Source organism: Nelumbo lutea, chromosome 8 (assembly GCF_056320005.1).
Source record: "Nelumbo lutea isolate HS-2025 chromosome 8, American lotus-T2T, whole genome shotgun sequence".
Lineage (NCBI taxonomy): Eukaryota > Viridiplantae > Streptophyta > Magnoliopsida > Proteales > Nelumbonaceae > Nelumbo > Nelumbo lutea.
In genome coordinates, this window is record NC_142691.1 from 56,939,546 (window position 1) to 57,066,435 (window position 126,890).

At 36.5% G+C, this 126,890-nt stretch overlaps 2 protein-coding genes and 1 pseudogene across 8 annotated transcripts; all 3 read right to left on the minus strand.

Annotated features, from left to right (window-relative positions):
- Positions 1–18,818: 18,818 nt before the first annotated feature.
- On the minus strand, positions 18,819–62,254 carry LOC148844336 (beta-amyrin synthase-like). Of its 7 annotated transcripts, XM_088958381.1 has the most exons (20): positions 59,732–59,769; positions 59,380–59,535; positions 58,834–59,098; positions 58,034–58,219; positions 57,811–57,900; positions 57,493–57,690; positions 53,549–53,633; positions 52,410–52,576; positions 52,116–52,304; positions 51,867–51,980; positions 34,696–34,821; positions 34,483–34,605; positions 34,290–34,388; positions 33,543–33,599; positions 28,106–28,152; positions 27,859–28,002; positions 27,572–27,749; positions 19,714–19,794; positions 19,459–19,542; positions 18,819–19,280 (listed from the first exon to the last, which is right to left on the minus strand). In XM_088958381.1, exons 3-20 carry the CDS (start codon positions 59,029–59,031, stop codon positions 19,152–19,154), a joined length of 2,295 nt encoding a protein of 764 aa, XP_088814507.1. In that variant the 5' UTR covers positions 59,032–59,098; positions 59,380–59,535; positions 59,732–59,769; the 3' UTR covers positions 18,819–19,151. The 7 variants fall into 7 exon arrangements, with proteins under 7 accessions (XP_088814507.1, XP_088814512.1, XP_088814513.1 ...); XM_088958386.1 differs by lacking the exons at positions 59,380–59,535; positions 59,732–59,769 and adding an exon at positions 62,117–62,254; XM_088958387.1 differs by lacking the exon at positions 59,380–59,535 and having other exon boundaries at positions 59,761–60,202.
- An 85-nt stretch (positions 62,255–62,339) lies between these two features.
- On the minus strand, positions 62,340–99,879 carry LOC148844337 (uncharacterized; annotated as a pseudogene).
- A 1,063-nt stretch (positions 99,880–100,942) lies between these two features.
- Positions 100,943–101,746, minus strand: LOC148844338 (uncharacterized). The gene has a single exon (XM_088959538.1). The coding sequence runs from the start codon at positions 101,744–101,746 to the stop codon at positions 100,943–100,945; it is 804 nt and encodes a 267-aa protein (XP_088815664.1).
- Between the last annotated feature and the right edge of the window lie 25,144 nt (positions 101,747–126,890).

Consider the following 126,890-nt stretch of genomic DNA (forward strand, 5'->3'; position numbering starts at 1 on the left):
GGGTTTGAATTGATCATTCATTCCATTGAACCATTCTCCATATATTTCGTTTTTCTACTTCTTGTTTTATTTCTTTAACTAACATATTCCCCAGTCCAAGCACTCTGCCCCTTTAATTACATGATCCCACCACAAATCTCAAATCAACTAAAGTACAAAAGCATATAGACTTCACTTACTACATAACCAAATGATCAATACTTGAAGTAACGACCAAGTATAAATTGATCAGCAAGATGCATTATTTGAGAGAGAGACAAGAATAAATCTAGTTCATATCATTCTAGTCACACTATAACACCAAGTTTATTATTTTCATATTATTTGGAAACTCGACTAGAGTGGTTCTTGTACCAGACCTGAACAGGTTAAATATTGATATCTAGATTTTAAATCATGACATTAATGATTTCATACAAATCATAATCTTACTAGAAACTAGCTATAAAAAATTTAACATGGGCTATAAAAAATTTAAGCTTATGATCACAATTGATGGAATGGATGTTATGACCATCTAAATAGGCCATGATGGTCCCAGCCATCTGGGTCTTGGGAGGGGAGGACTGACTGGATATGGTCCAGTTAAGAAAATTGCAAGATCTTGTTGATCCTGAATCTCCTTCTTCTATTTCAGAAAATTCAAGTTGCTTAACAATGTCATTAGATGAGTACTTCGATTCATTGACTCTATTACAGGACATTGAGGCTAGATTTCTTTATTTCCTTTTGGACTGTATAAAGCATGTGGTAGCTGACTGCGTAAGAACAATGTTTTATAATGGCCAATTATTAGAGAATTACCAAAAAAATGTTAGACAGTTATGCCCTTAGCTCCAATCAGATTGATGTATCTTTTGACATTTATTGTAAATGAATAAAGTACATAATTGATTCATGTCATTGTGGTGTGTTTCTATGTCGTACCCTTAAACTGGAAACTTACGAGACTCGTGTTAGTTTAGAATCTTCACAGCCGTTGGATAGATCTGGGGAGATTTATCCTGCCAAGGCTGACACTGATGTGCCGCCAAATTGGTTGGGGTGGCTTGTCTCAAATGCCAGGGTGAGACCTGAGGTACATGTAGTGTGGGTTTCCTTGAAACCTTGAACTGAACCAAATTTCCAGTATTGCCTTTGACCTTGGATATAAATGGCAAAACTGGAATGTTACACTTGACCCCTACACTTGATTATGGTATTGCACAAGGTGTCAGATTGAGTTGTCTTTGATATGCCAATCAATGACATCCTTAGAGGGGGTTAAAACTTGGGTATGTTGGGACATTCTGAGAATTCACCTAAGTGGGTGATCATAGTGACAGGACCAGCCCCTTTGTCAGACAAAGTGAATGATCGGGGAATGCACTCTCTCTAATGGAAACCTAAACTGCTGGCAGTGGAATTCAAATATGTTTGAAATTTGGTTTTGCAAAATATATTTATATAAAGATAATACTTATATATTATAGTTTTAAAATGTTTGCAAAAGGTTTTAATTCTTGGGTTAATATGAGTAGAGAGTACAACACTGCACCTTGCAGCCGAGGGAGAGGTCCTCTCTTGTTGGGCAGTGTTTGATCATTATGGGCTGAGAGGTTAAGTGTAAGACCATTGAGGGTAATACCAGATAGTCTAATCTTGCATTTGCCCACAGTTCTTGGGTTTTCATAAGGTGGCTGGATGCAGGAACCATTTAGTGTAAATGTTGGGCCCATTAAGAGCCCATGGTGATGGACTCAAGGTTCAATGTCATATATAGTGAATTTGGCTAAGGTTGGGCTGAACCCATGTGGCTGATGTGTAGATCAATGTTAGGATCCTACGCCATACAAAGAGAGCTAACTGGGCAGCAGGTTAAGGAGTAATTGAGCATATAAGCTTAATGGGCCTAAGGCCCAATTCGAACTCGGCTTAAGTTAGTTAATTAAAAGAGGGCAAATTTAGTTTTAAATTGATTAGGATTAGCCGAAGGATAAGATAAGTCTTATCCATTTAAGAGTCTAGATCCAAATATAAGATTTGGATTAGGAAACTCTCTCGTAGTTAGATCAGGAGGCTGATCCAAAGAAGGCTATAAATAGGGGCAAATTCCTTAGATTTACACAACAACAAACTGCAGAATTCTTCCCCAGTTATTGCCGCCCCTACCTAGTTCGATCTCCACTTTTTGATCTGATCAAGAAGAGTTATTGATATTGATTCTTGGTATAAGAAGCAATCTGAAGTCATGCTCACCAGCCCTTGCTCGTTTTTTGCTGAAGAATTCAGGTTCTTGCTGAAGAACTATCCTACTGATCCTGCTTCACTACACATTGTGCCATCTTTAGTGGAAGCTGGTTTTGGTCTTTTCTTTGGGCGTAAACACCTGTGTTGGGAGTTACTGCTACTTTGTATTAAGTATATCCCTCACTTCCTATTGGTTTAAGATCTGTTCCGATTTTGGATTCAAGAATGAACCTTGAAAATGCGATTTTCTAAATCAGGGAATACGATTCCCGGATTGGAGAGAAAGAAATTTTTGAAATTTTGCCCAACCTTCCTATAGGGTTTGGCCATCCATATGATGGATCTCCCATCCCTTTAGTAGTGTCAGAGCCAAGTTCAAGTCTTGAACCAAATTAAATCAGATCTGGATCTACGGAAATGGGTCGAAGGCGTTTTACCCGATTTGCGCAATTAGCATTTTTTGCTGGGAAATTGGTATCCAATTTTGGGCGAATGATCTAAAAATTAAATCTTTATTAATATGATATATATTTACAATTGTTCTATTTGTATTTCTTGGATTTTGGGCTGTTCGTATGGTGTAGATCAAAATCTTTTATTGGCACAATGAACCTACACAACTGCTGTATTCTATTCACTCTTGTTCTGTAAATAATTTTCTTTTTTTATGTTTTAGACGTAATGTATAGGATTCGATTCTGATGTAAATTAATAGAAAAAATAGGCTTTTTTCTATTTTATTTTGTTGGAAGAAGAAGCTGGTTCGCGTGGAGGAGAAGAAGCTGATTTTAATTGTAATTTATCAGCCATATCTAATTTTCATATCATCTTCTTGAATTGAATCTTGAATTAAACACCAAACCCAAGACCCATTCGAACCAGATTGGACCAAAATGGTTTGACCGAATCTGTGGATCAATGGGGGATGTTCTCAGCCCTAAAATTTTCTTCATGGGCCGAGGGTTTGATGGCTAATTGCAAGATGCAATTCGGCCCACCTCTGTAAAACCCAATTTTAATTTGTGAAAACTACTTTGGCCTAATTCAGCATGAATGCTACATGGGCCGAATTGCTCTTTGCAGTTCAACCCATATACCTAGATAATATTATTTGATAATATTATGGACTTTAAATGGGATGAAAAAGTTTTAAATTTTAATTATGGGTTTTACAGTTATTAAATTGATTAGATCAATTGTGGATGCTCATGCATGTGATGTATGTGATGTGATGTGCTACGTACATGGGCCATAAGCACTTGGCCCATGTCAAATTTTATAGTGGCTCTTTCGAACACCATGGCTGAATGTATATCATTGCCATGGTGTTCTTAAAAATCATTGGATGATCTTCCTTCTTAGTGGGGCCCACTTCAGTTTCTCCCCAAGAGGAACACTCCGAAAACCTAGTTGTTTTGGGCCCACTTTGAATATGAATTTGAGAAATTCAGTGAGAAACACTTTAGTTTGACCTAAATCAGATCTAGGGGGTTATCCTTTTTGTTCCCTCCAGTAAATATAAGTGCATGTGACAGGGAATTTCATATGATGAATTCTCTAAAGGCCTTCCATCATTAGTATGAAGGTTGGCTGTATTGGTGGGTGGAGATGCACCATAAAATTGGGCCATCCATCTACTAATGCAGTTGGCTGGATTTCTTCATAAGATGATAGGAGCATAATAGACCGATGTGGGAGGGGCCTATCCTAAAATAGAAGACTCTCTCATGGTACCTTGGCGTTCACGAACATGATGGGTAAGCACTTATTGGACAAAAAAGTTTAACATAAAATGGCTATGAACCTTGTCTGATAGAGGCCAAAGGGAAAGTTCATATGATGAGTGGATGAGATCCTTCACAGAAAGTGGTAGTGTTTTGCAGTTGAAATAGTTGGCTCCATGCACCCCATGTGGTTTCCCACATTTCTAGAGACAACTATCTCCATCACTAAGATTGGAGGAAATCTCAGAGATGCCCAAAATGGAAATGGAACATAGATTAAAAGCCCTTTCTATGTGATGACATGAATTAATTAGGTTGTGGACTTATAAATCTGCTTTGTCTTTACCAAAAATGGCAAATGGAAACTTTGCCAAGTTGTTGGATTATAACAAACTCAAGGGCCCTAATTATGCTAACTAGTTCCAAAACCTTATGCTAGTTCTGACGTCCGAGAAATTGGACAAAATTGCTAAGAACCCTGCTTTGGATCGTTCGGGTGACAGGGCTTCTAAGGATAGGAGGAGAGAGTATCAAGAATGGAAAGAGAAAAATTCTCTTGCCCGATGTTATATTATAGCCTCTTTAGACAATCCAATATAGCGATAATTCGATAAGATCGAAGTCTCCAAGGATATATTGGATAGTCTGAAGACTATGTATGAAGAGCAGAATCGTTCTACTCGATAGAAGGTCTTAAAATTGTTTATGACCACACAAATGACCGAGAACCAACAGGTGTGAAGACCAGCTGAGAGAGGGGGTGTTTTTGTAAAGAACTAAGAACAGGAGGGTGCCTCCTATCTGCTAAACCCAGTTGGTTCCCATCCTATTGTATTACCATGCTTCCCTCTCCTTAGCAAGCCCTAGGGAGCCTTTTTAACATAATCCTTTCACTCTTAGCAAACCCTAACCAACCCTAGGTGTTTAATTTCCACCCTCCACCTCTTTTAATCTCAACCACTCATTTTAGGGCTTTCCTTTATAACTTTTAAACCCTAGGGCACCACCTATTCTTTTAATCTTAACCCTTCAACCCTAGATGTTCTAATCTACACCCTCCATTTCTGGGTGCCCAAATCTCAGCCCTACATAATATTGGGTGCCCTTTCCTTTTATTTTCAGCCATAAGATCACACTAAAACTATCTTAGCCATCCATTAGAAACCCTAGGGCATTCCTAACTTTGCTAAACCCCAGCTGCCGCCCTCTATCTTTCTCCCTATTTCTAGTTGTGTCCACCCTTCTCTATAAAAAGGGTCCCAAGGGCCTTGTAAAAGGGATTGGTCAATTCACCCAGGTAAGAAGGAAGGCTGATCTCGAGAAATTCAAGGGTAGAGGAAGAGGAGGATGCCCAGGCAAGAGGAGGGGTTCTTACTTGCAGTTTGCCAACACCACCATTGCCACCTCTGGATTTGAATCCCAACCATATTTTCTTCAGTTTTAGAATTACTTTCTGTTCTTTAATTTCCAATTTAATTTTTCCTTCCTGCAAATTTATTTTTATTAGATTTAATTTGTGTTTTATTTCTTTTTTGCAGATCTAAAATTCAGCCAAGTAAGACGGAAGGTATTTGTGCCCATTTGATCGAGAGTTGTTATTTCTTTTCAGATTTGTGCCCATTTGTGCCCATTTGCATCGAATAGTAGGCCCATTTGATCTGAAATAGCGAACCTTGCTACAACGCTCTTATTATCCGAAAGAGACTTAGTATTTGTGCCCATTTGCATCAGTTAGGTCATACCTTTGGTTACCATCGATGAAAAAGAAAATGAGAGCAATGCCATCTCAGTGTCTCCTAGTGAAGGTAAGGATTGGAGGCAGCCTATGATTGATTACCTACAAGATGGAAAGCTTCCTAAAAATTCAAAACTTTGAATAGAGGTACGAAGATGATCTCCTCGATTTGTCTACCTAAATGGTAAGTTGTATTGAAGATCTTTTAATGATCTACTTTTAAGATGTTTAGGCGAAGATGAGATACCGATTGCAATAGAAGCCGCCCATGTAGGAATCTGTTGAGCTCACCAATCTGGGCCAAAACTTTATGATTGGATTAATAGAATGGGATATTATTGGCCGACCATGGTAAAAGACAATAGAATATGCAAAAGATTGCCAGGCATGCCAGTTTCACAGTGACTTCATTTGACAACCATCTAAGCCTTTGCACCCCATGGTTGCTTCTTGGCCCTTTGACGCTTGGGGGTTAGACATTGTTCGTCTGTTCCCAAAGTCATCTAAGGGGCATCTTTACATTCTTGCTGGGACCCATTACTTTTCAAAATGGGCGGAAGCCATAGCACTCAAAGAAGTAAAAAAGGAAACAGTTGGGTAGTTTATTAAGAATTACATTGTCTACCGCTATGGCATTTCACGCTACATTATGACTAACAATGGGAAGCTATTTAGCAACCATTTAATGGACCACTTTTGTGAGAAATTTGGTATTAAACAGAGGTTCTCTAGTATGTACAATGCAGCTGCAAATGGCTTGGATGAGGCCTTTAATAAAACCCTATGTAAATTATTGGAGAAAGTGGTTTCTAAAAGCAAAAGAGATTGGCATGAGCATCTGGGTAAAGCACTATGGGTGTATCATACTTCTTATCGCACAACTACACAGGCAACCCCTTACTCATTAGTTTGTGGGGTCAAAGCGGTGCTCCCACTTGAGGTACAAATTCCCTCGTTATGCATAGCAATCCAAGAAGGGCTTTGTAGTAGCTGCAATAGTTGTAGAAGTCCCCATGTACCACCTCGTTGTCATTTAGCCTTCTGCTTTCCTTGAACCCCTTCAATGTGTTACATGCATAAATTGAAGCCCCAAAGTCAATAGACCAGGATGTAGAAGTGACCAACATATTGGTCTCTATGACAAGAGATTCGAAATTACCTTCTTTGTTCTTGCGGGATTCTAGACACTGAGGACAATTCCTCTTCCAATGTCTGGTCTGTTTACAAAAGTGACATTCATCCAATGACTTATCTCTCTTCTGCTTTTTTGGCTTACCCACTTTTCTTAAGGCCTCTTCTTGCCCTTCTTCTTTGTCTTTCCAGATTTACTACCGTCGACAAGCATGGCTACTGACTTGTCCTTCTTTTTCAGTTGTTCAACCCTTCGCAAGATATTGCTAAGTTTCTAAAGGCTAACCTTTAGCTTGTGTTCATGTTATAGTTCATGACAAACTAATTAAAGAACGAGGGTAAAGAGTTTAGGACAGCATAAGTTTTTTTGTCATCATTGAGCTGGGATTCAAGAGCTTCCAATTCATTTATATACCCCAACATCCACATGAAATGGTCATGAACCAGCTGGCTTTTAGTCATCCTTGTAGTCATCAACAATTTAAGGACCTTCTGTCTGGTAGACTGATTATACTCTTAATACATAGTCTTTAGACTATCTAGAATATCTTTGCAGATTTTGATCTTATCAAATTGTCTCTAGATGTTGTTGTTTAAAGATGCTATGACATAACACCGTGCAAGAGAGTTCTTCTCCTCCCATTCCTGGTACTCCCTCTTACGTGCTTTAGAAGCCCTATCACTTGGATGTTCTGATGCTACGTTATTGGAAACCTTGTCTAATTTCTCAAACGTGAGGACCAGATTAAGATTATGGTACCAATCACCATAATTAGGTCCTTTTAGTTTGTTGTCGTCCAACAATTTGGCAAATTGTCTGTGTGCCATTTCTAATAAAAAACAACAATTATTAGTCCATGACTTAAAATTGTTTCATGTTATCTAACATAGTATGGTCTTTTGTCTATGTTCTATCTTCATTTATTCATTTTTGAGATTTCCCTCCTATCTTAGTGACGAGGACACGGTGCATGTCCCTGGAAATGTGGGAAATCACATAGGTGCATGGAGCCAACTATTTCAGCTGTATAACCCCACCACTTTCAGTGAATGATCAAATATCCACCCATCTAATGAGATTTACCTTTGGCCTCCATAAGTGAAGGTTCATTGCCATTTTAGGTTAAACCTTTCTGTCTGGTAAGTTGACCCATCATATTGTGGACCCCAAGGTACCATGAAAGAGTTCTATTTTAGGATAGGTCTCTTCCACCTCAGTCTATGACTCCCCTATCATCTCATGAAGCAATCCCACTGATTGGATCAACAAAATGGATAACCTAATTTTATGGTGCATCTCCACCCATCGATTCAGCCTGCTTTCATGCTAATGACGGATGGCCATTAGAGAATTCATCATATGCCATTCCCTTACTCTTTGCATTTATATTAAACCGGAGGGAATAAGAAAAATAGTCCTTAGATTTGATTTAGGTCATACCATAGTGGCTCTCACTGGCTTTCATAAAGTCATATTTGAATGGGCCCATATTGGGCTAGAGTTCTGCGAGGTTCCTCTTGGGGAGGAAGCTGATCAAGGGCCCATCAAAAAAGGGAGATCATGCAATGATCTAAGGGCATCGTGGCAATGATGTGCATTCAGCTATGATGTTCGCAGAGAATCACATAAGTCTAAATGTGGGCCAAACACTTATGGCCCATGAACGAATCACATTCAATCAGCACATCACAAGCACACATACAAATTGATCCAAATCAATTAAAGGCTTGTAAAACCCTAATTTATTTAGGTTAACACACAATCAGCCCATTAAAGGGACAAAATTATCCAATAATTTTATCTTGGTATATGGGCTAAACTGCAAAAGGCGGTTAGACCCATATAGTAGCCCATGGTGAAATGGGCTGAATTTGCTTTAACCTAACACAAAAGGGGTTTTCAAGAGTGGGCCGAATTTGTCCATGTGATGGGCCATCAAACCCTTGGCCCAAATCTGATTTTGAGCCACCAAAAACGTGACCCATTGGGCTGTGATCAGACCCCATCGAAGCATTGGTTTGGCCCAACTAATTTGGACCAAACTAGGTAAAATTGGCATTGGGTTTGGTGTCCAAAATATGCAAAAATTCACAAGAATATGATCTGAAATTTAATAGCCAAAAATTGATAATCAATCATAGCAGAAAACAAATAAACTAGGGCTGCAAGTGTGATGGTCTGAATCTGATCTGGACGAACTGCAAACCTGCAAAAAACTGTTAATCGTAGATTGTAGTTTTTTCGCAAAAACTTTCTTCTTCTCCACGCGCTCCAGCAGATCTTCCGGTGTAAAAAAAAAAAAAAGAAAAACCCTAATATTCTATTACTTACATCAAAGAAAAAACTAATACAATTTTTCTAAAAAGAAAAAAAATTATTATGGACCAATAATCAAATAAAAATTTTCTTGGGTGCGTAGATCTTGGCGCCAATAATGAATTCGATCTCCATCATACAAACAACCCAAGAACCAAAGAAATCACAGTAGAAATATTCTAAATTATATCAGAATATAATAAAAGAATTCAGATCAATAAGCCCCAAACTGAGAACCGATTTCTTAGAACACAGCAAACTACTCAAATTCGGCTAGACTAGTTCTGTCGATTTGAGTCTTGGTTCAGATTTGATCTTTTCTGGTTCAAGATTGAACCTTTGGCTCTGATACCACCGTTGGAAGGTGAGAATCCATCATATGGATGGCCAAACCATGCAAGATGGCTGGGTGAAATTTCAAAAATTTTTCTTTAACCTTCTGGGAATTGAACTCGCAGTTTTAGAAAAACTGCATTTTTTAAGGATCATTCTTGAACCGAAACTAGATCAGATTTGAATCCAAAAGGAAGGGAGAATTATACCTGATACAAAATCCATAGCTATAGCTCCCAAGGTGGTAGTTCACGCCCAAACTGAATCCCAAAACCAGCTTCCACTGAAGATGGCACAGCTTTGAATGAAACCAGTGCCACATGACAGCTTATGCTTGATTAATCTCATTAACCATGGGCTTTAGGCCCATTAAGCAAGGGGCTCATCTCCCAAGATATATTCTAGCTCATTTAGGTTCATTTTTATGGCATGGGACCCTGACAATGACCTCACATTAGCCCACATGGGTTTGGCCCAGCCTCTGTGAAAAGGCCTAGCCAAACTCACTACCAAATGCAGTGAATCCCTGAGTCCATCAATATGGGCTTTGAATGGGCACAACATTTACAATTAAATGATCCCTGAGTCCAACCATCTTTTAAAGGCCCAAGGATAATGGACTTAAGTAATATATAGACCATTAGGTAAACAACCATTAATGTTCTCTTACACTCAACCTCTTAACCCACAATGATCAAACACTGCCCAACAAGGAAGGACCTCTCTCCTGACTGCAAGGTGCAGTGTTGTACTCTCTACTTGGATGGGTCCCGAGAATTAAAACCTTTTTGCAAACACTTTTTCTTAAAACATAATATATCAAATAAATATAATTTGCAAAACAAATCTTAAATACGGTTGAAATCGACAACTAGCAATTTTGGTTTCCATCAGAGAGAGTGCAGTCCTGATCATTCATTTTGTCTGACAAAGGGGCTGATCCTATCACTATGATCACCCACTAAAGTGTATTCTCTGACTGCCTCAAAGGATCTCACTAATTGGCACATCAAAGGTAGCCTGATCTGACACTCAATCCAGTACCATAATCAAGTGTAGGGGTTATGTGTAACATTCTAGTTTGGCCTATCAGTCTCCAAGGTCTAGGGCATGACCGAAAATTGGTTTGGGTTCAGTGCTTCAAACAAGCACACACTACACGTGCTTCGGGTCTAACCCTAGTAGACGAGACAGGATACCCCAACCTCTTTGGCAGCATATTAGTGTCAACCTTGGCAAGATAAACTACCCAAGTCTTTCCAATGGCTGAGAACATTCTAAACTAACACAAGTCTCATAAGTGTCCAGTTTAAGGGGTAATTACATAGAAATTACCCCTATGTAATTAGTTGTGTTATATTCCTTTAGATTTGATTTTGAGATGAGGTTTATTCAATATTGACTCTTGCATGGCCCATGTGTAGGCTTGTCAACTTCTACTACTCTATCAGCCCCATGCAAACTGAATGTGGAAATGTGAAGTTTGGACTAGAGAGTGGCGGACCATGGTACTGACAGTGGTTTGGTGCAGATGTCAGCCACTTGATCCCTAGTTGGGATGTACCAACTTTGAATCTTCTATCGAAGTGTTAGGTCCAGGAGGAAATGGAAATCAACCTCAACATGTATGATCTGAGCATGAAAAACTAGGTTAGCTGCTAGATGTGTGGCACCCATATTGTCAAGCCAAATTACCGAAGGTGGTGATGAGTAACCAAGATCTTTGAGTAGAGACTGGATCCATAATAGTTCAGTGATAGCATTGGCAAGGGCTCAGAATTCAGACTTAGTGCTAGGACGAGCAATAGTAGGTTGTTTCAATGGAGCTCCAAGCTATGAGATTTGAACCCAAAAAAATTGTGTATGCCCCAGTGGATCGTCTATCATCCGGACAGCTCACCCAATCAACATCAGTGTATGTTGTCAATTGAAGTGACAAAGATGAGTCAAAGTGAATCCATGAGAGATAGTAGCTTTGAGATATCTGAGAATGCGCTTAAATGCACTCCAATGCTCATCGGTGGGAGAATGTAGGAACTGGAAAACCTTATTCACAACAAATGAGATACCTGACCGAGTGATGGTGACATATTGGAGAGCACCTACTATGCTTCTATATCCTGTTGGGTTAGAGATAGGGGTGCTAGAGTCATGAGAGAGCTTGCTTGAGGTTGCCATGAGAGAGGCGACCGTTTGACTCCTAGATTTGTATGATGCAAAAGCTCAAGTATGTATCTCTATTGTGAGAGAAATAAACCCCCAGAGAATGATCTGACCTAGATTCCAAGAAAATACTGTAATGGCCCTATATCTATTAGAGGAAAGATGTTAGAGAGATTGGAGGAGTCGATCAATGACGACTGCAGAGTTCCCAATGAGGATGATATCATCAACATAGATCAGCATAAAAATAACTATACTCCCGTGATAAAAAAATAAAGAGAGATGGGTAGCAGTAGAATTGCAAAAATCCATTTTAATAAGAACTGTGCTAAGCCAAGAATACCAGGCTTTAGGAGCTTGTTTCAGACCATAAAGAGGTTTTCGAAGTTGCACACGTGGGTAGATCAATAAACCCCTTGGGTTGATGGACACAAATTCTTTCATCAAGAGTACCATGGAGAAATGCATTGTTGATATCTAATTGATGAATTGTCCAAGAGTGAGATGTGGATAGGGCAAGAACTGTATGGACAGTCACTGGTTTCACCATGGGACTGAAAGTGTCACAATAATCAAGACTGGGAACTTGATGAAAACCTTGGGCGACAAGCCGGGCCTTGTAGCAATCAAGGGATCCATTAGATTTCCTTTTGATTTTATAGATCGATTTGGTTCCAACCACATTCATCCATGTATCAAATGACACTAATTCCCATGTGCCATTTTTCTACTAATGCTTGATATTCCTTCAACATAGTCGATTGCCAATTATCAGATTTGGTAGCCTGAGCAAAAGATCTCGGTTCTCATTCTTCACTGGAGAGAAGTGATATGGAAGCCAGTGGAATGGGATACTTTGTAGCAGTGTGAGCTCGAGGTAGGGCTCCAATCATGGATCTAGTATGCATAGAGTGAGAGTGGGCTGGTGGTGGAACTGGTTCAGTGTTATCCAAAAGTTCTTGAATACTCTTGTACCTAGCCGGGGGTTCAAATGTAGGAGGTGGCGCAGAAGTGGTGATGCCACCTTTAGTAGAAGAGGTATTCTATTCACTAGGTACCAGAGATGACGGAGAGGACCTTTGTTCATGGAGTGCCGGAGGAGTGCGATCAGAATGTGGGATCGACGCTAATATATATATTCCTATTGGCAATGATGAACCAGCAATAGTGTTGGTGTTATCTAATCCTGGAAAGCTGGATTCATCAAACACCACATAGTGAGCAATGAATGTACGGCCTGTGGGTGCATGGAAACACTTATAGCCTTTATGAGAACTACTGTATCCAATAAATATCCATCAAAGAGAAGGAAACATTAACTTATTCTTGTTGTAAGGCCTTAAGAGAGGATAACATGCACACCCAAAACAACGAAGTATAGGGAGATTTGGAGCTCAATGAAACAGTGTTTCATAAGGAGTCTTACCACTCAAAACCCCGGTAGGTAACCGGTTTACCAAATAAACAGAATATTCAGCTGCTTCAGCCCAGAAGGATAGGGGGAGTTTCGGGACAAGCCAGCCGATGAGTAATGCCTTGGGAATCCAGATTGTGAGACAGAGGTCAATATTCTCCTCCCCAGTCAGACTAGAGGGATTTTATTTTTGCATGAAACAAAATTTCTACTTGCCTTTTAAATTTCAAGAAGGTATCAAACACATTTGACTTGCAAGCCATAGGGTATAGCCAAGAAAATTTTGAAAAATCATCCATAAAAATCACATAATAAGAATAACCAGTGTTTGGCTTTATTGGAGTAGGGCCCCATACATCAGAAAAAAATTAATTCTAATGGATGCATGGACTGAGAATTAGATAATTGTAATGACAACCTATGACTCTTACTCATTTGACATGACTCACAAATTGACTGACTTGTCCTAGACCCATTGAAATGAAGACTAAATTTAAAAATAATTTGTCATACTATACGTAATGCGGCATGAACCAGACGGAGATGCCATCCATGAAGAAAGTACGTTCTCCAGCAAGAGATTCTGGTGAATGAGAAATTTCTACTAATGAAGGAAAATTGTACAGGCCATCTCTACTGACTCCTCATACTAGTATTCTCCCCGAATAATCCTTCACACAACAGCAATCATGGTGGAATTCAAAAAATAAGTCATTATACTTAGTGAACTTATTGATAGATAGCAAATTCTTGCAAATAGAAGGGACATGGAAAATCTCATTCAAAGTAAAATAATGCTGATTAAATATCATAGTAGAGGAGCCAATATGTTTGATTCCCAAACCATGGCCATTCTTGACCTTCACTTGGTCGGAAATATTCAGTCCAATTCTAGAGATTTTCCAACTCTTGAGTCATATAATGTGTCACCCCTGAGTCTGGATACCAATTGGGGTCAAAGGTACTTGCATTATAGGGATTCTAGAACTGAGGAGTGCCAACTCCACCGTGAAATGGAGAAGGTTCATTGGAGCTATCATTGGAAAATCCAAAAGCATATTTCACCTTTCGATATTGAAGAGCACCATGGCTGGGTTTAGTGCAGATTTGAGAAATTATGTTACCCTTACCTCCACGTCCGCCATGAAATTCTTGATTAGAGATCATATTTTGCTGAAAATACTAATGATTAAATTGAGGAACTCCACGTCCTCGCTCGTGTCCTCAATTGTTATTATTAAATGAAGAAGCAAATTGTTGGGAGTTCTTCAGTTGAGAATTACCTTTGTTGTTAGAGCTTACTCCAACAAGATTTGCATTGTGAGAATATGATGGATGAGCTTGTTCCTCGAGCCAACTTTCATGATTAAGTAGAGAGCCCATAATGTTTGCAATTCCCAGATCGGCAACATCAAGATGGTTGGTGAGATCAATTATTTTCTTTGGCGTACTCAATTCCTTCCTATTCTATGATACCATCACCTTATGGATCTCGTCGAAAGGTAAGAAGAAGCCACCACCGGAAATCATTACTGATGCTACTGGTACAGGAACCATCATCAATCCCAAATTTGAAAGATGGTTGGAACTAGATCAACTCGTGCTGAGTTGATTAGTTTCTTCTCTCACAGAAGGCGTATTGACTCAGGTTCTGGGTCTATCGGTAGTAGCCAAAGTCTGGACTACCCTTGCTCGAAGTTACTGCACACACTCTCAGTTTCGAATCTTGCAGGTGAGACGTTAACTACAAAGTCTCAAGAAAGGATCTCTTTCAATTTCAGCCTACATCCAGCGTGCCAAATCTATTGCTGATAGTCTCTCAACTATGGCTGAACCCATTCTTAAATCTGAACTGGTATTATATATACTTGTCGGCCAAGGAAGTGAGTATGAATCCATTGTCACCGCTCTCACCAACCATACTGATGCTGCCAATTTCGGAATCACATATATTATGGGCTCCCTCCTAAATCATGAAAGTTGGCTCAAGGAACAAGCTCATCCATCAGGTTCTCACAATGCAAATCTTGCTGGAGTAAGCTCTAAGAACAAAGGTAATTCTCAATTGAAGAACTTCCAACAATTTGCTTCTTCATTTAATAAAAATAAGAGGATGAGGGCGAGGACGTGGAGGTTCTCAATTTAATCATCAGTATTTTCAGCAAAATATGATCTCTAATCAACAATTTCATGGCAGACGTGGAGGTAAGGGTAACATAATTTGTCAAATCTGTACTAAACCTGGCCATGGTGATCTTCAATGTCGAAAGGTGAAATATGTTTTTGGATTTTCCAATGATAGCACCAATGAAACTTATGTGTTTCATGGTAGATTTGGCACTACTTATTTCTAGAGTCCCTACAATGCAAGTATCTTTGACTCCAACTGGTATCTAGATTCAGAGGCAACACATCATATGACTCTAGAGTTGGAAAATCTCCAGAATTGGATTGAATATACAGGGTCCGACAAAGTGAAGGTTGGGAATGGCCAAGGTTTGAGAATCAGACATACTGGTTCCTCTACTATGATATTTAATCAACATTCTTTTACTTTGAATGAGATTTGCCATGTCCCTTCTATTTGCAAGAATCTACTATCTATTAGTAAGTTCACTAAGGATAATGACTTATTTTTTGAATTCCACAGTGATTGTTGCTTTGTGAAGGATTATTTGGGAAAATTACTAGTACGGGGAGTTAGTAGAGATGGCCTGTACAGTTTTCCTTCATTAGCGACAATTTCTCATTCACCACAAGCTCTTGTTAGAGAATGTACCTCTCTCCATGGATGTCATCTGTGTCTGGGTCATGCCGCATTATGTATAGTACGAAAAGTTATTTCTAAGTTTGGTCTTCTTTTCAATGGGTCTAGGACAAGTCAGTCAATTTGTGAGTCATGTCAAATGGGTAAAAGTCATAGGTTGTCTTTATAATTATCTAATGCTCAGTCCATGCGTCCATTAAAATTATTTATTTTCTGATGTGTAGGACCTTCTCCAATGAAGTCAAATAATGATTATTCTTATTATGTGATTTTTATGGATGATTTTTCAAAATTTTATTGGTTATACCCTATGGCATGCAAGTCAAATGTATTTGATATCTTCTTGAATTTTAAAAGGCATGTAGAAGTTTTGTTTGATGCAAAAAATAAAATCCCTCCATTCTAATTGGAGAGGAAAATATTGGCGTCTGTTCACAAGGCATTACTCATCGACTGGCTTGTCTCCACACTCATGAGCAGAACGAATTTGTTGAATGGAAACATCACCACATCATTGAATCAATGATATCTCTACTTGCTACCTCCAAACTACCCCTAAGGGGTGTATTAGGGATTATGATAGAGATAATAATGTAGATGAGATTGCAGCATTTAAGGTGGTGTGTTTGAGTCAAGTTAGGTTTGGTTATTATGCAAATGTGTAGATTCTACTTGGAATCAGATGGAACCGGCCTCAAACCATCCATGAACTGATACTACCCAATCTGTTATAGGGTAGGGTATGGTTCCAAATTCTTCGAACCAACCCTAACCCAGGCCGGTTCCAGGGTTTAGGAGTTTACCCTAACTGAACTGACCTTGCTTGGCCTAAGTGGAATTGGCCTTGTTGGAACCTGCCTTGCAACCAAGCTTTCCCTAAAATAAATTCCAAAATACTTTTGGGGATGTGAAGACAATATAAGTTTTAAACTATATATTATATTTATTAAAAATCAAGTTTTTTAAGAACTTAATTATTTTTTTGAAGGAGGGAGTAAAGAAAGAACAAGTTCTATGGCCCTGGAACCACCAATGCTAAAACTGACCCTGGAACTGACCTTCATAGGATAGGCTCCAGGTTTTTCCATGGGACCGAACTGAACTAACCCATGCTCACCCCTAGTGCAAAGGAGACATGATCAAATGGAATAGGCGAAAGCTATATTGCTTAAGGCAATTCCCATAAAAAATCACTTTTTGTGGAGGCTTCACATGGGCAAAGTTCCAATTGATGATAAGATTCAACAGATTATCCCTTCCTACTCAAAGTGCTCATGTTGTGCAAATGGCAATCTTGAATAGACGATCACCTGTTCGTTATAGGTACCTTGGCTTGTAAGTGTGGAATTATTTTGCAAACTTATTAGATGTTCCAATTTCGATTGCGCAACATGTTCTTAGCTGGTCAGATTCTATGCCTTTTGCTGCTTCCCAAATAGGCTTTGTTGGTCGGCTTGTACTATTATCCTTCATTCCCTAGCAAGTTTGGAAAGAAATATGTACTAGGCAATACAAGGGTAGGCTTTTTTTGTTTTTCAAGTGGTGATGTAGTGAGAAGAGTAACTGACCATTTGAGAGACTCTATGTACTTGGTCAAGACCCGACGACAGCCCAAACACAGTTAGGCATAAAGTGATTTTTGATTGTTTGGGCCATCAAGAAGCTCCGGTCGAGTTACAAGAAGTTAGTGAGATAGTCATTAATGATTGAAGCCTTCAATTCAAGGGTTTAAATTATAAACATTGATATGTATGGTGCATGTCATAGTGGATCAAGAGTGGATAGTGGAGGAGGTGTCATTAGAGATGCTGGTGATGTTTGGCATTGATGTTGATTTCCTAGAAATCAGCACCACATAGGATCCATATAAGTGACATTTTTAATGTTTGATTGGCTGATTATGGCGATTTCTGGGAAATCAGTCAAAATTGATTATTGAAACCAGCCCCTTTCAGGGGTCACCTTTTCTGGTGATTCCTTGATTTTTAATTGATTCCGATTTTTTGAGGATGACATGACATCCAACATGGCATTGAATTATAACTCTAGTGCAAAAATAATTGGCCCTTGAAATTCAGTATCAAACAGACTCAAAGCTAAGTTCTCAAAAATCAGCTTACAAGACATAAATGATACCAAACAACAATTTTTGATGATTTTTCAAAAAATCAATGATTATAGGGTGATTTCTAGATAATCGGCAAGGAGAAATCATCATCGATGCCAATAACTGGAGACTTATTAATGGCTTTTGCTAACTACTATGGGGAAATAACCAATAGTAAAGCAGAAGCAAAAGCTCTTAAATAGAAGGTCTAATTGGAATTTGGGTAGAATTGGGTTCAAAATTGCTTGTCAACCTGGTGAATGGTAAAGTTTTGATCCCTTGAGTACCTGCCTTCCCTTTCGGAGGAACTGGAGCATATTAGAAGATGGATGTCAATAAAAGTTTTTCATGCTAACAGAGAATGCAATAGGGATAGTAGGTACTTTGGCTAACTATACTTGTGATACAAGACAAAACTAAATGTCTTGACCTAGTGATAGTTTGCCATCATCAGTTAAGAAAAGCTTAAGGGAGGACAAAGTTGGAAATTTTTGTTTTCGTATCAAACTTATCTAATTCTTTTGTTTTATTCTTTTTATGGGATTGGGATGGAGCTTTTCAGGGAAAGCTCTTTGTTCAATGGGTTTGGAACAAGACAGGATATGTTCTCCCCTGTAATAATTGTTAATAAAATTTTGAAAAAAAAGGTATAGCTTGATCCATATGCTATGCAAATCTCGATATAGTATTAAGTAATCAAATCAATATATATGTTTTGCATTCATGCACTAAACTCTGTCGTCAATTCATGTAGTTCTTGGATTACTCAGATCCTAGTGGAACAAACATATCATCATACATTGGCTTGCTCTCAAATATAATATTTGGATCATAGAAATATTTGCATTAGCAGAAAAACAAGAATATAAAGCTCATGGATTTATTAATCAAAAGAATATGGTAATGAAGAAATAATTTATTAACTAGGTCTATACGGCAAGCATCATTAAAATCCATTAAATGTAAATCTCCCATTATAGAGTACAATAATTTGGAGAAAGACTATTAAAAGCCAAATGGAAAGATTATCATCACTTTTTTTATTTGACTATCATACCAGAAAAAACCTACAGTTAATCAACTGATTTCATAAAAGAGATGATCAATCAGGCGCTATTCATCAAAATTGATGGAGGCACTTTGATTGGTCAAAATTGTTCAAGTACCATGTCTTTTCAGTATCATATATCTTCTCCTTTATTTATATAAGGATAATTGTAGAATGAGTGACTTAATTTTGGAGGATTTTGGAAGGTTTAAAAACTCGTGTACGGTACTCCCCAAGTGCCCATAGTGGAAATATATTTCTGTATGTTGCATAGTGTATCATACAAGTCTTTATAGAGGCTCCTGTAATTTCCTGTAGTAATGATTAAAAATATTAGAGAACATGAAAAATAAAGAATTAGTAGAGACAATTATGAAAGGAAATGCAATAATAAAGGAAGATAGCTTCAATTTGTGTCATATTTTACATGATCTGCTCAGTCCTTTTTTGCTCCAAACCACATATCATATAAGAATTGGCTATATCTTACCTCTTGAGGAAAGTCCCCATTTTCCATTTGTGAATTAATTAATAGCTTTGCTGCACGATGCAATGGGGTTGTATCTCTCTCAGCCTGGTTATATTTGAAAACTAATTATTTAGTATCTGGATAAAAGAAACTCATTTTATTGAAAGAATTTGCCAACGAACTCAAACTTAATTCTAAAACTTCATTTACTCTTTTAGATTTTCCTGTATACAATCAGTATAATCCATGTATTTGACTTTATAACTTCAAACTAACCTGTCCACCATGAATGAGACCCATCAATGCCCATGCTGTTTGAACTAAATTTGTTTTACCACCTTTTAGAGGAGTGTATTCCTGTTTGACCCAACACAATTAAAGAAGCAAATAGATAAGGAAAAGCATCACGGGTTCTCTGAATAAACAACTTTTAGATCTTGAAAAGGAACTAGCAGTAGCCCTACATGAACCACCCTTGAGTGCTAATGTCTTATTGTAGCACAAACTATACTCTGACCGAGAAGAATTGTTAGATAAAGTAAAGATTTACTGGCGAAAGAAAGCATGTGTTGCTTGGAAAAAAGACAGTGACCACACCACTAAAAATTTTCATGTGATGGCTTCAAACAAAAGCAAATATCATTGGCTCATTGACTATTTTGAACAACTACTCACTATACCATTACCCAATTTGACATTTTGTGATGCTTCGACATCTTGTATTGCTAACAGTGACAATCAACTTTTATGCCAACCTCCAAATGAAGAAGAAGTGAGAAGTACTTTATTTAGTATTGAACACACTAAACTCTAGGCCTAGATGGGATCTAAGATGCAATTTATCAAAATTGTTGGAATATTGTGGGTACAAAACTAGTACAGTTATGCAATCCTGCTTTCTAACATTAGAAAAATAGTAAATATTAATTAGACTCATATTTATCTCATTCCAAAATCGGGTTTAGTATAGCAAGCAAAGGATTTCACCCTATTGGTCCTTTTTATTTTTACGTATAAGGTAATGGCCAAAATACTTTCACACTTTGAAAACAAGCTTGTGATAATATTCTATTGGCACAAAATGTTAGACAGCATATGCCCTTAACTCCAATCAAATTGATGTATACAAATATTTATAAATAATATAAGTACATTATTGTTTCATGATCACATTTGGTATGTTTATGTGAATTAATCTTTAAATTTGACACTTATGAGACTCATGTTAACTTAGAATATTCTCAGCCATTGGACAAACTTGGGGAGTTTATCCTCACAAGGTTGACATTGGTATATTATGGAATTGGTGGAGTAGCTTGTCTCAGCTACTAGGATTAGACCCTAGGCATAGACAATGGGTGTTTTGAGGAATCATTTGACACAGATCAAATTCCAATTATGCTTTGGACTTTAGAGAAAGATGGGTAGAACTAGAAAGTTACATTTAACCCCAGACTTGATTATGATATTTGACTATGTTTTGGACTATCTTTAATTTATGCCAACTAGTGAGATCTATTAGAGGTCAAACATTTGGGCATGTTGGGATAGTTTAGAAAATTACCTGAGTGGGTAATCATAGTGATAGGATTGCCCATTTTCTTAGACAAAGTGAATATTCGAGTTTACACTCTCTTTAATGGAAACCTAAAACCATCGACAATGGATTTCAACTATAATTGAAATTTGATTTGTAAAATGTATTTATATATTATATTAATATTTTATAGAAAAGGATATTAAAAAGTTTTAATCCTGGGATTCATCTAAGCAAAGAGTGTGACACTACTTTTTACAGTTAAGGAAGAGATCCTTCTCTATGAATAGTATTTTAAAGATTATGGAGTGAAATGTTAGGTGTAAGAGACCATTACAATGTTGATTATTTGATGGGCTTCATCTTACATAAGTCTATTATCCTTAGGTCTTCATAGGGTGGCTGAATCCATTGATCATTTACATGTAAATGTTAGGCCCAATTGAACCCAAGTTGAATGGGTTTGGGGTTCAATGCCCTTGAGTAGTGAATTTGGCCTATCCTTATCTAGAGGTGGGTTAGAACCCTTATAGACTTGTGTGAGACCTTTGTAGGTTCCACTCCATATAAGTTTTAGGCTATATGGCCTTATAATGCATAGGAAAGTGAGCCATTAAAGAAAATAGGCCTAAGGCCAATTACTAATATGATTAATTAAGTAAGCAGATGGCAACATTGTCATGTGACTTAGGGAAATTTTGGGTCATGGATTTTATCCATAAGGATAAACCCTAATCCAAATTTGATTTGAATTCAACTCCTACTAGGACTAGGAGAGTACTCTATATAAGGGAAGAGAGGGATGGGCAAACCATTCTTTCCTAAATTTGTCTCTCTCTCTCTCTCTCTTTCTCACCTCCCTTGCTCTAATAAAATCCTAGTTCATTCCACCCTAGTAGGGACGCTTCTTTCAGTTCCTAAATGTGTTTTTTGGAGAAACATTAGTCCTATGAAGGATCTCACTGCTGCATTAATCCCAATAAGATTGGAGGTTTAAAGTGCAGAAAATATCTTGTTGAATCAGTTTCACTTCACTATTGTGACATCTTCAGGTATGATTTGAAATTAATTTGGATTTCAAATCTGATCCAGTTAGTGCAAATTTGATTCCAAAATTTCAGGTTTTAAAATCATCAGGAAAACGGTTTCTACAATGGGTTATAAAACTTTTAAAATTCACCCAACCACTAGATCTGCTTCAGCCATGTCTAATCTGAACTCTAACCCTTCCAACACAAGAAGTTGTTCACTCCATGAATAGGCAAAAGAGACACTCATAATTCATTATATTGTCTTTAGATGTGAGCCCCATGTCACATTCTAAATGCTATTTGGGAATAAGTATTTCTATGGGATGACCTAAGTGTCAAGAGTGATGGTTTCTTTTGGAATGAATGAGAAGAAAACTGGCTATGTGGAAAGTATATCTCTTATCTCAAGTAGGCCATACAATACTCATAAAATCTACACTTGAGGCTCTACCAGTTTACCATATGTAATATCATGCATCTTGTACTTAATTTGCAATCTATGTTGAAACCAAGGGCTGAAGGTGGTCTAGACTTGTGGGTAGTAGAACATAGAAACATTGCATTTTTATCAAAAGTTTGTTGGTGCTTTTTGAAGAATAAATATTCCCTATGGGAAAAGGTACTTGATCATAAAAATAGTAATTCCAATTTTTGGTAATATTAAGCATCTTACGGTATTTCATCTATTTGGTCTGGATTGTTGCAAGCAAGAGAGGTGGTACATTAGGGTGCTCTTTAGTTGATAAGAAATAGGTGGTATATTTACTTATTACTAAGGTTTTTAAAACCATACCAGACATGGAACTATTATGGGGACTAGTTCCTAGGCTGAACGGTTTGATCGTCCGGTTCAAATGGACGAACCCTTTCTAACTTAAAAAATTAAAAAATAAAAATGGCCAAAACCGTTGTCTGAGTTGACAATTCAAAGGTGCAACTGCTCAGGTCAATGGGTCACTGACCAAATCAATGGCTTTTGGCCAAAAAAGTGGTTTTAGGGTGAAACAAAACTGGTTACCTAACCGGTTCCCAAGTTTTTTAGTCTAATTATCTTGTCTAGTCCGGTTTTGAAAACCATGCTTATTACATGACCCTTGGTGTGCTCTAAATTTTCCCCTTGCTGATATGAATGATTTTATGCAAAACTCTTTCCATTTAGCCCATCTAATCAATTCCATTGATATGACTTTGCACCTCACTCTTTTTCAATAGTTATTTTCCAAGTTTGATTCTACTCAATTATATTCTATTTCTCTGCCTCACCCAAGAAATGAATTGGAGGATTCTGTGATTTGGGTGAAGACTCCTCATGGGGAATTTACATGTTGTTTGGATTTGAAGGTAATTACTAGTACCCTTCCTACTTCAACATCACATCTGTTGCATGATGACATGTGATAACCCTGCATTTTGATGCCTTAAGGGCATCAATTCAGGGGTATTATCTGCCTTAGATTAGTCAAAGTGTATCATTTTCCCAATTAAAATCAATTATGTGACATCTGAGTGTCTCTGTGTAGTTTTTGGGAAGCTGGTGTGAAGACCAGCTGAGAGAGGGGGTGTTTTTGTACAGAACTGAGAATAGGAGGGTGCCTCCTATTTGCTAAACCCAGTTGGTGCCCATCCTATTGTATTACCATGCTCCCATCTCCTTAGCAAAACCTAGGGAACCTTTTTAACCTAATCTTTTCACTCTTAGCAAACCCTAGCCACCCCTAGGTGTTTAATCTCCACCCTCCAGCTCTTTTAATCTCAACAACTCATTTTAAGGCTCTCCTTTAAAGCTTTTAAACCCTAGGGCACCACCTATTCTGCTAATCCTCACCATTCAGCCCATCACCTCCAAATCTAAGCCACTCCCTCCATCTTATATTCCAACCATTCAATCTAGGGCACCACCTATTCTTTTAATCTTAACCCTTCAACCCTAGATGTTCTAATCTACACCCTCCATTTCTAGGTGCCCAAATCTCAGCCCTACATAATATTGGATGCCCTCTCCTTTTATTTTCAGCCATAAGATCACACCAAAACCATCTTATCCATCCATTAGAAACCCTAGGGCATCCCTAACTTTGCTAAATCCTAGCTGTCGCCCTCTATCTTTCTCCCTATTTCTAGTTGTGTCCACCATTCTTTATAAAAAGGATCCCAAGGGCCCTGTAAAAGGGGTTTGTCAATTCACCAAAGTAAGAAGGAAGGCTGATCTTAAGAAGTTCAAGGGTAGAGGAAGAGGAGGACACCCAAGCAAGAGGAGGGGTTCTTACTTGCAGTTCGCCAACACCACTATTGCCACCTCTGGATGTGAATCCCAACCATATTTTCTTCAGTTTTAGAATTACTTTTTGTTATTTAATTTCCAGTTTAATTTTTCCTTCCTACAAATTTATTTTTATTAGATTTAATTTGTGTTTTATTTCTTTTCTGCAAATCTTAAATTTGGCCAGGTAAAACGGAAGGCCTAACTCAAGAAGTTCGAGGGTGGAAGGAGAGATCTGAAAACTGCTACCTCTGATCGGATTCTCAGACATTTTTATTTTGTTTCTTTTATTTAGTTGTTTATGTTCTTTATTTAATTTTATGCACTTGTTATTCTTAGTATTGTTCGAATTTGATTTTAATGAATTCTAATTTTTCAATTAATTATTTTTTTATTTCCGCAACTCCCACTTGCGTTCTCTTCTCCCGGATCTAAGTACATGATTATTTTTCCCTCGCTTCCCTGTGGATACGACCCGTTCTCACCCATATACTATATTAGTAGTTGTTTGAGAATCGGAATAAAATTATAAATATTAAAACTGGTGTTCTGGAATGTTTAATGACGTGCTTTCGGACACACCAACATGCGATGGTCTTACCTTTAGGCAATTAAGGCTCTGTTTGGCATCACTTTGGAGAATCACTTCTGGCGATTCTCGTGTTTCTTTGGAATCGAATGGCGTTTAGGGTTGTTAGCTCTTTAGAATGGCTCCAATTCTAGATGAAAACTCTCATCTGAAAGGCTGATTTTCCAAATACCATTTTTTGTTTATAAAGATGAATGATTTTCATCTTTTCATTTCTCACTGTCTTTTATAAAGTGAACACAAGTGCCCATGTTGCACGTGCGAACATGGGAAGTTTAGTAATTTTGCAAGACAATAAATGCTCGCCAAAATCCCTAACTCTCAGTCACCTTCTTCTCCTACTTCCAATGGTTCTCCGCTCACCAATGGCTCTTTGCAACTCATAAGATCTTAGATAAAATTCTCATCCCTTCTTTTTTTCCCTTTCAATCAAATACAACCCCAAAAAACTTACCATTTTCTTCACTTTTTATTCTCTTTTTCTCTGTGTTTGTTCCCAAAATTTTTTAAGCATCTATAAAATTTATTGTTCTGGTTATTTACTCAGAACCTATCTTAAGACATCCAAGTAAAATATTGTTTTTTTTTTGTTAATATATATTGTATTGATTTGTTTTCTCCTCGTAGCAAGTTGAAAGCAAACTACACTGCTTGCTATCAAAACATTCTAGAAGACTAGCCTTTAATCTCAAAGGAAGTGTAAGATTTGAATTATGGTATAACTTTTCAAGATGCATTAGTACCTCCCTAGTGCAATTTTCAAGTAGCAATAGCTATATCAAAGGACGTAAGGTTGTCATTACTGGAGGACGAGCATGCTAAAAGTGGCCTTTGTACAGTTTAGACTCTAGAATGTGATGTACTTCTACAGATTCTATATAACATGTTGGTTGTTACTTGGACAAGTTGATTCTTAAAATGGTGGTGCTAATATCCTGACTTTCCATAATTTCTAACAAGGAACTAAGAGGGAGCTGAGAACAACTATGAAGTTGATACTTTGGTTTGCAAAATGTTTTATAAAATGGCCTAACAAAGCAAGGGACCCTAAGAGATCATATGTACAAGGGCATTACAACTTAATGGGGTGATATAAATGCAATAATAGGGCTCAACTTAGGCTAATCACCTTTATAACTTCGTAATCTACTTTTTTCTATAATAATAAAATTTTTGAATAGTTATCCAAAAAAAGAAGTATTACTTTGTTGGTAGGTTTGCTTTTTTAGTGGGAGTTCCTTCTAGTAACCTTTTCTTCAATGGTGTGTCAATCCATCCCCCACGATTCTTTCATTCATGTATTACAACAGTGCATCATGTCTGACATCCTGATTATGGCTAAATGTTGGGAGGGGTGGGGTTGGATATGGACCTAACCTTTGATGTTTTGGAATGGAGTTTATGCTATCTAACTTGGACTTGTTTTTTCACTCTTATCATCTCAAGATTTGACCATAAATTCATGACCTTATTACCAAACATGATTTTGTTTTTGAGAAACAAGAATCAGATAACTATGCCAAACACATCTAGCAATTCTCTGGATAAAAAATTCTCAGAATCCATCTGGCAATTCTCGGATAACTTGTTTCTGATCTGAAACCTATAGATAATTCGCATCTTTGTGTGTAGTAGATAAGCATCGACGACTTGGCAAAATAGGTGGGAAGCTATCCGCTAATGACTCCCATCGGTTGATTTAAAGAGTTTTAGAATCTCCTACGATAACTAGACCGAAGAAAGTTGTGTTGCAGGGTCTGGATGCCATGCAAAACTGGCGGAGCTTCCAATCTCTTTCGATGATTTTGCTTGTTTGTGGTGCTTGGAAGAAGGCCCCAGAAGCATTGAATAGTTAGAGCTAAAAAATTTAGCCTATTTTTTTCTCTCAACTGATCATGAACGTTGCAAAAATTTATAATCAGAGCGAAAATGTTTTTTTACATTCTACTTCCATGGCAACCAGTAGAGGGAGAAAAAAGGACGAAAGGAGCTAGACACAACATTGTCTTAACAATGGGGGTTGGGTATTTATTTATACACTCCTTCAGCTTCAAGTGGGTAGTAGAAATTGGAGCACTTGTAGTTGATGGAGCCAGAGATGCTCCTCCTACAGCACTTGCAAAGCCAGAGCCGCCTCCCCTGCAGTACTTGTAATTGCAGAGGTAAGAGAGAAGAGACCGGAGTTCTGAGGAGAAAGGGGTTGCTAGTCCAAGGGAGGGGTAATATTGGGTTTTAAAAGAATTTTAAACGTCACATGATCTTAAGTGTACGTAGGTTTTGACGGAATACTAACAGATGTTAACGGTAAAGGTAGAATTAGACAATTGTCAAAAAACAATGAGGATAACATTAGTCAATTTTCAAACAGTTAGGGTACACTTAGTCAATTAGCTAAACCATAAAGGTAGTTTAAGAAATTTACCCTATTTCTTAATATTAATAGTGGATTTTGTGTTCACCTTTGCTTATAATTGCAAACAATTTATCGTAAAACATTAACAATATGTTGTATGTATTTAATTTTCTTACATTATTCCTCACTATCTTGTATCATTTCTGCAAACCCATATAATTGCGCTTTCGTGCAATAGACAAGTTATATAAGTGTTTATTCTTTTTATTTCTTTGCAACTATTATCTCATCAAAAAAGAGGCAATATTGAAATGCATAATCTTAAAACAAAAATAAAAACATTAAGATAGTTTTATGAAAATACCTCATTTGGGCATGAAAGATAACTCTCTCCCCAGCCACCATTTTCTTTTTGTATTGATAATAAAAAATCAACACCTTTACGAACAGCTACACAATCATCATATCCCTTCCCTACTGCTGCTAGTCCTCTAAGAGCAAACCATGTACCATAGATAAAACAAATTCCCCAATTTCCATACCTGTTATGTATCTTATTGTTAGGTGATCAATCTAAAATAATATCTTGATCTTTTTATAATGTATCTCATTTAATCATTTCTAATAATCATAGAAAAAGAGTTGGTATACCATGAACCGTTAGGCATTTGCTTTTGTTCAATATAATGTGTTGCTTTTGAGATAAAACTTTCTATTTCTTCTTTTCTATGGTTAGGATATAACTTCATGAATAATACTATTGTTTGGACTGTTGTTGCTGTGCACTCAACATACCTAGAACAACAAATTTGTTAGTCTTAAGCATTTATATATGTATAGCTTAGAAGATAAAGGATACTAGATACGAAAGATAAAAAGATTAAGAGGAAAAACATACTCATTCTCGATGATCACATTTGAGAAAATCTCTGTAGGATTGAATAGCTGTAATGAAAAAAAAAAAAAAAACAGAATTTCAAGTAGTACATATTAAGAACAAAAATGTTCTCTATAAAGTGTATGTTAATTGTGTGTTATTTTATAAGTTTCCTCAAATGAGCAAGAAATCTCATATATAAAAGATTAATTTATAGCTAAAAAAGGTTTTTAATGATAGAATAGTCAAATATTTGACTTCAAATGATCTTATTTCTATTACTAGTTGGAATAAAAATTTTTTAGTTTGTCAAAGTTCTCAATTGGGTAAAAATTGTCGATTACCTTTTATTAACAGTAGTACTTGAACTACTAGTTTATTCCCAAAAATCCATTGTGATTTTTGGAGCCTAGACCTTGACCTATTCTCAAGGATATAAGTACATACTATGTTAGTTTTCTAGATGACTATTCTTGATTCGCATTGGTATACCCTAAGTCATAATACTTTTCTATATTCAAAATATTTATAAGATGATGATGACTTAATATAATAGTCAATAAAATATTTTTTTTCAATGTGATAGAGGAAAGGAGTTTGAACTCCTTGAAGTAAAGAATGTGTTGAATGAGAATGGTTGAAAGAATGTGTTAAAGAAAGGTGTTTGAACTCCTTAAGCAGGTGTCATGCCTTGGAACCCATGATCAAAATGATTTGGTTGAAAGAAAGCATAAAAACATTGCTGAGCTTCTCTTTTCAATGATATTCCATAATAAAGTGCCTACTAAGCTTTGTTTTAAGTTTTCTCTTTAATGGTTTTTTTAATCCACCAATTGTCATCATCTCAATTTGAAAAATCCTTATGCTCTCCTTACAAGAAAAAATTCAAATTACTCATATCTCAAAGTTTTCAGATACAAGTGTTATCCATATCTAAGAGATTATGCAAAGAGAAAATTCTTACCAAGATCATTTTGTGTGTTCATTACTTATAGCAATATTTAGAAGGGATATGATTGCATGTATCCTCCTATAAGTTGTGTCTATATCTCATGACATGTAATTAGGTCAATCATAAGTTGTATGTGTTTCATGGTGAAAATTTGACTTATACTTCTAAATAAATCCCTTTTCATTAGACTTATTGGTTGTAGCCATAAAAGTAATCAATTGTTTAGCCATAATTATTACCAATTCTAGATTATGTTTATGGTTAAGGAGAGCACAAGTTACTATCTTTGAACCTTACATCTTCAGAATTAAATGAATGAATAAGTTTGTGCTACTAGATCATGCATATAAAACCTCTCAAGCAACCCATGATGTCAATTCCATTGCTAAAAAAAGTAAAAGACTTTAAACACCCCATTTCGATCCTACTTTTGATCCTTGTAAGCATTGCCTCTTAGGGGTATTTCAATCATTTCACTATTAGAGAAAGCATTTTCATAGTTTGCATATTTTTCATGTTGTTTGCATAATTGGGACATGATTTACACATTCCTTGCATAATTTTTATGTACATTGCACATTACATGTAATTTTTATACTTGATACACAATTCACATGATTTAGCATGACTTATACATTTTACATGTAATTGACATATTCTTAAAGTATTTTCACAATTTCACATTTTTCATGTATTACACACAAAATTCTTGTATAACATATTGCATAAGTCATGCATTTGCACATAATTTGCATAATTCTTGTATATACGGTTCTTATTTGGACTTCAGACGATAAATTTTATATTGAAACCTTCAGAAACCAATCCAAGCTTGTATTCACCTAAGGTTAACCTCTAATTTGGTGTTATGGTAACAAAAAACATGCAAATTTTGGGAATAGGTGAAAAGGGCCAAAGGGACTCGAATGAGTGCTAACAATTCAAACGGCCATAATGTTTTATATGGGTGTCCTTTTTCGACATATAATATGTCAAGATGATTGGCTTAACAATTATTACTTCTAGTTTTATAGATCAATTTCACAAACCTCCCAACATCTTTGAATTTTCTTTAATTTAATGTGCCACACAATAGTTCCTCAGTGTAGTAGCTCCAACCTAAAAGTTGCATCTTAATTGATGTATGTGTAATAATTTCAACTTAATCCACCTTTATTCCTTTTCATGGAAAATTTGTTTTAAATGTTGTAGCCAACTCCCAAAATAAGAGCTATCTAAAACCTTCCAAATTGAATTAAACAAGATTTAATTTAAATCTAAAAGGATAAAACATAGAAATCTTGCTTGAGATGCCTCTTTTGTTTAAAATTCTTTATGAATATTGACCAAATCAAGTTCACATTTCTTAGGTATCTAGTGTAGAAATGGGTGAAGGCTTTTGAGGCACACAAAGTATCCTTAGAGCAATGGGATAACTACTTGTGAATTTGAGGTAGGTTGAGCAATTATTTTGAATTGGGAAGTCCAATGGAGGTGATACCACTTTCATTAATGACTTAGGAGTATGAAGAATCATCCATCCAATTTTCATACGAAAGTAGGCTACATCACCAATGTTACAATAACAAAAAATTTGAGTAACTATGTTGTAACTTCTATTTCTCCCCCATTAATGACACTTGCGGTTGATTATTGTTCCTAAATAAAGACTAGATTAGGGAGGTATGTAGAGAATATGAAATAAATAGGAAATTAGCCACTTCATCATTTTGTTAGTAGCAAAACAACTTGAGTATCCAAATTGCAAAACAAATATCTCTCTCCATGTTCATTTTGGTTGATTCTTTTTCTTACATAAATATTGGAGTATGAAGTTTGTCCTATCAAAATTTCACATCTAGAGGAGGAATATAGAGGTCATGGAATCAACTTAATATGTGCCTTCTTGCTAGTTTTGTTGCAATAGATTGTTGATGTTATCAACTTATATTTGGGTTTTCTCTCTTCAATAGACACTTTAGTTCCAACCTTGAGGTATTTATAATAACTTTTAATACAATTGCTTTGCACATTTTTGCATAATATCTCATGATTTCTCATCTTGAATAAGCCATTTTTTTGTGAAATTAATAAGCCATATCTTAGGCACTTTGTTATACTAAAATTGCATAGTTTTAGATGTGATATAATGAATGCTTTGCTAGTTACATTACTTAAATTGTCTCACATGTTCATACACCATATTATTCCTCTATTTTGATGGTTATTCTAATATGCTCAAACATTATCCATTTGTTGGAATGTTCAAGAATAAAATTGAGATTATCTTTATTGTGCCATACTTTAACTATCATGTAGACTTGCATCTGGACATTTATATAATTAGGTAAATTAGTGCATGGGAACCTATGAGAAAACCATTCTTCCCCTTAAATCCTCTTTAAAGGATGGGTTGGGATGACCAAATTTAAGAATCCCTTAATTCTATGATAAAATAGGCAAAAAGTAATGATCTTTCATACTCTAGGGAATGAAGGAATCAAGTAAAAACTAGAGTTATGATTTCATGTGAGTGTGGTGCCTAACCATTTACACACTTGTAACTAATCCATTACCTAGTTTAGTTAAAGACTAGATATGAATCAATTAATAGATGGTTTGGGGCCTAATATACTTGTTTTTAAGTAAAATCCTTTTCTAAATTATCTCTACCCTACTTTCCATATTTTCCCTAGTGATTCTCATGATCCTGCTCAGTGGATCCTAGATCCCACATGTATATATCTCCCTTTCTTCATGTGAAACTACATATTCCATTAACTTAGACAATAAGAATTTTTGGGTCTTATTGTTGATAGAATGGATGTACCTAACCTAAAATGTTTAAATCTACTTTGAAACACCTTGGATGGTTTCTAACCATGCTAGAAGAACTAGAGACATTAACAACCAACAAGGCTTGGACTCTAGTTCTAAGAACTTCTAATTGAACATTACTATTTGTAAATGGCCTTTCAAGACTAAGAACATTGACAATAGAACCCTTGAGCATCTAAAGGCCAAGATTGGTTACCAAAGGGGTTAAACAAATTCAAGGATTGAACTATGATGTAGACCTATTCATGGGCTATTCTCAAGTTTATCTTTCTCCAAAATTTGAATAGGTCCATTCTAAAGAATGAGCCCTAACTGTTATAAAATATTTATGGGCTGATCATGAACCAGGACCCATGAACATGTCTACTTTGAAGAAACCACCACTACAATGGTAAAACAATGGACTATTCAATTAATGTTGTCCAATGCCTTGATGTTTCAATGGGAAATCAAACAGTGGGATATCAAAAATTTCTTTTTGTATGGATATTTCAGAGAAGTTGTGTTCATGGGGTAGCCACTTCAATTTCATGATTCCTCCAATCCTGATTATGTTTGTAAACTACAATGGGCCTATGGTTTGAAGCATGTGTAATAGGCTTGGTTTGATTAGTATTCATGACTCACCTCTTTTTATTCTTCATCACCATAGAAGTACAATCATACTTTTACTCTAACGATGACATAATCCTTACCAACAACAAATCTACATTCTTGCATAACATCATTGACACTATAAGTGCTGAATTTGCAATGGAAGACTTGAAACCTCTTCACCACTTCCTTGGAATTGAAGTGGAAAAGTCCAACGATGGCATATCTCAAGCCAAATATGATATAAGTCTTCTTAATAGAGCTTAAATTGTTGAATGCAAAGTAATCTTTACAATGTCGGATCAATTGACTCCCTTTTTTTATCCATTGGAATTCAGCAGTGTTGTAGTTGACTTAGCCATGACACATCTTGATTTGCCTTCTTCTATTAATCTAGAATATTACAATATATGAATGATCCTACAATCCATCACTCTTAACATTGTTAGGCATATTCTAGACTATATTAAAGAAACTATAGATTTTGACCTATATGATTTATCTAATAATCATTGGATAGGTTGCCAACATATTCATAGGTCTACCATTGGTGGTTGTATATTTCATAGCTCTAATAATGTTTCATGGTAGTCACAAAGGAGCCTATAGTAGCATGCTCTAGTGTTGAGGCTGAATATAGTGAAATGGTTTTTATTAACATTGAATTGACAGGTATCCTTCTTGCTTTGTGACATGGAGTATCATTAGACAAGTTGTCTACTCCCATCTATGACAATCTCAATGCCTTATATGTGTAGGAATGACAAAGGATAGGTTCATGTAATCTTTTGGAGGAAATTCATGCATGTAACCTAACTAATTCAATTTCTAATACATTGAGGGGAAGTTAATCATGCAACATTTGATAAGGCTCAATTAGGTTTGCTACTTAGGGGAAAGGTTGATAAAACTATTGTAATTATTTATTCTATAATTTTTATTTGTATAATTATTATAATTTATAACTATCAAATAATCTATAATAATGAAAAAGAGAAATTTAGTTGTCATCTTATGGAACTATGTTCTTTCAATTATCTTGCATAACAGAAGTTAATATCCAAAAAAGCTTACCTCCCACCATTTTTTTGATTTCGCTGGTTCCCAACATGGTAAGCCACCATTCTCACTCTACAATCAAAATGTTTTTCAAAATTAGTGCTACATTCCATTCTAGCAACGAAAATATGGGAATTTACTTGTTATAATTTATTTCATTCTTAAAAATTTTAAGATATTTATTGTAAAAGAGATTACTTCAAAATAATTGTAAAATGATGTTTCATTTTGTAGCACCTACCAGTTTTTCTTTCAAAATGTATATAAGAGAAAGCATGGTGCAAATTAACTTCATCCAATGGTCTATATAGGTTAACTACTATAAATTAAAGTAGATTATGGTAACTTGGTTCTTAGGCCCCGTTCTCTTTTCGTTAAGTTACTTACCCGGGTAAATGCAATTACCTGGATAAGTTTTTCGTGGGAAACACTTTCCCAGGTAAGTGCATTTACCCGTGTTCTTTTATGTCCTGGCTAAATAAGGTAATGGCCATTTAAGCTTTAAAAATCCATTATTAAAAGGGGTATTTTTGTCCCATTCAAGTGTTATCAACTTTCCCCCTAGGTGGAAAAGTTATTTACCCACCTAGGAGAGGGGTATCACTTATCCAAGTAAGTGATAACTATGAAAATAAACTTTCCCTAGTCCCCACATAAATCTGAAAAATGAACATAGGATTTTTGGTCAATGGAAACCAAAATCCCATTAACCAACTTTCCCCCCTCTCAAAATCCAAAAAAAAAAAAAGAACACCACCTTACTTGTAGGGAAAGGAGAATATTCACAGCATCAAATATTCTCTCTTCTTCCAATTTCTCACCAACAATTTCTGGTGGCATTAGTGAAAGCATGAGGCAAGCCTATAAAACAAGAGAGGATACTTATTACAAATCTTTATAGTAGCTAAATTGTTTGTTTACATTTGGAACATAATGATGGTCTTCATCCAATTACCTTTAGGCCTTCTCCTGTGCAATCTGAGACCTGCCACCCATGATCTTGATTTGTAAACGTCCATGATCCTTTTGAGATGTGACGATACATTCTTTTAAAGTCGCCAGATGGGTTGTCTCGAACCTTAATTAAAAGTGAGATAAAAAATTTAGACTGAAGGAATGTAGAGAAATACTTGTAATTAGGAAATAAATTTAGAGAGTAGATTTAAACCTGTGAATTTTTAATGAAGTCATGTCCTTTCTTAAGACAAAGCCCAATTTCATCAAAAGAAAGATTACTTGCCATTATAGCTTGAGCCGCAAAACTAGCATCCCATGACTGACTGCCAGAACAACACTGCAATAGAATTGTCTTGGAAATAAAACTTAGTTGTTCTTCTAAGACATATTAAGTTTTGAGAATTCAGAAATTATGGCCATTCTTTGTCTACTTGTGACACTTACAAAAAACAATCGTGTTTTGCCCTAGAGAACTATTGAAACATCTCTGATACTACATTAATATATATATATATATATATATATATATATATATATATATATATAACACATTTGAAGAGATAGAGATGGATTGAACTTTCATGGCAGGAGCTAGAGCAAGGCTATACATATTATGGTTTATGTAAGTTGTAGTGAGTTTTGTTTCCTCACTGCTTCAGCAATCAGCAAATACATGCTTTGTGGTAATTTCTATTCAAAAGGATCAAAGTACCAAGAAATCAACCAGCTAAATATTTCCACTAGTTTTATGAAGGTAAATAGGTTATCAGAATAAACATAACAAGTAGAATGGCATGACTAACTCATATGGCGTCTTCTCTTCCTCAAGCAGGGAAAGTGGAAACCTTTTGCATCTGTCATTCATCTCTAAGCTCTCTCTTATCTCTACTCCACTTCTTCTCTTGATGTGCCTATCTTTCCAGCTTTGCTCCAATAGGGGGAGCCAATAATCTTTCCGAAAGATGTCCTACAGCAGTCTTGTGAAATTTTAAAGTTCTCTTCGATCAAGAACTGCATGTATGGTCATCTTTCTCTTCCAGCAATCAAATACTATGGTTAGATCATTCAACCTTAAGAATGAGATCTGGGTGGCATCATTAAATTCTAAACATGTTTGGGGATGAAGGGTATTACCTTAAAATCTAGTTGAATGAGGGTTTTAAGATTATTTTGGGTGGAAGTGCTTAAAAATAAGTGTTTATTCAAATAAACAATTATTTTGGGTCAGGATCACACCAATAAACACTTATTGGTCTTTGGGAAATAAGCTCAAAATAAGTACTTATTGAAGAACTCCAAAATTCCAATTTTTTTAAGTGCCTATACAATATGCACTTATTTAAAATTTTATTCCAAAATTATCCCCGGTTAGATTTCAAAGTGCCACTTATGCCCTTTGATTGACCAAAAACACAGGGTTTGGCTCTTCGTCACTTTCATCTCCATCATCTTCTCCAACCAACAACAGAACTGCAAGCCATCTGATTAACTAGGTAAGCTATCCTCTATTTTTTTTTTTTTTTATTCATCCTCAAATGGATCAACCTAGTAAAGTGTTTCTTGGTTTCTTTTTCATGCTTCATTTTGTTCTTTAAACCAAGATAGTTTCTTTTCCATGTCAAAACAATCAACCAGGTAAGGTACTAAGGTATGGTCTCTTTTTATTTTACTTTTTTTTTCATTTTATCATCCTCAATTGATCAACTAGGTATCATCCTCAAATAAAATTGCACTGCAACCAAACACAGCCTTAGGATTTAAGGCTGGCGAGGAATAGATTTCCTCATTTACCCCTAAGGCTGTGTTTGGTTGCAGTGCAATTTTATTTGCACTAGTACAAATGCATGGGAGTACAAATGAAAAAAATAATTCGGTTTTGGGTTTTAATTTACTTTGCATCATATCTTATTTACTTCATTTATATTGCAATCAAACAAAATAAGCTAAAATTCGAAACAAAAATAGGTCAAAATTTACAATCAAATTATTTGCACTTCCATTATTTTGCATCAATGCAAATTTATTTGCATTGCAACAAAACATAGCATAAGAGATTTTATTTATTACATTAATGTATAAAAAAATATATAATATATAATATATAAATATATAAAGTATATTTATATTAATATATATATATATGTAGGACTTGGATTTTTATCAGATCAGATATCGGATCGGGCCAGGGATTTATAGGTATCATTGACAGTTCTATACTTGAGTATGTGTTGGAATCAACCTCACCAAGTAAAATCATTCTTGACTCTAGATTGGTTTCAGCCATGGTGGTTTTTGGCAACATGTAGAACATGAACAATTGTTTGCATACTGCTCAAGGTTGGTCACCATGAATGTAATGCAAGCACAATAAAGTGAAGAGGTTAGAGTTAGGGGTGAGCATTTGGTTTATTGGGTTAAAAACCAAACCAAATAAACCGAAATTTTAAAAACTGAACTTATAAAATATAAAACCAAACTGAAACTGAATTTTTTGGTTCGATTTCCGGTTAAAACTGAATTTTATTAATATTATACTAGTACATATTATATATTATATATATTAATATATTTATGTATGTTATAATATATGCATATGTTAATGTATTTTATATATTTTAATATTATATATAACATATATTATATTATGTATATAATAAATTTTGGGTAATTCGGTTTTCTTGGTTAACCAAATTTCCAATCCTGAAAACCGAAACTAAAATCAAAATTTTTTAAAACCAAATTAACCAAACTGAAAAAACCGAAAACCAAAAAAACTGAACCAAACAAACCTAAACCGAAAATTTCGGTTCATTTTTTGGATTTAACCAAAAAATGCTCACCCCTAGTTAGAGTCAAACTTTCTTATAACCACAGACCCAATGCCAATTAGTACTTCAGTGATGGCAGTGAGGGAAGTTACTCTGGTGACCTCCAACATGCAAGTTCAAATTTGGCAACCTTTTGGTACTCATATGAGGAAGGCAAGTGCATCCTCTATTGGGAAAGGAAAGTGTCCTTTGATTGAGGAACACATAAAATCAGTAAGTACATCTACAATTGATCCAAATCTAGCTACTAACTGAGGATACACCTTTGATTGAGTCGGTTATGGAAAACACAAACTTGATAAGTGCTCTGATTTTTTAGTCAAATTTAGTTAATATAGATACTAGGATTGAATACTCTTCAATGGTTCGTGCCAAGAGGCTAGAAACATATTGATTAATTCACTGGAGGCACAACAAGTGGATGATAATAATACCACTATTACTGCAATTCAAGCTGAACTTGTTGAGGATAATGTCCTTATGCTCCAAATGATTCTAGAGAAAATGGCAACCACATTTAGCACACTGATGACAATAGTATTAATAATGATTATGGAGTGTATCAAACTAAACAGATTCAACTTAAAGGTAGGGATATTGGTGAAGAGAACAATAGTGGTGATGACAAGGTTACTCACATTGGGGGAAAGATCATGATAATTGTTTTGTGAGCATTGATGATGATGGGGTTACCAATAACTCAAACTCAAACCAATTTAGTGGGAAGGAGATATCTTAAATATTAGAAACTAATGGTGAATTAGATTATGTGAAATACAAGGTAAAAGAAAATTTGGATATTATGGAATTGAAAAAGTTCAGTGACAACAATATCTTAAACATAGGCTAGGCATTCCCTCAAATCCTCAAAGTTACAAAGTAAGAGATACTATTGTTGAAACCAGTGCTCATGTGCAAGATAAGGAAACTCATGTAGTTGACATGGATCCAAAAAGTTTTGAGGGTCCAAAAAATAGTGAAGAGAGGTGGCTCTAGTGGATCAAGGCTTTATAATGGGGAGGAGGAAAAAATGGATGCATAAATAATTCTGAACAAGAACCTATTATCAACCTTACCTAGTTCATAAGTTATCAAGGTGGAATAAAGGGTAATGGCCCTTATATTCTATTAGACAGTGTATGCCCTTAGCTCCAATCAGATTGATGTACAAATACATTTATTGTAAATGAATAAAAGTACATTATTGTTTCATGTTGATATTGGTATATTTCTGTGAAATTATCCCTTAAATTGGATACTTATGAGACTCATGTTAGTTTAGAATATTCTCAGCCGTTGGATAGACTTGGGGAGTTTATCCTACCAAGACTGACACTAATGCGCTACCAAAGAAGTTGGGGCAGCTTGTCTCATCTGCTGTGGTTAGACCCAAAGCACATGCAGTGTATGTTTAGATGAAACACTGAACTCGGACCATTTTCTAATTATGCCCTGGACCTTGAATATTGATGGGAAAAACTGGAAAGTTACACATAACCCCTACACTTGATTATGGTACTACACTATGTGTTGGATTGGACAGTCTTTGATATGCCAATCAGTGAGATCCATTTAGGGTCAAAACCTGGGTATGTTAGGGCAGTTTGATAATTTAGTTGAGTGGGTGATCATGGTGATAGGATTGGCCCTTCTGTTAGACAAAGTGAATGATAGGACTTACACTCTCTCTGATGGAAACCTAAACTACCAGCAGTGGATTTCAATAGTGTGTGAGATTTGGTTTTGCAAAATACATTTATATGATATATATTAATGTTTTATGAAAAATGTTTGCAAAAGCGTTTTAATTCCCGGGATCCATCCGAGTAGAGAGTATGACACTGTACCTTATAGCTAGGGGAGAGGTCCTACCCTATTGGGTAGTGTTTAATCATTATGGGCTGAGAGTTTAAGTGTAAGAGGCCATTAAAGGATGATTACCTGATGGGCTTTATCTTACTTAAGTCCATTATCCTTAGGTCTTCATAGGATGGCTGAATTCAATGACCATTTAAGTGTAAATGTTGGGCCCATATTGAGCACATAGTAATGTGCTCAGAGGTTCACTGCGTTTAGCAGTGAATTTTGCCAAACCTTTTCAGAGAGGCTGGGCCGAACCCATGTGAACTTATGTGAGGTCATTGTGAGGTCCCACTTCATACAAATTAGGCCTAAGTTGTCCATACAACGCCCTTGAGTCGTGAGCCTTATAGCTGATGGGCTTAAGGCTCATAATTAAAATGATTAATTTAGTTGTCACATGGTAACTTAAATTGTCATGTGACATAGGGCGAATCTAGGCTTGGATCTAGGTATGGAGAACCTAATCTTATAAGAAGATAAGGTATATCTCTAATTAGAGTCAATATGATTTATATCTATATTATCTCCTAATTAGATTAGGAGATAGCTCCATAAGAGATTATAAAAGAAGAGGGGGTGGACTAGTCCAAGACAATTTTATATTTTTGCAGTTTTTGGTTCTCTCTACATCCTTTTGTCTTCCAATTTTTTCCAGTTTGACATTAACTATTTGGGACTGATTTATATCAGTTCTTCTCTGATTATTGTAAGAAAAATTTAGGGGATATTAGGCTCATCACTCTCAATTCGATCCAAGTAGTTGGATCTCAGTTTTACAGAAAACTGTGTTGCTGAACCAACTTCTGGAATACACTGCGCCATCTTTAGTGAAGGCTGGTTTTAGGACTGATTTTTGTATGAAATCCACCTTGGGATCTGTGTTTGTGGTTTCTGTATCAGGTATACATCTCCCTCTTTGATTGGTTTCAAATATGGTTCGATTTAGTGCAAGACCGGTCTGAAAAATGCAGTTTTTCAAAACATAGGGAATTCGACTCCTAGAAGGATTAGGAAATTTTTGAAATTTCACCCATCCATGTAGCATGGTTTGGCCATCCATATGATGGATCCTAACCCTACCAACAATGGTATCAGAGAACTAGGTTCAGCCCTTAGATTGAACCAAAACTCAAATCGATAAGAACTAGTTTACCCGATTTGAGCAGTTCTCTGAGAATTCGGTTCTCAGAGTGGGCCAATGATCTGAAATTTTTATAAATATATTCTGATATATTATAGATTCTTGAAATCTTGGGCTAAAAGTGTGATGGAGATCGAACTCTTGATGGTGGCAAGATTTGTGCACACCGAATTGATTAATTTGATTATGTGGTATGTAATTAATTAATTTTCTTTTCTAGAAAGAATGTATTAAGTTTTTCAGATGTAAGCAATATAAATTAGGGATTTTCTATTTTTTTCATCAGAGAAATCATTGAAACTTGCAGAGAAGAGATAGATTGCAGATAGAGATCGATTTGCAGATTGCAGTTTCGCAGGGATGCAGTTTTTGTCCAGATTGGATTCAGACTATCACACTATCAGCCCTAGCCATTTACTTCTGATTATTTGATATTTCTTTTATGATATGATTGTGAGTCATAACTGAGAATTTCATATCATTACCTATGTGAATTGACGCATATTTTGGACACCAAACCCTAGGCCGATCTGACTTGGTTTCAGTCCAATCTTGTTGGGCCGATTGAGATTTGATCACAACCCCTTGGATCACTGTTTAAGTGACCCAAAATCAGTTTTAGGCTAGGGGTTTGATGGCTCATTGCATGGAGCAAGTCAGCCCATACTTGAAAACCCCTTTTATGTTAGATGGGTTGAATTGCTCTTTGCAATTTAGTCCATATACCAAGATAAAATTATTAGATAATTTGGTTCATTGATGGGTTATGTGTTAATCTAAATGGATCTAGGTTTTATAAGTTTTAAATTGATATGGATCAATTATGTACGTATATGTGATGTGCTGAGTGGATGTGATTCATTGATGGGCCATAAGTGCATGGCGCATGTATTGACTTATGTGGCTCTCCACGATCATCATGGTTGAATGCACTTCATTTCCATGATGCTCATTGATCATTACATGATCTCCTTTCTCTAATGCCCCCCCCAATAGCTTCCTTCCCAAGAGGAACCTCAGAGGAACCCTAGCCCATTAAGGGCCTATTTGAATTTGACTATGTGAAAGTCAGTGGGAAACACTACGGTATGACCTAAATCTGACTTAGGGACAGATATACACCCTCCCTCATAATCAATATAAGTTCAATGAGATACGGAATATCATAAGATGATTTCTCTAAAGGCCTTCCGTCATTAGCATAAAATAGGCTAAATTGGTGGGTGGAGATGCATCATAAAATCAAGCTATCCATTTTACTGAAACAGTTAGTAGGATTGCTTCATGAGATGATAGGGGCATCATAGACTAGTGGGAGGGCCTATCCTAAAATGGAAGACACTTCCGTAGTACCTTGGGGCTCCTGATATGATAGGTTTGCACTTATCGGTTAGAAAACCTAAAATGGCAATGAGCCTTGTCTGATGGAGGCCAAAGTGAAATCTCACTAGAAGGGTAGATATGTGATCCTTCACAAAAAGTGGTGGGGTTATGCAATTGAAACAACTAGCCCCATGCATCTATGTGATTTCCCACATTTCCAGGGACATGAACTGTGTCATCGTCACTAAGAAATGGGGGAAATCCAAAGATGAACTAATAGAGATGGAACATATATAAAAGTCCATTCTATAGAAGATTACATGAAACAATATCATGGTTGTGGACTAATTAATCGTTCCTTTTATTAGAAATGGTACACTGATAGTTCACTAAATTGTTAGATGACAACAAATTGAAATGACCCAACTATGCAGATTGGTTTTGTAACCTAAACATAGTGCTTACATCAGAGAAATTGGACAAGGTTGCCAAAAACCCAACACCAGAACGTCCAGGTGATAGGGCTTCTAAGGCAAGAAGGAGGGAATATCAAGAACGGGAAGAGAAAAATTCTCTGGATAATTCTATTTAGAGATAACTTGACAAAATTGATATCTACAAAGATATTCTAGATAGTCTAAAAACCATGTATGAGGAGTAGAACCATCTTGCAAGACCAAAGGTCCTCAAATTGTTGATGAATACGAGGATGGCCAAAAGTTAACCAGTTCATGACCATGTTATGTAGATGATAGGTTATATAAATGAATTGGGGGCTCTTAGCTCCCAATTTGACAATGACATCAAAATTAATGTCACTCTGAACTCTCTACTTTCATCCTTCAATTAGTTTGTCATGAACTATAATATGAATAAGCTAAAAGTTAGTTTGTAGGAGTGCGACAATATGTTGCAAAGATCTGGAAAACTGATTAAGAAAGACAAGCCAATAGCCATTCTTGTTCAAGGTGGAAAATTTGGCAAGAAGAAAACAAAGGGTAAGAAGAGGCCTCAGAAAAAGGGAGGCAAATAGAAAAAGTAGAAATGGAATGTCCTTTCTCCAAGCAGACTAAGCATTGGAAGAGGAATTGTCCTCACTTTTGCATCCTGGTGTATTGATTCTAGGACTTTCACTCATGCATGTAACACATTGCAAGGGTTCAAGGAAAGCAGAAGGATGAATGATGATGAGGTTGTATGAAATGTGGGAGCACTGAAATGACATGAGTATAATTATCATAACGACCTCTTTACTAAAATCCATTGGGTGACTCTTAAAATGGAAAATTAAAATATCCAAAAGTTTCTGCAAACTCTTCCTTGCACAATTTGTTTCATTTATGGTCTACTATAATAAGTAGAGACAAGTGAAAGATGAGTGAGCGAATTTCCATGTGTGTTCAATTAAACAAAATTTCTCACATTTCCACTAGGCCACATTAGAAGTACTTTGTAAAGAAAAGTTTAAGAGTGGGCAAGGAAAAGGTAGTAGTTATAGATGGTGGGGAACTCGTTTGCTTCTTTTATAATAAGAATGAACATGTGAAGGAGTGCTCCTAACATGCAATGTGTCTCAACAAGAATGGTAATGACTTTTCCTTTTTGATTTCTAACTCCAATCTAGTTGGTGCACCAATTGAATACATTTTGGTGGATACAGGTTGTACAACACATATTATAGTTTCTATCAAGTCGATTGGTGCATAAGGGAGAACACAACATAAAAATTGGTAACAAAATAGAAATGGATTTTGAAGTTGTAGAGACTTATCATCCCATTTTAGATTTTTGTGCTTATTGAGATTTAGTAGATAGTACTTATTTATCTACAAAGTTTGATTTCAGTTTTGAAATTTGATTTCTTTGATTTTGAATTTGAGTTTAAGAACAAAGATTTTACTCTATTCCATAATTCCATTATAGTTGGATGTGGTGTTAGGCAGTAATCATTATAAGATTAAATTGCACTCTGATTTAGCTTGTAACCTATAGAGTATGCATGAAAAATATATGATTGGGAATAAAAGGAGCTAAGTGAATAAGAACTTATCCAATTTGTAGTATAAAAGATTAGGTCACATTTCTCAAGATAAAATGGAACATTTCACTAGAGAGGGAGTTCTTGGTTCATTTTATTATTTTGACTACAGTAGGATACAAGTACTTAAAAATGATTTCTCTAGATAGAATAATGTATATTTATCTCATTTGAAAACAACGGCATTGATGGGATGTAGAGATTAGAATGGAGCTTGGTATTATAGAGGAGGGAGATGCAAAGGTTAGAATGTTGAGGGCAGGCATAAGGGAGTTCATGAAAAAGAGGTAGAATTGTGTAGCTACTTGGTTGGTGAGGTAGAAGGAGATGTTTTGAGTACTTTGGGTCTCCAAAAGTGCTTGGAGTTCTCATGTAGTGGGTAGGGGAGAAGGGAATTTAGAACCCTATTTGGTGGTAGGTTCTTGTTCATGTTGGGATCAGAGGAAGAGGCTTTAAGATTGTTAGATTTGAGCCTATTTTGGTGCAATGGGCACAAAGTTGTTTTCAAGTATTGGAGCCCTAACCTGAAAGGAGTGTGGTCTTTAACGGCTACTAGAGATAGAGGGTGTGATGCTTCGGTGTGCTCCTTTGTGCCTAGAGTTGGAAAACGATTAAGAAAATAGTCAATGCATTGGGGTTTTGTAGATGTAGATTTGGATAACCTCAAATGGAGAGCCTTAGAAGTGGTACTTTTGTATTGGTTTAGGCCCTAGCTTAGGCTGATCTACCTAACATGGTGAAGATGGAGGTAGAGGTTCTAGGGATGGTGTTTTATACTGAGAGTTGTGGTGGAAGGGCTAGAGTCTTTGGGGTAGCCAATGTTCGATCTATCAAGATGGTGGTTGTTGATTCCATGGTGGTTTTAGCAAGAGCCAATTCAAGGCCAGCTCAATATTGCTCCATAAAGCAAAAGTTCAAGGTGAGTGTTTGGTTGCTAAGGTCTAGGCGAAGACGTTGAGGATAGCAGGGCCATGGGTCCCACAGAAGCACAAATCATTTGCTACCAATCAATGGTGTTTCAAGAGGTGGAGGCAATCCTACTTTTTCTTAGGTAAGGAGAAATTCCAAGTGTAGGTGTGTACAACTCACCCAGACCCTCAAAGAGCACTCAAACACCAAGAATAACACTATAGAAACACTTACAAGCAGCCTGTAGTCAAGCCCCCATGCTCCAATGAACTTATGGTCAATCGTTACCGTCGCGATGAACCCACAACATGTTAAGCAGAACTGCGATAAACCAGCGGCCCACCAAGTCCAGTCAATGCCCAAACCTAAACAAGTCTCAAAAAGACTCGCCTAAAAGACCCAAGCACATTTGAGTGTGTGATGAAGTCACACTCGTGGTGATGTGCGGGAAACTCACCACCTACAAACCCGTTCCTAGTAGTGGGTCGGGGAGGACAATGGGCCGAGACCATGGTAAGCCCCATGCGTGCCCAAACACATGCAAACCCATTACAATGAAGCACTTTGTGAACCACCATGAGGCATTAACAAAATACCGACCTTTGGATGGTGACGTCATCGTCGCCACATAGGATTAATCATGGCATGCAAAAGGGTAGAAGCACACGTGAGTAATGAGGGATATCGAGGATAAGGAAAGCTAATCTTTGAGAATATCTTCACGAGACACGTGGCGATATCCTAGTAGCGTACCCAATAATTTCCAGCAAACAACATATTTTCTTTCTCGATATGGGGTGGAGATCCTCATCTCCTACCTTTTAGGATCTCGGGATCTTCTTCATAAATAGAGGGTCCTCCTCACGTTAGACATCATTGAATCTTGAGCATTTTTCCACTGATACTCCTGAGTTTCAACAATCGTCAACCTAGCCTTACACCTCAGTCATACAGTAGAATCTCTGGTTTCGTCTTTGATCATGAAGGATGGCCTCAAGAAGGATCAACCTCAATACCATCCCCGAGGAATAGAGCAACGTTCAAGAAAGCACCAACCTAGGAGATGAAAATCAGCCTGAGATAGAAACACCCATCCACGCTAATATTGAGATCTTGTCAAACAAGGTCTACAAGTTTAAGGCTTCCCTTCCGCTTTTTGAAGAGCATTTCAAGAAAAATAAATAGGGCATGGAGGAAACAAGGAGCGCCCTCTAGATCTTGGTTAACCATTCAGCCTAGGCTGAACAAAACCCTGCTGCCACCATCCCCAATGTCCCAAATTCCAATCCTAGCTGCCATACTTCTGGTACCATACCCACCTTCTTTGGTGTCCTAGAGCAGTATCACAAGACCAACCCGGCCCCATCTTAGGCGGGCTCTGTACCCGCCCACCAGTTTCGCACTTTCCCCAATGTCGACCTCGTATCAGAAGTTCCCTTCAGCAGAGATGAATTGAAGGAGTACGTCCAAGGGCTGATGGTTGAAAGCCACAGTCGGGCCCAGGACTCGGCAGTCTTGTAGAAGCCCTATTCTGACCATATCTTGTACAAACCTTACCCTATCGAGTATACTTCTCCCCAACAATGGCCACAGTATGATGGGCAGAGGGGTAGCCCGCAGGAACATATCAGCAAATTTGATGATTCCCTCAGTCCTTTAACTCGATGGGGACCTTAAAGTACGAGAGTTCTCAAAGTCATTGACCAGCCCAGCATACACATGGTTCGTGAGTCTCACCCCCGGGAGTATCGACTCGTGGGGTGAGTTGGCCAAGAGGTTCCTATCGAAGTGGTTCACTCTAGAAAGGAAGCTAATGATAGCCGACTTGCGGAATGTAGAACGGGGCCAGGGGAAGACCTTCTTGCTTATGTCATGAGATTCTAGAAGCTCACTCATTCCATCTTCAATGAGCATGCTACTGAAAAGAGTTTTGTTGAATAGTGCGTTCAGGGTATGCGCCTTGCGTATCGGATTGGCATCGAAAACGTCGAAGTAAAATCCTTTAGCCATCTTTTGAAATGTGCAGAGGATAGTGCGAACTATCAAGAGCACACCCCCGTACAACAGGGAAGAGGTGTATGCAATCGACAAGAGGTCGAGAAATAATGGGGGAACAAGATAAGGCCATACCAGAGTGGCAACACCCAAGGAAGAAGAGATGCACCAGTACCTCCCCCTTCCCCTGCACCAGGGATGAGGTAATTATGATTATGAACAAGTTGGTTGAAGTTAGAGTTATTAATTTGTCATCGCCACCTCCGGGAGTAGACCTAGAGAAGGACAATCGTTGCGGCAGATGGTGTAATTATCACCAGACACCACATCATGAGTTTATGGATTGCTTCATCCTTAGAAGGATATTTGCATAGAAAGTGAAGCTAGATCAATTCATGACAAAGGGACCAAATTGTGTAGAAACCGATACTGTACCAGTACACACCTGGGGAGGTAGTGTCAACGTAGTCGGGGCAAATGGACAATACCAAGTTGATGCCCTGATAGAAAGGCTGGAGCAGAGCAAAGAATTGCACCAATTTTTCACTAAATAGGGAGCCAACACAACAACACAAAAATTGGCTATCAGGAAGCTGGCAAAAGTGTTCTGATACCCCCTATAGCCATATAGTTGCGATCGTAGCAGCGTGGAGTTCACAGCAGACGATATGCTAGCTGCCGATCCCCTTCACAATGGCCCTTGAACATCATGGAAAAGATAGGAGGGTATGACATGCGTAGATAAATGGTCGACCCTAGAAGTTCCACAAACCTCATCCCAATCCACACTTTAGAGCTGATGGGTATTTGAAAAGAGGACATCAAAGGACTGTTGTTGGAAATAATGGAATTCAATGGTAGCCCATCAACATACCACCAATGCATCAAGGCCAAATACCGAGGGAGGTCAATAAGGATCCCGGCCACTAGGGCCCTGTTTGACAAATCCGAGACACCTCCAAGATGCCGTCTATTTCATGCAGTTGGCAGAGGACGACAAGATGAAGATAACTAAAGTAGAGGGGATGAAGCTGCCACATCCGCCCAGGAACGAGCTTGCAAGAACGTCAGAACGACGGAAGAAGAGTAAATGCGTATGGGTGATAGGGGACGATGGGAAAGAGTATTACACCATCATCGAGGACCACGAGAGTGACGGAACTCCCGTGACTAAAAAGGCCATCCCTGAGGTATGATCATTATAAATTGTTTAACATAACTTGATCGAAGTATGTACCTAGAATGAAATCTATTTCTCAAAAAGGTTTTTTTTTCAATTTCTATTACTTCCAAAAAAGGCATGCATATTTGTTAGAGAAATCATCACATTTTCTAACCAAAGACTCTAAGTAATGTTTCAACCAGCATTATTTCACCACATCGCAAATCGATATTGCTATGATCATGCCATCAAACGACGGATCAACCATTGAATTGGGCATAGAGATACAACATTCAGACCATATACCTACGAAAGCATAAAATATCTAAAATTTGAAACAAATGAAAATTGAACAACCTCAAGAATCGAAAGAAGGTTTACTAAAATACTGCGATGAAGTTAGGACACCCCGAAAATGCATGAAGGACACCATCGACATAGTTCAAGAACCATTGGAAGAAATCAACTTAGCAGTCGATGGATCTGACAAAAGACCGTTGTATATATCTACCAAGTTAGCAATCAAGGATAAGGAAAAATTCATCATACTTATAGAAGGTAAAGGCACACCTTATCACAAAACTCTTAAAGCCTAGAGCCAACCTAACTCGTGCTCTCCCCACAGAGTTTTAGGATGTATTCTCCTAGTCATACGACCAGATGCCAGGACTCTATCTAGAATCCGCTATTCTCTTTGTATAGATCCAAAATTTTGGCCAGTGAAGCAGCCGTAGAGGATCATCAAGCCGGAGCTAACGTTAAAGATTGAGGAGGAAGTAGAGCAACTTTTGAAAGTAGGCTTCATCAAACCCATAGCACACTCCCTTGGTTAGCCAATGTAGTTCCAGTGAAGAAGAAGAATGGATAGCTAAGGATAGTGTTTCCCACCCAACTCTTTAGCAATAACACAACACCTAGGTACTAACCTCACATTATCGCAGATGTTGCGTTAACTTTAGGGACCTGGACAAGGCTTGTACAAAGGATGAATTCCCCCTTCCTAATATGGAGGTGTTGATAGATTCGACGATGGGACATGAACTTTTCTCTTTCCCGTATGCCTACAGTGGATACAACCAAATCTTCATGGACCCCACAAATGCACCCCATACGGCCTTCAGAACGACCATAGGAAAATTTTAGTATAAAATGATGCCCTTCAGGTTGAAAAATGCGGGAGCCACATATCAGAGAGCCATGACTAGTGTTTTCCATGACATGATCCACAAAGAAATGGAGTGCTATGTAGATGACATAGTCATCAAAGCCAAGAAGAAAGAGGAGCACTCTGAAGTCTTAAGAAAGATCTTTACCCGATGCAGAAAATTCAAATTGAGGTTGAATCCACTAAAATGTGCATTTGGAGTACAATCAAGCTAATTCTTAGGCTATAGAGTAGATCAAACTGGGATTCATCCAAATGAAATCAAGGTAAGAGCCATCTTAGATCTGCCATCACCAGTAAACCAGTCCCAGTTAAAGACATTCATCGGAAAAGTTTCTTATCTGATGAGGTTTGTTCCCGGCCTTGCATGCGCAGCCTTTCCATTGATGAAATTAGTTAAGAAAACTATCGAATTCAAATGGACCTAGGAGCATCAGGACACTTTCGAGTGGCTGAAGCAAGCATTGGCTAAGGGGCGAAAGCCATAGGGTGCCTGTTGGCACAGGAAGATGAGAGTAAGATAGAAAGCCCCATTTACTACGCTAGTAGAACCCTCAAGGTGGCAGAAAAGAACTATTCTCACATGGAGCAACAATGTCTGGCCTTGTTCTTTGCTACACAGGAATTTAGATACTATATCTTGTGGTAAAAGTTGTGACTCATCGCACGAAGTGACCCAATGAAATTCTTTATGGTCAGACCTCCCATTTCTGGCAGACTCATAAAATGGATGATGCAGCTCAACGAATATGAGCTAGAGTATACACAACCAAAAGCCATCAAGTGTCAAGTGTCAAGCAGCTGCTGACCTACTGGCTACCTTTCCATCAACTTCTGACTTCCCTATATCAAAGGAAGTCCCTGGAGACATACCCATGGTTGCCTTGGTAGAAAACAGAGAATGGATCTTAACCTTCGATGGGAGCAGCACGCGCACCTTAGCCGGTGCTGGAGTAACCTTGACCTCCCCAGACGGATAGACTGCTGTGTATTCATTTAAGCTCCAGTTCCCCTGTTCCCACAACATAGCCAAGGAGGGATAAGAGGAAGAGATTGACTTATACTATCCTAGACACTTTTTTACTCTTTCTCTTCTCTTTTGCTTCACATAAACCTTAGTTCAGACCAGCCAAGGAGGGAATTGTTTCTTCACTGCTTTCCACTATGCTTTTGAAAAAAAGATATAAGAGATTAAGTGGTTCATATAGATACATGAATTTCAATCTGTTGGAGATCAAAATCAACTAAAGTATTGTTGCAGGATTGGCCTCAAGTTCCAACTATGCCATCTTCAGTTGGGAGGCCGATCTAAGTTTGAATTTTGGCTATTAACTACCACTTTGAGAGCTGTAACTTGTGGACTCTATATCAGGTATTCTCAGTTTAATTTGTATTTCAAATCTGGTCCAATTTAATTCAAGTTCAATAAAAAAAAAATCAGATTTTTAAATACTAGGAAATCGGTTCTTCAGCTTATGCTGATTTCCTTTTTTGTAATTTGGCCATCAACCCTAACAAGTTCGGTCATGAAACAACTGAGTTTCAGACTTCCAATAGTGGTATTGAAGCATTAGTTTCAGTTTTTATACTAAGCTTGAGCAGATTTGAACTATGCATCTAATCGGCCAGAACTAGTATAAGCCAATTTGACTTGGATATCATCTACATTGAGAATTCTGTTCTCAGACTAGGCCAATGATTTGAATATTTAATCTATTTTATTTTCTGACATTATTTAGAATAATTTTGTAGTAGAATCTTGAATTTTTGGGTTCGAGAGTGGTGGAGCTCAAAATCTTTATTATTTGCAAGAATTAATTACATCATGTGATTTCAAATTTTATATGCAATTTGTAATTAATTGTTTTCTTTATTCTTTGACAAATTGTCCTTGGATTTTTCTGATGTAAGAACTAGAAAATTAGGGTTTTTCTTTTGTGAATTTCCTTACATAGAGATCTGGGAATCATATTTCTCAAAGGAGTACAAGTTGGGTGCACAGTGTAGTTTGATGGCAAGTTGCAGTTTTCCAAATCGGATTCAGATCACCAAACTCCCAGCCAATTTATTTTATTTGCATATGATTGTTTGCTCTATTTCTAGTGTTTTGATTATGATTCTGAATTGTTAATTTCCAGAACACAAACTTTGAAGTCAGTACATGTTTTGGAACACCAAACCCTAGGCCGGACCAAGGTTTAGTCAAAAGTTATTAGGCCAAACCCATGGTTTTTTGGGGACTATTAACAGCCCCTAAGATCACTGATTAAACGATCGAATTTAGACTTGGATCAAGGGTATAATAGGACAACACATGAACCAGTTTGGCACATGCTTTCAAAACTCAAATTAAGTTAGATTAAAGCAAGACAAATCCATTTGGTTTAGACTAATATATGATATGGGCCAGACTCTTTTTCCTTTTTTTTTTTCAGTTGGTCCCATATATCAAGTTAAATTTTACTTAACAAATGGATTCATTAATGGAATGATAGTGTGCTGATCTAAATGGTCTTAGTTTTTACAAGATTTAAATTAGATTTATTTTATTACATATGATCTTTCGTTCTATGTGAATGAGATTTACACATGGGCCATAAGTGCTTGGCCTGTGTTGAGACTATGGTGGCTTTCTATACCCATCATGGTTGAATGCATATCATTGCCATGATGTCTTATAGATTATTGAATGATCTCCTTATCTATTGGCCCTCTACTAGCTTTCTCTCCAAAGAGGAGAACCCAATAAAAACCCTAGCCCATGGGGGCCTATACAAATCTAACAGTTGAGAAATACACTTGCAGTAATTCAAAAAATATAGGAAGAAAAGAAAGAAAGGAAAAGAAAGGAGAAGAAAGAGATTTTAGCAGTAGGTTGTGGAAGAAGAAGAGCACAAAATTACTTTTGTAAAAACAACATAATTTAAAATATTATACATAAGAAACATTTAAACTAACCTGCAACTTCATTCCATCTTCAGCAACCCACATATAATCTGGAATCCGGGCAAGATGATGTTTGTATGCATCCCCATTTGGATCTTCCACCCAACATGCAAGCATTAAAATTGACTGTGCCAATTGAAGTATGCATGACACAATATATCCATATAATGGGTAAGTAATTCCATATAAACGACTGAACAAAGTCCAGATATGTATAACATTGAGATTGCAACATTTTCTATTATTTGTTGCCTATATTACCTTCTCTACACATGCAATGGTAATGTATCGACTGTTTTGATCTTCATAGTGGATGTGCTTCATTGTTTGTTTGAGGGCCCTCTCCCTTAATTTGTTGAAGGGCCAACGCATTAGAAGAGGCTCAATAAGAATGTAGAGAGTATCCCACAGCAAATCTTGTATGAAGGGATGAGGATAGTGCAAATCTTCCTGTAATAACAATTTCTCACAATTGCTTAATTATGACGTGACTTTAATTAATCATCAATTAATTAATAAGAGAAACAACATTGATTTAAACCTAGGCACAACAACCTTTGCACACATATGCCGGGTTTTACTCCATCTTATTTTATGGTAAGGTTCACTGTGAATCTCTTCCCTCAGTTGAAGAACGAGAGGTGTGATTGGGCCAACAAACCTCTTTGCATATAAATAGGACATGGGCAAGTACACCAGCCGAGCATAGCACCACAAATTTTCTGTATTGTAAATACCAAAACAAAGAAGATAAATATTGAGGTGAGAGCTAGATATTGAATGCTCAGGACTCCTCATTCATAAACAACGAACTAAATTAAGCTTCCGCAACTCATTAAGGATGTTCGGAACACAGGAGAAGAGTCATTCATATACTTGATTAAAATTTTAGGTATAGATGGTAGGGGTATACAATCGGTCGGTTCGTTTCAGTTTGATTCAAATCGAGAACCTAACCGATTATTCGGTTTTATCATATCCTCCAACTGAACCGACCCTAACTGAATTCGGTTTGGTTTGGTTCGGTTGGACCCTGGTTCCACATAAATGACAAGCATTTAATAAGTGTTATTAATGAAAAGTTAAAATGGCTCTGAAACCCAATTGTTTTAATTAATTAATTATTAGCTATTATTAATTAAAAGTTAGAATGACCCCAAAGTCCAATGGTTTTAATTAATTGCTATTATTAATTAAAAGCTAAAATATGCCCAAAGCCATATGCCAATGGGGAATTGACGAATTGGCCATTTTCAAAAGTAATTAACGATTAATGATCAATTAATGACTAATAAGCACTAAATAGTGAGTCTAGGTTTTAATTAACTATTATGAATTGTTCATTGGAAAATATAATAACTAATTAGCATAAAGTATTAAATAAAACATTAATGTTTAATATACTTAACTAAATAACAACATTAATTCGGTTTTTGGTTCGGTTTGGTTGAAAATTTCAGTCAAATCAAATAGAAACTAAAAACCAATTTAAAAAAAATAAAAACCGAACCAAACCGATAGCCAAATTAAACAAACTGAATTAGCTTATTCGGTTGGGTCGAGTTCAGTTTTCGGTTTATCAACCCAATTTGAACACCCCTAACAAATAGAGACCTGTATACTCATGGTTATATATAAGATTATGAACTTAAATTATAATTTAGGCACTGAATGAGTGAGAAATTGATGCAAACCTGGGCTTAAAGGGAAAAATGATGGAAGAAGCCAAAATTCTGGTGCCATTGGGTTGTTGCCTTCCCATTCATATAATCCAATTACCTGCATCCAAGAAATTTAGGCTCGGTTTGGAAATAGTACAAATACAAATAGATATAAAATAAAACACAAAACAAGATTTTGTACTCTACATATTTGTATTTGTATTCCATCTAAACAGATCCTTGCACTCGTATAAACCTTAACCAACACTACCAACAAGATTTGGTTTGACTGAAATATATTTGAACCCAAATTAATGGAAAATCACATTAATTATCTATGTATGTATGTATGTATGTATGTATGTATGTATGTATGTATATATGTATATTAAAACAAAGCGGTCAAGAAATTTTCTCTTTTTATTGAATTTTTTGTTTTTTATTTCATGTCATTTTTGAAACCACCAATGAGATGAACTTTTCCAATAACCTAAATAATCTCTTCTCCTAAAATTTATCCTAAACTACCACCCACACTTTCTACATAATTATCTCTAATTCCTATTTATCTCCACAATTATCTCTAATTTAGTAGAGAGTTTCTCTCCTAAATTATCTCTAATTCCTATTTATCATCTCCCCTACTTTTTATTTATATGTATCTAAAGAAGGTTTAGATTAAAAAAAAATTAAGAATTATTTAAATATTCTAACAAAATTATATAATAACATTAAAATATTTATTAAAAAGACAAAAATAATTTTATATTTTTACAAAATATGTCACGAAATTATGTACTAACAATTTAATATATGTTTTCCGGATTATCAATTTAAATGCTTTTAAAATATTTAATAATATGTAATAGCTTTAAATAAATAAAATTAAAATAACAAAAAAAATTAATATTTTATAGATTATTTAAATATTTTAATAACTAAATATTTATCAAAACTATATTTCAAATAGTTAAAATAACGAAATTATCTAATAAGTAATTTTATATTTTTACAAAATATATCACGAAATTATGAACTAACAATTTAAATTATGTTTTTTTGGATCATCAATTTAATTGTTTTTCAAATATTTAATAATATATAAATATTAATAGCTTTAAATAAATAAAATTCAAATAACAAAAAATTTTAAATATTTTATAGATTATTTAAATATTTAAATAACTAGATTTTAAATAGTTAAAATAACAAAATTATGTAATAAATTTTAAAAATAATCTTTAAAACAAAAAAAACAAGTATAACATAATATTTAAATTAATAATAATTTAATATAATACAAAATTAATAATGAAATTATGTAATAATAGTATAAATTATGATTTTGTGGATAATTAAATTCCATAAATAACTATTATTTTAAAATTTAAATATTTTACATATTATTTTAAGTATTTAAAAAATTAGGCATTTTAAATAACAAAGTATTTAACATAACTATATTTAAAAAATTAAAATAAAGAAATTATGTAATAAATATAAAAAATTTCTGAAAATTAGAAAAATAAATATAACATAATATTGAAATTAATAATAATTTAATATTTTTACATAATATTGTGAATAACTAATTTGACATAAATCAAGTAATAATTCGAGTAAATAACTTTCAAAAATTTAATATTTATTAATAATAATTTGAAACTCTTAATCTATATTTAATATATATCTTTATTGTATTTCAGTAATTATTTATTGTTTTTGAGATAAATGTATTTTTAATGAGTATGTATAAATTTATTTTGTTTTGTTATTTAAAATAAATTTATTGTATTAATATTTTCAATGATTATGTTTTGTTATTTAATAGAAATTTATATAAATTTATTTTCAATGATTATTTATTAATATTTGTTTTATTCTTGTTATAACTTATTGATTAGTATTTATTAGAGATTAAACTATTATTTGAGATTATACTATTTATTGACTAAGTTAATATATTTTTCGTACTTATTGTATTTTTTATAATTATCATTATATTTTCAATAATTGTGTATGTTTGCTATAAATTTTCAATAATTATTGGAGATTAAACTATTGTTATTTATTAGAGATAATGCTATTAATTTAGCTGAAATTATGAGTGTTCGTGAGTTGGTTCGGTTCAGTCACAGGCTATTTGGCCAACCAAATTAACCTAGTTAGGTTGGGGAGTTGGTCAGGTGAAACTGACTTACCTTTTGTGAAAACCGACCCACTCAAGTTGTATCGATTTGGGTCGATTTTTTGGTTTAAATTAACACTTAAAAGATAGTTTGAATTCCTATTTATCCTCTCCACCAGTCAGTTTGAATTAAAAAATTAGTCGGTTCAAAAGGTTATCTCTAATTCCTATTTATCGTCTCCACCACTTTTTATCTATAACTATCTAAAGATAATTTGAATTAAAAAAAATTAAGAATTATTTAGATATCATAATAAAAATATATATTAACTTTAAATATATATTAAAAGCAAAAAAATAATTACAATAGATTTAATATTATTCATATTATTAACAAATCTATATTTTTACAAAATTCATCACAAAATTATGTACTACCAATATAAATTATAATTTTATGGATTATTCAATTTAAATATTATTCAAATAATAAAAATTTAACATTAAAAAATATTATTTAAATATTTCAATAACAAAATATCTTAAATAAAAAACATTAAAAAAAGCTAAGTAATTATACAACAAAATATTTAATATTATGTAATAAATTAAAAATAAATAAAATTCAAATAACAAAAAAATAAATATTTTAAATATTACTTATAAAATTATTATTAATTGTATATTCAGTAATTATTTATTGCATTGTTTAAATACATTTTCAATAATTACATATAAATCTATTTTTGTTTTGTTCTTTAATAGAATGTTTTCAATAATTATTGGAGATTAAACTATTATTATTTAACTTTTTAAATTTAATTTATTTTACTTATTGTATTATTTGTATTTGTGTTATAAATTTATTTTTTGTAATTATGTATTTTTTTATAATTTATTGATAAATATTTATTTGAGGTTATACTATTTGTTTATTAATTTTATATATTTTTTAGTATTTATGGTATGTTTGTAATTGTTGTACTTATTGTATTTTTATTACTTATTTATAGTATTTTCATTATAAATTTACTTTCAACAATTGTGTATTTTTACTATAAAGTTTCAATAATTGTTGGAGATTAAATTATCATTATTTATTAGAGATTAGACTATTAATTTAGCTAAAATTAGGAGTGTTCACGAGTCGGGTCAATTTGGTTATAGGATGTTTCACCAACCAAATCGACCTGGTTAGGTTAAGGAGTTAGTTGCCCAAAACCGACTGACCATTATTGAAAACTGGACAACTCGAATTGTAGAGGTTTAGGTCAATTTTCAATTTGGTGAGTTGGTTCAAAAGATTTAAACATAAAAAAAATGATATTTAAATTTAAAAATTACATTTTATATTATTAAAAATTTAAATTACGATATAAACTATTTTATATTAAGAAATATAGGAATTTTCCACTTTTTTTGTATTAAAAAATTTAAAATACAATATATATATATATGGTCGGATCGGTTTGGTTTTGGTTGGTTTACAAATGGCCAAATCATAACGGACCCAACCAGGTTGGGTTGGGAAATTGTTGAATCAAAGCTGGTTGGAAATACTAGAAAACCAACCAACTCGGGTCAAGTTGGGTTGGATTTGGTTTCATCGGTTTGATAAACAATCATAACTAAAATTAATTATTGTTATTTTTATATTATAAAAAAATTATTAAAATCTGTATATGAAATATAAATAATTATTAATTATTTAAAAAATTAAAATAAAAAACAATTATATACTCCTATATATTTCTATTGTTTAGCTTTCACTTAACAAAGCCCATACATTGCATGGATGCTCGCTAGTGTATTATATATAGAGATGGTATATATGGTCCAAGCTAGCTACCGAGAGCCAAGTCTTTCCCCAATTGGGAATTGAAGTTGCACCACCATGGTCGTGAATCCATTTCCGTGCTCTGAGAACAGCCCCGTCTCGGCCTCCTTCAGGCCCTTCTCCCAGAATCCTCATTGAAATGTAGTTCAGAACTGTAGAGAACATGATGCTCTGGCCCTCTATGTGTAGTCCCCATCCTCCATCTTCATTCTGTAATATCAGCAGGAGCCTTCAGTTATCAACTTATATATATATATATATATATATATATATATATGAAAGTCATCAAGTTTCATATATTCCAAGCTTCAATTTGCTTCATATATATACCTGATGATTGTATATATAACGAAGAATCTCTTTGCAGTGTTCCTCTGAGATGATTTTGTTAAGATCTCCGGTGATGTATAAACATATGATCTGCATACATATATTGATTATATATCATCGGTCGTTAATATATATATATATATAGTTCAAATTAAAAAACTGATCATCAATTGATCTGGTTCAGGAAGCGCAGGAGTGCCGAATGGAATATCCCCCAACTTACCAATGGAGGAACAAAGAAGTTACTCCCCGAATTTTCAGCAGGCCAATGGCCATCGCTCGCCTGGAGTGCTGCATGGAACCGGACGGCCCTCCTCAGTACAGCAGTAGCAGCTTCATAACTTACCTCCTCATCCTCTCCGATCCGAACTGGTGGTATGGTTTGAACGAAGTAATTTTCTTTCAAGAGCTGTAGAAGAAAAAGAAAATATTCATCAACTCAACCGTCATCTGGCAATGATTCTGGGTCTAGTTTTAGTGCAATCCGGAATTTTGTCAAAAACCATTCCACCCGTCTGATTGGACCATTGACCTGTTTGACTCCGTGACTGAATCACGGATTGTATATTAAACATTATGTATGCAAACTTCCAGAGGCCTTGACCTTGTGCTCCAATGTTTAATTAAGGTGATATTTTCTTTGATTTTGGGTAATTTTTCAAAATATATGCATCACAACCTTGTTATTTTCGCAATTTTAAATAATTTTTACAAAAAAAATTAACAGTTGAACTAAAAAATATAAATTAAACAAAAATAACCATATATTTCATGTAAATTATAATAATATATTATTTATTGGTAAAATATGGGTATAAGACTAAGTATATTATAGATATACTTAAATATATAAAACGCTGGTGTGAGACAGTGTGACCCGTTCCACTTGGGCAGTGGAACCGGTGACCGACGACCGGAGACAAAAACAGTTCTGACTTCCGGATTGATTTTTAAAACATTGGTTTTGGCCAAATGAAAATAGCCACCAAGAAGGCTCTTCTGGTGTGTTACTAGCTACTTCACCTGCAAGCGCAATAGAACATCACCACCGGGCTTGACTTTGAAGCGATTATTCCAGAACTCCTGGCGAGCCTGTTCAACCTGGGCAATTTCTTCTGGTGTGCCATAGTTGGGGTCGAACTCCCAAATCTGTCGTCCTATGTAATTGTTGGTGCTGTAAATGTAAGGGCCACCTCCTTGGGCAATTTTAAGCCTCCACATTCTGATGGTAGCGTAGCAACTAGTAGTATAACAAGCAGCTTACTTTCTCTCCTCGTGATGATCAGTACTACACCCATAAATGAAACAAGTTAAACAGAAGAATTAAAAAATTAAATCCACATTTTATCTAGCTATTTCAGAGCTCTGAGCTACTAATTCTTTAAATGAAATAAATTAAAGAAAACAGTGATGGAAGAGAGAGATATATATGCTAATTAATTTATCATACTATCTTGCAAGTAGAATTTGACTATCTTGCAAGTAGAATTAAAGAAAACAGGCAAGATCTAAAAGTCACCCATATAGAAAGTCGACACAAGAACCAAAAAGCACCACCCCTTAGGCTACCTTTTGTACTACTCTTCTTTCCTCTACCTCCAACACTCTTAAACCCTCTCTCACCCTTCAACATCCATTCTATGAGATGGAATATCCCTAAAAGTGATTCTTGAGGTCGAGTTATCCCCCTCCCCTGGCGCCTTGTGTAGCTCCTCTAGTTCTTAACTATAAAAAAGGAAAGAAAAAAGGACAAATTATAAGTAGCTATCCTGTAATTTGGGGATAGTGACAACAAATACCCTGAACTTTCAATTCTCCTTAAACAAATATTAATTCCCTCCCCTTTCCACTCCTTGGTAGTTGAAATGACTAAATGATAGTTGTTAAGGATATTTCTAGAATAAAAAACTCTAAATTTTACACTGTGTGTCAGCAGAAGAGTATGGATACTTAGATACAAGCGCAAGGTCCCGAAACACTTGTAAACAGATATATAGGACCCGTAATAATCATCACCGAGTACAGAAGACTACTGTCTCTGCCCTCCCACAAATCCCAAAGTATGCTGCCACAACCCCAGAATAGTATTTCTTAAGTGGCCCCAGAATTGTCTTAGAGTCACATTGGGAATAATATCTCTCTTGAATAAGGAAGGTGTTTCCAATGTGGCACTGCAATGGCCCCTTCGGACAGTGTTGCGAGCCTTCTGTTGGTATACAAAATATCTCACTGTTGAAAAATATCACCACCTAACTCATCATTTTGGTTCAGTTTTCAAGTATTTGGTAAGAGTAGGTTGTCGAAACTATGAGAAAAACTGTAGATGACAGTTTTCAAGTATTTGGTTCAGTTTTCAATGCTGGAAAGGGATAATACCAAAAGAGCTTTGATCAATCAAAACATCTCGGTGAGTTTTGATAAACAATCGGCATCTTCTACCTACAAAAATCCTACTCACATCTATCGACACATCATTACAGCTGTAATCACGAGTTTATATTTCCATGAAGTGCATATCCGGACGATTTCTTTTGTAATTATATAGCTCAAATAATATAAAGTAATTTATTTGAGAAAATAATCAATAGAAAGAAACTTATGTGGTTTTGGGAGGTGAAAACTTTGCCTATAGATGCCATCAATATTATTCACTTCTTTCGCATGATGCCTTATCATAATGTCTTTAAAACCTATTACTCATCAATATTATATATAAAAGTATTGATATAGAGTGAAAGGTTTTTTGAATTAGAATTACTCTATTTCTTTGTTTGAGAAAGGGTATAAAAATCATTTTTATTATAGTTTTAATGTCAGTTTTAGTGGCAACTAAAACGTCCATATTTGTGTATTTAACCCATATCTAATTGTAAAGTTGAAAATTTAACTTTAACTATTACTTTCCATCCCATTTAATTCCCTCTCATTAAGTCTTATACTTAAAGTATTAACTCCTATTTTCTCTTATAAAATCTTATACTTATGTTATTTTTCACTAATAAATGCTACTACTTAGATCTATGTCAATATTTTTATCAATATAAACCCATATATTTTAGAACAAACTCAAAAATAAAACCATTTTTTATTCAAGTGGTGGATAAGCAATTTAACCGTACAAATCAAATTGAACAACATATGAAGTCAAAGTCTAGTAATAAAATTTTGAAAATAGAAATAAATATAAAAATTACAAAAATATAAAATAAATTAGATAGATTCATAATATTTTTATTAATCAACTTAAAATAATATGTGTAATAAACAAGAATTATTTTTATTGATAATGAAAATGAAATACATAATTTAGAATTGACAAAAATGAAATGAAATTATTTTACTATTTGACAAAAACCAACAATTCAACTTTTGTATCAAAATGTGTTAGCCATTAATATCATGAATAAATAATAAAACTTAATAAAATATAAGAATACATAAATTTTGCAAAGAAAACATTCAGGGCACATGTATAATATTATATATTTATCATATTAAATAAAAAGTAAGTGTGACATATCAAAATTATATTTACACACAAAAATAGAAAAATTATATAAAAAAATGAATACATGTATAATTCAATATTTACACTACTATTAGAAATATGAGTAAGATTGTGGAACTTTTGAATTTAGTCCATATTTAATTGTGATGTTTAAATTGTAAATTGAACTACTATTTTTCACCTCATTTAATTTTCTCTATTTAAATCTTACATATTTTTTTGATAAATGAACAAGAAAAAATATAAACCAAAAAGATAAAACATTACAAAAATAAGAGTTTACCCAAACAGGTAGACTTATCAATGATTTTTGAAACTTCATAATTCAATTTAATTATCACATATTTGGATGAGGTGTTTATGTAATCATCTAAAATTTTCATACGCACAAGATACATTATTACTACCATTGTCATCATTTTAGCACACTTTTCATTGAATAAAGGAAGAAGAGACATCATTACAAAAGGAGGGCCCTCCATCATCATCACAATTCATGATACAACCGGTCTTCATTTATTAATATTCCTTGCATCAATTATCATTTGTTTTCATATTCAAGAAAAACTAAACATTTTCTTTTGAAAAATTTGTATATTCAAACATATTCAACCATATCTTTAAAAAGGGTAAAATGCAAAAACCTCCCCTGAAGTTTCTGACAATCATAAAAACCTCTCCTATAATTTCATTTTAGCAAAAAACTCCCTTCTATTTTTTATAAAATTAACAAATACCACCCTTCCATCAATGAACAAGACAGAAAATGTTAAAAAGATGATCATTTTTTTAAAATACCTATTTTACCCTTTCTTGAACACTATTCATCTTCTCCATTCAAACCCAAAAGTAGAGGCAACGGCAACACCAGTGACAGCGGTATGGCGGTCCAGACTAGGACATGAGAAAGAGCAATGCATTTCCAATGAAAACATAACAGATTACCAATCAGCCCAGATTATCTTGTAATGGGCAGCATTGCATTTCATTTTCTGGCAATCATGAACTTTTCGCTATCGTTAGCCGTAGAGGGCTTTGCGAAGCCTGGCCAATGACCTACCACGGGCAATTGGCTTTCCGGGCATTGAGAATAACTTCTCAGTTCCACAGTTGCACCTTTACACAGCATTACCGTGCATTTTAGTACAACCTTACTGGTTTTTGCTACTATGCACCAAACAGACTGAGAGAGACAGTCAGACAACGAGGAGAGAAAGAGAAGGAACTTATTGTAATGGTGAGGCAGCCACAAGGGACGTAATCATAGATGATGAGTTTCTCCTCGGAACCCTAGTAGAACCCTCGTATGCGCACCAAATTGGGATGGCGCAATTTAGCTATAAGCTTGACCTGATTCTCGAAATCTCTGTAACTCTCTATACCACTATCACCGATCCTTCCCACCGCCAGTGTCATCCCATCCTCCAGCACGGCCATGTATACTATGCTTGAACTAGTCGCTCCCAATATATAAGCCGATGCTTTCAGCAGAGTCTCCAGCTCCAACTTCGTTTCTCCGTCTACAATTACAAGAGACCCTCCCTTCTGTTCTTGTTGCTTTTTCTGTTGTTCATCACCCACCTTTTCGTCTTCGTCTTCGTCTTCATCACTATCAATGCTCGTCGTCTTGGACATCTCTTCACCGTCGTCATTTTTCTTTCCCAGGCACCAGCACGCCGGCCCTTTCGGTTCCGTTGATGACAAAGGCCAGATATCTTTCCCGTCCATTTCGTCTTTCTTCTCTGCGCATCCTGTACCACTAACCACCTTCTTCCTTCTCTTCCTTATTTAGTAAACATAACAGAATATCGTAGCCAGAACTCGAATACCAGCCAAATCCCCAAAGATGATGCCGGCAATTGTTCTTGGTCTGAGACCCCTCAGCCTTTGCGGTTGAGTCCCATTCATTATTCCAGATGACCCAGTTACAATTGTCGAGTCTATGGTGTTCGAAATAGCGGAGCAGAAAGAACGGAAGTCACGACACACAGGTTCTTCAGTGGCTTCCCGCATAGATCCGGGTTGCTAGCGAATGATTCCGTTTTCTGATTGAGAAAAGCTACATTTTCCAGGATTTCTCCTGTGAGATTATTGAGCAAGAGGTCAAGCGTGACATTCCCCGGGATTTGCTATCCAAATTCCGTTGGAATCCTTCCGATGAGCCTATTGTACGAGAGGTTCAAGTAACGGAGGCAGACTCCATCGAAATCTAGTGGCAACGACCTGTCAGTCAGATTGGAAGACAAATCTAAAACTTGAACGACTTCGAACACACTTGGAACACCACCAGAGAAGTAATTGTTGGTCAAGGAAATGACAGTAAGATTTCGAAGAGCAGTGAGGTTCTGAGGAATCTTTACCACCAAGGCATTAGCAGAAAGGTTAAGAAACTCAAGGTTCTTCAGCCCTCCGATTGTCTCCGGTAATGCACCTGAAATTACGTTGTTGGAAAGAACAGGGGGTATTTCCAACTGACTACAAGAAGAAGAAGAAAATGAGAGAAAGGGAGAGAGGGAGGAAGGGAGTGGCTGAGAGGGGGTGCCGCCACCGCTGTTCTGCTTCTGGGTTCAAACGGGAAAGGGGAGGAATAATGCATTTTCAATTGATTTATGTTGAGGAGGAGAGGCGTAATAGGAAAGAGAGATCGAGAGGGAGAGAATGGCGGAAAGGGAGAGGTTTTGCATGAAGCACCGCTGCTGCTGAGAGTTGCAGCGGTGGTGGTAGAAAACGGGGGTGATGGAAGGGGACAATGCCAGAAGAAGAAAAAGAAGAAGTAGAGGAAGAAGAAGAAGAAGAAGAAAAGGAGAGGAAGAAGAAGAACGGAAAAGAACAAGAAGCCGAAGAAGATGAGAGAAGAGGAAGAGATCGGATTTAGAGGGGTGTCGCCACTGCCTCTGCTTTTGGGTTCGAACCGAGAAGAAGATGAACTGTGTTCGAGAAAGGGTAACATAGGTATTTTGAAAAAAATATCATCTCTTTAACATTTTTCGTCTTGGTCATTGATGGAAGGGAGATATATGTTAATTTTATCAAAAATAGAGGGGAGGTTTTTGCTAAAATGAAACTATAGGGGAAGTTTTTATTGATTATCAGAAACTTTAGGAGAGGTTTTTGTATTTTACCCTTTTAAAAATATGAACATATAGATGTATGTGTACATATACACATATATAACGTATCAATACATATATACATATATATTAGTGAGGATCCCATGGGGCGGGGAGTGCTCTCCCCATCCCCACTAACGGTGATGAAAATTTCCCCATCCCCTTCCCTAGGCGGGGGGAAATCATTCCCATCCCCACTCCATTTGAGTTGGATCTACATAGGGATCGGGGAAATGGGGAAAGTTGTCATCCCTAAATCCACTAAGGGTCAAAATCTAGGTATATTGGGGTAGTTTGAGAATTCATCTGAGTGATTGATCATAGTGATAGGATCGACCCCTTTGTTAAACAAAGTGAATGATAGAGTTTACACTCTCTCTTGTGGAAACCTAAATTGCTGGTAGTGGATTTCAAATCTATTTAAGATTTGGTTTTGAGAAATATATTTATATGATATATATATATATATAATATATATATATATATATATATATATATATGTTTTTATGAAAAATATTTGCAAAAGGTTTTAATTATTGGGATCCATCCAAGCAGAGAATATAACAATGTACCTTATAGCTAGGGGAGAGGTCATTCCTTGTTGGGTAGTATTGTGATCATTATGGGCTGAGAGGTTAAGTGTAAGAAACCATTACAGGGCTAATTACCTGATGGGATTTATCTTACTTAAGTCTATTATCCTCAGGTCTTCATAAGATGGTTAAATTTAATGATCATCTAAGTGTAAATGTTGGGCCCATATTGAACCCATAGTGATGTGCTTAGGGGTTCATTGCGTTTAGCAATGAATTCGGCCAACACTATTATGAGCTACACCATCATCTTGTGATACGTTTTATATTAATATGGCCAAGTCAGTATTACCATAGGCACGTTGAATTAACTGTATCATGTGTTCTTTTCTTGGGGATGTGTTCTGATATAGTTTCGGTTACATTTGTTTTTAAAAAATGGTGGAGAATATACAGACTATTCTTAAGTTCTCCGTGAGTAAAGAATTTGTTATTCAATTTAATCGTAATCTTATTACTAAACAAAATAGAATAATCATCTTTACATAACTTAGAAACTGAAATCAGATTTATTCTAAGTAAAGGTACATAAAGACAATCTTTTAATGTAACAATTCATTCTCAAAAAATTAAATCTACTATTCCTATACCAATAGTTGCAACAATTGCAGTCGTCCCCAAGTAAAATACAATCTCATCATCATTCAACCTTCTACTTTCCTTAAACCCCTACAATGTATTACATGCATGAGTGAAAGCCCCATAGTCAGTACACCAAGATGCAGAAGTGATCAGCATATTGGTTTCTATGACACGAGATTCAAAATTACCTTCTGTGTTCTGGCGGTGTTCTAGATACTGAGGACAATTCCTCTTCTAGTACCCAGTCTGGTTGCAAAAGTAACATTCTTCAGATGACTTGTCTATCTTCTATTTCTTTGGTTTAGCTCCCTTTTTCTAAGGCATTTTCTTACCCTTCTTTTTCTTCATGCCAGATTTGTCGCTTTCAACAAGCATGGCTACCAGATTATCCTTCTTAATTAGTTCTTCAGCTCTTTGCAACATATTCCTGATCTCATGCAAACTAACTTTTAACCTGTCTATGTTGTAGTTCATGACAAACTGATTGAAGGATGAGGGTAGAGAGTTCAAGATGGTATCAGTTTTGGTGTCATTGTCAAGTTGGGAGCCAACAACCTCCAATTCATTTATATAACCTATCATCCGCATGACATGGTCATGAAGTGATTGGATTACGATCGTCCTCGTGGTCATCAACAGCTTAAGGACCTTTTGTCTTATAGAACAATTCTTCTCCTCGTACATGGTTTTTAGACTATCCAAGATATCTTTGCAGATATCAATTATTTCAAATTGTCTCTAGATAGAATTATCCAAGAAGGCTATGACAAAACACTGGGCAAGAGAATTTTTCTCTTCCCATTCTTGATATTCCCTCCTTTTTGCCTCAGAATTCCTATCACCTAGATGTTCCGGTGTTGGGTTTTTGGCATCGTTATCCAATTTCTCTAACGTGAGCACTAGGTTCAGGTTACAAAACCAGTCTGCATAGTTGGGTCCTTTCAATTTGTTGTCGTCTAACAATTTAGCAAACTTTCTGTGTGCCAGTTTTGATAAAAGGCATGATTAATTAGTCCATGACCTTAGTATCGTTTCATTTTATCTTTCATAGAATAGACTTTTATCTATGTTCCATTTCCATTTGTTTATCTTTGAGATTTCCCTCATGTTTTAGTGACAAAGACAAAATTCATGTCCTTGGAAATGCGAAAAATCACATAGGTGCATGGGGCTAACTATTTTATCTGCATAACTTCACCATTTTCTATGAAGGATCACATATCCCCCCATCTTTTCTAAGAAGGATCACATAACCTCACAACTTGCCATTTTAGGTTAAACCTTTCTAACTAGTAAGTGCAGACTTGTCTTATCAGGAGCCCCAAGGTACCGTGGAAGAGTCTTCTAATTTAGGATAGGCCCCTTCCACTAGTCCATGATGCCCCTATCATCTCATGAAGCAATCTCACTAGCTATCTTAGTGAAATGGATAGCCCAATTTTATGGTGCATCTCCACCTACCAATTTAGTCTGTTTTCATGTTAATGACGAAAGGCCTTTAGAGAAATCATCTAATGATAGTCTCTATCTCATTTCACTTATATTAATCATGAGGGAATGTGTATATCAGTCCCTAGATCAGATTTAAGTCATGCCATAGTGCCTCTCACTAACTATCATAAAGTCAAATTCAAATGGGCCCTTAATGGGCTAGAGTTTTCACAAGGTTCACCTTAGGGAGAAAGCTATTGAGGAGTACCATTAGAAAAGGAGATCATGTAATGATCCATGGGTACCATGGCAATGATGTGCACTCAACTACAAAAGTCCATACATGGTCCAAGTACTTATGGCCCATGAATGAATCACATCCATTCAACACATCACATACACATAAATACTTGATCCGTATTAATTTAAAACTTGTAAAATCCATATCCGTTTAGATTATCATATGATCAGCCCAACAATGGACCAAATTATCTAATAATTTTATCTTGGTATATGGGCTAAACTGCAAAAAACAATTCGGCCCATATAGTAGTCCATGCTGAAATGGGCTAGTCTTGCTATAATCTAACATAAAAGGGTATTTCAAGTATGGGCCGAATTGGTCCATGAAATGGGCCATCAAACCCCAGTCTTAAAATCAATTTTTGGTCACTTATACAATGATCCAAGGGGCTATGATCAGACCCCAAAGAACCATAGGTTCATCCTAATAAGATTGGACCAAAACTAGGTCAAATTGCCCTAAGGTTTGGTGTCCAAAATATACATCAATTCACATAGATAATGATCTGAAATTCTCAGTTATGATTCACAATCATATCAACAAATAAATAGTAGATAATCAGAAATAAATGGCTAGGGCTGATAGTGTGATGGTCCAAATCCAATCCGGACAAAAACTGCATCCCAATGAAACTACAATCTTCAAAACAATCTCCATCTACAATCTCTGTCTTCTCTACAAGTTCTTGTGATTTATCCAATGTAAAAAAGAAATAGAAAAACCCTAATTTCTATTTTTTACATAAGAAAAACCTAATACGTTTTTTCTAGAAAAGAAAAAAAATTAATTGTAGACCAAATAATCAAATTAATAAATTCGGTGTGCATAAATCTTACCACCATAAAGAATTCGATCACCATTACACTTTCAGCCCAAATCAGCTGGACTAGTTCTTGCTGATTCGAGTTTTAATTCAAATCCAATTTGGTCCAGTCCAAGGGCTGAAACTAGTGCTCCGATACCAGTTCCTTATCCTTTTGGGAATTGAATTCCCTATGTTTTGAAAAATTGCATTTTTCAGGATTGGTCTTGCATTGAATTGGACCAAATTTGAAACCAAAGAAAGAGGGAAATTTATACCTACTATGGATACCACAAACATAGATCCCATGGTGAAAATCCATGCCCAAATAACTCCTAAAACCGGTCTTTACTGAAGATGGCGCAGTGTATAGGTGAAGCTAATTCAACAACACAATTTTCAACAAAACTGCAACTGAACTGCTTGGATCAAACTAGGGAATTTGAGCCTGATATCCTTTGAATTTCTCATGCAAAAATTAAAGGAAAAACCGATCTATATTAGTCCTACATAGTTGAGGTCGAACTGGGGAAAAAGTAGGAGACGAAAGAGAGAACTAGAAACTACAAAAATATGAAGCTTTCTTGGACTGGTCTGCCCCCTCCTCTTTTATAATCTCTTATGGAGCTATCTCTTAATCTAATTAGGAGATATTCCAAATATAAATCAGATTTGGACTCTAATTAGTGATACTTTATCTTCTTATAAGATTAAGTGCTCCATACCCTGATCCAAACCCAGATTCGCCCCATGTCACATGACATGGGACCCCATCAGCTATAAGAGATAAAGTAGACACTTGAAAATATGGGGTTGTCTAACACACGTCAAAAAGACAAGTGTAGACAAATTAGAATCCAAAACTAGTTGTTGCCTATTTGTAGGTCCCAAGGAACCAACACTATTACCGAGAGATATTCATCTCCTCGACTTGATGTGCTCAGGGGCTCACTGCGTTTAGTAGTGAATTTGGCCAAGCCTTTTCATAAAGTGGGCTGAACCCATGTGGTCTTATATGAGGTCATTGTAGGGTCCCAAGTCATACAAATCAGGTCTAACTTGGCCATATAACATCCTTGGGTTGTGAGCCTTATAGTTGATGGGCCTAAGGCCCATAATTAATATGATTAATTAAGTTTTCACACGATAACTTAAGTTGTCATGTGACATGGGGTGAATCTAGGTATGGAGTACTTAATCATATAAAAAGATAAGGTATATCTCTAATTAGAGTCCAGATCTGATTTAGATTTGGATTATCTCCTAATTAGATTAGGAGATAGTTCCACAAGAGATTATAAAAGAGGAGGGGGCACAGCAATCCAAGATAGCTTCATATTTTTTATTAGAGTCCAGATCTGGTTCTCTTGGCACCCTTTTGTTTCCCAGTTTTGCCGTAGTGGAGGTATATAAGAAGATAAGGTATATCTCTAAAAGAGGAGGGGGCAGATTAGTTTTTCCTCTAATTTTTGCAAGAAAAATTCAGGGGATATCAAGCTCAACTTGCCTACTTCGATCCAAGTAATTGGGTTGCAGTTTTGCTAAAAACTGAATTACTAAATCAACTTCACCTATGCATTGCGCCATCTTTAGTGGATGATGGTTTTACAACTGGTTTGAGAGTAAACTTCTACCTTGGGACTTGTGTTTGTAGTATTCGTATCAGGTATAAATCTCCCTCTTTGTTTGGTTTCAAATCTGGTCCGGTTCAGTGCATGACCGATCTTGAAAAAATGTAGTTTTTCAAAATATAGAAAAATCGATTCTTAAAGGGATTAGGAAATTTTTGAAATTTCGTCCAGCCATCCAGCATGGTTCGGCCATATATATGATGGATCCTAACCCTTCCAACAAAGAGCACTTGAATAGTAAGTTTTTTAAATTATGTTAAAGCTATTCATCTAAAATCAATGTTTTAAAAATTGACATAGAAATTGAACTATTTTTGCCTTTGGTTTGTGGGTCATCGTTTTTGACTATTTGGGTTGAACGGCTCAAATTATGCCACATCAGCATATTTACATATTTACATACATACATACATACATATAAACATACCATACATACATACATACATATATGTGTGTAGGTATGTATAAACATGTATTTTATCAATAAAATATAATTATTTTTAAGATGAAATATATGTATATATAAATATTATTTTATTTTTAACTTATATTTTTAATTTTTTATTTATAAAAGAATACTAAAAATTTTGATTCGAGGCCCAAAAAATGGTTTTTTGGTGAAGGATAGGTCCCTTGATAAAAATGCACTTATGCCAAATGTTTCCTATAAGAACCAGTCCCTAGGAAAGTAGTGGTAGTGCACTTGGCTTAAGATTGAAAGGTGGGATGTTAGTCACCATAGAAGGGGCAAAAGGGTTATTAACAAGAGGTCCTTGTGTTATATAGTGTGTATACCCTCAACTCTAACTAATGTATTGTACACATTTTGTTATGAATAAAAGAACATTTGTTTCATGTGTCATTGGGTTGTTCTACTAAATCCCCTTTGTGAGTACTCAATTGACTCAAGGCTCACTTCATAGCTGAGTTTTAATGGAACCACCACCCATCTACTAAAAGGCAAGATGTTATGGGCCTCCCATGCTTAAAAACGCTATGAAACAAAGACTCTCATTGCCAAAAGACTTTTTTACGTATCCAATGGGAAGTAGGTGTAGAGCTATTCATGAATTGGGCCAAACCAACCAACCCAACCCAACTCGATCCAAGTTGGTTAGTTTTCTTAATTTTTGGTCAACCCCGGTTTAAAGATATAGATAAACCGATGATCAGTTTGGGTTGTAGTCTATGAATTTATTAACCTAATAAAACCAACCCAAACAACTTTGTATAATGTGATATATTATAGCCATTAAAAAAAATGAACTCTCTTTATCTCTCATATGTGAAATGTCCTACTTTCCCTTTCTGATAAACCACTTTTTACTATGTTAGGACCTACCACTTCTTTTACAAGTATTTCTGTTGCATCTACAACCTAGCCCCTACCCCTTAGGCCTACTTTTAGCCCCTACCCCTATGACCTACCATTTCACTAATTGTTATTTTAATATTTGAATAAAATATTCAAATGATAATTGCTATCAAAGCAATTGAAATGTCCTACTTTCCCTTTTCTTTAAACCACTTTTTAAAATGATATGACCTACCACTTATTTTTGTACAAGTATTTCTATTGCATCTACAACCTAGCCCCTACCCCTTAGGCCTATTTTTAGCCCCTACCTCCATGACCTACAATTTCACTAATTTTTATTTTTAATATTTAAATAAAATATTCAAATGATGATTGCTATCAAAACATTTTTAATAAAACTCTAGGATTCATAATGATTTTCTTTCTTTATTTTTTTTATATCATTTCTCACAGAATCCCAAGCTACATCTTATGAGAAAGTAAAAAAGTACAAAGAAAAAGTATCCAATGTAAGAACATATTAATGGAGATCTCAGTTTGTTTTAAACTGACCAAACCGAGAATCTGATAGAATTTTTACAAATAGGTTTATGTTTTTTTTTAGTTAACTATATAGGTGGACATGATTTTGTATTGGCTTGGCACGGCTTGGCATGACGGCACGCAGGCCATGCCAGGCACGACATGATCATGTGGACTGTGCTAGGCTGGGTGTTTGAGATCCACGGCTTGGCATGACGGCACGCAGGCCATGCCAGGCACAACTATGCCTGCCATTGTGCTCGCGGCCCATGAACAGCCCTAGGGAGGGGGAAGATGTTAGGCACCCCTTTCCCTTGATTCATGTATGATACCAATCCCTCAGTGGTAATTAAAGAAACCTGAATTCGCTCTTACAATTTTAGCGCATGTACTTGGGATTCTTCTCTTTTTGAATGGAAATCTATTGGAAATCATGCCTCCTAGTCCTTTCAAAATCCTCTAGTGGAGCAAAGTGTGATAGGATTCTCCACTCCCTCTCATTTTAATCCAAGAAAACATCTTACAAGTAGCACCCCTTTTGGAATTCCTAGAGGAAAGAAGATATCCTCTCAATCGTTTTTTATTCCATTCTAGGCTTCTTACTTATAGGTCCCTTAGAGGAGTAATTTCCAGTCATTATACTTCATTAAAGGATTCCCAACATGCAACAACTAGGATAGAATGAGCATGAAGAACCAAAAAAAACTCCCATTCACATACATAAGAGGAATTAATGGAAATAAGATATAAACATAATAATATCAAATGAAGAGATGGGTACTCTATCCCAAATTAATTTGGACATGGTGAATGCCAAGTAAAATTGAGTTCTACATATTAAGGAATTACATCCTACATCTCTGTATATAACTCAGGACAAGATAGAAAGAAAAAGTAAGAGAAGAAAGCTAATACAACTTATACACACCTAATTTCTACATGCTATCTTCATGTATTCTCAAGAAATGAGCACAATAAATGTATTAAAATGGAGAAAATACAACGTATGAGAAATTGGCTTAGACTATTTTCTACAAAAATCACGAAGAACAGTCCAAAAAAGAAAGATAAATCACTACAATTTTTATTAGAGAGGTTGTGAAACATTTCTTCAAATAGTTGGGAATGCAAGGAGAAAGGTATTGACAAATGAATCAAGGGAGGGAGTTGGGGACATTCCCCAATCAATTGACAGCAAAACCAAACTCAAGAAAACAAAGGGAAAACCATAAGAATAGTGCTTCAAGCTTGGAGCCAAAATTGACTTGTTCCTTCTCTATTTTCTCCTTCTAGCTTCTTCTTCCATTTATAATCAAACTAGGTATAGAGACACCTTTCTTTTCTTTTTTTTTTTTATTTGTTTACTAATAAAAAAATAATGAGGATTGGGAGGAGAGGATATGGGGGAATGGATTTGGTTGGAGTAGACTATGGAGTGAAAGAAAATAAGAAATTATGTTCGAGGAAGAAAAGCAGGATTCAATGAGAACCTTTTTGGGATGACATTGTGGGGAAGTTTAAGTGTTTTTCAAATGAGACAAGAGAAGAGGGAGGAGGGTTTCTAATTTAGTTCAAAATTAGTTTTTGAAGATGGAGAGTTTTGTTGGAATGCTTAGAAATCATATTAGACATGGACGAACCAAGTTTAGTGGTTGGCTAAACAAAACCAGATTTTAGGATCGATATTGGAATGAACAAGACCAGATTTGAAACCAAATTAAAACTGATTATAGAGCTGTAAATCGGGTCATGTCGCTTGCAGCCCGGTACGGTCGGACACGATTTTGTATTGGCTTGGCATGGTTTGGCACAATGGCACATGAGCCATGCCAAGCACAGTACGATCATGTGGACCACGTTGGGCTGGGTGTTTGAGATCCATAGGTTGGTACGGCACAGCACAACTATGCATGCCATTCTACCCGTAGCCCATGTGCTAGCACGACCTGTAGCACAGTAGCTATTAGGGACCCCCCCTTCAACAACTAGTTTTAGCTTTTTGGGTGGTATACCCCCCAACAGCTATAAATAAATATATAGGGGGTATTTATACATTTTGTCTTTGGGGAGAAAATGACAAAAATGCTCCTAGCAGCTATATAATAGCTAGTTTGGGGGGCATTTTGGGTAAAGTGATAAATGACTTTACAATGACCAAAATACATTTCCCAACAACTAAAAATGGCTAGTTTTTAGGGTATTTTGGTTTTTTTTTTAATTCCTATAAATAGCCCAATTCTCCACCATTTTCACCACACAAATTCAACAATTCTGCTCTCATACTCTCTTAAACTCTCATTCACTCTCTCATACTCTCAATACTCTCTCACTCTTCTCTCCAATTCTTAAGTCTCGAATTTTTTCAAGTTTCAATAAGAAGAAGGCTTGCTTAAGTATCTCAAGTTAGCAATTTGGAAGGCTTAGAGGCTTTGACCATTAAAATCAAGTTGAGATTCTAAACCGGCAATCCGGGTGAGTGCAATTAAATTAATTTTTATGTTTTTAGAATTAAAAAATGGCTAGCTCCTCCCGAAAACAATTCCCTAACATGATAACATTAGCATTGATATGGATGCTACTGACATAGCCAGAATTTCCACCCCTAGCACTACTATACTACTGGGGTAGGAAAAATAAGGGAACTAAATTGACTAACCCAGTTTGGAAATTATTTAAAATAGAGGAGGTTTAGGGGAAGGGAAAAAGGGCTGTTTGCCAAAAACATAGGAGTAACTTTAAATATTGTAGTAAGGGTGGTAATGGCCAATTGGGTAGAGATTTGCTCACCCATGAGAAACAAGAAGAAGAAGGGAAAGAAAAATCCCAAACACAAATTGGGAGGCGAGTTTTGGTACTTTTAAATATTCACCAAAAAGGAGGCAAGAATTGGAAAAAAATATTCTACATGTTGAACAACCATTTTTATTAGCTCAGGATTGTAAACTTGAAAAATTTTTACGTGATTCTACAAATCCTCAATTTAAAAAAGTTTCTAAAAATACTATTAGAGTAGATGCTTTGAAAATTTGTTCACTCATATAAACAAAATTTAATTTCTATTTTATCATATCTTAATTCTAGAGTTGCAATTACTTCTGATATTTAGACCTCTAAATTTAATATAAGCTATATTTGTGTTACCGGTCATTTTACTGATAAAAATTGTCTTTTACAAAAAAGAATTTTATGTTTACTAGGCTTGAATGGCCATATACTAGCCCAACTATTGCTGTAAACATTTTAAATACTTTACATGCTTATGGAATTGAGAATAACTTTTTTCTGTTAGTTTTGATAATGCTGGCAATAATGATTCAACAATAAATATTTTAAAATCTCAATTAAAGCCTTATTTTAATGGTAATTTTTTTTCATATTAGGTGTGCATGTCACATCTTAAATTTATGTATTCAAGATACTTTAAATATTATTTCTCATCATATTTCTAAAATTAGAAATTGTATTATATATATATTAAAAGTTATAGAGTAAGTAAACAAGAATTAGATATTTATGTCACAATTATGGTTTAAAATCTAAACATTTTATGTTAGATGTTCAACATAGATGGAATTCTACCTATTTTATGTTAGAAAGTTATATTCCCTATAAACAAGTTATTTATGATTTTTATAATTCAAAAATGCCACATGATATTATACTTGAAGATTGGGAAATGACCATTTGTATAAGAGATTTTTTTACACAATTTTAATGATGCAACTAAGGAATTTTCAGGTGCTTATTGCCCAAATAGTTGTGTTTTAGTTAGTTAATTATTCATGATTAGTAAATGTTTTGCAAATATATAGAAAGAATCCACAATTTAAATATATTGGGAGAACATTTCTCCTCTTTATTGTTTAGTTGCAAAAATAGATCCTATGGTTGGAAAATATGGTGTAGATATTTTACTTTAATCATATTGTGAAAATATGAATATTGAAATTGGAAATCAAAAAGAAAAAATAAATAGTTTATTATTTGAAATGTATAGCTTATATGAATCCAATATGGTAGGGCATAAAAGATCTACAACTTGTACAAGTGCAACTTCCACTTCTGAAACAACTAGTTCTAGTAGTGCAAAAGATACAATTTGATCTTTAATAAGTAGGAGGCAAAAATCTGCTACCACCTCATCAACAAGTTCGCTTACTGAACTTAATTTTTATTTACAAGCAATTTCGTTTTCTAGTTTAAGTGATTCCTTCAACTCATAAGGAATGAATAGTTTTGATATTTTAGCCTAGTGGAGTGGACATGAAAAATATTATCCAGTCCTTCCCACTATAGCACATGATCTACTAACCCCTCTAGTGTCTATATTTCCATTAGAGTTTTGTTTTAGTGCAAGTACTAGAGTGTTGGACGACAAGAGAAGCTGCATAAATGATGAAAGTCTAGAGATGTCCATGTACTTCAAAGATTGGCTAGATGTTGAGGATAAATTATAAGACAAAGGAGGGCATGACACTAGGTATGGCACTACACCTAATGATTCACTTAAAGCATGTGATCTAAATCAAGATGGAGATGAAGGTGGAACTTGAAGAAAAATGATGAAGGCAATATTTTTTTTTGTATACTCAATAATTTTGTAGCATTTTTTTAAAATTATTATAAATTTGTTATTCAATTTTATTTAAATTATCTGTTATTTTTTCAACAATGTAATTTTTAATTTTTAATTTGTAATTGTATTATATTTTTTATATTTTATTCCATTTTATTAAGTCTTTTTTGACTATTGTGTTATTCAAGTTTCAAATTTAAATGAAATAAAATTCATATTTTTTCTAATTTTTTGTTCATTTGACATTTTGTATTTTGTTAAGTGTTTTTTTCCATTTCTTTGTTATAATTTTTATTTTTCAATTTGTTCAATTATTCACAAAGGAAAGTTAAGTATTTTAGTTTTACTTAAAAAAATAAAAAAATCAAAATATAGAAAAAAAACCAAAAAAAATAGTTTGGCCCAATTCGGCATAGGCCTGACCAGTTGTCCAACTCGGCACAGCCCAGGCCTACAACATGGCCTGCAACTTACTCGGCCCAGGGTTATGGATCAGCACAACAGGACAAGGGCCCATATGTACTTGATCCATGGGTTTTGCCAGGCCAACCCCCCAACTTATCATAGGGGAGGGAAGCACGGCCTAGCTCGGCCCGCTCTTTATCCGGGCTGCTGGCGGGCTAAGTTGTATTGGCTCAACACATCTCAATTTACAACTCTAACTAATTCTACCTGATATGGAAACCAAAATATGCAGCTCCCAAATATAGTAGTTCACACCCAATATCAGTCCCACAATTGGCCACCAACTGAAGATGGTGTGGTGTGTACATGAGACCAATTCAGCAACACCATTTCAGAAAAACTGGTCTCCAACTTGCTTGGATCAAACTGTGTATGTGAACTTGATATTTGGCGCCAATGCTGGGGAAGCACGGAGAAAAAATTTTATTTACTTTTTTCGGATCTGTTTCATTATTTTTTCTTTTTTTGTTTTATTACTTGATTTGTTATCTCAACTTAGTTCTTGTTTCTCTTTGGTTCTGCAAGACGGAATAGTGAAAAGTCAGGTACCGGAGCGTTGCGGGACTACGGGATGGAAGAGAAGAGAAGAGAAATTGGATTGCATTTTAGGTGTCATCGTTCCATTTTTTTTTAATTTTCTTATTTTTATTTTCAAACTCTTTTTTTTATAGAATAGTTATTTTTGAATTTTTAATTAATTATTTTTCTAGGTCCAATTTTTTTAGTATTATTTTTCTTCCAATTTGTTTCTAGATCTATTCTTCTTTCTTTATTTTAATTTCTTGATTGATTTTTTCTTTATTAGGTTTGTATTTTTCTTTTATTTCAAATTTAAAATAAAACAAAAAAAATCGTTTATTTTATTTTATTTTTGGTTTAAATTTTAGATTCGTTTTTCTTTCTTTTATTTCAGATAAAAAACAAAAAAAAAACAAAAAAAAGAATTAAAAAATTTTCATTTATTTATTTTTGCAGCGTATTTTTCTTTCTTTAATTTTATTTTCGTATTAATTTTAATATTTCTGTTTTTTATTAAAAAAACGAAAAAAAATATTTCAGCATAATTTTTTTCTTTTATTTATTTTATTTTTGGTTTAATTTTTAGATTAGCAATTAGTTTGTTAGAATTTATTTTTGGTAGTTGTTAACTCTATTCAGCACAATTAATTGTTGTTTTATTTTCCATTTGCAATTATTATTTGTCGCCTTATTTATTTTCTTTCCTTTTAGTTGTTTAATTGAATAACTAATTGCTAAATTGGAAATTGTTAAAATTTTTGAATTTGAGTTTAAATTTCAAATCTGAATTTAAATTTTAATTTTAATTTGAATCTGAATTTGAATTTGAATTTCAAAATTTGAAATTTAAATCTTAAATTTTTCGAATAAAAAAATTGAAAGAAATTATAAAAAATTTAAAAATTTGAAAATTAAAATTAAAATTTCAAAATCTGAATTTGAATTTAAACTCCCAAAAATTTAAAATTTTAATTAAAAAAATATAGAGGAAAATCAAGAAAAAAATATTTTAATATTTGAATTTAAACTCCCACATCCCCACCTCTTACCTGGCTAACCAAAGGAAGTGGTGTAATTCCAAGTGAACCTAAAAGGATTCACATTGGTTGAACCACTAGTTTAGAAAACCCTAGGTCAGCCCCTAGGTCATGTGGTTGATTCGTTTGCCTTTAAAGAAAAAAAATAAAAAAAAATTAAAAAATTCAAATTTAAATTTTAGGAATTTAAATCTCAAAAATCAAATGAAAAAGTTAAAAAAATCAAATTTGAGTTTAAATTTCAGAATTTAAATTTCACAATCTATGTTTGAAATTAAAATTCAAAATTTAAATTTCAAATTTCAAAAAAAAAAAGAAGAAAAAGGGGTTAAAATAAAATGAATTCAATGACCAGATTTTGTGGAATGAGAAACTACTTCCAACCTAAACCACAAATTGATTGGAACTATGTGTCTCGACAACTAGACAAGATAAATGGTATGGCCCAAAGACTTGACGAAGTCCTTGGACGTCGTCAACAAAGTGGCCCATACCCAACCTTGTCATCCTATGCATCATGTTCCATCTATGCAAGCCTGGCCCATTATGTCAACCAAGTATATGCGACCCATAGATTTTTCCCACCCAATGCTAATCCATCCTCTAGTCCATATACCCTTGGGTGGGAAAATTAGCCCAACTTCAATTATATGGCCAAAGTCCAAGAAAACCCCCAGCCAAATATGCACTCTCAGTGGTCTGGAGCCCAAACTCATTGGGAGTACAATGATTACCATGGGACTCAACTAGCTCAATGATGTCAAACCTACACACAGTCCCAACAATATCATCATTCATCTAACTCCATGGCCCAACAATTTCAGAGGCCACAAGGGAAAAACCATTCTATAGCTTGTTGATCGGTCAGTCAACACTCCTCAAAATGTTTTTAAGGTCAGGGTAGAGGGTTGTCACTTCCCATTGGATTTTTATACTAGACATGACCCCAATCGAGGAGCTGAACCATATCCCAATAATCTTAAGATGTCTGTTCCTAACAACGACCATCAATCGGGAGAAATGAACACTTCATTAGGGGAGCAGAAAGTCCGATTAAACGTTTGTAGTGCCTCTAAGTATCCAAACCTAGGGGAAGATGAGTTCAAGGTAGATATAGTGGATAACATTTTAAATGACCTATTTACCCCTTGGTTAGCACAGTTTGAGCCCTTTCTATCGGAAGAAGAAAGTGAGTTAGAGAGTGTAGATGGACAAAGTGCTTGAATGTGTCCGGCTGAAGACGTTAAACTTAGCGCTGGTTGGGAGGCAACCCAACGTAGTTTTCAGTTAATTTTTGTCTGTTAGAATTGTTGTTTATTTTCTTGATTCAAGACCAGGTGGCATACCTTGAACCCCTCAAGAAAACCCTATTCATTGTTCCTTTTGGTCCAAATCCTCTTTGCATCAGTGTAGTCATGCCATTGGGGACAATGGCATTTAAGTTGGGGGGGGTGAGGAAAGAGAGAGAAAATTTGAAAAATTTGTGAAGCTAAGCCTATAAATATGTTGAATTAAAATTTTCCATTAAAAGAGATTTCCAAACAAAAAAAGTTAAGAAAACTGAGTGGTTGATATTAAAATAAAAAGATGGCTAAGATGACTTCTAATGGATGGCTAAGATAGTTTTGGGGTGATCCTATGAATGAAAATAAAAGGAGAGGGCGTCCAATATTATGTAGGGCTGAGATTTGGGTGCCCAGAAATGGAGGGGGTAGATTAGAACATCTAGGGTTGAAGGGTTAGGATTAAAAGAATAGGTGGCGCCCTACATTGAATGGTTGGGATATAAGATGGAGGGAGTGGCTGAGATTTAACGGTAGGGGATTGAATAGTGAGGATTAGCAGAATAGGTGGTGCCCTAAGGTTTAAAAGCTATAAAGGAGAGCCCTAAAATGAGTGGTTGAGATTAAAAGAGGTGGAGGGTGGAGATTAAACACCCAGGGGCGGCTAGGGTTTGCTAAGAGTAAAAAGATTAGGTTAAAAAGGCTCCCTAGGGTTTGCTAAGGAGAGGGGAGCATGGTAATACAATAGGATGGGCGCCAAATGGGTTTAGCAGATAGGAGGCACCCTCCAATCCTCAGTTCTTTACAAAAACACCCCTTCTCTCAGCTAGTCTTCACACCAGATTCTCAAAAACTACACTTCAGCTTAGAAAACTTCCCAGTTTTCTACATAATTTGCACAAAGACCCTCAAAGGTCACATATTTGATTTTAACTTGGAAAATGGTACACTTCGACTATTATAAGGCCAAAAATACCCATGAATTGATGCCCTTAAGGCATCAAAATGCAGGGTTATCAATATCCTCTTATGTTTTTCTTGTAAAAGTATAGTAGCGGATTGATGAAAATTAGCCCTTATCGCTGTTTGGTCAAATTAGGGTTTCTGTGAAAGCAAGAGAGTGGAGAGAATTGGTGAATTCACCCCTCTCGTCTTGGTTTGCTATATAGAGCACTCTCCTAACCTAATTAGGAGTTGATCCAAATCAAATTTGGATTATGACTATATCTTTAATTGATAAGAACTCTTTTCTTAAGATAATGAGTGCTCCATACTCAGATCCATGCCCATTTTCAATCCAAATGAAATTGTCACGTGATCTCTTAATGAATCATATTAGTAATGAACCTTAGTCTGATTTTCTCAAATAGTTCATGTCCCAAGGTGTTGCATGACCACTTTGGACCTAAATATTGTATGGCATGGGATCCACAAAGATTTCACACAAGTCCATAAGGGTTTGCCCTATATTTGGTAGAGGTTAGGCTGAATTCACTACTTAGGGGTAGTAAATCCTTGACCCAAGCAGCTTGGGCTTAGTTTGGACCCAATATTTACACATAAATGATCATTTGATTCATCCACCTTACGAAGACCCAAGGATAATTGAATTATGTAAGACAAAGCCCATCAGGTAATTATCCCTCGAATAATCTCTTACACCTTACCTCTCAGCCCATAATCATAAAAACATTGCCCACAAGGAATGACCTCTTCCCTGACTACAAAATGTAGTGCCACACTCTTTGTTTGGATGGATTTCGAGCTTAAAACATTTTGCAAACATTTTTAATAAAATAGTAATATAACATATAAATATATTCCAAATATAGTTGAAATCCACTACTAGTAGTTTAGGTTTCCATCAGAGGGAATGTAAACCATGATATTCACTTTGTTTGATAAAGGAGCCAACCTTATCACTATGATGACTCACTCAGGTAATTTTTCAAACTGCCTCAACATTCCTATATGTTTGACCCTTGATGGATCTCATTGATTGGCACATCAAAGAAAGTTCAGTCCAAAACCTAGTGTAGTATCATACTCAAGTTTGAAGTTAAGTGCAACTTTCTAGTTTTACCCATCCATCTCTAAGGTCTAGGTCATAATTGAAAATTGGTCGAGGTTCAATACTTATTCTAAACACCCATTGACTATGTTTGGGTATAACCCTAGAAGCTAAGACAAGCTGCTCCACCAATTTGACAACACACCAATGTCAGCCTTCTCAAGAAAAAACACCCCAAGTTTATTCAATGGCTAAGAACATTCTAAACTAACACGAGCCTCATAAGTGTCCAGTTTAAGGAGTAATTCATAGAAACACACCAATTTAAACATAAGACAATAATGTACTTTATTCATTTACTAATAAATATTTGTGTACATCAATTTGATTAGAGCCAAGGGACTATACTGTTTAACAAGTTTTTCCTCTTTTTTGTGTTAGAAGGAAAAAGGAAAGAATAAAGGTTCTTTTATAGTTGGAGGGAGTGGGATAAAATTTCCAAACAAATGAGTGGGGTGTCCTAGGGTTTCTAAAGGGGGAACCCTTATCTAATGGTTGAAATTGAAAGAGACTTAAGTTGGTGAAATTTAAGGGCTAGGGTAGTGAAAAGCATTTGTGGTTTTCTTGCAATTTCCAAAAGGTGGAGGGTTTATGGAGAATAACCTAGGGCATATTTTTGTGGAATTTAAAAAGGCTTGGGCCTTTTGGATGCCCGCAGTTTTATTTAAGCTTTTCATGGAAATCTAATGGCTAGGGACATGCCATGTGTCAAGGGCTTTTTTGCAAAATCCCAAGGTATAAGGGACTTAATGGAGTAAGACACAAAAAGTTACTTTTGGGAATATGGAGGGGCTAAAAAAGAATGGGTGCCCAAGATTCGATGAGTCATTTCCATAGAAATAAATTTAAGTGTGGGAAATTAAACCGATATAGCTAATATGTGTTTTAGTCTCTAGGGGGAACGAATAGGATTTTAAGGAATCAAAATCATGAATTTTTCCATCAGTAGGAAGGGTATTTTTGTATGAAATTTTTTTTGGAAGGGTACTTAGGTGGGGTTGGGCCATTTAAAAGGAGTAAAAGTGCTGAAGGTGTTAGAATCATAGGGAAAATGAACATCATCAAGTATTTTAGCCAATAAGAATACACAAATTAGAATATCTCTTGATAGAACGGCAAAATGGGGAGTTTCAAAATAAAGTTTAACATAGTGGTTGTGTGGGCACTAAATAAGGTGCCAATGGGTTTTAATAGCCTTGGAGTGCATGTCGGGATGAAAATTTGTGATTTAGAGGACAACAAGCAATGAAAGTCGTTTGGTCAAAATCTTTCATGATGAAGGGGTGGAATAGGTATTTTGGTTATAAAATTTGGTGGATGATGGATAAGGATGTTTATAAAGGTGATGGTGAGCTCCAAATTTCTTGGGGTTTGTGCTATGATGGAGATATTTGACTTAAGTAGTTGTGACCAATGAAGATAGTCGATTTAGAATTTTTCATACGAGGGGTAGAATAGGCATTTTTGGGTCTAAAATTCATTGGGAGGTCAAACTAGAGGTTTAGAAAAGTAATGGTAGGGTTTTAGTGCCTTCAAAGGTGGTGTCGTAATGAAGTTCTTGAATTAGGATAATTATGGCCAATGAGGATACTTGATTTGGAATCTTCTTACACGAGTGGTAAAATGGATACTTCTGGGTTTGAAATTTGATGGGAGGTTGATCAAGAAGTTATCTAGGTTTTTGTAAGGTTTTGGGGTCTTGGATGGTGTTGCGATAAAGATCTTGAATGAGGAGAGTTTGAAGTCAATGAGAATAATTGATTTGGAATCTTTTTATATGACCGGAAAAATGGACATTTTTGGGTTAAAAATTCACTAAGAGGTTGATCGTGAGAGTAAAAAAGGTAATGGTACGGTTTTAGTGTCTTGGGAGGTGTGTCACGATGAAGATCTTGAATTAGGATAGTTGTAGCCAATAAGGATAGTTAATTTGGAATCTTTTTATATAAGGGTCAAGATGAGTATTTTTGGGTCTAAAATTTGATAGGAGGTCAATTGGGAGGTTTAGGAAGGTGTTGGTATGGCTTTGGGGCCTTGGGGTGTGTACCACAACAAAGATCTTAAATTAGGAGAGTTGTGGTCAATGAGGTAGTTGATATGAAATATTTTTATATAAGGGTAAAATGGAAATTTTGGGATGGGTGGTCAAGTGGGAGGTTTCGGAAGGTAGTGGTATGGTTTTGGGGTCTTGGGAGGTGCATGATAGAGATCTGTGATTTTAAGATTGGTGAGCAAAGAGAGTGGTTAAATCAATTTTTTTTTTGGTAGGATGGGTAAAATGGGGATTTTAGGGCTAAAATTTTGTGGATTCTTTTATGATATTTGGAATTTAATGGGGTGCTTGATAAACTTATAGATATTGAAGTCATGGGAATCTTGGATGTAGGTATTTCAATTAATGAAATAGTTAAATGGAATATTGGCTTAATAGAGGGGTATATAAAGAAATTTTGGGTTGAAATTTGGCATAGTGGCAAGGATTTGGGTTATAAGATTGGTGAAAGGGTTAGATTGTGTTAAGAATGTGCAAAGTCATAGGTTTTAAGCTTGAAAAGCGTTATAGTGTTAGATTTGTCAAAACGAAATCGTTGATAGATGATTGGTGAAATTCTGGAATTTTAAGGGTGAATTGGAATGATTTGGTAACTTAAAATCTCATTTAAAATGATGGTGTGCGACCGGTTATCCAATATGGTGATGGGGTGTTATTAGGACTGTTGGAAGGGAATCTTGCGGATCCAATGGTGAAATTGAAGCCCATGATTTCTGATTGGTGAAATTCAGACTTATTTTATTTCTCTATAGAGACCCAACTTGAGCCCAAAAAAGGTAAAAAGAAGAAGAGGAAAGACCTCAGAAGCACTCCTAACCTTTGTAGTGATTACATTACTGAGAAATCCCCAAGCACTTAAACCTTAAACTTAAAATCCACCCATTATTATTTTAAACAAAAAATTTGCAATTAGAAGCACTTCCCATCTCAGTAGTTCATTTAAGCATCATCTCAACTCATTTCATCTGTTTGAAAACCTTTGTCAAGGTTACACACTAGAGGTAAACCTCTTACTTTATCGTTTAGTTCAAATTTGCATTAATTTTTTTTTTTTTTTATTTTTTCAGTTCTGGCTTATTTGAATTTCTAAAAATTTGGGGAACTTGCATTTTCAACATTTTCTAAGATGGGATAATGAGGTAGAGAGACAAGGGTCTTAAGGAAATTAGCATCTATGACTTGATAATATCACATCAAAGGAGAAGTTGAAAGCATTTTCCACAAGAAATTCTTAGCAATCTCTCTATTGTTGTTTTATTAGAAATTAAGCCTAAATAGTTTCCGTATTGAGATACTAACAACTTGGAGAGAGGGGTGCCTTACACCTTCCCTCTCCCAATCTTCTAGAATCCAAAATCTCTTGGTTAAGCTGTGGAGAGTAGAGTTACTATTTGAAAGATAAATCAAATTTTTGAAGCTAAAATGAAGGCTCATTTCCTTTGAAAAATAGGTGAGGATTTCATCTTCTTTGAGTTGACAATGAACTTTCCAGAGCTCACAACATGTAAGACATCTTTAAGAATAAGTGGGCAAAAATTAGAATATAATGTAGAATGACCAATGTAAGAAATTGGAAAACCTACCCCATTACCAACTCTAATTTGATTTGCCTCGCCATATTCAATGTGAAGCTACAAATTGTTAAGATCGTAGCAAAATGATTTGTGGCTCTTGAATCTGGATACGACAGATTGCCATGTGCAATAGTTTGAGAAGAAGTGGTGGCAAAGGCTCCCTTGACACCATCAAATTTCTTTTCATATTGGAAATAGCAATCAACAATTGTATGATTCTTGCATTTACTATATTTGATAAGGTCTGTCCACAGTTGCATTGATTACTATTGTTGTATCGAGGAATAGATTATTAGAGTGCTTTTGAGTCATCTCGTTTTGAGTCCTTAATGGGAGGGGCTCAATTGTTTTGGGGGCCTTGATTTGGATGTTGATACATTAATTGTATATCTGGGTTTGTTCTTGAACTGCCCCTTCATAGCCATATTGACATTGAACAGAGAGGAACCTAGACCAGATCTAAAACACTGAAGTCTTGTCAAAAGATTGAGCAACATAGTTTAAAGGTCGTCAATGTCAAACTCATCTAAACGAGTACAGACAGATGAGGTGTTCCAAGGTTTTCAAAGTATGTGAAGATAATCATTCATGCTCGTTGTACCTTTTGTAAGACTTTGAACTTCCAAGTTGATTTTTATTACCCAAATTCCCAATTTGGAGGCAAAGAGGCGTTCCAAGGTTTTCCAAAGTATGGTTGAGGTCTTGCATCCAAATACTTGACCCAAAATCCCCTTTGGTTATACTGGACAGTGAACAACTCAAATGAAGGGCATCCTTCTACTCCCAAGTAACATATTTTGGATTAACTCTTGCTCTACTCTTGATGACCTTTCTATTATGTGTTTCTGTGGGCATGGGTTTGACCCATCAAAGAACCCACGCAAGCTGCTACTTTTAAGAGTAGGATAAACTTTAGAATGCAACATGAGGTAGTTGTTTCTATCTAACTTTATTGTAACTAGATGCCCAAGATTCACGTTCATGACACCAATAAGTTGAGATTGTGAACTTTATGCTGAAGTTGAAGTTGTATTGCTCCCAATCGATGTTGTTGCAGAAGAAGAATTGCAATTCGGCTCTGATACCATACAAAAACATTAATAGGGTTTTCAGAATTTCCTTTACTAGAGTTTGAATTTGTTTACAACTCTTGAAGATAAATCTGATGATAACATCTATCAAACTAATTAGATAAGAAGATAAAAGTAAAAGTCAAACTAATAAGTTGATGATTCTTACCAGATTCCATGCACGGGCACACACGAGCTTTAATATCCATTCACTTTTTGGCTTTTGAGGTTGCTAGCTATACAGATCACAATTTTGTATACTAGTGGAATCGAGATTTTGTCTCCGAACCCGGTTGAACCATGCAAAGTATTGGCATAATGGATTTAATTAGATCAACAACAATAATGTTGAGCAACAATGGTGAAAGATTAAAGGTGTCGGAGGTGACGAGTGATGAGAAGGGTGGGAGGTGAGACATGAGAAAGACGCTAGAGGTGAGAGAGGCAAGATATTCCCGCGACTGCTGCTGAACTGGTCATTACAGTGATGGTCTTGGTGACCAGTAAGAATAATGGGAGTGAGAACTAACAAGGGTGGGGTGAAATCAAAGAGACAATAAAGAGAAAGGTAAATGGAGGGGTCAGGTAGGGTTTCGACATTTCGTTACTTTTGCAGATAAACAATAAAAAAATTTGCAAAACAAAAAATCTAAATGTATGCCTGTCATAAGGAGAGTGCCAAATAGGCAAAGTTTTTCCGTCACTACATAGGCAAGACTTACATCATTAAGGCGGTATTTGGAACTAATGTCGTTTCCTGCAAGGTGTTTTCTTAGAAAAAGTGTTGCATAAACATGCTATTTTCTGAAAAATGTTTTCTCAAGTTTTCTATTTGGTATCATTGTTGTTGCTCCACATAGGCATTTTCAGTGTCCGTGTCAACATATATATTGTTTCTAGCCATAATCAGAAAATGGGAAAACACTCAGGCCACACCTTTCCCAATTTCCAAGGCCTATTTTGAGAAAATGGGCTAACCAAAGAATAGACATTTTTTTTTCCAAAAATAGATGTGACACCATTTTTTGAGGAAACGACATTGACGCCAAACACATACTGATGTGGTATTGATGTCAAATGACATTAATTTTAGGATTAATTGCTGATATATTCCCTGATGTTTGAAAAAGCTACTTGTATACATCCTGAAGTTTCAAAAACTACTCACATATACCTTTTAGGATGGCCTCAGATAACACACATAAGCCATCTGACAAGAAAATGTTTAGGCTGGCTTCACATGCCCATAAAATATTTCTATATCTTATTTTCATTCCTCTCCTTCCTCTTCTTTTTCTCTTCATCGTTTTTTCTCTGATAGAACAAATAAAGAAAGCTGTCAGTTCTTTCTTTCTCATTTTACCTCTTCCTCTTGGTTTACTTTCTTCTTCTTCTTCTTATTGTGCGTGCAAACACCCTAGTTTTTACAAGGGACATACCTACGCTAACATTTGTGTTAGAATGGTTTTATAAAAATAGAAAGGGTACAACTTAATTAAAATGAAAGGGGGCACACTTGTTCTCTTTGTTCTACGTGACCTTATAGTGCAGAAAAGGGAGGTAGAAAATAGAGAGAAATGAAGAGAAATCCTACACCACTATTCTTGTTCAATGGAGTTTTTAGTGGTAGAGAAGAGAAGATGAGAGAAAGAATAAGAAAGGGTAAGAAGAAGAAGAAGAAGAGAGAGGGCACAACATGGGATGTTTTGAAAATTTAGTAATCAACTAAGTACATTTTTTCTTTTATATTTTATCTATTAGACTTAACATTTGAGCGGTCAACAAGGTATATATAAGTAGTTTCATCAAACCTCAAACCTTAGGGTATAATATAAATAATTAAAGCAATTGTAAAGATTTTTATTTTTTTATTCTTAATAGGGTGTATAAAAATTTTTAGAAAGAGTAAGATTCAATTGGGCTGGTTCCACTGAACGACTAACTAAAATTTCACAACCTAGTAGACATTTTAAGCCTAAATAAATTTCTGAAGACCATTTTACAATCATTTCTTTTATTGCTCATGGGACTACACAGTAGGGTAGCCCATTTCCCATACCATCTTGGTGGCAGCAAGATTTGATCCCTAATATCTGCTCACTACAAGAAAAATTGATTTTAGAAACAGATAACACCGTTGCAAAAAGCTCCAAAAAAAACTCGTTGCTAAAAGCTATAGCAATGGTTTAGCCACGGTTTTTTGTCTATGGAGGATATTGGCATGGCTAAATTTATAGCAACGGATATTGTACACGGTAGCTTCGAGTATACATAGAGCCACAGTTTTAACCACTGCTAATTGAAAATTTTACGGCAACGGATTAATTATGTACCTTACACAGCTTAACTGATAAAGTAGAGTTGATCAAGAATCCAACAGATAGGAAAGACCATGATATACAAAACCAAGCTAATAAAAAAAAATTGATAAATGGATAAGAAACAACTTACAAACAGATAGTGAAGACCAATGTACATATTGGAATAGACTAGCATGAGTCACATCATGGATCAATACCCTTGATCTAAACATGAGTGCATTTTTTAACCTTAAACATTCAGATTTCTGCAATTCCCTAAAATTAACAAAAATAAATAACCCATGGAACTCCAATATCAATAAATCTTATAAACATTAAAATTAATAAAAAATAAATACACAACCTTGAGGCAGATTTCTATAATTCCCTAAAACTACTTGCCACATGGATTAGCACATTCTTTAGATAAAAGGTTATTATCTTTTTATATGCATAGCTCTACACTTTTTTCATTTTGGTTCACATTTTTTCTTGAAATAATGAAATCTCATGAGGGTTAAGTCTCACACCTCAATGCATTTGCCTCATACATAAAAAATCCTACTTCTTTGCCTTATACCTTCAGATTTAAAAAAAAAAAAAAATCACATAAAACCACAATCCAATGAGTCCTGCTAAAGAAGATTCCAGGCAACACATAATGCCTTTTTCTTTCTTATATATGAAAGATAATAAAGCTAATAGCCAACACTAGGGCTATGGTTCTTATTAAAATCATTTTTTAGATTATGGCCCTGATGAAACACTTCTACACAAAGGTATGGATAAACACAATGTGAGCTGATTTTGTACTGGTTAATCACACACTAAAGAAGAAACTTGCATGGGGTAGGGCAGATAAGGCAGTTAGTGATGCTCTTTACATGATTTTGTATTGTTCTTTGGTATCACAAGAAGGGTGATGCTCTTTACATGTTAGTGTACGTAGATGATATTCTCTTCAAAGGGAGCTCTACTATTGCAGTTGACAATTTTATTTCAACACTCTCCAAGTCATTTGCTCTTAAAGATCTTGGAACTGCTAATTTCTTTTTGGGGATGGAAATCACCAACACATCCACAGGTGTCATTTTATCTCAATGCTGATCAACGCTGGTATATTCTTGATATTTTAAAGAGATTTAACATGGCAGAATCTAAACCCCTTACTTCACCTATGGCAACCACCACTGAAATCTACAAATATAGTGGTGACTTGCTAGCTAATCCGTCGGAATATAGAAGTCTAGTCGGGGCCCTACAATATATTACACTTATGTGCCTAATATTTCTTTTCCGTTGAATAAGGTGTGTCAATTCTTCCATTCTCCTACTTCAATTCACTGGGCAGCTATGAAACGTATCTTACATTATCTCAAATACATATTGGGATATGGTCTTTACTTGCATTCATCTTCTTCTCTTACTCTTGAAGTGTTTTCTAACGCTAATTGGGCACGATGCTCGGATGATAGGCTCTCCACAGGTGCCTATGTTATCTATCTTGGATGTAATCTAATTGCTTGGGGTTCTAATAAGTAGGCCACCATAACACGATCCAGTACTAAACCGGAATTTTGGTCTTGTGCTAATACAGCCACCGATCGAAGTGTTGTGGGTGTGGTCGTTATTACGTGACTTGGGCCATTGTCTTCCTCAACCACCCATGATCTGGTGTGATAATATAGAAGCAACCTACCTGGTCTCAAATTCAGTTTTTCATGCCAGAACATGCCATGTCAAAGTTGACTTTCATTTCTTACATTATCTAGTTCTTAAGAAATTCCACCAAGTTCAGTTCATTCCTTCTGGAGATCAAGTTGCTGATTTGCTTACCAAATCCATTGGTGGTGCATCGTTTACTAAATTGCAACCCAAGCTTCATGTGTTTCCGCACCTTTCACTTGAAGGGGTGTGTTAGAGGATAATCATGTGATCCATACATGGTATAGACTTCTAGTGATGCTTGAACTCTATCTTAAACTGTTGTAGTCCATCTTATCTTGGACTCTTGTAAACTATCCTCTTTGAGTCCTATTATTGTAAATCACTCTTATTATAAATATCTAATGGTTTGGCTACAACACTCACCTAAACCTTTTCTATCTTCATTATTTCTTGTATCTAGCTAGCTCTAATTTTTCTAATCAATTAAGAACCCAACTACACTGACAAAACCAATTTCCAAAAAGATGTTAGCCATGCAAACGAGTGCTCTTATAGTGTCTAGGTGTGCCACTAGAGCAAAGATTTCATTGTAGTTCATCCTAGGCAATTGTGCATAGCCTTTAGCGATTAACTTTGCCTTGTGCTTTTGTATTGAGCCATTAGGGTTAAGATTTGTCTTGTAGACCCACTTGACTCCAATCACTTCCTTGTCTTGAGGACCCAGCAATTATCATTTCTTGTTTTTCTTGATCATTTTGATTTCTTCTTTCATCGCCTTCACCCATATTTCTTGTTTTGCTACTGCTTTAAAGCTTTTCAACTTGATAGTTACAAAGTTAGATGTTTCATATATCTCACAAGTGATTTTTTCAACAAAATTCTTAAATCTTTTCAAAATCTTAAAGACTTTTGACCTTTAATGCATAAAATAAACCTATGTCATTCTTGTATAATCATCAATTAAGAGAATAAAGTATTAGCTTTGTCCAAAGGATGCCGCCCTCATTAGTCCATAAAAATCTATATGTACTAGCTCTAGGATCGCCATGGCTCTCCATGCACTGCTTGATGGAAACAGTTTCCTATGTTGCTTACCAAGCAAGCATCCTTTGCATATGTCATTCATAACATGAATGGATGCAGATCCCTCATTATGTTTTTCTGATGAAGTACTTTTAGCCCATGCAAATTGAAGTGCCCAAATCTCTGATGCCAAAGCCAAGATTCATCTTCCTAAGCCTTTATATCGTTGTCTCAGTGTATTTCCATCTAAGTGAAAATTCCTTTGGTGATACATTTTTACCTTAGCAATCTCTAAGCTTTTATTGTTGTTATATATCATGCATGAATCTTCTTTGAAAAGAAGAGAATATCCTCTTTCCACCATTTGTCCAACACAAAAGATTATTTTCAATCTTGGGACTAACAACATATCTTGTATGAGTTGTGTCTCATTCTTTGTCTTAACAGTGATAGTGCCTTTACCTTCGATCTCCACTATTTTCCCATTACCAAGTTTGACTTGTGACTTGACTAACTTGCCTATATCTTTAAAGATTTTCTCATTATAAGCACCCAATTTTTGTTTGACTCCCTCTATAACCCACTTTTTGCACCCCAGATGCTTGATCAGACCTCACAAACTTCCTCAAAACATGCCAAACCCCAAGAAACCAAATTTTATCTTAAACACCCTTAAATTCACCGTTAAATCCATAAGATTCCCTTTCGATGGTCCCGATTATGCCACATCACCATACCCGTTACCCGATCAAACCCCATCACATGAAACCAAACCTTCAAACAACCAATCACACCAAATTTCATCCATAAATTCATTGATCTCGTCATTCATCCATTAGAGATTCCATTTTGACACATCTCACACAACGGTACTTTTCGAACAAAAAAGCCTATGATCCACACATCCTTGATATGACCAAACCCTCTAAACCACCTTTTAATTCAAATCCATGCCATTCTATCAAGCTTAAACCTAAAATTCTCTCATTTACCCATCCATTAAGCCAAGATTCTATTTTGGACCCCCTTATTGACCGAAAGACGCACAACGTAAATTCACAAAATTCCAATACCTTTAAAACCATCAACACTGCCATTAGACCCCAAATATCCCAAAATATCCACCACCCAAATTTCAGATCCAAAAATCCCCATTTTGCCCTTCATACATAAAGATTCTAAATTGACAACTCTCGTTGCTCATTACACTCAAAATCTTAGATTTCAATCATGACACCTCTCCCGAGACATTCAAACCTTCCCAAAATCTTCAACAACAACTTGATTGACCACCCACCAAATTTCAAACCTCAAAATGTTCATTTTGTCCTTCATACACAAAGATTCCAAATCGACTACTCTCGTTGCTCATTATACTCAAAATCTTAGATTTCGATCATTACACATCTCCCGAGACATTCAAACCTTCCCAAAATCTTCAAAAACCACTTAATTGACCACCCACCAAATTTTTGACCTCAAAATTTCTATTTTTCCTTTATCGAAAAAGATTCCAAATCGATGATCCTCATTAGCCACCACTATCCTAATCTAAGATCTTCATGGAGATACTCCATCCAAGACACCGAAACCTCCATCAACTTCTTGATCAACTATCCACCCAAATTCAGACATCAAAATACCCATTTTTCCCTTCATTCAAAAAGATTCTAAATTGACAATCCTCATTGGCCGCCACTCTCCAAATCTAAGTTCTTCATCAAGACACATCAATGAGGACCTTTAAAACCTACCAAACCCCATTAAAACCTCCTGATCAATGATCCATCACATTTTAGACCATAAAATAACCATTTTACCCTTGGCTTAAAAAGATTCCAAATGGATCATCCTCATCGCTCAATACGCCCCAAATTCAAGATCCATCATCACACATCATCTAACACCTCTAAACCCCATGAAGACCTCTTAATCATTGATTCATTAAACTTTATGCCTTAAAATTACCATTTTACCCTTCATCTATAAAGATTCCAAATTAAGGACTCTCATTGGCCGCTACTCTTTCATTTCAAGATCTGCATTGCGGTACACCCTTTGGTACACCTAGACCATGTCATCACCTTCCTAGACACCCGGATAAACTCTCCATTTTTATACCCAAAATTTCCATTTTACTCTTCTATCAAGAAAATCTTGATTCGACGACCCCCATTACTCAATACACTCCAAATTATGATTCCATACTTTGGCACACCCCTCGAGGCCATCAAACACCATCATTGCCTTTTTAGACACCTTAGAACCCCCTTAAAAAATTTTGTTACAAAATTCGCCATTTTACTCCTCCATCTACGAAGATTCCAATTCGTGCGATCTTGTTGGTTGAGAAAACCTTAATATCTTGAGTTTTAATCTTAACCCTTGAATCTTGCACACCATACCCCTTAGACTTGCCCTTTCATTGCAAAAACCCCTACACATTTTCAAAAATCACCCAAAGCCCCCACTAAACCTAGAATCAATCCTAGCCCTAGATTTGAGCCCCCCTTGCTTCTCCACCCTAGGATCGGCTTAACACTCACTTTAGCACCCCAAAACCCTAAATTCTAAAACCCTAGCCACCACCTATTCATTCCCCTCAAATTCAAATTTTAAATTGAAATTTAAAACTCCCCCTTTTTTAAGCCATTAATAGGGAGACAAGGGGGAGCCTTTTGAGGGAAGTTTTCTCCTTGCCTTAAATTCGGTCAAAAGGCAAAAGAGTAATCTAGGAAGCCCCCATCCCTTAGATTAGGATTGAACCATCCCAGCCATCCATCTCTTTTGTAAACCAAGCCCAAAACCCTAATCTCTCACACTTAAACCCTAACCAAAACTCTCCAAATTCAATTCCAACCCAACCAATTTAGTTCCAACCAAACCAAACCAACCCAACTCCATTCGGTTTAAACAAAAAGAAATAATAAAGAAAGGGAGTAAAACCTAGGACAAAAGGAACCAAACCAACCAAGAGAGGGGAACTTTTGGGATTCTCTGTCATACTCTCCTCCTCTCTCTCACATTCTCTCCATTCTCTCTTTCTCTCCATTCTCCGTTCTCCCTAGCCACTGAATTCTTCCTTCCTCCATTAACGAACCAGCCAAGACTCTCCATCTCCGTCGCTCACCCCCATCCTCTTTCTTCTCTTAACCAAGAATAAGGGAAAGAACAAGGGATCCCCATTCAACCAAAGGAAGCAAGGAAGAAGAAGAAGAAGAAGGAAGAGAAGGGATCATCCCTTCATCACTTTTGGCCAGGTAAAGAACCACCACCAAATTCACTCTTCTTCCACACACCAACAACCGAATAAGCCAAGACTCTCGACTCCATCCTCCCATCTTCTTCTTCCTCTCCACTCCCATCATCTTCTTCCTCTAACACAAACCATCACCACTGAAAACCTACCACTGAAAACCTACCACAACACACTCATCTCTCACATTCCACCAGTCCTCTTCCATCAACCACCAAATCCCCCTCTCACCATCTCCCATCTAGTAAAACCGAACTAACACCCCCCATTGAACCATTCTATTTTATTCAAAACAAAAAGGAGAAACCAAGAAGATAAGAAGAGGAAGAAGGAAGGAAGAGAAGAAGAGAAGGCCCTACTCCATTTCGGCCAAGTCAAGGAAGAAAGGAAAAACAAAACCCACATTACATCCAATCAAATTCAGATTGTCACTGTTTTAGCAATTCCATCACTAATTGTCTTTCAAAAGGTCACAAAGAGGTGAGCTTTTCATCTCATTCTTTTCTTTTTTTTATACATTTTTTTTTTTAACTTTATGGGAAACCTAGGTAGTTTCTAATTTTTGCATGTAATCCCTTTCATGTAGGTGATGTTATGTAAATATTTTGAGTAGTTTTCATGGTGGTTAGATGTAGGACTCATTAGAACATTTTGTTAATCAATTTGAGTGAATATCCCTTACCTTATAGTGTTTATTTTAATTAAAATTGAGTTTGTTTCAATGCTGAAATCTATTTACTTTCATAGCTTTCCAACTTGATTTAGTCTAGGTTAATTTTTTTTCTTGAATTTTTTAATGTTGGGAATCGATCACAATCGGAAGGGATTTTCATAGGGGAGCAAATCACTTGTGGCTTTCCATTTCCCATTTGCTTGGTAGGAATGAAGGGAACCTTGGATAAAGAAAGAGGGTGGCATGTAGTTTCCAACTCCTATGCTCCCTTAAGGGTTTCTCACACCTGAATTGAGAATGGGAAGGTTAAATCATTTGAGCAAGGAATCCCCTATGACAATCACCCTCTTTGATACATAAAATTACTATCATTCTTGTAGACATAATTCTTTTTAGTTTTTTTTCTTTATTTTTTTTTCTTCTTTTTCACTAAATCATGGGAATGGTACTACTTATAAATTGTGGAAAAGGGGTGCCTAATACCTTCCCTCTCTCCCCTAAAAAGTACCTAGATTAGCTTTGATTTTGGGTGTGAGTCATGTCTTGTTTTGTTTCTTGAACTTGGGAGGCCCATCACTCCCATGTTATTTTCTTTGATGGGTGGCAGCTCCATACCACTTCAACCATGGAGTGAACCCCAAACTCAATTTGGCTGTTCACACTCATTACCTATCATGTGATTACTACAGCCATTATCCAAATGCCAAGTATCATCTTTCACTTTTGAAGTAGCATGACAGGCATAAAATAGATGATTAATTTTATCATTCTCTTCAGAGTAATTAGCTTGACGTTTTTCCTTAAGATGGCAATCCTTCTCTACATGCCCAAATTTTTTACATTTTTTACATCATGATTTTCCCTAAAAACAGCAATTTTTTTCAAGATGACTGGTTTTCTTGCAAATATGACATCATGGATATTTTCCTTACTGAAAGGCATTCTCAATAGAGCTTTCATCATATGCCTATTCGGTCTTTTTTTGTAAGCTTCTTGAGAGCCTACGAACTTTATCACAAACAAAGTGGTGATATTTTTGTCTCCTCAATGGTAGTTATTATTAGATCATATTTTTCTACCACACTAATTAATATTTTTTCAACCACCGTTTTTTTAGTAATATCTTATCCATAGGCTCTTATTGATTAACAATTTCTCTCAATCTTGAATAATTATCTTTAATGGTCTCAGAATTCTTCATCTTTATATTCTCCAAATTCCTTCTAAGAGTGAAGTTTAATAGTAGGTACCTTGGCACTACCTTAGAACTCCTCCTTCAAGGTATCCCATGCACCTTTGTCACTTGTAGCACCACTAATTCTTGGAAAAAGTGGTTCTGTCATTATCAATTGTATGTAATAGAGAGAAAATTATCCTTCTTGATATTCTTTATAATTTCTCCTGCTCTACTGAAAATAGATTAGAATTTTAACTACTTTCAAGGATAGTAAATGCCTTATCTACAATTTCCCATAGATCTTGGGACATGAAAAAAGTCATCATTTTAATGGCTCAATAATCAAAGTTTTCACTAGAAAAAATAGGGATTGGAATCTGTCTATTAGCTAGAATGGTGGCCATGATAGGGTTTAGGATAATATGAAATTTTAGTTAAAAGGAAATAATTCCCGATGGCAATTAATGAAATGAGGCTCTGATACCAATGTTGGGTTATGGAGGAGAGTAGAATTATTAGGACTTGGGTGTGTGTTAGTTTGTAGAAGTAAGAATAGTGGTGTGAGAGAGAGTAAACTAGGAAAGGTAGAGTGGTAGCAAATGGTAAAGGCTCAAGACGTTGGGAAAATAGGCACTTGTATTGGTTTGTTCAAAAGAAGCACATGGCTAAGTCGGTGGACAAAGCCAACGGACATTCTAGAAGTTTAAACTTCTAGGAAGTGTATTAACTTTCAAGAATGCAGTTTTGCATTTAACTACTGAAGTTTATACATTTTCACATCAGCCATCAGAAAATGTGCACCTATATTGATTGCTGGCATAGTCAAATATTTGTAGGTGGTTGAGGGATGGAATAGAAATAAGCAAGAAGGGCCACGTGAGCTTAGAAAAAACATATATAATTGTGTATTCTCAATTATAAGTTGTTTTCTGCAAAATTTTAATTTTGAATGTTCATGAGTTCATTGTTTTGTTCGAACACAAAAACACGATGAGATCATAGAACAAAATGAAAGTGCACATGTTAGAAGTCATGCATCATATAAAGAGCATGTGCTTGTCAAGCCTTGCACTAACCTCCAATACATTTAGATTATTGATGGTTTGCGGATGATAGTAACAGTAAAAAATAGTAAAATATATGATAGAAAAACAGAAGAGTGGATCGAGAGAAAAGATTTGAAGTTGTATTCTGATATTTTTATCTGATGAACCGAAGCAGTACAAAAGGGGATATATATAGTAGATGGAGTTGGTTGAAGGTGAACCGACGTACATTGAACTGAGACTCACATTAACTCACCTTGGGAGAGGTATCAACTGACTTTGGAACTAATTAACTTTGGAAGATACAACGACTTTCATTGGAATGAAACAAACATTGGAAGGGGCTTAACTTTACTGTTATTCGAGGGGACTGATTCAACGACTTCTGGAAATGTGAAGCAGCATTTAATACTCCTCCTTGGTGCACATTTCAGCAACTCCAATCATCTCTCGTAATAATTCAAACTTGCCTTTTGGTAGAGCCTTTGTGAATATGTCAACTAATTGTTCTTCAGTTTTATAATGTCTGAGCTCTATTTCTTTGTTTCCTTTTGTTTCTCTAATAAAGTGATACTTGATGCCAATATGTTTGGTTCTGTTGTGAAATATGAGATTCTTTGCCATTGCAATAGCAGATTTGCTATCGTAGTAGATTTTAGTAGCACCAACTTGTGATTCTCCCACGTCATCAAATATCTTTTTGAGTCATATAGCTTGGCTCGTTGTTATTGTTGCTGCAATATATTCTGCTTCAACTGATGATTGGGCAACAGTTGTTGCTTCTTTGAAGCCCAAGAAAATATTCCTGATCCAAGTGTGAAAGCATAACCAAATGTACTTTTCATGTCATCTACTGATCATGCCCAGTCACTGTCTGTGTAGCCAATGAGCTTAGAGTCATGTGTGACTCTGTACCAAATTCCATATCTCTTTGTACCTTGCAAATACCTTAGTTTTCTTTTAGCTGCTCCATGGTGGACTTGACTTCGGTTCTGCATGAATCTTGATAATAGACTAACTGCATACCTGATGTCTGGTCTTGTAGCGGTTAAATAGAGAAAACTACCAATCATACTTCAAAATTGTGATTCATTTAACTTTGGTGAGCCATCTTCCTTTTTGAATGCTTTAGTGTTGTCTAGTGGAGTGGAGACTGTTTTGCACCCCTCCATTTTGAATTTCTTCAAAAGAGTTTCTATATACTTCTTTTGTGAAATGAATGTCCCTTCTTTTTCTTGAATTATTTCAATTCCAAGAAAATAGTGCATTAGGCCTAAATCAGTCATCTAAAAAGTCTTCATCATGTCATCTTTGAACTTCTTGACCATCTTCTCATTATTTCCAGTATAAATAAGATCATCAACATATAGGGAAACAATGAGAGTGTCATTTGTACCTTGAGTTTTGATGTAGAGTATCTCCTCTTGAATCCTTGCTCCAAGAAATAATTGTCGATTCTTCTGTACCAAGCTCGTGGAGCTTGTTTTAAGCCATATAGTGCCTTCTTTAATCTGAGAACTTTGTCTTCTTGTTCTTGCATCACGAACCCTTGAGGTTGCTCCACATAGATTTCCTCCTTAAGATAGACATTGAGGAATGCAGATTTTACATCAAGTTGAAAAGTTTTCCATTTCTTCTGTGCAGCTAATACTATCAATGCCCTGATTGTGTCAAGGCATACAACTGGAGCAAATGTCTCATTGTAGTCGATACCGTATTGTTGTGAGTATCCTTTGGCAACTATCATCTCTTTAAGCTTCTGGATCAAGCCATCTGAGTTAAGCTTTGTCTTGTAGACCCACTTAACTCTAATAGTGTCTTTGTCTTGTGGACGATCCACAAGATCCTAAGTCTCATTTTTTTCAATCATTTTTATCTCTTCATCCATAGATTTTCTCCAATTTTCTTTCTTAAAAACTTCTTTAAATCTTTATGGTTCTATGATCATCAAATTGCATGTTTCATATATTTTTTGTTAAGGATTTAGTTCCCCTTGGTGGTGAGTTCGGAGTAGACTGTGAAGCTTGTTCCGGTTTCGATTGTGTTAGCGAACTGATTTTATCATGATCTTCTTCAATTCTTTGACTTGGTAATAGAGGCAAGTTGATAGTCTTTCTTTCAACTTCTTTTGTCTCCCAATTGTATACAACATCCTCGTCAAAACTTATGTCTCGATTGATTATGAGTTTTTCTTTCCTTAAGCTATAGACTCGATAGCCTTTTGATTGAGTGCTATAGCCTAAGAAAATTCCTTTCTTAGTCTTCTCATCTAGTTTGCCTCTTTTCTCTTGTGGGACATGTGTGTAGCATATGCATCCGAAAACTCTGAGATGCTTTGCTGATGGCTTTTGCCCACTCCAAGCTTCAATTGTTGTCCTATCTTGCACAACCTTTGCAGGACATCTGTTGAGCAGATAGACAGCAGTGCTTACTGCCTCTGCCAAGAAAATTTTGGGAAGACCTTTTTCCATGATCATGGCTCTTGCAGTCTCCAGAACTGTTTAGTTTTTTCTTTCGGATACTCAATTCTATTCTGGAGAGTACCCAACTGTAAGTTGATGCCCCATGCCTTCATTTTCACAGAACTTGTTGAATTCATTAGAAATATATTCTTTGCCTCTGTCACTTCTTATGGTCTTGATGTTGTGACCACTTTGCTTCTCAACACAGGCTTTGAATTTTTTAAAGATATCAAAAACCTGTGATTTTTCTCGCAAGAAATAAACCCATGTCATTCTACTATAATCATCAATAAAGAGGATGAAATACCTGTTTTTATTATTTGATGGGGTACGCATTGGACCACAAACATCTATATGAATTAACTCCAATGGCTCTTTGGCTCTCCAAGCTTTGCTGGATGGGAAGGGTTGTCAATGTTGTTTTCCGAGCATACACCCTTCACAGACATTGTTGAACTCCTTGATAGCTGGTAGGTCACGCATCATGTTTTTCTGCTAAAGAAACTTTAATCCATGGAAATTAAAGTGTCTGAATCTTCTATGATAGTCACGACTCGTCCACTTGTGCTTGCATTGCTATATAACTTGCATCTTTCCATTGAATGGGGAAACATCTATTTTCTGTCATTTTTGTTTTTGCAATTTCAAGGGACTTGTCATGCTTATCATAGATTGTGCAAGAGTTTCCCTCAAAATGTAAAGAGTAACTTCTTTCTATCATTTGACCCACACCGAGTAGATTTTGATAAATATTGGGGACCAAAAGTACATCATTTATGTATTTCTTGCCTTATTTGGTGTCAACAACAATGGTGCCTTTGCCGGTTGCTTCCATGAAGTCGTCGTTACCAATTTTGACTTTTGTCTTGATTTTATCAAGACTATGAAAGATGCTTTCATTTTTAGTCATGTGGTTACTACACCCACTGTCAAGATACAAAGTATCCTTTTTTTCTTCTATTGCAGAATGACAAGAATAAAAGAGATTATTTTCCTCATTTTTCTTTTCTGAAAATTTAGCTTGATGGGTTTTCTTAAATCTACAAACTTTTTCAACATGGCCAAATTTTTTACAGTTTTAGCACTGTGATTTTCCTTTAAACCAGCAATCTTTCTCCAAGTGGTTTCTGTTCTTGCAAATACCACATGAAGAATACTTGTCATTATTTTCTTTTGGTTTTCCTTGTGGCTTTCTCCCATCAAGTTTTGGTTTATGAGACCATAGATTAACTTTAGACTGAAAGGCAGCTTCAACCGAATTTTCATTCTGCCTATCACGCCTATTTTCATATGTCTCGAGAGAGCCCATTAATTCAGTTGGTGGTAGTGTTTCTAGAACTTTTGTTTCTTCTATCACTGAAATTATTGCATCATATCTCTCTATACAAGAAATTAGAATTTTTTTGACTATTTTCTTGTCAGAAATAGTCTCTCCATAGGCTCTCATTTGATTTACTATTTCTTTTATTCTAGAATAGTAATCATTTGCAGTCTCATTATCCTTCATCTTAAGATTTTCAAAATCCCTTCTAAACTTCTGCAATTTAATAGTACATACCTTGACAGATCCTTGAAACTCCTCCTGCAGTGTATCCCATGCTTCTTTTGCAGTTAATGCGCCCATAATTCGAGGAGATATCTCCTCAGCCATTGCTTGCTGCAAGCAGAATAGTGCTTGACAATCCTTTTGTTGATTCTCTTCATAGATCTTTTGATTTGCTGAAAGAGTAGAGGTGTCTTCAGCAATGTAAAATCCTTCCTCAACGATTCTCCATAAACTTTGTGACCGAAAATAGGTCTTCATTTTGATGGACCAGAAGTCATAGTTTTCTCCATTGAAGATTGGAAGAGAAAGAGTGGAATGATTGACTTCTGTACACATTATGTTTAGAAGAAGAAATCACGCCCAAGAGATTGATCGAACAAGCTCTGATACCAATGATGGTTTGCGGATGATAGTAACAATAAAAAACAGTAAAATATATGATAGGAAAACAGAAGAGAACTTAGTGGATCGAGAGAAAAGATTTAAAGTTGTATTCTGATATTTTTCTCTAATGAACCGAAGCAGTACAAAAGGGGGATATATATAGTAGATGGAGTCGGTTGAAGGTGAACCGACGTACATTGAACTGAAACTCACATTAACTCACCTTGGGAGAGGTATCGACTGACTTTGGAACTAATTAACTTTGGAAGATACAATGACTTTCATTGGAATGAAACAAACATTTGAAGGGGCTTAACTTTACTGTTATTTGAGGGGACTGATTCAACGACTTCTGGAAATGTGAAAAAGCATTTAATAATTATAATTAATGAATGGATCAATGAGGCCCAAATCATCGTGATTTAGCTATTACAGAAATTTGCAGAGAAATATAGATTTTGTTGTTTTCTTTTTGTAGAGAGATGGATCAGTGGAAGCCTGAGGGTTTATGTCAATCTGTTTTTGCCATCACAAATTTTAGCAGAAAAATGCTTACTAGTATAAGAATCCATGAACGAGAAGAGGAGAGCACGAATAATAGAGTAGTGAACCCGTGAGCAAGAAAGAGAGAAGTGAGAGAGAGCAAAAGATAATGGAAGACAGAGAGTGAAGATGAGAGCAAGAGAAAGCAGGGAGCAGTAAGGGACGTGCGGGCCGCTTTTCTTTAAGTGGTCAAAATTTTGAAAATAGCCATGGTGATATATTGCATTGCTATATATGGTATTTTAGCCACCATTTCTTGTCCCTTCCTGAAAAACCGTGGCTAAAAACCAAAGAATTTATCAAAAGAGACACTATCAATTAGTTTTTATATTTTCATCTGAAAAGATGATGGATCCCATGCATTACAAAGCACACACACGATTAAACAAAAAGACCCCACAGTGAGAGGGGCGAAGAGAGTCCTCTCCCACACATCATAAGAGAATGAGAGAGAAAGAACAAAGTGATCAACAAATCCTGATTCCTAGCTAATCACATAATCCTCCCATGACAATCTTTAGGGCTTACCCAAAACAAAATTTAAATTGTTGCTGCCATATATGGTGTCGAGGGCAACAAGGAAATATCTTTAGCGTCCGAGGCTGACTGGTCAAATTTATAAACAAGAGAAGAGCGCTAGTCAATGGCCCTGGGTGTTATCCCAAGGGCAGAGACTTCGACTGTCAAAGTTAACCGAATACTCAAAAAGGGGTTGGACCATGCAAGAAATTAGGGCTCAGAGCTTATTCCTAAATAATCAAGAATGATTCTGTTAGGATTCTCAATATGTTTACCTTGAAGTGAGTGCCCCCTTTTATAGCTAAACTTGCCTTAGGAGTGGTTGGAAGCAATTGGCGATGTGTGCTATAATTTGGTCTGGCCAACGCCATGTGACATAATCTGAGGCCCACCAAGTATCTCTACATCATAAATGAAGCAATTTTATTAAAGTATTGCATTTGATATGCCTGTTAGTAGGCGTATTGTGTACTCCCCAATAGGCTTTTATTTTGCAAATTTTAGGTTAATGGAACCATTTATATTTCTTGTATTGAAATGCAATGTTCCTATTTTGATACACTTGTGTTATAGATTATGAAAAAAAAAAGAAATACAATTTTGCCTACTAAAATAGCAAAAACAGGAAGATGCCCTTTCTTTGTTTGTTCCCTTTTAGAATGTGATCCTATCTTAGAGTTGGGTAGTCGCTAATTATGTGGTTTGATCCCCGATTTCCCTGATAGAACTATTTTATTCAAACATAAAGATAGTCTAATCCATTAGGATTTGGCAAATGTTATTGTTAATACACAACAAGGCCAATCTAGTGCATTTTGGGTTGAGAACTCCATGATGACCAAACTAAGGTCATTATCTCATCTTCAGTTGGGTCAGAAAAATCATGCTCAAACTGAGCCCAAGGTGCTTATATAGGTTGGGCTGGCTTAGTTATGATGATCGACGTGAAATACATTGAGCCAAAAGTTGGCCTTATTGTTGTTAACTTGGGCCGACCAACCCAATCAATACATGGGCTAAGGCTACATCAATTATTTATCATTAAACGTAATACGTGAAGGTTACTATTGTGCTTTCCATGCTGTAAGCCAATAATTAATAAATTCACTTACAAAAAAAACTAAATGATCTTAACAACTCCAAAACTCACCAGTTAAGCTGTCATGATAATCTTGGTGAAAGGATTTGAAAGGGGAAAGGTTGATAAGCCAGTCATGGGAGTTGGTCGATCAGGTCAATCAAACTTGATTACAGTGCAAATAGGTTGAGCATAAATTCTGGTGAGGTAGGAAAAGGAGTACTATTGTTTGGGAATGAGGTAAGAAATAAGATAATGTAGTCCCCATTTTATGTGAGAGAGAATTGAGATAAGAGGAAAATAGTGCAAATTTTGCATCAATTTCGATATGCAAAATTTACACTATTAATGAGTGCAAGTGAGACAAAATATACAAATTTTACATCAGCTAGAAATGCATATCATAGATAGAAACAATCATATGCAATATTGAACCAGATGGAATATTTGCATTTGGTTCACATTTGCCAAATACGGCCTTAGTGACATATATAGTTCACTGGTACAAGTGATTCTCAGAATAGTGAAACAAAGTATTAATGTTTAAAAGGGGAAAAATTAGAAAGGGTAAAAAAATTAAACCTCCTCTGAATTTTGTGATAAATATTTATACCTCCCCTTTTATCATTTATTCGACTCCCCGTTACAAAAACAAGCCCGCTATATTTAAAAAATTAAAGGATATTTTTATATTTAGGTGAAATATGAAGGGAGGTTAAATCTTTTAAATTAAAAATAAACAAGTAAGAAATTGTTGAATCGAATCAACCAGGGCGCCTGAGATTCACCTAGTAATAAACTGTTGAAAAGTTCTCACAGTAGAGGCCAAAACATGCCGTTGTTGGAGTCTTGATTCAACTGTGAGTGTGCCAACGAGTTTGAATGGAAACTGGTAAATGGGTTGAGTAGTTTTTATCAGGTGGAAGGTTTCCTTTTCAGTAATGGCTCAATCACAACTAAAAATTAAAACCCAGTTGGAATTGGTGCAGTCAAAGTTTTGATTTTGTTTAAATATTTTGGCTGGAATTGTGAGGCTCTTTGTTCAATAAATCAAGTGAAGCAATAATCAATGTTTTCTTACTTGTTGGTTTGCTTTTATTTTACTTTTGTTTTATGTCATCTCTTAATTTCACTAATAAATTAAGAATTTGATGCCATGCGTGTGTGATGTTATTTAACAAGACCTATTGAAGAAAACCTAATCATATATTTGGAATGAAATTTTAATATTACTATTTGCTACATTAATAAAGATAATAGTTTCTTAATAAGAAATTTGTAGTTATAAATATAATTTTTAAAATCAGGTCAGACCGAATGATCAGACTAGAAAAACCGAAAATCGATCAAATGACTAGTTCTGCTTTTCTCCAAAACCGAATTTTTTCCAAAAATCATTGATTTTGATCAACAAACCATTAATTATTATATTATTAATAGTATTTAATTACTGAATATTTAATTTTTGAGTTTTAGTAAAATTCAATTACAAATGGACCCGGGTTTATGGGTGGAAACTGTCTAAACCAAAGAATATTTACTTTTTAAATGTTCTATTTATTAGATGCCACATGGCTTACTGCCCACCCACACGCTAACTCTTTCTGAGGAGTGTGTAAGTAAAGACTTCTGATCAAACTTCGAAGTATTAAAAATTTAAAAAGCCACTTGTTTAAATAAAAGACTCTAGCCTGACAACCATTTTTAATATATAGATAATAGATATATTCTTTTAATTTGATAGTAAAGTCCAATCATACTAATGAAGAACAGCTCCTATATCGCAAGTTTGTAGATAAACAGAAGTCTATGTTTGTTGATACCATTGATAGTTGATGTTATATGTTTGTTGAAGAGTCAGGTTTATTTTATCCCATAGAAGTTGGGGTTTCAAATCATTCATTCATGACAATTTAATAGAATATGAACTATTTTGACAATTTCTGTTTTTTTTTTTTTTTTTAATTTCAATGGCATTTAATAAGGAAATGAAACCTAATTCCAATTTAAATTCAAGAAGGAGAAATGGATTTGAATCCAAATATTAAAAAAATCAAAGTTTTGTATAGGCATAGAAAATCCGATTCAATCCATTTGTGTAGGCTTCAAATATATGAAGGGATGAGAGATTCATCGTATGGACGCCCAAAGATTACGGAATAAGGGGGCAAATTTCAAAAAAAAAATTCTCCCTTCAACTGGGAATCACATTCCCTATTTAGAAAATCATATTTTCAATGATCAATCTTGAATCATAAACTGAACCAGATCTGAACCAAAAGGAATAGGAGAGGATTATACCTGATACAGAGAAAAAGTATCCCCAAACGAAGGTGTTCACGCCCAAGGAAGGATCCAAAGATTACTCCCCTTGAATAGGGCGCAGTGTAGGATGGAGCAGAATCAGTAGTGTTCTTCTACAAGAACTCTGTCATTCGCAAGAATCAGCAGGATGACATGTGAGCACAACTTCCTATCAATTCTTTCTGAAAGAACTAATGTCAAGATCAAATCTTGACTTCTCCCACAACTAGAGATCGAATTGGCAAACAGGGGCGACAAGAAAGAATTCTGTAGGGATGCTTAATTCTTCCTTCTTTGATTTCAACATTGAAGAGGATATGAATGTGTGTCTCCTAAAGGCTGTCGCCCCCTCCTTCTTTTGTTAACCTAAAAGATCAGCTCCTAATCCAATTAGGAGCTGCTTATCCAAATCCTATTTGGATCAACCTTCTCTTTAGGTGATAAGGATAAACCCTTATCTTATCTGAAGGTTAGATCAACTTTCTCCTAATCTCATTGAGAAGTTTCTAAATCTAAATCACATTCAGATCTGTACTCTCTGAGTGGATAGGGTCAAGACCCTATCCTATCAACTAATCCATCTCAGAATTCGCCCCATAATTAACTAATTAAATAGCCCAGTTTGAAATGGGCTTTAGGCCCATTAAGCTTATGTGCTCACTTAACCTTCCTAACTACTGCCCAGTTGGGCTTCCTTGTATGGTGTGGGTCCCAAGCATGGATCTACACATCAACCACATGGGTTCGGCCCAGCCTTTGTTACAAGGCCTAGCCGAATACACTGTTATGGACAGTGCACCCCCTAAAACCCATCAAATGGGCTCTATGGGCCCAACACTTACACTAAGTGCTCCCTGGGCCAAACCACCTTGTAACACCCAGGGACTGTGGGCAGATGCAAGATTAGCCCATCAAGTATTATCGTCAATGGTCTTACACTAAACCTCTCAGCCCATAATGATCATACACTGTCCGACAAGAGAGGACCTCTCCCTCGGCTGCAAGGAACAGTATTGCACTCTCTACTTATATGGATCTCGAGAATCAAAACCTTCTTGCAAACATTTTAGAAACCATAATATATATATATATATATATATATATATATATATGTTTATATTTCATATAAAATATATTTTGCAAAACAAATCTCAACGATTGAAATCGGGTGCCGGCGGTTTTGGTTTCCATCAATGAGAGTGCATCCCTGATCATTACCTTTGTCTGACAAAGGGGTTGATCCTATCACTATGATCACCCACTTAGATGAATTCTCAGACTGTCCCAACATACCCAGGTTTTGACCCCGCTAAGGATCTCACTGATTGGTACATCAAAGACAGCCCAATTCGATACCTAGTGTAGTATCATAATCGAGTCTAGGGGTCGAGTGTAATTTTTCAGTTTTGCCCATCAATCTCCAAGGTCCAGGGCAATACTGAAAATTTGGTCCAGTTCATAGATTCAATTAATCCCACACTGTATGTGCCTAGGGTCTCACCCTGGCAGCTAAGACAGGCCACCCCACCCTAGCAGTACAATTGTTCATTCTCTAAAAAGTAACTCCACGGTTTCTATGGCCGCGGCTGCAACAGTTGCAGTAGTCCCCAAGTAGAGTGTGACTTCTCATTCACTCAGCCTTCTGCTTACCTTGAACCCCTTCAATGAGTTACACGCATGAGTTGAAACCACAGAGTCGATACACCAGGACGCAGAAGCTACTAATAAATTGGTTTCTATAACACAAGTTTTAAAATTACCTTTCTTGGATTCCAGGTAGGTAGGACAGTTCATTTTCCAGTGGCCGGTCTTCTTGCAGAAGTGACAGGCATCCGATGCTTTGTCTTTCTTTTGCTTCTTACCCTTAGTGGTTTTTTTCTGAGGCTTCTTTGCCTTCCTCTTTCTCTTGCCTGTCTTGCTAGCTTCAACAAGCATAGCTACAGGCTCATTCTTTCTAATCAGTTCTTCAGCTCTTTGCAACATATTGTTGAGCTCTTGCAAACTGACATTCAGCTTGTTCATATTATAGTTCATAATGAACGAATTAAAGAAAGGAGACAAAGAATTAAGGATAGCATCTATCTGGGTTGCAAGGTCCAACCCGGATCCAAGAGCCTCCAGTTTGTTGATATATCCCATCATCCGAAGACAATGGTCGCAAACTTGTTGGCCCTTGGTCATTTGTGCGGTCATAAATGATTCTGCTCTTCATACATCGACTTGAGACTGTCCAATATGTCCTTGGCAAGTTCGATCTGATCGAACTGCCTCTGTATTGGGTTGTCCAAGGAGGCAATGATGTAATACCAGGCAAGGGAGTTTTTCTCCTCCCATTCCTGATAGTCTCTCCTTCGGGTCTTAGAAGCCCTATCTCCCGAATGCTCCGGGGTAGGATTCTTTGCCACTTTGTCTAGCTTTTCAGAAGTTAGGACCAGCATAAGGTTCCTGTACCAGTCGGCATAGTTTGGGCCCTTCAACTTGTTGTCATCAAGCAATTTTGCAAATGATCCTTTTGCCATTTTATGATAAAAGAGCAAACATCAGTCCACAACCTTATTTGATTCATGTTCATTACATAGATATGGATTTTAATCTACGTTCCATTTCCATTTATTTATCTTTGAGATTTCCCTTCTTTCTCAGTGACGGAGACTACGGGTTGTCTCTGGAAATGTGGGAAATCACATAGGGTGCATGGAGCCAACTGTTTCAGCTACAAAACCCCACCACCTTTTTGTGAAGGATCATATCCACTCATCATATGAGTTTTCCTTTTTGGCCTCTGTCAGACAAGGTTCAGAGCCGTTTTCAGGTAAACCTTTCTGTCCAGTGAGTGCTTACCCATCATATTCGTGAACGCCAAGGTACTGTGAGAGAGTTCCCATTTTCTGGTGAAGCCCCTCCCACATCGGTCTATGGCGCCCCTATCATCTTATGAAACACTTAGACAAGCCCAACAACAAATGGATAGCCCATTTTCTAGTGCGTTTCCTCATTACTGAAAGACCCATCCTCATGCTAATGATGGAAGGCCTTTAGAGAGTTCATCATATGAATCTCCCCATCATATGCACTCATATTAGCTGGAGGGAACAATTAATTATGCCCTAATTTGATTTAGGTCAAACCAAAGTGGCTCCCACTGACTTTCATAAAACCAGATTTCGGTGGGCCTAAATCGGCTAGGGTTCTGCACATAACCTCTTGATGAGGTGTGGGGCCCACCACTGAGGGAGGTCATCCAATGACCAAAAGGGACACCATGGTAATGATGTGCATTCAGCCATGGTGTGCACAAGAGCCACTGTCGATTGAGCATGCACCAAGCACTTATGGCCCAAGTACGCAGCACATCACACATCCATACATCTCATGCAGGGATAAATTGATCCAATCAATTAATCATCTGTAAGGCCCATTTGAAATCCAATTTGAATCCATAATATTAACCATTAATACTATCTAGGTATATGGGTTGAAATAGGGTTGATTGGTTTGGCCCATATAGCTTTAAGAGTTAAGTGGGCTTTTAGCAGTTTTAACTATTTAAAACTGGGCCTTTACAGGTTGGGCCGAATTAACCATTCAATTAAACATCAATCCTCAGGCCCATTAGTGGGAAAATTAGGGCTGACTTTCAGCCTTGATTAAACCTAGATTTGGTCCAAACAGTTTGAACCAATCTTGGTTCGAATGGGCCTAGGGTTTGATCTTTAATTAAATCTTTAATTCAAGAAAATAATCTGAAATTAAATACTGATAAAAAAAATCAAGAATCAGTCAAACAAGGCTGTTTGCACAATCCATCTTGCAAAACAGAGGTTAGATCACAGTTTGCAGTTTCATAAACTGCAAATCGCAGATCGTAATTCTCCCATCTGCGAAATCTCCTTCTCTACGAAATCTCCTTTTCTGTGCCGCCATCTTCGATCCAAAATTAAAATAAATAGAAATCATATTTCTATTAATAATTACATCAGATTGAATACCTATACATTCAGTCTAAAAAATAAAAAAAATTATTTTACAGACCAAAAGTAACAAAGCAATCCAAAAACTACAAAATCGTAGGTTCCTTGCGCAAATCAAGATTTCGATCTCCTCTTGTACGAACAACCCATAAATCAAGAAAATCATAAAGAACAGTTTTAAATAATAATCAGATTTATATAAAATTAATTTCAGATTATTCGCCCATTAATTTTGGGAATAAATTTCCCAAAACACATATCTACGCAAATCGGGTAGAACACCTTCTGCCCATTTGCGTAGGTTCAGATCTGAAACAAAATGGTTCAAGATTTGAACCATGGCTCTGATACCATTGAAGGGATGAGAGATCCATCGTATGGATGCCCAAAGATTGCGGAATAAGGGGGCGAATTTCAAAATTTTTTTCTCCCTTCAACCGGGAATCACATTCTCTATTTAGAAAATCATATTTTCAATGATCATTCTTGAACCATAAACTGAACTAGATCTGAACCAAAAGGAGTAGGAGAGGATTATACCTGATACGGAGAAAAAGTGTCCCCCAACGAAGGTGTTCACGCCCAAGGAAGGATCCAAAGACTGCTCCCACTAAAGATGGCACAGTGCAGGATGAAGCAGAATCAGAAATGTTCTTCTCCAAGAACTCTGTCCTTCGCAAGAATCAGAAGGATGGCACATGAGCACAACTTTCTATCAATTCTTTCTGAAAGAACAGATGTCAAGATCAAATATTGACTTCTCCCACAACTGGAGATCGAACTGGCAAACAGGGGCGGCAAGAACAGGGAGGCGGCAAGAAAGAATTCTGTAGGGATGCTTAATTCTTCCTTCTTTGATTTCAACACTGAAGAGGATCTGAATGTGTGTCTCCTAAAGGCTGCCGCCCCCTCCTTCTTTTGTTAACCTAAAAGATCAGCTACTAATCCAATTAGGAGCTGCTTATCCAAATCCTATTTGGATCAGCCTTCTCTTTAGGTGATAAGGATAAACCCTTATCTTATATGAAGATTAGATCAGCTTTCTCCTAATCTCATTGGGAGGTTTCTAAATCTGAATCACATTCAGATCTTGACTCTCTGAGTGGATAGGGTCAAGACCCTATCCTATCAACTAATCCATCTTAGAATTCGCCCCATAATTAACTAATTAAATAGCCCAGTTCAAAATGGGCTTTAGGCCCATTAAGCTTATGTGCTCACTTAACCTTCCTAACTGCTGCCCAGTTTGGCTTCCTTGTATGGTGTGGGACCCAAACATTGATATATACATCAGCCACATGGGTTCGGCCCAGCTTTTGTTACAAGGCTTGGCCGAATACACTGTTATGGATAGTGCACCCCCTAAAACCCATCAAATGGGCTCTATGGGCCCAACACTTACCCTAAGTGGTCCCTGGGCCAAGCCACCTTGTAACACACAGGTACTGTGGGCAGATGCAAGATTAGCCCATCAGGTATTATCCTCAATGGTCTTACACTTAACCTCTCAAGTATTATTCATTTACAATAAACTCATAAAGTACATCATTCTGATTGAAGCTAAGGGCACACAAAACTATCTAACAATATAGGTACGTGGGTTTACCCTAGCTCAAATATCCAAATTCAACCTACTCTTGCGCATGATCCTAAAGTTGAGAGAGTCACTCAGGTTGAGTTTGGAAGGAATAGAAATGCAAATATGTAGAGTGCAAACCTTACATTTTGTATTATTATATGTATTTACACGGTACATATTTGCATTCATACTCTTTCCAAATTGAGCCCCAGTGTCCCTCCAAATATGGATGAATGGGAGTGCAGCATCAAATATAGGGCTGCAAAAAGATTGGGTCAGATACGATAAAAGGTATATTCAATCTGAATCGATAAAAAATCTAACTGATCCAAATCTGATAAGAATTCGTTAGATATTCAAAATTATAATTCGAATTTGAATTCAAATATCTTATCTAAATCCAATTTGATTCGAATTATAAAAAAAAGCTTAATGATATAATATAAATATATAATAATTCTTAACTAACAGATTACATCAGGGTATATTCGAATACGATTTATTTAGTTAACAGATCCGATTTTCTGATTTGATCTGATTTGTTAGAATCTAGGAGGTAATCTGGTTCTTAAGAGATTGAATTCAGACTCAAATGGGATCTTATCTGATTTATTAACAGCCATAATCAAACCACATGTGTAGCTATATACTTTTGCATAATAAGGCCAGTGGACCTCACGTGCTCTCTGTTAATTCCCCACCCCATACCAAAATAAATAAATAAATCTGCTCTTATATTGAAGAGTGAATCAGGTTTGGTAGCTTCAAAAATTCTGATTTTATATCGAACAAGTTCACCTTTAGGTTATATTTGATTTGAAAGAAAAGATAAGAAAAGAAAGAAAAATATAGGAAAATCTTTACAAGGTTTGTAAAAATTTCTCTAAATTTTACTTATTTTCCCTACTTTTTATGAGAACCACATTGGCAAGATTCACCTCAGCCGTTTATCCACCAAAGTGTCTTGGATTATCTGGAAAAGTAATTTTAGCTGAGCAGTGAAAGCATGGACTTTCACAAACAAAACAAAACTTACTACCAAACCAGCTGGTGGAATCTCATTATTATTAAGATCAACCCTAAATTGAAGCACACTTTGATCCTTGGTCCACACCGCCTCTACACAGAGATGTGGTTTAGTCAATTTCAACGTTGCAAAGCTTGTAAATTTCAATATTAAGCCAAAACACTGTCTTTTGAATAAAGTGTGTACAATGGACTGAATGACTAATATTTAAGAAAGAAAATACCATTGATCCGTACATCTTGGGGCCCACATACCGAATGTAAACATCTTTGGCGTATTCTGTTCATTCTTGATTGGTTACTACTTACTAGCCCATTGTACACACCTTTTGATTGGTTACTACTTACTAGCCCATTGTACACACCTTTTGATTGGTTACTACTTACTAGCCCATTGTACACACCTTTTGATTGTATGGCTTGGGGTTGTGGATAAACTTAACATTTGCAGCAAATAAGGTGTATACAGTGAGCTACGAGACCCAATTAGTTCACTCTAGATTGACCCAATCAAGAATGGATTTTTGGGCCAAAAAAGCAGTCTAGGGCACACAGATTTCCACAAAGACTAATTGGGCCTAATGTCACCTTAAAATTGGATTTCAACTATCAATATTTTCTATTAATATTTGGGTGCGAATTTCTCTTTGCGAGAATTGGGGTCTGGAATTAGAATTGAAGTGGTCCATTCTGATTTCAACCATTTGATTGGGTAGAATTATAATTTCACTCCCGTTCTTAATAAAATGACATTCATTCATTTGAGAGAATGATAATCTGTTCCAACTAATTCTAATTCCTTTTTGAACCAAATATGTAGAGGAATAGACTATTCCAATTCTAACTGCGAATCAAATGGACCCAAGTTAGCTTTTTAAAAGATCTTAAAGTCTGTTTAGTTTACTGTCAGAATCGGAATGATCCATTCTTATAGTCTATTTGGTTCAAACAGGAATGAAAATGAGAATTGAAATCAGCAAGAATAGAATTTCATTCCCAAAGGAGAAGAAGAGGATGGCCATTCCCCCAAATAAGAGAATGCCATCCCAGCAGGAATGGGAATGGAATACCAAACAGTTGGAATCGGAATAGCCCATTCGAATTCCAATTCCAGACCTCTATTCTTTCAAACCCAACGGTGCCTATTTAGGAGGGCATTTAGCTATTTTAATTTGGGTGGACCCAACACAAGTTCTTGCACCAGGGGATTGAAAGGTTGCTTGCTAGGCCTAGGGACCTCGGTTCCGACCTAAACTTTGGTTGGGTTTGAGTCAACGCCTCTGATAGTCCAAATCCAATTTGAACCCAGCCAAAGCCAACCTATGCCGGATCCAACACAAGCCTGCTTGAGAAAATACATATGTATGTATTTTATTTATATAAAAATATCTTTTTCTAATTATATATACAAAGAAATTTACATATGTATATATGTATATGTACATTTGAAGATTAAATTTGTACACATTTTCAATCAATTTTACACCTAATTTATGCCATAAAGACCAATAAAAAGTTGAACATGCAAAAATATATTTGTAGGTTCTTTCAAACCCGACCGACCCACCCAAGCCTCACTACTCAACGTAACCTAAGCCCGATGTCAATCAGTTGTGTTGGGTTAAGCATGGGTCAGCCCGCAGGCCTGGAATTTTGCCAAAGCCTGAAAAATATCAGGTCGGGCTGGGTTGGCCCGTCGGACTACCCGGCCCATGAATAGGTCTACCAATGACTAATGCAACAAGCAAACTACTCTACCACCTTGGGAGAAAGCCACAATAGGTTTGGAGCCCAAAACCCTTCTTTTATTTTTTATTTTATTTTTTATTAGAATGGGTCATCCATTCGGTTTGAATGGTCAGACCTTTCGACCCAGGAACCAGACCTCTGACTAGTTCGTTGTCTAGTTCGGTTTTAAAAACATTGATTTATATTATTACTATTATCTCTCTCTCTCTCTCTTTTAAATATAATTATAGCATGCATTAAAATAAGAGGCCTTTAAAAATTGATGTTGTGTGATCTGGCTGCTCCCTGTTGGAGGATGATTTGGCTTCCATTTGGACGGAAAACTAGGCAAGTCTGCAAGAAAAGGATCAGAGAACCCGGGGTGGCTAGCCCGGCGGGGTCGCTCCGATGCTTAAGTTCGTAGGCTGTTGTGAGCTGAATAATTTTGAGAATACAGAGTGCTTGAGAGCTAGAAAATAGAGAAATCATGTTTACCTTGAGCCATCGGGGTTGGAGCCTTTATATACTTGAGTCCTCGCCGGTTTTGCAGATCAATTCCAGGATCTTCATCACGATGGGATCCGTTTCCGCTTTAACAGGGGGATAACATTATCAACTGATAAGTCTTATCAATTCCACCCGAACTAGGTAGTGAGGAGATAAGGCTTGCCATTACACGGTGTGATCCCTTGAGGGTCAGAATCTGTTGGAGGGATTTTCGGGATTATTCCAGGATCTTCATCACGATGGGATCCGTTTCCGCTTTAACAGGGGGATAACATTATCAACTGATAAGTCTTATCAATTCCACCCGAACTAGGTAGTGAGGAGATAAGGCTTGCCATTACACGGTGTGATCCCTTAAGGGTTAGAATCTGTTGGAGGGATTTTCGGGATTATCATTTAGTGGTCTGAGTTGGTATCCCTGAGTTGATGCTTTTTAGTTCTGAACTAGATTGAATGATGAAGTGCCTTGGGGTCGAGGTGATCCTATTGTGACCTTGTCCCGAGGTGGTTGAATATCCGAGCGCGATCTGTAGCGGACTAGGCATGTCTGGCCGAGTTGTCATCTTAGTCAGGTCATGTTCACATGTCCCCTTTTTATTAGGTCGGGCCAAATCACCCTTCATCAATTGCACCCCACTCCCCAAGCTGAGGGTCCCGACCCAGTGTGGGGAGTTCATGACAAGTCCAGGTGGATTTGGCCCGAGGTCCAGGTAGACATCATGAGATATATAAACTCCGCAAACATAAAAAAACACATTAAACTGATTTCAACCTCGAGGCTCACGCGACCGATTTTCCTAGGAGCGATTGAATCGACCGTTGATTCTCAGATGCAGCGGCTATAAATAGGGGGCCTGAGACTCATTTGTTTCGCCACAAGTTCACTAGCCTTTGGTTTGAGGTCGTGTTCAAGTTCCTTAACTCGGTGTCTCTTCAGTTCGGTTTCTTCCTGAGGACGTCTTCCTTCAGTTCGATTTCTCTTTGGTGAGTCTTCCCTAGCTCTCCTTTTTGATTTCGTGCCTTTTTCATGTCTAGCTTTAGTTTTGATAGTCTTTTAGAAGGGAGTAATGAATCCACTAGGGTCGAGGTAGGTACTTCGGCTCAGGTCATAGATTTCCATACCGAAGAAGCTACTATGGATCAAGATGCGGTCTGCGGTCCTCCTGAGGTGGAATCACCCCAAGAGGTGTGAGAGGCCTCGCGTGATTTGGCATCCACCTCGCATCGAAGTCGGTAGCTAGATAAGTTTGGCCCATCAACAATGATGGCGGAGAGGCTCCAGTCCTTAGTAACTCGGTATAGGCTTTTAGGCAACTTAGTCTATAGTCTTCCTGTAGGTAACTTTCCTTGGGAGCATGGTCACAACGAGATCGTGATCTTCGAGGAACAACTCGTAGCTAGTTTTCGTCTTCCACTTCACCCATTGATTGTCGAAGTCATAAAACTTTTTAACATTACCATATATCAACTTCACCCGGACTCCATCCGTAATGTAGTAGGAACCGTCTCCCTCTTCCATGACTATAACCTTCCTTTTGACCTTGATATCTTTTCTTCCATTCTCTCAATAAAGAACTCTTCCTGTATTCTACCCGAACATAAGCGAACTTACTACCTATTCCCTCGTCCAGGCTATAAGCTCTTGCACGAGCTCCCAAGTAAGGTCCTAGCTTGGAAAAGGTGTTACTTTGTGGTCTGTAACCATGAGGGGTGGCCTTTCCCGACCCACTACAGGGCGACCATCCAAGATCTCGGTGTCAAGCTGGACCTGAAGACAAGGGAAGTGCTTTCATCTTGGGTGGAGCTTGGTCTCAAGTTCATGGATTATGTGACCGAGGACAAGCTTGTGCAGGCTGGTCTGAGTCCTGATAGGTCGTTACTTATTGTGTTGTCTTTGTTTTATTTCAGTGTTATTTCTGATAGTTTGCTTTTATTGCAACAACCATGAAAATCCCTGCGAGCGAACTCTTTGCTAGCATGAAGGGAAAGAAGAAGCAAGCTTCAAAAAGTGCTTGTATTGAGTCTCCACAAGCTGCTGTTCTAGAGCCCGAACAGCCCTCCGCCGAGCAGCCTCTCGTGATCGATCTGATCAAGGAGGAATCTGGGAAGGTCTCCCCGCCCCGTGCACCTGAGGAGGCAACATCTTCGGAGCCTGCCCCTGCAGCTACCGCTTCTTCAAGTAGTGATGAAGCAGTTCAGAGCATACTGACTCCGAAGTATAGCCTTCTCAAGAGCCAAAGCGTAGTATACACCAAGGAGGTTGCCAACTAGGCCGAGCTTCTAGTCGCTCAGCTCGGAGCATGAGCGGCTACTCATTGTATGGTGGTAAGTTTCCTGTCTTGACTTCTTCAATTTTGTGCTTAACTACTTTTGTACTAACTCTTGCTCTTGCAGCTAAGTCTTCTTCTCGTGAGGCTCATGCCGAGCTGAATTTGGCCTGCAATGAAGTTAATCAATTAAATAAAGATGCACGGGCTAAAAATGAGTTGATCACATTGCTGATGTCCGAGAAGGAGGAGCTCACGGGGCAGAAAGTTACGCTGAAAAGGGAGGTAGAAAACCTCGAGGCCCATGTAAAGGAGCGAACTGAGATACTCTTTCAAGCTGTGGGGGAATTTCTTTCTGACTAATCTTTGTTCATTTTTTTTTTTGTAGAAAACCTCCAAGATTGGTCTATAGTGAATTTCTTTTATCTTCATTTTTTTTGTACTTGAAATATGATATCAATGAAATACACATTTTGACTAATCTTTGTTCAAAAAATGTTCCGTGTAAATAATTCTCGAACTGACAAACTAAACCAAGTAGTAGTAGTGTAGTTACCCTAAAATGTTGAGCTACAAAGCTGGACTACAAGTAGGGATAACCGAAATAAACTTTCAAAGTGTAGGTTACCCTGAAGTGCCAAGCTACCGAGCTAGACTACTAGTAATGGTAACTTCGCATAATGTACATCGAGGTGAGCTGACATTATAGGGTATGTACCCGACTTGTCTGCACATGGGCTACTTGCTTAAATGTCGGTTGTCCCTTAGAGCAAGTGGGTTCAACCTTTCATTATATGCCGAGGTGGGCAAGACGTTGTAGGGTTTATACCTGAATTGTCTATGCCTTAGGCATGAGGGCTGGTTTGCCTATGCCGAATAGGCGACTAGGACTTGTCTGCCCATGCCAAAAAGGTGACTAGGACTTGTCTACCCATGCCGAACAGGTGATTGGGACTTGTTTGCCCATGTCGAAGAGGCGACTAGGACTTATTCATGGTGCCGAGGCCCTATTTCAGCTTGACATTATGGCCCTTAGGCTTCTGGGAGTGACTCACAATCCTCTCCCCAGTTTGGTGATCAAGAATAGTATCTTCTCAGGTTGCCGACATTCCACGCTCGAGGTATTTTTTTCCTTTCCAAGGTTTCAAGCTCGTACATACCTTCCCCGAATACCGATCTTACTCTGTACGGACCTTCCTAGTTCGGTGTGAGCTTACCAACACCAGGCTTAGGAACCATAACTTTTTGAAGAACTAGGTCACTGACACAGAAGTGTTGCTTCTTGACCCGGGCATTATAGTACTGAGCTACTTTCTACTGGTAAGCTACAACCCGGATGTATGCCAGGTCTCGTACTTATTCCACTAGGTCTAAGTTTGCATGGAGCTTGTCATTGTTTGTCTCCTCGTCACAAGCCTTCAAGTGTAGCATGGGTACCTTGATCTCTACTAGGATCACCGCTTCCATGCCTTAAGTGAGATTGAAGGGAATCTCACCGGTGGCAGTCTTGATAGTGGTTTGTTAGGCCCATAGAATACTGGGCAGTTTGTCCATCCATAGTCCTTTTGCTTGAGCTAAGCGAGCTTTCAGTCCACGGAGTATTGCTCTATTGGTGACTTCCGCTTGCCCGTTTGTTTGGGGGTGTGCCACTGAGGTGAAATTTTGATGTATTCTCATCTTGGCACACCAATTCTGAAACTTGATGTCCTCGTATTGCTTTCCATTGTCGGAGATAAGTACCCGAGGTAGCCTGAAGCGACATACTATATTCCTCCAAAAGAAATTTTGTATGTTGCTTGAGGTCAGCCGTAGGTTGGTGGTGGATGTTGGCGTGCCTCTAACATTTGTCACACTTCTTGACTAGCTCGAGTGCGTTTGCGTTCATTGTGGGCCAGTAGTAACCTTGTTGTAGTGCCTTCTAGGCGAGAGCCCTACTCCCTAAGTGTCCACCACACAAGCCTTCGTGGGTGTCACAGAGAACAAGCTTGGCCTCTAAGGTCGCAAGCAGCACAAGTAGGGGAGCGTGAAAGATCTCCTATATAGATGTCCATCTATAATGATGTAGTCAGCTAATTGGTACTCTACCCTTCTGGCCGCATTGCGATCTGCAGGGAGGGTCCCGTGAAGTAGATAATTCATGACTGGGTCAATCTAGCTTGGTTCTGCTTATGCTATAGGAGCGACCTCTCCTGCCACCCCGAGAATGCTAGGCCGAGGTAAGTCCTCTATGAACATGGTCCACAAGGTGTTGCTGCTTGTGCTAGCTAACTAGGACAAGGTGTCGACCTCTACATTTTCGGATCTCTGGATCTGCCTGATGAAATAAGATATGAAGCCGTGTAGAACCTCTTTGACCTTGGCTAAATAAGCAGCCATGGTGGGGTCGCGAGCTTCATACTCGTCGTTGACTTGATTGACCAAGAGCTGGGAGTCGCTACATATGATGAGATGCTTAGCCTTTACTTCGTTCGCTAAAGTGAGCCCGACGACTAGTGCTTCGTACTCTGCTTCATTGTTCGATGCTTCGAACCCGAATCGGAGTGCATATTCCAACTTTAACCCATTTGTGATGTACAAAATTATGCCTGCACCGCTTCCTTGTTAGTTAGACGAGCCATCGGCGTGGAGGATCCAAGGCTCCTCATCCCAGGTCAGACTTGCTCTAACCAAGATTGGTGTTGCGCTACTTGAAGATTCCTCCGTGTGCTCGAGCTCGGCCAGCTCAGGGGTTGTTGTGTCGAACATACATTCTACCACGAAATCGGCTAAGGCTTAGGCCTTAATTGCCATCTGAAGTTCATAATGAATGTTGTAATCACTGAATTTGATAGCCCACTTTGTCAATCTGTCGGATACCGGAGCTTGAGTAGGATCTGTCTCAGAGGCTTGTTTATGAGGACGACGATGGTGTGGGCTTGGAAGTATGGACGAAGCTTCCGAACTGCTATGACTAGTGCGTATGCCAGCTTTTCGATCTCCGGATACCTTGTTTTAATATCTTGCAAAACCTTTCTAACATAGTAGATGGGTCGTTGGACCCGATCTACCTCTTTTATCAGTACCGAACTAACCACTTCGTCACTAGCGGAGAGGTATAGCTTTAGAATACCCCCTTCCATGGGTCGGGTCAAAACTGGGATACTAGCTAAGTATCTTTTAGCTCATCGAAGGCGAGCTAACACTTCGTGGTCCACTTGAAGTCTTTACTTTTCTTTATAGTCTTAAAGAAAGGTAGACAACAATCTACCGACTTTGACATAAAACAACTCAGATGGCCATTCTGCCTCTGAACCTCTTTTAATTTGCGGGGTGGTCACATATCTAAGATGACCTTTATCTTTTTCAATGCCACGTCGGTTGACTATGTTGCCCAAGAATTTACCCGAGGTGACGCCGAAGACACATTTGTTGGCACAAGGTTCCGGTACCATGTGCAAGCTACTCCTTTGAATGTGGTGGAGAAAGCCACGCACATGCAGGAATCGTCAGCCCCAGCTATATGCATATGGGACTGAAAGAAGTCTACATGGTTGTTAGGATCAAAAGATCCATCATACTTGTCAAGATGAGGCATTTTGAAGTCCTTGGGCATCGGGGTCGCCAAGAGCTCGGGAGATAGAGGAGATGACTCGAAGAGGAGAGGAATAGTCTTTGTGGCTATTGAGCTCGCCTCTTCTTTGCCTATCTGTTCTTTCTGGTTTGGCTTTGCGAGCTGGCTGTTCTAAGCAGAAGTTCGATGCGCCTTGCAAGGCATTCATTGCTGCTTGTTCGTCGGCTCCGCATTGGTGTTGCTAACCTCTGTGTGGTCTAGTACTATTCTATCGCGAGGTGGCTCTTGGTTCCCCGGATGTTGAGGATGACTGCCATGGATGGAAGGGCCTTGCCTTGAGTTTGCGGCTGGGACTCCGAACTGGTTACCTGTGAGCGAATGACCCTCTTGATGCGAATGCCGAGGAAGAATGGCTCTGGTAGGCTGAGTGTCTCTAGACCTATTTCTGAGGTTGTCTTGCGAAGCAGGCAGAGTGATGTATCCGTCTCTCCTCCCATGAGGTGAGATTTGGCTCCTGAGAGGGACTGGGGCCTGAGAAGTCTCCTTGCCTTAGTGGGGAGATCGATTGATGTCTTACACACGAGGTCAGTTCGACTGAGTTGCTAGGTGCCGGAGTGGAGCTGGTTGCTGGCTTTGCAGTATTGGAGGGAACTATTGTTGGTAGAACTAGTGGAACATCTGTTGCTGGTATTGCTGAAACTGCTGGACCTGCTACATTTGGAACTGGATGGCTCGCACGCAGTGTACCATGTCATTGAACTGGGATTGCCCGACTCCAAGGGGAACCACAGACGGTTCAGCAAAGGTCACGCCAACTATAGGAAGAAGTGGTGCGTTCACCTACATAGTAGCTTGGGGCATGGTCAGTATTGGAACCCTAGCCGCAGTGAGCAGTATGGTGAACTGACCAATGCAGACTGATGGAAGTTGAGGTTGCCCCCCAGAGACATTCATTTCAGTGCTTTTTTCGACGTGAATGGAGGATGCCATTGATTTCAAATGAGCTGTTGAGTGTGGAGAAGGTTTTTTGTAGCGGTTCCCACAGACGATGCCAATTGATGTTGCGCGATCTGGCTGCTCCCTGCTGGAGGATGATCAGGCTTCTAGTCGGACGACGAATTAGGCAAGTCTGCAAGAAAAGGATTTGAGAACCCTGGGTGGCTAGCCTGGCTAGGTTGCTCCGATGCTTAAGTTAGTAAGCTATTGCGAGCTGAATAATTTTGAGAATGTAGAGAGCTTGAGAGCTAGAGAGTAGAGAAATCACACATACCTTGAGCCATTGGGGTTGGAGCCTTTATATAGTTGAGTCCTCATGGGCTTTGTAGATCGATTCTGGAATCTTCGTCACGATGGGATCCGTTTCCGCTTTAATTGGGGGATAATGTTATGAACTGATAAGGTTTATCAATTTCACCCGAAGCAGGCGGGGAGGAGATAAGGCTTGCCATTACACGGCATGATCCCGTGAGGGTCAAAATCTGTTGGAGCGATTTCTAGGATTATCATGTAGTGGTCTGAGTCTGTATCCCCGAGGTGATGCTTTTTAGTACCGAACTGGATTGAATGCTGAAGTGCCTTGTGGTCGAGGTGATCCTATTGTGACCTTGTCTCAAGGAGACCTTGTCCCGAGGTGGTTGAATATCTGAGTTCGATCTGTAGCAGATTAGGCATGCCAGGCTAAGCTGTCATCTTAGTCGGGTCATGTCCACATGTCCCCTTTTTACTAGCTGTCATCTTAGTCCCCTTTTTACTAGTGTAATAATAACATGCATTAAAATAAGAGGCATTGTAAAACGTAAAGGTCTTTCTCTAATAGTGTATAGCTTTATTAATCTAATCAATATAAGCAATTATTATTGTTTTATATTCTTAAAACAATAAGTAATACAAAAAATACAAAAAATAGAGAAAATAGATAAATAACTTCTCTCAAAGGAGAGACATGCTACATAGACCCTCCAATTTTAATATATATAGAGAGAGAAAGACAAACAGAAAGTGAGAGAGATGGATATATTGTGGGCAGAGAGCAGTGGGCAGGAAGATATTATATATTTGTTAAATTGTACACGTGCATACATATAACGTAGTCCTACACTAATTATTTTTTTCTTTTGTAAAAGTGAAACCTTGTATTAAACACCCGGTTTGAGTTGCAATTTGCCTCTAAGGTATATGAATACCTTATACTTCTCTTAGAATGTCGTATCGTATCGGACAACAGTATCTTAGCCATAAGGTAACGTAAAATGAATAATACAATACCATAAAGTGGTCGTTTGATTTAAAAAAGATATATCAAATTTCAGTTTGACAAGAATGGGGTCTAATTTTTTTGGGAAAAGTACAAACAGGCCTTGATGAGGGTGGATTTGGCATTCCAATGATCTTGTGACACTTGGCACCTTAGAACAACTAGGTGACACCTGGCATCACTTTGGAAACAATTTGCCTTTGCCAAGTTGATGGTGTCCCACCAGACGCAGCCTGGCACAGACGCGGCCCGGCATAGGCACGACACATGCAAAAATTCACAAGAATATGGTCTGAAATTTAATAGCCAAAAATTGGCAATCAATCACAGCAGAAAACAAATAAACTAGGGCTGCAAGTGTGATGGTCCGAATCTGATTCAGAAGCACTGCAAACCTACAAAAAATTGTTAATCACAAATTGTAGTTTTTCTACAAAAACTTTCTTCTTCTCCGCGTGCTCCAGCAGGTCTTCCGGTGTAAAAAAAAAAAAAAAACCCTAATATTCTATTACTTACATCAAACCATGGCCATTCCCAACCTTCACTTGGTTGGACATATTCAGTCTGATTCTAGGGATTTTCCAACTCTGGAGTCATATAATGTGTCACCCCTGAACCTGGATACCAATTGGGGTCAAAGGTACTTGCATTATAGGGATTCTAGAACTGAGGAGTGCCAACTCCACCATGAAATGGAGAAGGTTCATTGGAGCTATCATTGGAAAATCCAAAAGCATATTTCACCTTTCAACATTGAAGAGTACCATGGCCGGGTTTAGTGCAGATTTGAGAAATTATGTTACCCTTACCTCCACGTCCGCCATGAAATTGTTGATTAGAGATCATATTTTGCTGAAAATACTAATGATTAAATTGAGGAACTTCACATCCTCGCTCGCGTCCTCTGTTGTTATTGTTAAGTGAAGAAGCAAATTGTTAGGAGTTCTTCAGTTGAGAATTACCTTTGTTCTTAGAGCTTATTCCAACAAGATTTGCATTGTGAGAATATATGATGGATGAGCTTGTTCCTCGAGCCAACTTTCATGATTAAGTAGAGCCCACAATGTTTGCAATTCCCAGATCGGCAACATCAAGACGGTTGGTGAGATCAATTATTTTCTTTGGCGTGCTCAATTCCTTCATCAGAAATCATTACTGATGCTACTGGTACAGGAACCATCATCAATTCCAAATTTGAAAGATGGTTGGAACTAGTTCAACTCGTGCTGAGTTGATTAATTTCTTCTCTCACAGAAGGTGTATTGGCTCAGGTTCTAGGTCTATCGATAGTGGCAAAAGTCTGGACTACCCTTGCTCGAAGTTACTCCACACACTCTCAGTTTTGAATCTTGTAGGTGAGACGTTAACTACAAAGTCTCAAGAAGGGATCTCTTTCAATTTCACCCTACATCCAGTGTGTCAAATCTATTGCTGATAGTCTCTCAACTACGGCTGAACCCATTCTTAAATCCGAACTGGTACTATATATGCTTGTCAGCCAAGGAAGTGAGTATGAATCCATTGTCACCGCTCTCACCAACCATACTGATGGTGCCGATTTGGGAATCACATATATTATGGGCTCCCTCCTAAATCATAAAAGTTGGCTCAAGGAACAAGCTCATCTATCAGGTTCTCACAATGCAAATCTTGCTGGAGTAAGCTCTAAGAACAAAGGTATTTCTCAATTGAAGAACTCCCAAAAATTTGCATCTTCATTAAATAAAAAAAATCAGAGGATGCGGGCAAGGATGTGGAGTTCCTCAATTTAATCATTGGTATTTTCAGCAAAATATGATCTCTAATCAACAATTTCATGGAAAATGTGGAGGTAAGGGTAACATAATTTGTCAAATCTTCACTAAACCCGTCCATGATGATCTTCAATGTCAAAGGTGAAATATGTTTTTGGATTTTCCGATGATAGCACCAATGTTACTTCTATGTTTCATGGTGGAGTTGGCACTAATTTCTAGAGTCCCTACAATGCAAGTATCTTTGACTCCAACTAGTAGTGAAGGTTGGGAATGACCAAGGTTTGAGAATCAAACATACTGGTTCCTCTACTATGATATTTAATCAACATTCTTTTACTTTGAGATTTTCCATGTCCCTTCTATTTGCAAGAATCTACTATCTATTAGTAAGTTCACAAAGGATAATGACTTTTTTTTTGAATTCCACCATGATTGTTGTTTTGTGAAGGATTATTCGGGGAAAATACTAGCATAGGGAGTCAGTAGATATGGCCTATACAGTTTTCCTTCATTAGTGATAATTTCTCATTCACCACAAGCTCTTGTTGGAAAACGTACCTCTCTTCATGGATGTCATCTGTGTCTGGGTCATGCCGCAGTATGTATAGTATGGCAAGTTATTTCTAAGTTTGGTCTTCCTTTCAATGGGTCTAGGACAAGTCAGTCAATTTGTGAGTCATGTCAAATGAGTAAGAGTCATAGGTTGTCTTTACAATTATCTAATTCTCAGTCCATGCGTCCATTAAAATTAAATTTTTTTTGATGTATTGGACCCTGTTCCAATGAAATCAAATAATGATTATTCTTATTATGTGATTTTTATGGATGATTTTTCAAAATTTTATTGGTTATACCCTATGGCATGCAAATCAAATGTATTTGATATCTTGAATTTTAAAAGGCATGTAGAAGTTTTGTTTGATGCAAAAAATAAAATCCCTCCATTCTAATTGGAGAGGAAAATATTGGCATCTGTTTACAAGGCATTACTCACTAACTGGCTTGTCCCCCCCACACACATGAGCAGAACAAATTTGTTGAATGGAAACATCACCACATCATTGAATCAATGATATCTTTACTGGCTACCTCCGAACTACCCCTAAGGGTTGTATTAGGGATTAAGATAGAGATAATAATGTAGATGAGATTGCAGCATTTAAGGTGGTGTGTTTGAGTCAAGTTAGGTTTGGTTATTATGCAAATGTGTAGATTCTACTTGGAATCAGATGGAACTGGCCTCAAACCATCCATGAACTGATACTACTCAATCTGTTATAGGGTAGGGTATGGTTTCAAATTCTTCAAACCAACCCTAACCCAGGCCAGTTACAGGTTTTAGGAGTTTAACCTAACTAAACTGACCTTGGTTGGCCTAGGTGGAATTGACCTTGTTGGAACCTGCCTTGGAACCAAGCTTGCCTTGAAATAAATTCCAAAATACTTTTGGAGATGTGAAGATGATATAAGTTTTAAACTATATATTATATTTATTAAAAAACAATTTTTTTTAAGAATTTAATTATTTTTTTGAAGGAAGGAGTAAAGAAAGAACGAGTTCTATGGCCCTGGAACCACCAATGCTAAAACTGACCCTGGAATTGACCTTCATAGGATAGGTTCTAGGTTTTTCCATAGGACCAACTGAACTAACCCATGCTAACCCCTAATGCAAAGGAGACATGATCAAATGGAATAGGCGAAAGCTATATTGCTTAAGGCAATTCCCATAAAAAATCACCTTTCGTGGAAGCTTCACATGCGTAATGTTCCAATTGATGATAAGATTCAACAGATTATCCCTTCCTACTCAAAGTGCTCATGTTGTGCAAATGGCAATCTTGAATAGACGATCACCTGTTTGTTATGGCTTGTAAGTGTGGAATTATTTTCCAAACTTATTAGATGTTCCAATTTCCCTTGCGCAAGATGTTCTTAGCTGGTCAGATTCTATGCCTTGTGCTGCTTCCCAAATAGGCTTTGTTGGTCGGCTTGTACTATTACCCTTCATTC

What these genes read in the sequence shown, in the direction of transcription:
- LOC148844338 (XM_088959538.1), bottom strand. Translation starts at nt 101,746, where the DNA reads ATGTGTACAGAAGTCAATCATTCCACTCTTTCTCTTCCAATCTTCAAT.
- LOC148844336 (XM_088958386.1), bottom strand. Translation starts at nt 59,031, where the DNA reads ATGTGGAGGCTTAAAATTGCCCAAGGAGGTGGCCCTTACATTTACAGC. An exon ending in GTTATATATACAATCATCAG is followed by an intron (nt 57,691 to 57,810) that starts GTATATATATGA and finishes CTGATATTACAG; the next exon opens with AATGAAGATGGAGGATGGGG. An exon ending in CAAATGCCTAACGGTTCATG is followed by an intron (nt 27,750 to 27,858) that starts GTATACCAACTC and finishes GATACATAACAG; the next exon opens with GTATGGAAATTGGGGAATTT.